At 38.9% G+C, this 144179-nt stretch overlaps 1 protein-coding gene across 1 annotated transcript; it reads right to left on the reverse strand.

Annotated features, from left to right (window-relative positions):
• Positions 1–13257: 13257 nt before the first annotated feature.
• TMC1 (transmembrane channel like 1) lies at positions 13258–118048 on the reverse strand. Its single transcript, XM_035028966.1, has 20 exons — positions 118042–118048; positions 116902–116961; positions 116414–116461; positions 112858–113029; positions 104976–105104; positions 86026–86116; positions 84202–84283; positions 75190–75296; positions 72316–72414; positions 56942–57084; positions 53381–53525; positions 52573–52767; positions 49846–50025; positions 49559–49720; positions 42576–42704; positions 31778–31845; positions 26502–26741; positions 22970–23095; positions 13593–13671; positions 13258–13490 (listed from the first exon to the last, which is right to left on the reverse strand). The coding sequence occupies exons 1-20, from the start codon at positions 118046–118048 to the stop codon at positions 13347–13349; spliced, it is 2406 nt and encodes an 801-aa protein (XP_034884857.1). The 3' UTR covers positions 13258–13346.
• Between the last annotated feature and the right edge of the window lie 26131 nt (positions 118049–144179).

A 144179-nucleotide genomic window follows, 5' to 3' on the forward strand; every position in this document is an offset into this window, starting at 1 on the left:
CCTTAGTGAACCGAAAAAAATTGCATTTTTCAAAAGAAGAAAAAAAGACAGCAAAGCTCTGACAAATGGTTTCAGAGTGTACAAAAGAGAGCTGTTTATGTGAAGGACTTATAATATCAAAAATAGAGTGTATCCTGATGGCCCTTGGACAGCATCCTGCTGACAGATGGAGTGTGCATGTATGCGTGTGTGTGTGTGTATGAATTTGTGCTAATTATTAACATTTAAAATATTTTGGTATGTGACATAAAAATTCAGGTTTCTGGGTTCCCTTTAAAAATCGGAAGCTCTGGAAGCCCTGGTTCTGCAATAATTAGCTAGAACGGAATAGTTAAAGCTCCCTAAAGATAAGACAGTCCTTTTTCATTCCAACATATATCACTAAACAACTTATTGTGTTATTTTCTTGGCCTCTGTTGGAGTCTGAGTTTGTAATCCCTGTTAAAGCAGGAATTGTGTAGCAAAAAGGCGCCAATGTCCTTGGAAGAGCACAAAACATGGACTTAAGGGCTCTTCTGGTTCCCAGCTTTGTCACTTCCTGGCTGGGTCACTTTGGGGGAAAAACAGTCCCTATCTGGAGGCCTCTGCGTTCTTATCATTTCTTATACTCATCCAATCCAATTCCTCTGGGCTTTCTTTTTTCACTAAACAGAATACGTATGTAGAGCAGGTATGGATTATACTCTACAACACTATTTTTTAAATAATGTTCATTTCTCAAAAAGAAGCAAATGATTGTCACGCTTCCAACTATCCAGTTCACTGTAATTTAAACTCTTTTTGTGAGGTCCCTCTCACTCCCCAAGAGGGAGTAAGTAATCAAAACATTCAAAGAAGTGCCGTCTGGGTGTCCCTTTCTTATCAGCTTTGTCCCCAGCCCAGTGTCACTCTCCCTGACAAGCTCCCCTGGTCACATTTCCTTCATTTTACTTTTCTCTTGGCCATTATCAGTGGCAGATGTTGCTTTATTCTTTCCAGTTTACTCATGTGTTTATTTGGGGTATTTGTTTGTTTTTGCAATGGTTTATGGTCTAGATCCTCCTTATGGAAAGGGGGGATTGTGTTCAATTCTGGGTTCTGGAGCCTACTACAGTGCCTGAGGCGAACGTCCCACAGATATTTATGTACCTTATAGGGTAGTTTCCCAACTTATACTGAAGACTGGTTGATTCTGTATAGTCTCAGATGTTATCCCCAGGAAGAATAGAAAAGGGAGAAGAGCTGAGAGTCTTGGAAGTCTAGCTGATGTTATTAAGGAAGACAAAGAGCGATCACTCACAATCAAGGAGGTAACAATTCACTTTGCTGGGCTGTGCACTAGTGGGGGGAAACACTTCTCAGCAGTCACTGTGACCCTGACCATGAACCCAATGAACCCCAAAGCTAAAAAGGATTCATTGGTGTCATCTAGGAATAACTGTGTACCGCTTGTGAGTCACAGATTTTTGACATTCATTTTTCACAATTTCTAACTCTGAAGTGGGTTTAAGAATTAAATAATGTTGAAAATTGGGAAGGAAATGTCTTCCTTCACAGGGCCACACGTCTTTTATTAATTTTTCATAGTTTATCACAGATCAGCATGCATATTAACAGCAAGAAGGTAATCAGTAGCCATGTGACAAACATGTTTAAGAAAAATGAACCACAAATGCCATTGCAAAGTAATAATTTGAGTTTTTTTTAATTCATAGGCTTAGGAAATGGTATGAGTTAGTATTCAATACTGTCATTGCCTCAAGAATACTATCCCTGTGTCCCAGAAAAGGAAGCTCTGTGATCCCCGTTTATATTTCCCTAGTTATAAAGCAACTTAAGGCAATACAAAAGTGTCAAAGTATATGTCTGTCAACACTTACTTCCTCCCTCTTCGCTGGGCCCCCTACACCTCCCAGACAACCTGGGCAAGACACCACTCTTTGACCTGGCATGTCATTGCTTTCAAGAAACTAATTTTTATTCTATTCCATTCTATTCTACTTTAGTAATCTCTACACCCACCATGGGGCTCAAACTCACAACTCCAAGATCAAGAGTCGTACGCTCGGACTGAGCCAGCCAGGCTCTCCAGGAAACTTTGATTTTTAAAAGGTTATTATTGCTGCTTAGCTAAAAATCCTTCCTTGGACCTTACCAGCCTTAGGTCCAAAGGAGGTATTTATTAACATTAAGATCCCAAATGTACTGCATCCATGTCTTGGTACGTACACATTAGTACCGTGCAAAGTGCCACATGTTTATGTTTGTTGATCCATAGTTTATGAATTGATCTCTCAGGCTCATTCACCATGAAGCTTGCTCTGTGCTCTTACTTCGCTCCTCCAGTCCCTTAAACCAGTATCTGAGAAGGGCCTGTCATGGATGTCTGTCGTGGAGACACCAGGACCCTTTCCAGTGGGTCATCTCCTATGGTCTGCCATATTGAGCTGCCAATTGATGGCAGTACCACAGTTCTGTCATGCTCCATTCACAGGTGAGCAGAATGTCTCTGCTCCCTTCTAGGCGGTAGGCTTCATCCCCTGGCCACCAGCAGAGCATCACATGTACCCCACTGTCCTGGAGTCCTCCCTCTACCAGCTTGCTCCATCAGATCCAGTCTGCAGTTTTTGTCTGTCTCCTTTGGACTCTAATCAAATCCATCTGTATTTCTTTTTCCCACTTCCTCAAACGCAGCATCCCCCACCCCTAACGCAAATCAACTGCTGAAATCAGATGGGTGGGAGCCGCCAGGTCTATCAGCTTATCATAAATTTCCCAGCGTGGCTGAAACCCAGCTCTGTGTACAATTTAACTGAAACCATCACAAAAACTTATTTCATCAACAGAATTTTTAGAGCAGCATTTACTGTCGAATAGAAAGGGAATGGAGCCACACATGGAAGCCACATGTTGTTTAAAATTTCCTAGTAGCCACATCAAAGAAAGGAAAAAGAAATAAGCGAAAGCAATTTTAGTAATTTAGTTCATCTAGCCAAAAATATGCAAAATAATATCTTTTCCACACTCAATCAAAAGGAAAAAGATATTAATGAGATATTTTGCAGTAGCTTTTCACACTCTTCCAAATCAGGGTGAAGTTGATGTTTATAGCACATCTCAATTTCCAGCCATGTTGCAAGGGCTCAGTCATCCCATATGGCTGGTGCCTACCTGATGGGGCAGCTCTGGTTTAGAGCACAGGAAGGAATCAGAGACATCACGCTGTGCAACGCCCTTATCTTGCGAATGAGACTGAGAGAGGCTGCCCCATTCCTATCAAATTCAAACAGCTAATCAGTAGTAGAGACAGGACTAGCGCATTGGGGCCCCAATGCTCAAGCACAGACATTTTTATTCATTCAATGTGGCTTATGTGATATTTGCTAAGCCATTCTGCTACTAAAACACACCCCTCTAAAAAATACTAAGAATGTGCCAAAATAATCTGAGCAGGGTTTTTTTGTTTTGTTTTGTTTTGTTTTCGTTTGTGTGTTTGTTTTAAGTAACCTCAACACCCAACGTGGAGCTCGAACACCACCATGAGATTGAGTCGCATGCTCTATGGACTGAGCCAGCCTGGTGCCCCCGGACAGTTGTTTTTATTGGGTGTGAAAGATTGGGTTTTTCCAACTGAGTAAAACCTGCTTTGCAACTGGTTTCAGATTAATAGCTCTCTGATTTAGCTCAACTAAAATCATCCTAATTTTTTAACTAAAACATGACTAACATTTTCAAATAAAAGTATTTGATTGACAAGAAAAAGGAGAATTATGGGTAATATTGACCCAACTGTTAGCTATGCGCTAAACTGTGTGCTTCATGCTAAACTGGGCAGGGAGGTTTTCATCAACAGCAGCATCTCATGCAATTCCTACAGCAATTTGAACAGAGACAATTATAACCCACTTTAAAGATGAGGTAAGTGAAGCCTAGTGAGGGTAGGTAGTCAGCCTAGGTCAAAAAGCTAGTAATGATAACCAGAAAAGCACATGGCCAGTGAATAATGCTTTTAGTCAGGAACAGAACTTGAACTCAAACCTTAGACTCCCTAGTCAGTGCTCCTTACCCCCCCACCCCCAACTGCCTTGCCACATTCAGCCCCCACCGTTAATCTAATAGTCTGTTGAGTTGATATGTATGGAGCCTTTTCTGTGATTCAAAGGCTGAGTATGTCCACTGGGTCTTATCTCTTACTTCACCAGGGACAAACATTTCCCATGGAACCAACTCATTCCATGTCCCACTGAGATCAGTTGTACTTCCAGCCAATGGCTCCTTCTGCAGTGGGCTAATTTTCTTCTGCTGAGGGTCATGCCTTAGTCACTTATGCAACTTTGAATTCCACTACAAGAATTTGTCAATTCTGAGGCCCATGTCCTAAGCATCTTGCCCTTCAGACCTGTTAATCTATTATCTTTTTCAGAGGTATTTTCACATCAGGCATAACAATACCACATTCACAAAAAATTTCTCTTAATTAGTGTCATTCAGTTTGACCTGCCTTAATACAGAGACTCATTTCTCAAAATGTGTACTGAAGCCATTTCTCCCATTTACGTCTATTATCAAATCTGTGTTATATACTCATATAGGAAAAAAGTTTGATCCTAAAAGAAAAGAAAAAGCATTTTAGGATTTTAGCACTCAACTCAGTCACACTTTCTGTTCCTGTTGACTCACTGGTCCTCATTTAGCCCATTTATATAATCCCTGCAAAATGCTAACCATACTCATAGGGCCTTACACTCTAATTTATAAGCGCATTAGATTGCTAATTCCATGGCTGGATTATATGATAGAGCAAGTAAGCAGGTGTTTAGAGAACCAACAGAGCAGGATTGTTTTTCTTTTTTTTAGAAAGAAGCATCTGACTTCAGCATGCGTGTAAGTTTAGTATTTTAAGACTAATCTTGTTTTTATTTAAAAGTAGATATTGGGGATCACTATGATATTTTCAGTATCCCATTCCTATAAAAATTATGACCAGGCTCTGGATAATTCTCATCTCAATAGTGCTCTCAATTACTTCACAGAGCTTATATGTATGGTTAAGCAGAAAAATTAATTATACCGTAACTACAATTATTTAGAACTCCCTAAAAACAAGGACGGCAACAATGGCTATTGCTGAGCACTGACCACATGCCAGGCACAGTGCTATGTTCTATGCAGGCTTTATCTTTTAATCCCAAATAGAAACTTTAGGGGGTAGGACTCTTATTATCCCCATTTTCAGAGATAAGAAACATGAGGTTTTGAACAATTTCCTTTAAGTCACGGGACATATCTTATAGCCATTAAAAAATGTCTTGAAGTAATTTTATGACATGGGAAAATGTTAGATAAGGAAGTAAGATAAAACTAAATATATCTTATGATCCAAAACATTTTATGAAGTCTGTGTGTATATGTGTGTGAATCTGAAGGGAAAAAATGTGCTCAAACACTAACAGCAGTTTTTCTGGATAGTGGAATTGTGTTGTTGTTTTTTTACTTTTTTATTCTATTCAAAATTTTTAAATTTGCTGTAATGAACACGTACCTCTATTATAAGTTTTTATTTTTTTAAAGATTTCTTTATTTATTTGAGAGAGAGAGCTCGTGTGCCGGTAGGGGGAGCAGCAGAGGGAGAGGGAGAGAGAGAAGCCCCAAGTAGACTCCCCACTGAGCACAGAGCCAGACGCGGGGCTCAATCCCAGGACCTTAAGATTATGACCTGAACCGAAATCAAGAGTCAGACACTTAACTGACTGAGCCACCCAGGCGTCCCTATTATAAGATTTTAAATAACCACAAGGATTTGTATGAAAACTTCTGGGTGTGTATGAAAAAGATGGGTGTTATATAATATCTACGTCCTCAGAAGAGGTCAAGTATTTCTTATATATATTTTTCCATTATTCATAGTTACTAAGTCACCAAAACCCATCCTGGAAAAGGCAACTGGACCATCCAAGGCCAAGTATCAAGGCAATCTATTGCCAGGGAACTCTGAGGAAAATAAATCTCATAAAGGGGCTTCAGAACTCCTGTCACCATCACATTATGGCATTTCCTTCTTGCAGGAAGTAAAGACAAAAAGAGGCCATGACTATAGTTCATTTAAAAAAAAATACATTCTTAAGTCTCAATGTCTGTCTTCCAAAAGATCAAGTGCATACCTGCATTGAGAGCTGAGAACACCTGCCAATCCCATTCTTAAGTCTCTTGTTTTTGAAGCCTGCTTACTTATTCTTTGGGGATATATTTCTTGACAAATAAATTGTGGAGACCCTTTTATCCTTGTACATCAAACAAGGCCAAAGAAAGTTATAACTGGATATTATATTTTTGACTCATGTGAGGAAATAAAAGTCATCAGACTCCCATCTCATTCATTTCCCCCCAGAGAACTTGGTTTTCCATTGTAGGTTAAACTCCTTTGTTTGCATTCCATTCCCTAAGCATGTGATGCCAATACTGAGGTCCAGGGTTATTTGCCCATCAAAAAATCCTAGCTTTGGAAGAAGGCTGGGAAAGGTGAGGATAACATCTGGATTTTGCTTGGCATTGCACTTGACAGAGAATAAAAGATAGTAAAACTCTTTTCCAATTTCTGACAATGTACTGTAATATCTGTGTCATGGTGAAGAAAGGGACAGTCTTGCCTGAAATGGAAAGGTATCATTGATTTTCCTCAACCTTAAAATGGCTTTGTAAGTTGTAGTATCATTCTAGAAGATTCTAGAAACCAAGAAGATCTGTATGTCAGGTGGTACAAAACATTGGGAGAAAATATAAAGAGCAGGTGATACTGGGATACATTATGTTTGATAAACATATGACACACAGTGTCTGATAAATGTTTATCAAATGGATGAAGATGTACTACCTCATGGTGCTTCCTGGTGATCATGCACCCAGTGTGGTCCCAGCATGTATTACAAGCCCACTTCCCCACAATCTACCCATATTCCTTGAGGAAAGGGGCTGGTAGAGCAAAGTGAAATATTGCAAGTTCCAGTAGGGTGGACTAGGTTAAAGGCAGGGTTCCAGCACTGAAGAGTAAGGCAGGGAAATGGACCCCCAAACCTCTTCTTATTAACTCATCCACTGAGGAGTGAAGATAGCAAAGGCTGACCCCCTGTGGCAACTAGGGGAACTATACCTCACCATATGATAATACTTGGGTACCAAATACATTTCCAAACCTGGCCAGCATGGATCTGGTACAGGTAGGGATCCATCAGGATAAGAAAACATAGTTTAGGTCAAAGTATTGTTAATATGAACCCCTTGATATGGTTTAAACTATGTACTCCTCTCAGAAGCCAAAGGAGATGATTCTAACCATGTGTCAAAATGCACTCTTTCAGTTTTCAAATCGATGGTGAAGCTCTTCAGAGAAGTAAATTTAGTTTCCACATATATTTGCCAGAATTTATTTTTTTTATTCCCCTGAGAAAAAAATGAAAGGTGCAGTCTGGCTGGTTGGTTTGCTCATTTGCCTTCTAAAATTTTCCTCATGGCTCTGATCATTATATATAGAAATAATGATATAGAACTAGATCATAGCGATCAGAACCTTCCCGGTACAAGGTTATTATCAGAATAGTCCTCAGACAACTGTGGAAATGGCTTTCACTCTGTCAGATGCTTGTTCATGTGGGACTGTGGAAATATTTGGGGCAGCTCTCTGGAGGCTAAAAGGGTTAAATTTTCTAAAAATGCTTAACTTAAATCAGGTGGGTATTTAGGTGCCATAAAAATCCAACATAATTTTTAGAAAGATTGAAACTTAGAATATCATGCCTGAATTCTTATACCATGAGCATTTGTTCCGAAAGTACAATTGTTTTAAGAAGTACAAACTCAATTACAGAATAAGTAAGTCATGGAGATGCAATGCACAGCACAGGGAATATAGTCAATAGTATTGTTAATAACTGTGTATGGTGACAGATGGCAACTAGACTGAAAAAAAAAAAGGAAATTACCTTTAGGAGATGACGCTCTTGGGGGACGGTTTGTCATCTCTCATCATCTTTGTTATGAAGTAGATCAAGAACAAGGGAGTGTCATCCACATTGTAAACTTGGCAACACATATAAACCAATTCTCTAATCTTATTACTATACAGTACAAAAATGATCCACGTAGAAATAACCATTAGCTTTATTTACTCATGGACATTATAATCGAATGAGATGATAAACCCTGCAGAGCAACAGATAATTCCATTTCTGATATCATAGTAACATTTTTCATGCAGATAACAGAAGTTTTTGTTTCACAGGGCAGCTGCTGCCAGTTAAATTGATTCAATTTAATTAACAAGCATTTACTCAGTGCCTACCTGTGGACAGCACTATACTTACGAGGCATACAAAAGAGTTAAAAGGTAGGATCCCTGCTCATAGGGAGCTTCCAATCCAGAGAGGAAAGATGATCCATGCATACAGGAAACAATAAAGAACTGTTAAAAATCACAGGAAAATCTGTATAAATAATAGACTCTGAATTAAAGACATTAGGGCCCAAGGAAACCTATCGGGAAGTTGGAGTCCAATCTGGAAAACTGGACCAAAGGAAGTACATCTTGAATTTGTATCATAGCAGTGATGAGCACATGGATTGGCAGAGGAACAGGGAGATAGTTTCATGGCCAGATCAAGAGTGAAGAAGGAAAAACTCAACATGGTAACAAAAACCAGCAAGTCAATTGCAGGGAATGGCAAGCAAACTGGCTTAGTTCTGGAAAAGGACGCTGTGGGTGAGCAGATGTAATTAAAATCACACAACAAGAGGGCATTGATTGCAGCTCTTCAAAGTCCATTCAAACTTCAAATAAGTAATAATGCTTAAACACATCTATAAACTAAAGCCCCCCCCCCCCATAAAAGTGTATGTTTTCCCAACCTCAACAAAAAAGCAAAGATGAATTATGGAATATTAGAATCTAAACTCAGGGGATGTAATCACTGGAGGTCATGATCAGGCAGTGCTGGAGTTGCAATCATGTAAATTGTCTTTTTTTTTTTTTTTTAAACTCACAAAATGGTGGGTTGTCTAAGACCCATGTATGTCCTAAGCTGAGAGACCTTCAACCCAGGGCTACTTAGCCCCTATTTCCCTTAGGATTTTTCTTTTAAAAAGCCCATTCTTTTTCATACTGAATCCAGCAGCAAATAAAAAGTCTTGAGTGTATAGTTGTGGGGGCCCTGGACGGGGAGACAGAAAAAAAAAATGGAAAACAAGATGTTGGTTTCAAACTGTGAGTTAATGAAAAATTACAATGAATACTTTATTAAGATATTTCTGAACTCTGAAGGAAAAAAATGGTGAAATATCTCTGATCCAAGGCAAAGAAAACTAAGGCAGAAGGAGTGTATAAAACGGAAGTCCATACGAGCAAAGTATTTTTAATTAACCCAAAAGGTAAGCCAGTAACCTGTATTGCTGAATCATATGCACTCTTAAACTCAGTTTGTTAGAAGAGATCCCAGGGAAACGAGTCAGGGGAGAAAGTGGCGGTGCAGGAGCAAATCCCTTAATTTGGAACAAGGTGGAGATCCTCCCAGCTGAACTAGGCCTGACGATGTCTTGATTGACCAGCATGACCTTGACAATCCATGAGAGTTAGAACAGGGGAAGAGCAACTTCACAATGCTTGTGTTCTTGCCCTTTACGTGAGTCATTGCTTTTAAACAGCAAGGTGAGGAGTACTTCTGGGTCCCAGCGTGTCTATGAAAGTCACTGGCCATGAGCAGCCGCAGCTGTTCGAGAGAGGGAGAGAGAGAGAGAAAAGATGAAGAAGCAAGTGACAATTTAGCTTTCATTGTGCTTAATGTTCAGAAAGAGGTGATCTGAAACCTGTGTCTTCCAAACGTGCCCCACGTTGCCATAATATTTAGCATTTTTATATTCAAAGTATTTCTATATTTCTTATTTTTCAGGAGAGGGAAAGTGAACGTTCTTCTCTTTTTATAATATTTATTCAGTATTGCTTATGTAATTAATATAAAAATGTATCCTGTTTAAATTTTTCCAATCAAAGAATTCCTTTGGCCAGTAGGAATTCAGTAAGTATTTACTGGATGACTGTTATGTATAAAGTTCTGTAGTAACAACTATGAATAAGATAGTATCTGCCTTTACAATGGTTGTATATGTTTTTAAGTACAAAGTATAGGAAAATATCAAATAAATAGCATGCAATAGGATTATATCATTACTTAAAACAATAAAGGTAACAGTAAGTTTTAACTAGAATTCAGATCTTAGAAGTCAGAACTTTTCGCTCACTATTCTAAACACTAATTCGATCATGTTAAGTTATAGTCATAATCTAGAGCAAATACAAGAGCAGTGTGGATATGTGTGACGTACCTGCTTCCAACTACAAGATGCCCAAGGGGCTCACTTTGGCTTTAAGGACACACATAAACTGAGAGTGCAGGGATGGAAAGAGATATTCCATGAAAATGGAAACCAGAAGCAGGTGTAGCTACATTTATTTCAGACAAAATACATGTTAAGCCAAAAACGGTAACAAGAGACACAGAAGGTCATTATGTAATGACTAAAGAAGACACAAATAAATGGAGAGATAGTTCATGTTAATGGGTTAGAAGAATTAATACTGTGAAAATGTCCATACCACCCAAAGCAGTCTACAGATTCAATGTAATCCTTATCAAAATTCCAATGGCATTTTCAAAGAAATAGAAAAAAACAATCTTTATATTCGATGGAACAACAAAAATATCCTAAATAGCCAAAGCAACCTTGAGGGAGAACAAAGCTGGAGACCTCACACATCTTGATCTCAAACTATACTGCAAAGCTATAGTAATTAAACAGTATGGTGTTGGCATCAACACAGACAGTAAGATCACTGGAACAGAATAGAGAAATGAGAAATAAACACATGCATATATGGCCAATTAGTTTTTGACAAGGTACTAAGGTTACACAATGAAGAACAGATATTCTCTTCAATAAAAAGTGCTGGGAAAACTGGATATCCTCATGCAAAAGAATGAAACTGAACCCTATCTTACAACATACACAAAAATCAACACAAAATGTAAGACCTTAAACCATAAAACCCCTAGAAGAAAATCTAGGGAAAAATCTACTTGTCCTTGGTCTTGGCAATGATTTTTGTATTTGACACCAAAAACAAAAGCAGCAAAAGCAAAAGTAAACATTAAGCTAAAAAGCTTCTGCACAGCAGAGGAAATCATCAATAAAATGAACAGGCAACCTCTGGGATGGGAGAATATATCTGTGATTTGATAAGGGGTTAATATCCAAAATAGACAAGGAAATGATACAACTCAACAACATACAAACCAAATAACCTAATTTGAAAATGAGCAAAGGACCCGAATAGACATTTATTCAAAGAAGACATACACATGGTCACTATTTGTACATGAAAAGGTGCTCGACATCACTATCAGGAAAATGCAAACCAAACCACAATAAGATAGCACCTCACACCATTAGGATGTCTATTATCACAAAGGCAAGAGACAACCAATGCTGACGAGGATGTGGAGAAAAGGGAACCATTGTGCACTGTGGGTGGGAATGTAAACTGATACAGCCAATATGGAAAACAGCATGAAATTTCCTCGAGAAATTAAAAGTAGAACTATCATATGATCCAGCATCCTACTTCTGGATATATATCCAAGGGAAAGGAAATCATTAATTTGTATTCCCATCCTAATTGCAGCATGGGAGGATGGAAATATTGTAAGAGTCCATCTATGAAGAAATGGATAAAGAAAATGTGATATACGTATAATATCATCATAATAATATAATAATATTCAGCTTTATAAAAAAAAGAAAACCCGGCCATTTACAACAATGTGGCTAAACCTGCCTTCGAAGGCATTATTCGAAGTAAAATAAGCTAGACAGAGGAAGACAAACACTGCATGGTATCACTTATATGTGGAATCTGAAAAAAGAAAGAAAAAAAAAGTCAAACTCATGAAAACAAAGAGTAGCTTGGTGGTACCCAGGAGCTTGGGGGTGGGGGAAATAGGGAGAGGTTGGTAAAAGGGTACAAATTTTCAGCCATAGGATGAATAAGGTCCGAGACTGTAAGGTATAACACAGTGAACTACTGTTGACAATACCGTATTATATAATTGAAATTGGCTAAGAGAGTAGAACTTCAGTCCTTTCAACAAAAAGAAAAAGGTAAATATGTGAGCCGATGGATGTGTTAATGAATTCAGTGGTGGGAGTCCTTTCATAATGGATATGCATATCAGCACGCACATTGTACACTTAAAATGTATTACAATTTTGCTTGTCAAAGCTGAAAAAATTTGAATGCCATTAAAGAAACAAGTAGTCTAGTGATGAAAAAAAAATCTAAGTCAAGTGTAACCCAAGAACATAGCACTGGAAATTTGCTGCATCCATTCCTATTGGCATTAAGGTCAGCCAACATGGAAGGAGTAGTGTTGAAAGAACCACAGAGAAATGAGGCTCAGCCCTGCTCACTTCTAAACTTGGGATAAAACTTGGCCTGAAGCCATCCATATACCACTCTCCTATTCATCTGTGTGGGCTAATGAATTTATTTATTGTTTTTTTCTACTTAAACCAATTTGGGTTGAGTTTTATTACTTACAAGGAGGGGAGAGCCCTAGTAATACTAAGAGTTTTAAAGTTAAGAATGAGGGGAAAGTTTGAAAAAATTTTCCCTAAACTTCTTGGACATCACTTGTCCATGTGGAAAGCAGAGCGCATCAGAGATTTTGGCAAATTGGGGTATGCCTTACTGGAATGTTTTTAAAATTAAGGTGGTTACCAAAAAAGAGAGATTAATGACTTAGAAAAGGCTCCAGGAGATCAACAGTGGTGAGTTCAGAAGAGCCTAATGGTATCTTCCCAGTGTGTCCATCTATATATAAAAATGGTCCCACTGAGCAGGAGAGACTCTGCATTTGTGTCTGCTATTTTTTTTTCAATAAAAGATTTTATTTATTTTTTTGAGAGAGAGAAAGAGAGCATGAGTGGGTGGGGGAGAGCAGAGAGAGAAGCAGACCTGAGCCTCGATCCCAGGACCCTGAGATCATGACCTAGACAGAAGGCAGACACTCAACTGACTGAGCCACCCAGGTGCCCCTTGTGTCAGCTATTTGTATATGACCATATGGATGTCTTCATCTTCTGTCAATTGCAAAGTCACCTTCCTATTACTACTGCCAAGTTTACATTTCTGGATTTTTCCTTCTCTTGCCTTTCCCCCACTGGAAACCAACCAAGCCTTCTGGATACAATGCCTGAGAGGGTCTCAAAAAGTGAACAGTAAAAATTGTGGAATGACTCACTCAGGGCAATAATGCCACACCACATCAAATGCCCCGTTTGGAGAGAGAGAAAAGAAAAAGAAGGAAGAGCATTTTTTTGTAGGGGGAAAAACTGTCATCATAAACATTTCTCCAACCTGCTCGGGCAGCCGCCATTTTCTTGTTGCGTATTTTGTTCTCCAAAGCTTGCTACACAATACAAAAAGGAGAAAAGAACATGAGGTTTACTGGTATTTACTATTACTTGCCATTAATAAAGGTAATATGTTAATGAAATAAATTATATCCTACCTGTTTCATCTTCTTTTTTAGATCCAGATTTGCTGTCTTCTGGCCCTTTGCAGTAGCATTGAGATAATAAATGGTCAAGCTACATTTTAAAAAATAATGAGATTATTAGTGTTTTTTAAGTTCAAGATTCTTCTTAAATTTACATTCACTAAATCATAGAACGTTGGCACTGGAGTGGACTTTAAGATATTTTCTTTTTTTTTTTTTTTAGGATTGAAGTACACAGAGGTCAAGAAGTACATTCAGGAAAGGTTACTAGGGGCGGACCTGGGAAGATGGGATCCAAGGGGGCCCTCTTCCACAGCCCAGCATTCTATCTACCATACCTCAACTGCCTAACTGTAGCTCCTTCTTGGAAATGTACTAACATCAGTTGAAATCGTAATTAAAAGTAACATTTCAAATTGACATTAATCTGCTGAAGCATAGGGAATGTGTAGAATAAAAAATTGACCTGCTTTAAATTTCCTCCTTTGACTTTTACAGCAAAGAATATAATTCTCATAGTCATAGTTCACTAACATGGATTTTTTTCCATAGGATGTATTTCTCCCTTCCTCAAAAAGAAAATGTTTTATAAAGGAATATTCTTGGCTTTTAGTTGACATTTACATTTCTAGAAAGAGGGAATTCCAGCCAAACATTTGTGTAAAAATAAATATGTTCATCTTCACTTAAAGCAAAAACAAACAAACAAAATGCAGTAAAAAAAAAAAAAAAAGGTAACTGGCATTGCTCTTTGTTGCAAATAACTGGATACTAAACACATTTCTTCTACTCCCCAACCATGCCAGATTATATCCTTTATGAGCCATCTGGTGCTAGCAACACAATTATTGATATGGTTTAGCCGGGTTTGTTTATCTCTTATACGAGTGATGGGAGTTTGAAATTACATACATGAAAGCATTTGGTATGCTATTTGGCATGAAGTAGGTGCTCAATAAATTGTGTGTGTGTGTGTGTGTGTGTGTATTATAAGCATATTCTTAGAAAAGTGCCTGGATTTGGAGGATAAACTCAAAGACCTCACAAGTCACTCGCAGTTCTGGAATTCTCTAGTCTCCAAAGGAATGAACCTGGCTACAGAGAACTAACCTGAATTCTACTCAGTTACCCAAAAACCATCCAAGCTGATTTAATAGGATCCATTGGGGAAATTCAAAAGGCTTATAACATGTAACATTCTCTAATTAAAGGTAATAAAGAGCCAGGCCAATTGCACGAGCCTCATAAACTGGAAGATGAGGTCTCAGGATTTGAAAAATCAAATCAGTAATAAACTGAAATTGGGTTTTAAATCAGAACCTCAGAACTATAATCAGCCTTGCAGGACATCTATTTGACCTCATATTCTGTCAGCTTTTCTTTTTCTTTTTTTTTTTTTTTAAAGATTTTTATTTATTTTTTGACAGAGAGAGAGACAGCAGAGAGGGAACACAAGCAGAGGCAGAGGGAGAGGGAGAAACAGGCTTCCTACTGAGCAGGGAGCCTGATGCGGGGCTCGATCCCAGGACCCCAGGACCACGACCTGAGCCGAAGGCAGACGCTAAACAACTGAGCCACCCAGGCGCCCCTGTCAGCTTTTCTCTACACAGTCTGTACCAAAGGCTGGCAAACTATAGTCTCCAGGGTAGAAATGACTCCCAGCTTGTTTTGCATAGCCCATGAACTAAGAATGGTTTTTACCTTTTTAAATGGTCATGTAAGTACTTATATGATATTCTCAATTTTACCTTTTGACCCACACAACCTAATATATCTACGATTTGGCCCTTTAAGAAAAAATGTGCCAACCATGGGTATAAACCACCCCTGCCAAGTGGCTTCTAGCCCTTCTGTATCTTCCCACTCATCCCAAACTCAGTGTTTGGTGCTTCAAAGTATTAGGGGGAATAAGAGACGGGAAATAAGACATGGGGTTTGAATTTATTTATTAGCCACTTGATTTGGCGCAGATCTTCCATGCAATATCAATAATGTGATTAATGAGGCCAACCTTTTCAGGTTATTGTGGAAATTAAATGATTAATGTATGGGTGGTGCCTGGGACACAGGCAATGTTAGCTCTCCAGACAGCTTATTAAATCTTTAATTGGTGGCATTAGAACAATGTTGCGCCTTTGCTTAAAAATAAAATAAATTAAATAAATTTAAAAAATCTGTCTCTCAGTAAGTTAAGACTATAGTCATAAAATCTAACATTAAGTTTTGTTGGGTTTTATTTTTTTAATATAAGATCTAATTGGTACTGGAGGAGCAAGATGGTGGAGGAGTAGGAGACCTAAATTTCGTTTGGTCCCAGGAACTCAGCTAGATAGGGATCAAACCATTCTGAACACCTACAAACTCAACAGGAGATCGAAGAAAAGAATAGCAGCAACTCTCTGAACAGAAAAGCGACCACTTTCTGGAAGGCCTCTTCTGATTTGTTTAGTGTATATTTTTCTGGGGTCATTGTTACCCTGTTAGTATTTTGTTCTCTCATTCATCTATTCTCCTCTGGACAAAATGACAAGATGGAAATAATCACCTCAAAAAAAAGAACAAGAGGCAGTACCAACTGCCAGGGACCTAATCAGTTAGGACATCAGTAAGATGTTGGAACTAGAGTTCAGAATGACGATTATAAAGATACTAGCTGGGCTTGAAAAAAGCATGGAAGATATTAGAGAAACCCTTTCTGGAGAAATAAAAGAACTAAAATCTAACCAAGTTGAAATCAAAAAGGCTATTAATGAGGTGCAATAAAAAATGGAGGCTCTAACTGCTAAGATAAATGAGGCAGAAGAGAGAATTAGTGATATAGAAGACCAAATGATGGAAAATAAAGAAGTTGAGAAAAAGAGAGATAAACAACTGCTGGATCATGAGGGCAGAATTTGAGAGATAAGTGATACCATAAGATGAAACAATATTAGAATAATTGGGATCCCAGAAGAAGAAGAAAGAGAGAGAGGCAGAAGATATATTGGAGCAAACTATAGCAGAGAACTTCCCTAATTTGGGGAAGGAAACAAGCATCAAAATCCAGGAGGCCCAGAGAACCCCTCTCAAAATCAATAAAAATAGGTCAACACCCTGACATCTAATAGTAAAACTTACAAGTCTCAGAGACAAAGAGAAAATCCTGAAAGCAGCTCGGGACAAGAGATCTGTAACCTACCATGGTAGAAACATTAGATTGGCAACAGACCTATCCACAGAGACCTGGCAGGCCAGAAAGGACTGGCATGATATATTCAGAGCCCTAAATGAGAAAAATATGCAGCCAAGAATACTATATCCAGCTAGGATGTCACTGAAAATAGAAGGAGAGATAAAAAGCTTCCAGGACAAACAAAAACTAAAGGAACTTGCAAACATGAAACCAGCCCTACAAGAAATCTTGAAAGGGCTCCTCTAAGCAAAGAGAGAGCCTAAAAGCAACATAGACCAGAAAGGAACACAGACAATATACAGTAACAGTCACCTTACAGGCAATACAATGGCACTAAATTCCTATCTTTCAATAGTTACCCTGAATGTAAATGGGATAATTGCCCCAATCAAAAGACACAGGGTATCAGATTGGATAAAAAAAACAAGACCCATCAACATGCTGTCTGCAAGACACCCATTTTAGACCTAAAGACACCTCCAGATTTAAAGTGAGGGGGTGGAAAACCATTTATCATGCTAATGGACACCAAAAGAAAGCTGGAGTGGCAATCCTTATATCAGACAAAATAGATTTTAAACCAAAGACTATAATAAGAGATGAGGAAGGACAGTATATCATACTTAAAGGGTCTATCCGACAAGAAGATCTAACAATTATAAATATCTATGCCCCTAACATGGGAGCAGCCAATTATATAAGCCAATTAATAACAAAAGCAAAGAAACACATCGACAACAATACAATCATAGTGGGGGACTTTAACACCCCCCTCACTGAGATGGACAGATCATCTAAGCAAAAGATCAACTTTAAATGACACACTGGACCAAATGGACTTCACAGATATTAACAGAACATTCCACCCCAAAGCAACAGAATACACATTCTTCTCTAGTGCCCATGGAACATTCTCCAGAATAGATCACATCCTAGGTTACAAATCAGGTCTCAACCGGTACCAAAAGATTGGGATCATTCCCTACATATTTTTGGACCATGGTGCTTTGAAACTAGAACTCGATCACAAGAGGAAAGTTGGAAAGAACTCAAATACATGGAGGCTAAAGAGCATCCTACTAAAGAATGAACGGGTCAACCAGGAAATTAAAGAAGAATTTAAAAAATTCATGGAAACCAATGAAAATGAAAACACAACTGTTCAAAATCTTTGGGATGCAGCAAAGGCAGTCTTAAGAGGAAAGTATATAGCAATAGGTCTTTCTCAAGAAACAAGAAAGGTCTCAAATACACAACCTAACCCTACACCTAAAGGAGCTGGAGAAAGAACAGCAAATAAAGCCTAAACCCAGCAGGAGAAGACAAATAATAAAGATCAGAGCAGAAATCAATGAAATAGAAACCAAAAGAACAGTAGAACAGATCAACAAAACTAAGATCTGGTTCTTTGAAAGAATTAATAAGATTGATAAACCCCTGGCCAGACTTACCAAAAAGGAAAGAGAAATGACCCAAATAAATAAAATCATGAATGAAAGAGGAGAGATCACAACCAACACCAAAGAAATACAAACAATTATAAGAACATATTATGAGCAACTATATGCCAGCAAATTAGATAATCTGGAAGAAATGGATGCATTCCTAGAGATGTATAAACTACCAAAACTGAACCAGGAAGATACAGAAAACCTGAACAGACTTATAACCACTAAGGAAATTGAAGCTCTAGGGTGCCTGGGTGGCTCAGATGGTTAAGCGTCTGCCTTTGGCTCAGGTCATGATCCCAGGGTCCTGGGATCGAGTCCGCATCGGGCTCCCTGCACTGCAGGGAAGCCTGCTTCTCCCTCTCCCACTCCCCCTGCTTGTGTTCCCTCTCTTACCAGGTCTCTCTCTGTCAAATAAATAAATAAAATCTTCAAAAAAAAAAAAAAGAAATTGAAGCTCTAATCAAAAATCTCCCAACAAACAAGAGCCCATGGCCATATGGCTTCCCAGGAGAATTCTACCAAACATTTAAAGAAGAATTAATACCTATTCTGAAACTGTTCCAAAAAATAGAAATGGAAGGAAAACTTCCAAACTCATTTTATGAGGCCACCATTACCTTGATTCCAAAACCAAAGACCCCATCAAAAAGGAGAATTACAGACCAATATCTCTGATGAACATGGATGCAAAAATTCTCACCAAAATACTAGCCAATAGGATCCAACAGTACATTACATTTCATTAAATGGATTATTCACCACGACTAAGTGGGATTTATCCCTGGGCTGCAAGGTTGGTTCAACATCTGCCAATCAATCAATGTGATACAATACATTAATATAAGAAAGAACAAGAACCATATGATCCTCTCAATAGATGCAGAAAAAGCATTTGACAAAGTACAGCATCCTTTCTTGATCAAAACTCTTCGGAGTATAGGGATAGAGGGTACATACCTCAAGATCATAAAAGCCATCTGTGGAAAACACACAGCGAATATCATTCTCAATGGGGAAAAACTGAGAGCTTCTCCCTAAGGTCAGGAACACGGCAGGGATGTCCACTATCACCACTGCTATTCAACATAGATTAAAAGTCCTAGCCACAGCAATCAGACAACAAAAAGAAATCAAAGGCATCCAAATCAGCAAAGAAGAATTCAAACTCTCACTCTTTGCAGATGATATGATACTTTATGTGGAAAACCCAAAAGACTCCACCCCAAAACTGCTAGAACTCCTACAGGAATTCAGTAAAGTGGCACAATATAAAATCAATGCACAGAAATCAGTGGCATTCCTACACACCAACAAGACAGAAGAAAGAGAAATGAAGGAGTCGATCCCATTTACAATTGCACCCAAAACCCTAAGATACCTAGGAATAAATCTAACCAAAGAGGCAAAGAATCTGTACTCAGAAAACTATAAAATACTCATGAAAGAAATTGAGGAAGACACAAAGAAATGGAAAAACGTTCCACGCTCATGGATTGGAAAAACAAATATTGTGAAGATGTCAATGCTACCTAGAGCAATCTACACATTTAATGCAATCCCCATCAAAATACCATCCACTTTTTTCAAAGAAATGGAACAAATAATCCTAACATTTGTATGGGACCAGAAAAGACCCCAAATAGCCAGAGGAATGTTGAAGAAGAAAAGCAAAGCTGGTGGCATCACAATTCTGGACTTCAAGCTCTATGACAAAGCTGTCATCATCAAGACAGCATGGTACTGGCACAAAAACAGACACATAGATCAATGGAACAGAATAGAGAGCCCAGAAATGGACCCTCAACTCTATGGTCAACTAATCTTCGACAAAGCAGGAAGGAATGTCCAATGGAAAAAAGTCTCTTCAACAAATGATGTTGGGAAAATTGGACAGCCACATGCAGAAGAATGAAACTGGACCATTTCCTTACACCACACACAAAAATAGACTCCAAATGGTTGAAAGACCTCAGTGTGAGACAGGAGTCCCTCAAAATCCTAAAGGAGAACACAGGCAGCAACCTCTTCGACCTCAGCCGCAGTAACTTCTTAGAAACATCACCAAAGGCAAGGGAAGAAAGGGCAAAAATGAACTGTTGGGACTTCATCAAGATAAAAAGCTTTTGCACAGCAAAAGAAACACTCAACAAGACCAAAAGACAACCGACAGAATGGGAGAATATATTTGCAAATGACATATCAGATTAAAGGGCTAGTATCCAAAATCTATAAGGAACTTATCAAACTCAACACCCAAAGAATAAATAATCTAATCAAGAAAAGGCAGAAGACATGAACAGACATTTTTCCAAAGAAGACATCCAAATGGCCAACAGACACATGAAAAAGTGCTCAACATCGCTCGGCATCAGGGAAATCCAAATCAAAACCTCAATGAGATACCATCTCACACCAGTCAGAATGGCTAAAATTAATAAGTCAGGAAATGACAGATGTTGGCGGGGATGTGGAGAAAGGGGAACCTTCCTACACTGTGGGTAGGAATGCAAGCTGGTGCAGCTACTCTGGAAAACAGTATGGAGGTTCCTCAAAAAGATGAAAATAGAGCTACCATACGACCGAGCAATTGCACTACTGGGTATGTACCCCAAAGATACAAATGTAGGGATCCAAAGGGGTACGTGCACCCCGATGTTTATAGCAGCAATGTCCACAATAGCCAAACTGTGGAAAGAGCCAAGATATCCATCGACAGATGAATGGATAAAGAAGATGTGGTATATATATACAATGGAATATTATGTGGCCATCAAAAGGAATGAAATACTGCCATTTGCAATGACATGGATGGAACTGGAGGGTATTATGCTGAGCGAAATAAGTCAATCAGAGAAAGACATGTATCATATGATCTCACTGATACGAGGAATTCTTAATCGCAGGAAACAAACTGAGTGTTTCTGGAGTGGTGGGGGGTGGGAGGGATGGGGTGGCTGGGTGATAGACATTGGGGAGGGTATGTGCTATGGTGAGCATGTGAATTGTGTAAGTCTGTTGAATCACAGACCTGTACCTCTGAAACAAATACAGTTTCAGAAGATAGTAAGAAGGGAAAAATGAAGGGGGGGAAATCGGAAGGGGAGACAAACCATGAGAGACTATGGACTCTGAGAAAAAAACTGAGGGTTCTAGAGGGGAGGGGGTTGGGGGGATGGGTTAGCCCAGTGATGGGTATTAAGGAGGGCACGTACTGAATGGAGCACTGGGTGTTATACACAAACAATGAATCATGGAACACTACATCAAAAACTAATGATGTAATGTATGGTGATTAACATAACATAATAAAATTAAAAAAAAAAAAGATCTCAATGGTACCACTAAATGGCCTTGACTTTTAAAAACCGTATAATACTTAACATGGTCCCAGAAGCCACCATATCATCAAAACTTGAAAAAGAAAAATCACTTCAAGGGCCATCTGGTGAAATAGGCTGCATCCAGCAGGTCATTTTCCAACACGTGTGTGCCAGAGACTCGCTATCAGATTATCAGATTGGGGGAATGTCACCCTCCGATCAAGGTTCTCTAATATATAAAAGTAATCTGCTTCACTGTTTAATTATCCCTGTGGGCTTATTAGCTCGCCCTCAAAGAAGGTGTCACGTGTAAAGAGGTTGGCTTTATTGTCAACCTACTATTACTATTTTGTTATACTATACTCTTTCTAACCTAGGGAAAATCACTTTGTCCCTCTAAACCAGTAATTTAAGAAAGTTGAAGATGACACCCATGGTCTCTGATGTGGCCCATGACCATGACCATTACAAAGACAATGCTAACAACTTGGCCCAGAACCCAGTTCATGTACTTCAAATCATTGGGATTTCTTTCAGGAGATTTCCTAGTTTTGCCTTTTATAAAACAAATGCCACCCTTTGCATCAGCTTTGTTTCTAAAGTGTTTCTGAGGGTGGTTTCATAGTTACCCTCCTGGACTGAGAGACAGCAGTGGCGGTTCCAGACTTTCTATTTTGGAGGGCCTCAGGGGTTGAAAGGAAGGTCTAGGGCTTTTTTTTTTTTTTTTTTAAGCTCTTTGATAACAAGCATATATTTTTCCTCAGAATGTAACTTTATCTCTTCAAAAGTCAGAAGCCAGTGAAAGTGACATGGGAACAAAAGTCCCCTCCCAAGGTCCCCTTTGGATCTTACCTCTAACGTTTGAAGGGCTAGACTAAGTGACCTTTCCAAGACCCTTCTGGTCCTCTGATTCTATTACCATGGACACACACTTATTGGTAGCCTTTCAAGAACAAGGACATGGTAATTTTTAAGACCCCTTAAACACTTAGCCCTAAAATATAGCTGATAGGGCCCCCAGAGGGAATATTAACTTAGAGGCTCATCATTTCTATGTGTTCCCAGCCATCTGCTTTATGGAACAAGAGGTGGGGGCCAGGACACGGCGGGAAGCTCAATGTGCTGATTAGATTTAGCATTTAGCGTTTATGTTTCCCTGCTTTAGCTGTTTACTGATAATTATTTTGGTTACTTGGGAACAAATCTTATAATCCTAGGCAGGCAAAGACAGATGCAGATGGCTATGAATTACATCCAATAGGATCAGAATATGGCTCATGAATTTCAGCCTCTTACCACCATGTAATCAGCCCTGAATTTGGTGAGGTTACAGCACAACCCTTAGAGAGCGTGAGAAAGGAAAAAAAAAAAAAAAAAGCTGGAACTTAAAAGGAGCCAGGCTTTCTTCATTACAAAGGCCCTTTCTATGAGCGGGGAAGCACATACACCATAACCAAAATGATAGCGATGACCAGTCCAGGATTAGAAAGCTGTCTCAAGATCTTCGCCAACCAGCTTGGGAAATCCTGCTCCAGGGTTTCTCCAATGACTTCGAACATCCTATTTTTACCACTGAAAAAAAAAAGGGGGGGGGTGGGGAAGAGAAATTTATTTACAACCTATGCAAAAACCATGAATATAGCAAGAAAACTAGAAATCTTTCTCGAACACCACCTAAGTGCTCTTTCAGGTTGGAAACCTAAGGCTTAGCCACAACTCCTGGCACTTTGACCTCTTATTGTCAACGTGGGGGTGAGGTATGAGAAATGGTATCCCAACATGAACACACAGTTGAGCAGTTAGGAATTTAACCACAGCCTTAGGAAAAGACTTTTTAAAGCTGTATTTCTAAGATTTTGATTGAAATATATTTTATAAATAGCTCGTAAGTCTACCCCTCAGCCAGCTGTCCTTGTTGGACAGCTGTTCACTCCCTTTGGGCTGAATAAATAGTGCTCTCAATTGTTTAACTGGCCTTGGAAATGAGCATAAGGAGTAGCTTAACGGAATAAGGTCCACAAATAATCCAGTATCTCTCCCATGCAACAGCTGCTATCTCATTTTCTACAGACTTCTTTCATCAGAGTTATTAATAAGTAACCACACCGAATGAGGAGTCCTTTCTGCATTTCTTGTTGACAGGCCCTAAATGACTGCTGGCTCAGTCCCACTGCTAGGAAAAGAAAATGCGTAAAGAAGGAAAATAAGCCTAAAAAGCAAAAGTCCTTAATGGGTTCGTTCTCAGCCCGTTAAGGTAAGAATCAGCTTCTATAAGCTAGAAAAATGAGAGCAGGAAGTCTGTCTTATCTTCGTACATAATATTCAGAATTATAAAGTAATACCCATCATGTCAAGCTATTTTTTTCTGTATATGCATATTGATTCTACTATGAAAAGCGGTAATTCTCAGAAAAGAAGATTAGGTTACTTATCACCAAGTGGTATGTATCATCAGAATAAAGGTTGGTATAACACTTACTATAATAGTCTGGTTTCACTTTGTTTTTTGATCTTCATACATTCTCACCTACTAAACAAACATGAGCCTCAAGTTCCAGATGAGATTTTTTTTTTTTTTTTTTTTTTTGCTCCTGATCTAACTAATAATATCTTTCAAAAAACTGAGAGTAACCCCAAGTACCTAGTTAAGAGTTAGTTGCTGGACTGCCGAGGTATAAGTTTTGCTTCACAAATTACAAATCTGCACCCAGCAAAACCTGTGCTGTATTAAGGGGGAATGTAGCTTGCAGACCATTCAAGATTATATCGATTTATTCCCCTAAGATTTCTTTGTCTTCATCCATTCTAACTGGGCATGCTTTTCTCCTAGACATGGGGGATACAGCTAGAGTGAGAAGGTAGGCAAGGATGAGAGAAGGTAAGACCATCCACTCTCCCTTCTCCAGGTTGGGCTGAGGCTGATGCCTGTGGTTAGAATGAGGGGACTGGAATTTTACAAAATGCTCTCTTCCCACAAAGGTCTTCTCTGCATCCAGTCTGTCCCAAATTCAAAGCCATTAGCATCTCTGGTGATTCTCCCCTTTCCTGGTCTGGTGTCTTACCAGGAGTCCAGCTCTCTTACTTCTATACAAACTAAAGAAGCATCTGACAAATAGTGATATATATGCAGTAATTCTGCCTAAGTTTGCCAATTAGGAAACACTTGGTCAAAATCAGTATGTCTCAGATAGAGACTAATTTTTTTTTCATTAAATTCTTAGTAACTGTGTGTGATATAAAGAGAGGCAAAGGACTTAGGTTCAAAAGGCTAAAATTGCATGGTCATGGTACATGTCTAGCTCAATGATATTTTTCATAGGAATGCACTTGTATAACCACCATCCAGCTCCATGTGCACACGGTGGGGATTCCCTTCCTTTGATACATTTTTCCCGGAAAGATCAACTTGCAACTAGAAAGTTAAAAGTGCATCTAAAACTCAACCTGGATATTCACTTGTGTGGGTAATTTGCAATCAACTAAAAGTCTTTGAATGGCTTATCTGGTGAACTTCGTGCCCTGAGATTCATTAGAGATTTACTAAGACCAAGCTCTTCTTCAAGACTGCAATTTCCTATTTAGTCTCCAGATGTCACTGTCTGCATTATTTATTTTAGACCACATTTTGGGGGGGGGGGGCGGTGAGAGATCAGGATTTGTCAACATCAGCTTCCTGAATACGACAAAACTCCAGTAGTTTCTGCCCTATCGGCTGGCTTAACATTTTCTTTCTTTCTTTTTTTCCCAGTAAAGCAATAATAACTCAGACTATTATTAGAGTACAAATGCATCTTTTATACTTGTCTGTGAGCAATGAAACTTGACTTTAATAACTTGCATCTGACAGCATGACGAGGAAATTATACGTGGCCATTATCGGCTCATGCTTGTATTCACGTGGCTTTTCATGTTCACATTTCTTTCACTTGGAAAGGAGAAATAAGTCAAATGCATGCTGACCAATGACTCAACAGGCAGGGATTCTTGGGGGGGGGGCTTGTGGTAGATTCTTTTTTCTTTTTCTTTTTCTTTCTCTCTTTCTTCTTCTTCTTCTTCTTTTTTTTTTTTTTTTTTTTTTAGAGAGAGGAGGGCAGAGGGAGAGGGAGAGAAAGAATCTAAAGCAGGCTCCACACCCAGAGCAGAGCCTGAAGCACGCAGGGCTCTATTTCATGACCCTGAGGTCACGACCTGAGCCAAATTCAAGAGTCAGACACTTAACCAACTGAGCCACCCAGGTGCCCCAAGGTAGATTCATTTCTAAGGCCCTATTTAGGGAATGAAATCTCAATTCCCCAGATCCTGGGGACTTTGCTTTCTTGCTAAGTGTCACAGACAGAACTTGGTCATAGACAACTGGAGAAAAGTACATTTCAGCTTGGATCAGAGAGACTTCTTAACTCTTTATTACTGACTGGAGCAAAATTATCCTTGTTATTTTGGGAGACTACACATGCTGAACATCATCCTCAGTTGTTTTACTAGCATGTAGCATTGTGGATTATAAAATGTGTGACCCACTTTATATTCATAATTATCTAATAATGATCCCATTTCTACATAGGTTGTGGAATAATCTACTTTTAATTAATTATTTTCTATTGGGCAAAACATGGCAATAGCTTCTGATTTTTGGACGTGGGGCCTAGCATCAGGAAAACTTTCACATCCCCATTAGCATAATCAAACCTTGCTCTTTGCTACCTCTTATGGCTCAAATTTATGGTCCATATTTTACCCAGGTAGAGCCCAGGTGCACTCAAATCATTTTCCCTTTTATGATTCCCAAATAAGAAAATCGATGGAACTTCCCTAAGAATCTCCATGTTACCTAATGAGACTGAATGCCCAAAGAACCACATTTCTACAGACCAAAATGCCATTGTTTGGGAGGGGGACCCACAAAACTCATAGGAGTGACTATTCCTATCTCCACGCCTGGAAGAAAATGACACCCAGGTGGAATTTCAAAGGCCAGAACCTGAACGGGCCACAATCAAAAGATGGCGGGAGCGATACAATCATGTATAGGACGGGCATGGTGGACAGGAAGAGGATGAGCAGTAGCATGCCCAGGTAGAAGTTATTTGATCTGGAAGCTTTGAACACCCTGGCCTCAGGAACGTTGCAACACATCACGGCCCAGCACTGGAAGTACATGGAGGTGTGGAGTCGAAGGATATTGATTCCTGGGAGGCTGGGGGCGAAGAAGGAGCCCATCCTGGAAGGAAAAACAGGGCTCTGCTCAATTCCAGTCTTCTCTTCATAACAAAGTCATACAGCACCTGTTGATTTCACATCATGCTTATTTGCTAAAGGCAGAAAATGTAGGGCCACTTTCAGTCCACAAACGCTTTTTTATAAATAAACTTGACTGGCCAATTTCCATCTTCTGTGCACATTTTATCATCTCCCCCATTATCCAGGAATTGCCTACGTGATTCGCTCATAGCAATTATGCTGTTCACTAACTATATCTGCTCTCATTAATAAATTTAAACTACACCAGAGAAAACAATGTATCACATGTATTAACTTCTCTCTTCTACTTCTCAGATAAACTTGATTCCCCTAATACTCAAATCATTCATTAATAAATCCGGATATTTAACTTCTCTTTAATAAGTGCCCCTGAAAGCACTCATTCTATTCAAATAAACTGCACATCTGGATTAATTACTTTTCTCGTGGCTAATTAATTTTTGCTTAATGGAAGAGAAAAAATTAAAATAAGCTTATCTTTTTCTGATGCTATTCTTTATTAGCTATGTAGCTATTATGGTGTTTTAGAGCTGATGTATTTATGCCCAATAATAGTGTTTTCTTAATAGTCTATAGGAAGCTTTATGTGTTTGAGATGAAAATTCAACACATACATTTAATTTAATTTAATTTAATCTGTTTACTTGCTTACTTCAGCTTGTCCTGGAAATTCACTGCTTTGTACATCTGATTTTTAAAAACTATCTTTAAATGCCACTTTTAAACAGGAAGCACTTAGGTGAGGTCACTTTTACTTGCTGGCTTAGTTGATAATTTCAACAAAATAAATTTCAATTTTCTTTGATGAGAAAATCCATTAGCATCATAAAACCATATTAATAGCAATGTATTGGTCCAAAACCAAAAAGAGGATACATGTGCACTTATTTTAGAAGTATAAGCACAGTCCTATCTTTTAAACTGTCCCAGCTGTAATAAAGCCCTCAGCACTTCTGGTTAGGGTCAGCATTTTATATTACCTGGGTATGTAGAGTAGCTATTTTAACTAATCCAACGCAAATTTGGTATAATACGGGGTGGTGGGGGGGGCAAGGGGTGAGTTAGATGAAGAAATTAGTTTCTGCTATTTCCGTAATGGAAATTATGCAAACCAGCATTAAAGGATTTCATTTAAAAGTGGAATCTTGCCAAAATTTAGATCATCTTGTTGGTAGGATTTCACGCAACGGATCTGAATGATATTTTAACATACTGAATGGACCAGAGACTCTGAAGGAAGCTAAATGATTTTTTTTTTTTAATGGCATGAACTTCAGGTGATGATCTAGCCACGTAGGTTCATCAACTGTAACACACGTCCCACTGTGATTTGGGAAGCCGATTGTAGGGGAGGCTATGCATGTTGGGGCATGGGGATATTTGGGAACGCTCTGTACTCTCCACTCAGTTTTTCTGTGAACACAACACTGCTCTAAAATAGAAATTTTATGAACTAAAAAAAAAGTAAGATGATAGACTTTGGAACACCACATGGTATCTTTGTTACAGGATAGCAAGAGAGATCCCAGAGCCTCAAGAACGTGAGCAAGTGAGTGAGTGACAGGCCCAGGTTAGGGGCCAGAATTACATAGCGCTATAGTACATTCTCAAATGCCAATATTAGTAATGTGAGATGTTTGTGAATCGTTATATTTGCTCCCTTCTAAAGGTCAGGCTTGGCCATGTGATTTGTTTTGGCCAATGAAATGGTCATTAAAATGAGGTGTCTCGCTACTGGATGGAGACGTTAAAAGCCCTGTGTGGATTCTATTCTCATCTCTCTGCTACCTTGACCGGTGATGTTCCAGATGGACCCTATTTTGCCAGTCTAGGAATCCACGGTGAGAGTAACTTGCAAGAGCAGAGCTCTCTACCAACCCACACTGGGCATGTAGAGAAAACAAGAAGTAAACGTTTCCCTTTGGAAGCCACTAAGACTTGGGGGTTCTGGTGAACTGCTGCACAAGCTAGTTTCTCCTCAGACACAATTCTGTACATCATGTGAGACCTAGTCTTGCCTAAAGCCACATATATTTGTACCTCTATGTATCCCTACATCATTCATCTGTATACATGTATGTGTATACACGTATGTATTGTCTCTATAAATAAATTTCAGATTTTCAAAATAAATATTGAACAAATGGCTCAAGAAACCATTACCTAGAAAAACAGATCCTGGCACACTGATATCTGCACCTTAATGCTCATCCTGTCTTTGCTCGTGACTCACTAATCAGCTCGGCTCACTAAGTCCCTTCCCCAAACTTGAGCCCATCATCTGTCAGTTAAAGATCATTGTAATACCTTCGCCTTATAAAGTGCTTTTCTTCCAAGAAGATCAAAGCAAACGAAAGCTTCTTTTATTGAGCTCTCCTTATTACTCCAGTGACATGGTACATGTCGGGTAAATTATTCACATTTGATCAACCAAGAAAATGAGGAAGCAGACGGTGACAACACTAATGAAAGGGTATACAAAGAGGCAGTGTTGGAGCAATGTCCAAACCCATCTTCTCTCTCACTGTGTTCTCTGCTGCCTCTATACCCTGCTACGAGAGAGATGGGATGGGCCTTGATCATTTTAAAATACAATTGAAAAACCTATGCCGTCCATTTTTCAATTAAGTGTGTCATATAAAGGTTTACTGGTCATTTCACCCACTTCATGACAAAATGGATTTTACCTATAAAGTTTCACTTTAACAGCATCAGTGTAAATAACCTCCATTAATTAGAAACCCCTAAAGCAATAACTGAATGTCTCTAGCCACAAACCAATGGAATTGAGTGCAAACTTCCCATACTCTTGTGTTTCTGTATGGCCCAACTCAAGCATCGATTCCTCGTGCCTCGTAAAATAGTAGCTTACCAGGTATGAGTACCCTGTGGCAGGGGAGCCTGCTGCACTTAGAATACACACTCCCCACACCTCGCCCACCACACCGCATCCCCATTCTTCACTAGCTTCCTGGGAGTTTGGAAAAGACCATCTGTACCAAGGTGGACCCGAAGGTCAAAATAATAGTTCTTTTGCCTCTGAAACTCCCTGGTAAGTGTATGATTATCTCTGTACACTCAAAAAAACACCTTCACTTTCTAATATCTTCTTCAGACTAACAAGAAGCAAGACTTGACCAATATCTACAGGATGAACACCTAGAAAGACAGTGCAGTGATAGTGGAGAGATTTCGATAATGTGTCTGCCCATGAGAGAACAGGGGAAGAAATGGAAATATTTAAGAATCTCAACATGAACAATAGTGGACCAAAGAGCTGCAAAATTCTAAGTGAAACCCATCAGGACAGCCATTACAACAGCTTTTCCGATCATGAAAATGAATTTCTAGGCCAGTCTGTTGTCTTAGCTAGGAAAGAACAAGACACAGACCCACAGCAGATGTCTGCACAAACGTCAGCCACCAGGCCTGAGGGATGTGTGGCTCGCTGTAAGGGCCAGGGAGTTTTAAAGCTGATACAAGGTGATGGTTTCTCATTGTTCCACATGCCATGTTAGCCATTTTCTGCTGTGACCACAGAATCCCCTCTAGAAAAGGAAAGATCCAGAACTCATAGAAGCTGCTCCCTTTACTCTCTCTGCTGATGGTCCTAGGTCAGGCCACCCTGACTTTCCTCCCTGCTTGGAGAATGAAAGATGCATTTCACTCTTTAATGACTCTCTGGACACATGAGCCATAGCTTGCAAAATTTAGGAAGTGAGAGGGCAGGAATTAAATTTTTAAACATACCTGATAATGGAGAAGATCATCTTTTTAGAGCCTTTCCGTCATATGTATTGACCTGGGGAGGCACAGGAATTTGACAGGCCCCATTGCAGGACGATGGGGCCCTTGGCTATGGTCTTTATATTACTGAAGCAAGATAATTTTAACATTTGCAGAGAGGTCCAGTCTTGCAATGGTTTAATAATTCAATCCAGCTATGATTGAGGGATTTAAGTAATATATGAAGCTTGTGCAAAACTTGTAGTTACTGGTCCTTGTACATAGGACAATGGTATAGTCAGTGGCCCAGTGCAACATTAAGCATGTGTCGGTAGGATAAAGAGGCTCAATTGTAACTGCTTGTGGGTTGGGTGTTCTTAGTTAAGACTGACGGATTTCCAAGACCACATGGTTCCCAGATGAATCACATGCTGTGATTCAATTTTTAAACTCCAAAACAGTTCTACTGTATCCGCTCGTCTTAACCTGTCAAGGTTGACAGTGAGAATGCTTTCATTTAATAAAAGATATGACAGTCCTTTGTACATCAAAAGACATAATTCTGATGTGCAAATGGCCTGTGAAACAAGTTACAAAATAAAGATCGTATTTTTAGCTTGACCTTCCTAAAACATGTGTTTCATCTCTATGAACTACTGGATTTGGTAAAATATTATTTTTAAAAGTAGCAACGAGTTGTCTTCTAAATATACTCAATAATGACAAAATAAAATCAGTTTCTCAGAGGGGCCTTACATTAATTTATTTCATACTTAACATGCGGTTATGGGATCATTAATGTTTCACTGTTAGACCCTGGCATCAGAGGATATAAAAGTAGAAAAAGCCTTCAAATAATCTACAAAGTAGAAATAGACTCCCAGTATTTGATAAAGGAAATCTCTGCAAAACAGGCAGATGCCTTTGAGGACCAAAATTTAAGATATGAAAAAAATACATATGTAATACATATATATACTGTATTATACAGTGTATATAATATGTAAAATATATATTCTATATATTCCAAGACATACATATATACACAATATATATACAATAATATATATAGTATACTATATATTATATAGCATACATATTTTTATATATATATATATATTAGCTTTTCCTAGCAATCCACTTTGCAAAGGCAATTGTTGAGTTAGCCCCAGGCTGTGCACTTCTCAGACACACAGGCTACAGTGCTTTATGCAATAACGATCTTTGAGGCTTTTCTACAAGTGATACACTGTCCAACAGCTGACCTACCAGATCATGCCTTGGTTGAAGATCAGAGCGAGGACATTGCCGCTGATGTCAAATTCAGTGTATGAGGGCTATGGAAGACACAGATATTCACTGGATTAGCAGATCAACTGGTGAAAACTGAAAGCCAAGTGTTCCATCTTTCTGCATAGGTATGGCTAGGCTCTCAACTCCTTCCTTGCAGCAACAATTGCAGGGTAATCGATATAATAAATAATTAGCGATAAATAAAACAATAAAGCACGCTTTCTAACACAGCAAGGCTCATTTTCTAAAGCAGTCATTCAATGTTGTGAAAATGTGGACCAGCAGGCTCTCTTTACATGGCTGGGAAAAGAGAAAATTGGAGCAATGTTTTAGAAAACTGTTTGACCGTATAGATTAAAAGCTTAAAAAAAAAAAAAAAAACTCATTCTCTTTAACCCTGTAAGTCTACCTCTAGGAATTTGTTTTAACAAATTGATCTTAAATGTTGACAAATTTTAACAGAGATGAAACCACCAAAATGTCCAATATTGGTTAAGTAAACATAGTATATCTATACCATAATATATATTGCACCTAATTACAATCACTGTTTGGAGAATATTTACATATACAGAGAAAACTATGACTTGATGTTAAACAACAAAAATATAAAATTAGACAATCACTATTTTTATCAATGGAATATGAAATGACGCATAAGGAAAAGACTTGAAAATGACCAACAAAATTACTAGGTGTTATAAGTAGGCGATGGAATATGACTTTTGTTTTCTTCCTTACATTTGCATATTTTAAAATATTTGTCAAAAAAATGTGAATTTCTTTTACAATAAAATAAATATAGAGAAATACAGGACAAGTTTGAGAAGTTATTCAACTCAATATCCAGTGTTTATCTCCTAGGTAATACCATCCTGCTTAGAACAGCAACACGAGCCTGTCTTTTTTGGGCAGAGGGGCACCGGTAGGCATCTGTCCCAGGGTGGCCTGTCCAAAGGCTTCCTTGTGACACATCAGGCAGCTTGGAAGGAAAGTTTCTATCAGTGGGAGTAATGCTACTTAGCAACCACAATGGAACTGGCTCCTGTTTAAATTGAGATAGAGAACAATCAGTCAGGAAACTAACTGGTAGGTCACAAGAGAAAAGGAGAAAAGCAAAATATGTGGACGAAGAGCATCAAGACCACGAAAGAGAGACCAAAAGAGGGGCAGGTCCCTAATCCTGTCCCAGATCCTGGCATCTGCAGGTGTTGCTTCACGCCATATGGGTCCTGGTAATTACTCCCTCCTCAACACACCTACACAAACACAAGGAGGATGATCTGAGAGTGTCACTGTTCTCAAACCCAAGACCCCTCCCCCCCAAGAAAAAATATGTGCAAGAAGATGGAACAGTTCTCTGGTTTGGAACCCCGATAAAACCTTCACAGCTTTTGGACTCTTTGCCTCAAGAGTTCTTGAAGTCAGGCCTCAATGTCATCATTTTCCCAAAAGGTAGCAGTACTTTGGGGAAGGATAAGGGTCATGTGCCTTGTAACAGATTCAGGGCATGAGCAGCAAGAACGGCTCGATAACAAGATAAAATGATGAGATGATACATAGTGAAAGAATACATAGCCCTGTTATATTAAGCAGGACAAAGATGACCTAGATGATACACGTTGTGTTTTGCTGGCTTTCCAATGATCTAGAAGCCTAACATTCACAGGATGCAAAGAGGTATGGTTGGCAGTTTTTGTTCTAAAATCACCAACGAAAGCAATGTGTGCCTCATGGAGAAAAATAAACTGCTTCTAATCTCTAGAAACGTTAATTCGGAGTCTTTCTCCCGCCACAGGAGGGCTTTGCTCCAGACCACCTCTTCTCTTCCCCTGAAGCCTTGTGAGCTCACAGAACACATATGACGAATGCTCAGCTGGGTGGCCTGTACCAACTGTGGTCTTGGAACAGCTTTTCTCGGTGTCAGATCAAGAGTCAAACCTTCATCTTTGGGCTCTTTAGAACGGTGCCGTGATTTAACCCACCAATCTATGTAAAATTAAAAAAAAATTCAACCTTTTAGAAGTATATTTTCTTTCCTCTCACAAACATACAAGCTTCTTAAAAGCCATTTGAGATATTTTTATAACTAGGTGACTAGAAAAACACCAAAGACACACTGGGAACCCTTGTTCTCATAGTGTGTTTGCAGCAGGGGCAGCCGAAGGAAAATAATTTTTTAAAAAGATCTTATTTATTTATTTGAGAAAGAGCACACATGAGCACAAGTGGGGGAAGGCAGAGGGAGAGAGGGAGAGGGAGAAGCAGGCTCCCCACTGAGCAGGGAGCCCGATGCAGGACTCTATCCCAGGACCCCGGGATCATGACTTGAGCTGAAGGCAGACGCTCAACTGACTGAGCCACCCAGGCATCCCAGGAATATAATTTTTGATGCACAAATGGACCCAATGCAGAAAATGGGTATAGGGCATCCCTAGTGTACCAAATGGGTTTTTGGTCCAGACACTTGTCAGGGATTCACACCTGAGTATTGGACTTTGCCTTGCCATGTTCTGGTTGGGTGAGCTGGGCCAGTTGCTTATCTTGTCACAGATAAACTGAGGAAATGAACTAGGTCAGTGGTTGTCACGCTATGGCCCATGAGCCAAATCTGGACTGCCACCTGTTTGTATAAATAAAGATTTATTAGAATACAGCTGCATTCATTTGTGTATGTATCCTCTGTGGCTGTTCGGCACTAAAACAGGAAAGTTTAATGGTTGGCACAGAGACCATATGGCCTGCTGAACGCAAACCCCTTGTTCTCTACACTCTGCTCACAGTACTTCTGACACAGATGTGTGGGTTTTACCCCCATATCAAACAATGCCCCAGTCCTCTGTGGACCTAAGCTGGATGCCCTACCATTTCACTCTGATACTGACTGTCCAGAGTTAGAGCGACCCCGCAGGTTAAGAACTCAGTCGCACAAGACTGCCCCACTTCAGACAACAATCACAAGTTTGGGGTGCCACCTATGCTGAGTGGCTGGCTATACATCAGAGAATCCTACGACTCCCTCTTCAGGTTTGATAATTTTCTAGAATAGCTCACAGAACTCTAGAAAACACTTGATTTACTAGGCTACTGGTTTATTTAAAAAATGCAAGATACGAATAGACAGATGGAAGAGATGCATAGGGCAAGGTATGAGGAAAAGGGTCCTTTTCCATGTCCTTTCCCAGCACACCACCCTCCAGCACCTCAACATGTTCAGCGACCTGGTTCAGTGAACCCCATAGGTCAGGGAGTCTTATGGAGACTTCATCAGTAAGCATAATCAATAACTAACTCAGTCTCCAGCCCCTCTCCCTTCCCTGGAAGATGGGGGAATGGGGCTGAAAGTTTCAAGTTTCTAATCATGTCTTGCTCTTTCTGGTGACCATTCCACCATCCTGAAGCTATTCAGAAGCCACCAAGCATTGCCTCATTAGAATAAGCAATGTTCCTATCACCCAGGAAAACCCAAGGAATGTAGGCCTTCTGTATCAGGAACCAGGGTCAAAGAGCAAATATTAGAACAAAAGATGATCCTAGCACCTGTATTGCTTAGACAGTTATAAAAAGATTTAGGAACTCTGGCCAGGAGCTGGAAATGGAGACCAAAATATATATTTCTTATTATATCATAATATCACACCTACAGAAGTGAAACTGCTTACTATCTAGCCTTTTACAGAGAAAGTCTGCCAACTTCTGAACTAGATCATTTCTAAGATCCTTTTCTAATCTAAAATCTGTAATTGGTTGAAAAATTAGACCCAGTTATTAAAGAATTGCTTCTCTGTAAACATTTTAGAAATGCAATTGAATACAGTATGAGTTGAACTCAGAAAATCTCCCTCTAAAAATAAAACAGAAGTAGGAAAGCAAACACACACACACACACACACACACTATAAAATTCAATGCTCATTCTTTTGGAGATGGATTTAGTAAAAACATATGAGATTATATTGTATTTTAAAGTTTTAAAAGCAATACTTTAATAATACAAGTATAAATCATTTTGCAATACGTTTGCTTAATTGCCTCTAAAACATAAAAAAAGCTTAAAGGTAAATGAGGCTTGGGAAAAAATACGTTTTCTTGAAAACTGAGAAATGAAATGATTCAAATGGGATGCATATAACACTAAGAGTCACTCATCCCTAATAAGCTTTTTAGGCACCAGCAAAAGAAGATCCCATTTGGATATAGGCTGAGGTCTATAATAACTTACTAATAGGCAAGGGATTGAAAATTATCTCGTTTTATTTCTAAGCCTTTGTTTGTGGTGGGTGAGAGTCAGTCATCTACCCATAGGGAAGACAGAAGGTTGTTGTTGGACTGAAATGCCCAGGAAAACCCATCTGCTCTCTGCAAGTTTTGTTATTTGGGAAAGATCATTAACCTTTGGATATCGTGAAATATCTCAGAGAGAATTCTGTCATTGCAACATCCTGTCTGACATACAAATCTCACTCCCCACACCTGAAATCACCCTGGGTGAATGGTTCTCAAGCATGGTCCCCATACCAGAAGCCACATCATCACCTGGGAACTTAGAACGGGACCTGCCCCAGCTCCGATGGAATCAGAAACACTGTTTTCACATGCCTTCAGGGGATTCTGGTCTATCCTCAAATTTGAGAAGCACTGATCTAGGACAAATCCTAGCTTCATCCACTAGGATGACTCAGCGACTCAGGTCTTTGCACTTCACCCCTTGTTGCCTGCAGACAGACTCCAACCAATATTCAAGTGGAACTTCAAGTCCAGACTGTGCTGTCCCTTTCCCCAAGTTGTCAATCCTTCAGGGACTACTCAAGACTTCTTACTGACCCTTTAGCATGGCATCTTCCTGCACTGCTAAGTAATATCTCATTCCCAGCTGGAGAACATCTGTTTATTTCTAATTCTGTATCACAGCCCCTCCTGTAACTCCATTCTATTGCAAGTGACCTATCTAATCTTGGGGTGCTTTGAGTTACAAACACCATAGATTGGCTCATGAATTAGTCATGATTTGACAGAGTCCTTGAAATTTCTAGGGTTAAGCATCACAGTGAAAATTCAACATGACAGAAGTCTGGTTGATGGCTTTGAAGTCAATTAGACATGAGTTTGAGTCCTAGCTCCATCACTGACCACCTATATGTCTTTGAGCAAATTATTAAACATTCTCTAAGCCTCAGTTTACTGTAAAGTAGGAAAAAATAGTATTTACCTTATAGTGTTGCTGCTATGAATACATGGAAAAATATATGTATTTTGTAGAAGTTCTGACCTATAATAAACACTACATAAAAATATAATATAATACAATATAATATAATATCTACTTTTATGGTCTGTCAGTCATATGCCTCTTATTTATGGATAATCTTGAGCCCCTTCATCAGAGCACAGGGAAATCTCTTATATTTTCCACTTATATAAATTTTAAAAAGACCATCTTAAAAATGTAACTTTAAACAGGATGCTGAGGTTTTAATTTGGTTGAACATATTCTAATCCCATGCTATGTATTCGATTCTATTTCTTCTTAGGTATCGGTTACCTATTTTGTTGATAAATGACAAAGATATTGTCAACACAAATTAAACTGAAAGGAAAGGCATTCTGTGTTGAGCTACAGCGGGAAACCCCGATTTTACAAGAGGTTTTAGGGCAGTTATGTTAAATCTGGATGGTTAAAATCGCTCCTGGGAGAAACCATTCCACTCCCGATGAGTCAGTGAACACTTCAGAAACATTGAGAACTGTCTGCTATGCTTGGAGAAGCCTTAGGAAAGATTAACTTACATTACATGGTCTAACAGCCTGCTCCTCGCCAGTAATTTCCTCACCTCAGTCCATCTTTATAGGTTTGTTGTGATAACACTTTAGCCATAAATTTATAGCTGAAAAATCTACAGGCTCACTTTTAACGGAATGGACTCTGATACAACCAGTATATAATTCAGCATATTTAACATAATGGCTGTGTCCAGAAGGACACTTCATTGCCCTTGTTTATTCCCTGGCTACACAAACTGAGGTAACTCACTTCAATCCACGAACCCTCAATTTTTCAGATGTGAAATAAAGGATGCATGATTGATTATGTCAAAATTCCACCCAACATTAATATTCTGTGGATTGCTAAATCTGATGCTAGAGTCTGCAGAGTTCAGTTTTTACAGAAGCTGTTGTAAGAAAAGTGAATGGATTTTTTTAAAAAGGCATGTTCTCTAGGAATGAGAAATTCAACTTAGGGAAATTTCTCATAAGGAAATAATCTGTGCATGCCACTATAACTTATCTGTGAAGATATTTGACTACATGGATATAAATAAATGTAACCGCAGTATTTATTATAATAATTAAAAATTAGGTAAAGTTTTACTGACAGCCAATAAAAATTAAATTATAGTTCATTCATGTATAGAATATCACACTGTCATTTAAAACTGTCATAAAAGAACAGTTAACCGGGCGCCTGGGTGGCTCAGTTGGTTAAGCATCTGCTTTTGGCTCAGGTCATGGTCCCAGGGTCCTGGGATCAAGCCCCGCGTCGGGCTCCTTACTCAGTGGGGAGTCTGCTTATCCCTCTCCCCCTGTCCCTCCCCCTGTTCTTGCTCTTTCTCTCTCTCTCTCAAATAAACAAATAAAATCTTTAAAAAATAAAATAAATTATTAAAAAAAAAGAATAGTTAACCTAGGGAAATGGTCACAGGTGAAAAAAGCAGGTAACCAGTCATTAAATATATACTTTTTAATAAAAAATTTTTTAAAAAGGTATATTTATAAAAATCTATAATATTATATAAAAATCTATTGTACTTGTTTATTTACATATAAATAAACACTAATACGATCCAATTCAAATAATCCAAATAAATAATGCCATTATGGTGAGATTACCTGCGATTTTTATTTTCATATTGAACTTACACTGGATTTTCTGGATTTTTTATAATGAGCTAGTATTATTTTGGGAACTCAGAAAAAAATTTTTTTTGGTGGTGGAAATGGACACATTTTTCTTTTTGATTTCTTTTTTTTTTTTAAGATTTTATTTATTTATTTGACAGAGAGAGAGAGAGAGATCACAAGTAGGCAGACAGTCAGGCAGAGGGAGAGGGAGAAGCAGACTCCCTGCTGAGCATGGAGCCAGATGAGGGGCTCGATCCCAGGATGCTGGGATCATGACCTGAGCCCAAGGCAGCCCCTTAACCGACTGAGCCATCCAGGTACCCCTTCTTTTTTATTTCTTTTTTTTTTCATTAATTTATTTTTTTTTTAAGATTTTATTTATTTATCTGACAGAAAGAGACAGCGAGAGAGGAACATAAGCAGAGGGAGTGGGAGAGGGAGAAGCAGTTTTCCCGCCAAGCAGGAGCCCGATGCGGGGCTTGATCCCAGGACCCTGGGATCATGACCTGAGCTGAAGGCAGACGCTTAACGACTGAGCCACCCAGGCACCCCTTCTTTTTGATTTCTGAAAGGCATCTCAAAAGTATCTTCTCTGCCCATCTCAGGTTCTCCTTTACTTCATGACAGGTATTTCCAGGATTCATATTTTCTTTTTTTTTTTTATTTATTCATTTGAGACACAGAGATACAGAGAGAGAGAGAGAGAGAGAGAGAGAGAGAGAGAGAAAGCATGAGCAGGGAGAGAGGCAGAGGGAGAGGAAGAAGCAGGCTCCTCGCTGAGCCAGGAGCCCTATGTGGGGCTCGATCCCAGGACCCTGGGATCATGACCTGAGCTGAAGGCAGACGCTTAACCATCTGAGCCACCCAGGCGCCCCCAGGATTCATATTTTCAATTAGGATGTCCAGGAGAATATCAGAGAAACATTCTCATCAGCCTTTTCTCCTCTGGGACAGCCCCAGCTGAGATTTCTGCATGGAGGCCTGCCCACACTTTGCCCATACCTGCTGGGCCCTGTCTTATGTTGGTCCCTCCACCAAGAATCCTTGCTTCCACTGGATCTTTGAAATTTTGATCCTTTCCCAAGACTGGCTCAAGTGCTTCTTCCTCCAACATGTCTTTTGGTTTTGGCATTTCTGATCTCTCTCTCTTTATTTGTGTCTTTCTTCTTCCCTCTCCCTCCCTCCCTTTTTTCTTCCCTCCCTCCACCCCCAAAGTCATGTAGCCATGGTTTCTCCTATGGCATTTACATTTTGTGCTCTGTATTGATAAGGAGAGAGCTTGCAGGATTAAAGGGCAGTAAGGAGTGTGAGGAACTAGTGGATGAATATTCCATCTGTACAGGGCAGTGGTTTCTCACTCCAGCCAATTTCTCCCGAATGGGAATACAGATTGAATGTTGCCAGCCTTTCCAATATGCCAAGAAAAGCAAGAAATCCCTATTTTGTAAAATGTAAAAATTCTAGTTTTAAAATATGAGCTCATTAAAAAAAAATAAATAAAAACAAACAAACAAAAGAAAACACTCTGCAAAGAAAGAAAAATATATCAGCAAGCTGAATCTAGGCAGCAAGCCCAAGTTTGCAATCTCTCCTTAGGTGGACATTTTTACATCTCTGTATCCCCTTATCACCCAGCACAGAGCTTTGCTCTTACTGATTTGCACTTAGTAGACACTCAGCTGTGTCAGCTATTTACTGGATGGGCCAATGATAATAGGATCTGCATCAAAGATCCACCATCCACCCTTTACTGTTTAAAATTTGTTTTGATGCTGGGATACTTTCAAATATGGATGTATGCAGAGCCTTCCAAAAGTAACATGGAAGAAAATTCTCTGTGACCTAAAACAGGAACTTGTCTTTTTTTCCCCCTGTACTTTGTACTAACCCAAGAGCACTGTCAGCACTCAATAAATAATAAATGACAGTCGTTTAATTATAGCTATTATGCATCCAGGTCATGTTTTATTGACTTCATATTTGAAGCAAAATTTTCTAGCACTTAGGAAGAGAGCAGTAAGGGATAAAAGGCAAGCATAAGCCAGGCAAGGGCCTCAGAAAGAAATGGCAATTTTTATGTCTGCCTCAGAAGAGCTGAATCAGACAAGGAAAATAGAAATGAAACCCAGCCAGCTGAATACCTCATAGCAGGGAGTGGGAAAGCAGTGCAAGAGCATCCTGGATCCATAGCATTACCTCACTGGTGCTCACCAAAGAGCATTATCTAACCACTTTTGGCTCGTCCCACGGGCACTTTCAGTGAGGATGACAGAGATGACCTAATCAAAGGTACGATCTCCAAGTCAGATAGCCAGGCTGAGGATCCAGCCTGCGGTCTTGAAAACTGTTCTGAGCATAGGACTTGTCCAGAGACTAGAGGGCATGGGGCTGGGGAGAGGTCGGCAATAAAGGATACCATTTCCTGAGAGAGGAGAGAAACGTCATTGGCTTGAGATTACTAAACCAGGACAGACTCCGTGGGCACATCCCTGGAAGCAGGCAGAATTCCGTCAATAGATGGCGTTGCCTGGATGGTGCTAGAATGTAGAGGTTTAACACAGAAGCAGTCAACACATAATGCCCACCATGTGACAAGTATAGGGGTCAAGGCTTTTATTTTCATAGGTCTTTCATTCTAACAGAGGGAGATAGATTATAAGCATGTTTTTAAAAGGAAATGTCAGCTAGTTATACATCATATGAAGAAAATCAAACAGGGTGTTGAAGGAGAGATCCTGGTAGGCTATATTAGATGGGAAGGTCAGAGAAGAGCTCAAAGGTGGTGACATATTAGCAGAGTCCTTAATGACAAAGAAGGCATCAGCCATGCCAAATTCTAGGAATCTGTACCCCTACAGGGAAAAACAGCTAGAGCCAATGCAAGGGTCATCTTGTGTTTGAGCATAAGAAAGAATTCCACCATTTATGGATTTTGCAAAGCAAGAACAAAAGTGGTAGAAGATGAGCTCAGAAAGAAAGAAAGAGAAAAAAAAACCCAGATCCTACAAGATATCGAAGGCCTTAGAAAGAGATTTGGAATTCATTCTAAGTACTTATTAACCACTGGAGGATTTTAAGCACATGATTACAGTCAACCCAGTACTACAACCCAACTACAGTCATAGTTCCCAAGATGACTGTTACAGTTGCAAAAGAGGGACCTGGCAATGTGGAAGACCACAGAGTGGTGTGTGCTCTGTTGCCTCCCTTAAACTTTGGGGGGTTGCGGGGGGGGAACCGGGGGTTGCATGCAGAGCGTGAACTGGGAATGGAGTCAACATCAGTGGGGCTCAGAGAAACCTGGGTTCTTGCTGTGGTGCCGGAAGGATGTCAACTTGCCAGAGTTCAGGTCCACGACTTGCCAGACACCTATCAGCACCCTGGGCTTGCCTCAAAACTTCCACAGCTCCCTGCTGTGTCTCTGCTGAGCTCTTATTAGCCTGGGAGCTTTATGAAACGAGCACCATATTTACTGGATCCACTTATCATCCATTGCACTGCACAGTAACTGTCCAGGAGTCTGTTTAGTAGAATTCAAAGGAATTAATAGAATGTGCAGTTGATACTACCCATCTTGTCCAGCTTCTGGAAATGTCAGTAAGCTTCATGACTATGGGTCCCAGACTGAGTTCACCATATTCATGGACAGGTTGAGGTCCACTGCTTTAACCATCCTGTGCTCACTTTACTAGAATATCATAAACCATGACACTCAAGTCTTACACCCTTCTGAATTAAAACTGTACTCACTGGTCTTCACTTATTAACACTAACAGGTGGTCCTACTCCTAAATTCTTCTTCTGGCATAGTGTGTGCAAGTGATAAACCACAAAGGAATAATCTGACAGGAGGAAAGATGAGCATCATACTTACATATCCATATTCCAAATCCCAGCACCAGCAATAATTGCAAAACCTCACAAAACATGCCCGGAGAAAGTCTCCAATGAGGATTGTGACATAAGTGGTCAGAACATCAGAAACGGTCAGCCGCACAAATTCCTGTCGAGATATTATCCAGATTAAAAACGAGCATCTCTCCCTTCAAAGGGCCCTAGTGTCGGCATCAAGTTTGTTATGCTTCTGCATGGTATTAGCTTAGAAACTGCCATTAATAGTGAAAAAATAGTGAGGCATATCTAGCAAGTGAAAAATGTTTCACCCTTATTTTATTAGTCAAAAGTAATTATCTCCACTTCCAAAACCACTGTATCAAAAGTCTTCTTACCGAGAAACTTTTATAGGCATAACACAAGAAACAAAACCAGGGATATATTGACCACACATATGTTTAAAACTTTAATCTGGCAAACAGCAATGTTTATGAAGTTAAAAGATGAACTTCGAAAAGTACTGGCAGCATCCGTGATACAGGATTAGTTTTTCTAACACATTAGAAATGTTTATAAATCAGCCTCACAATAGATGGGCAATCCAATAAGGAAAGAAGCTGGCAAATGGCACAAATAAGAAATTCACAGAAGGAAATATGCAGTCAATTAAAATGTTGAAAAACATTGAAACCCCACACACAAAAGTGCAAATTAAAACAAAGAGTTGTTGCCTCACAGAAAGATAAATCTTTAAAAATCCAGGCTTCTCCTTATTGGTGAGTGTGGTGAAGTAAACACTACCATAAACTGATGGGGGAATGTCGACCCCCAACAACACTTGGTGGGAAATTTGTGGAAATCCATCACATTTTAAAGTGAGTAGAATATGATCAAGGAAATCCACTTGTGGAAAGGTGTCCCACAAAAGTATGAACACAAGTGCACAGATCTATACATGTGATTGTTAAAGTAGGACTTCTTCCAGGTAAAGATTGGAAACAATTCAATATGCTCAGGAGATTAATGAAATAGAACAGTGTGTCCTCACAATGGAATATCATGAGCTCTTGAAAGAAAAAGAGTGCAATTGTGGTTATAGATGCACAACTATGTGAACATACACTAGAAACCATTGAATTGCATATTGTAAATGGGTGGAATGTGTGGTGGATGAATCATACCTCAGTAAACTTTAAAAAGTTTACAAAATAGGATATGTGGTATGAACTCATTTGTTAACAAAAATTTACAAAATAGGATATGTTGTATGAACTCATTTGTTAACAAAAATTCCTATGTATATATGCCTATATGTATATGTATAGACGTAGAAAGTTCTGGAAAACCAGAAACTGGTTACCTCAGTGGTGTGGACTTAAATTTATGTGCAAAAGGGTGTGTGCTGTGGATTAGAGGGAAAGTTCACTATTTCCTTGTGGAACCCCTTTGACAATAATTGATAAATATTAGAATAGACACATAATTATAAATGTTTGTTGTGATAGTTCTCCTCTGCTCCTCCTTTTCTTTTCCTTCTCAATAATTTATGTCCTAAGACTGAAGACACTGGATATCTCATAATACATATTTTGCCAGAAATACTAGTGTTCTTCTATAATTTCTGAAGTCTTTTGGTTTCTATTTCCAGCTACATATATAATCTCCCCTCTAAATAACTAGTGAGAAAGAATTTTCTCATGGGGCAAAGGGCCATTTGACTAGCTGTCTTTAGATTAGTTTCCAGCCTCGTACTTCAGAGCAATGCTTCCTGAACGCCAGATCATCGTCTACCACCTCCATGATTCTTGATACGTCCAAGTACCATATGAAATATAATTTATCTCAGATTTTTTTTAACATCAACATACTTTATTCTTAAAAAATAACCACGACTATTACAAATATAATCTGCTATAAATAGTAGTTAACTAAAATATACACATGAGCCAAGCAAAAATTATTAGAGTAAAACCTTAAAAATACAAATTTAAAAACTCAGCATTAGTTTTCACCAACTGTCGTGCCTGTGACAAGGGCTTGTAGGCTGGCAGTGTATTTTGGGAAATGGTGTCAAAGAACAGGAGTGGAGGTTGGGAAGAATGAAACAGAAGGAAGGAAAGCTTTTGCCCAAGAGCATGCTAAAATCTGTCACTACTGAGGCAAGTGAGTCTTATCCTTCTGGGGACCCCACCTGGAAGCCTAGAAGCTGTATAGAATAAGCCTCAGAATTATCCATGCCAGTGACAGAAGAGGGACATACTGATCCACCAACAACCACTCCCATTAGCCAAGGATGTCCCCATGCGGTATTAACACCCCACTTGATGACAGCAGAGAAACTTTGAAGGTAAAGAGAATATGCATACAGCTGTTGAGATGCTATCAGGTTAACAGCTGCATGCAGAACAGCTGGAGTAAAAGGTGGGCCAAGAGAGTGAGAGGTTCCTGCATAATCTGAAAGTTTCTATATAATCCGGCTCCTGTCTAGCTCCCCATATTCTTCTGGTATTGCTCATCCCTCTTCTTCACTCCAGCCCCACCGGCTTTCATTCAGACCCTCAATCTCCATACTTCCTCAGGCCACAGGGCCTTTGCCTGGGTCTTCACTCCACTCAATCATTGTTACTTCACCTCTTGACTCAGTTTATACCAACGAATACACACCACTACGGCATCACTGGTTTAGGAAAGTTTCACTCATCTCACTGACAAGGGCAAGCTTCCCCATAAAAAATTCTCAGATTCCATGTATTTCATTCTTGTAGTGCTTGGCTATCATTGTAAATTTGCAAATTTTGCATAATGACTTAATTAATGGCTTTGCTCCCCCACCCCACCCAAGAAATTGTAGTTTTCACAAGAGCAAGGAACTAGCCCACCTTTGTGCCCATTGGACTTCTAGTATCCAACATGATGCCTGCCACTCAGCTTGCACTCAATAAATATGGAATGAATGGTTGAATGATAGTAAATTCCTGCAGTTATTTCTGGCCATAACTTTTCTCTTCCTGTTCTTATTCTCTTTTTCATTGCCCAGGCAACTTGAGTTCAGATTCTAATAACTAGTATCAATTAGAAGGAGGCGATGAGAAATATTTTTTGGCATCCACTACCTTGTCAGAAGGTAAGGTTTTAAAGTCCCCCTCAACTTCCTAAACATTCTCATCCCAGTGGTTGAAATCCTATTTTTTCCTAAGCAGTGGTCTGTCATATAAAATACCAGAAGAAGATTGAAGCATTATACGGAAACATAAGAAGATTTATTCACAAACCATAGGAAGAACACAATGCTTCATAAGAAAGAGAATCCCCCAACAGTGGCCCAGCCACCTCAGGGGCACCAATCCCAGTTCCTAGCATGCTAGTCAGGATGGGAGCACAGTCTCCACACAGGCCCCCTGTTGAGCACCATGCCCCACACCTCACAACTTTCCACTCATTACAGTTAGTTATTAAATGCCTGCCTGGGCAGCTTTGATCAGTAAACATAAAAGTCATTAGCAGGTAACAGGAACACGACAGTCAAGGGGCATCACAAAGGACCACAGACTCTAGATGTCCCACGGCAGGAGTTTAGAGAGTAGGTGTTGATGCTGATTATATTTCTAGGGACAATTCAGCGCTATGGACAAGGATGCATGGGTTACATTTGGGCTCCTGTCATTGACTTCCTTTAAGAGCTTGAGAAAATTTTTGTAGCTTTTCAGGTCACAGCCTCCTCATCTATAAAATAGAGATAGTTATATAACTTATCTCAAAGGGTAATTTAAAAATTCAAGGAAAAAGCGCTGGGCACATTATAGGCATTCAATAAATGTTAGCCACTGTTGTTCTGTTCAGTTGGCTGCTTTTCCCTTCCCCAAAATGCAGACCTCAGTATATAGCTTTAAATAGCAATCTCCCAAGGGTGGCTTTCCTGCCTAAGAGCTACATCTTGAGATTCCCTGGAGGGATAAAGGAGCCACCAAATTATCCTTTATTCAGATCAAAGAGAGGTTTGAGTCTTATATCATCCTTGAGGAAACAAAGCAGAGGGAGGACAAGAGGAAACTTCAGGAATGTTCTTATGGAACAATGAATGAGTGTTTGGGGTGTGTCCCCAAGATGACATGCAAATCAGATGCCTTTACTGTTTCTCCCGGAGTCACTTTTTTTTTAAAAAGACTCCATTTTATTTTAGAGAGAGAGAGAGCACGCGTGCATGAGCAGGGGAAGGGCCAAGGGTGAGAGAGAGAGAGGATCTCAAGCAGACTCGGTCCTGAGTGCAGAGCCTGACTCAGGGCTGGATCTCACCACCAAGAGATCACGACCTGAGCTGAAATCAAGAGTCAGACCCTTAACTGACTGAGCCACCCAGGCGCCCCTGGAGTCATTTCTTTTTTAGATGGGTAAACAAAGTGTTTCTAGGTGCATGGATATAGATATTGATCTCTTAAAGACAAGACTTTCCAGTACTCAGGGTTTTTATGTCCCCTGTGTTCTCTTTGTGCCCGTGGACTCTACCTCCCTCATCTACATTCTGTTAGAACCACAACCTCTGGGTCAGCTCCTGCAGACTTTCCCACAAGCGCTGAATGCCCTCTTAGGGAAAGGAAAGTGAAAGAGAAGGGGGCAGTAAGGAGAGATGATGAAGCAAGGAAAAGCACCAAAGATGGGATATTTTTTTTTTTAAGGACAAGACAAGCAGCAAGGTCTCAAGAAGAATTAAATAAGTGATTTTTCCTTTATTTTAAGCCAGTATGTGTGGGACCAACACAGAAGTTTCTGCATATTCGGAGACACAAGTATCCTACTCAATTGCACTGGCGTTCCCATCTAATTAATCACTTTCTCTTTCCCAGAAGTGAGCAGCCTCAATCTCATCCTTGACAGTCCATTCCGTCAAGACTGTTAAAGGGTAGGTGTCATACCCCACCTGCCAGTCTGCATTCTAGGACATACAGAAGAGAACACCTCAAACTTCCCGAGCTTGTGAAAAAAAATCCTTTTCTCCCCAATTTTTCATTTCTTTCCACTTTAGCTGAAGACTCAAGGAGCAGCCTACATGTGGTAAGACTTGTGTGAAGCACGGTGACCAGACTTCACTTCAAGGAAGGACCCTTGAAACCCAGAAACCAGTGGACTCCTGTGCATTCACTTCCTGTACCTGCTGTCACAAATTACCACAAACTTTGGGGCTTATAACAACATGACTTTATTTTCTTACAGTTCTGGAGGTCAGAAGTCTAAAATCAAGGTGTAGGTATCAGGGAGGAATCTGGGTCCCCACCTTGTTCAGCGTCTAGAGGCTGCCGGCGCTCCTGGGCTCATAGTCCCTCTTTGTCCATCTATAAAGCACATCTCTCCAAGCCAGTTCCACTGTCACGTCTGGTTTTTCTGACTTTGACTCTTTTGTCCCTACTTGTGATTTCATTAGGTCCATCCACATAATCCAGGATAATTTTCCTTCACTTAGTCCCATCAGCAAAGTCCATGTTACCATGTAAGGTAACAAAGTCAGAGGGATTCCAGAGATTAGGCACGGACATCTTTGAAGGGCCATTACTCCATCTACCATACCTCTCTCCTAAGTAAAGGCAGACTTCATTTATTTTCATTTCATTTATTATTTCATATATAATATGTTCTATAAACATATATGGAATGTGCTTGTCTGAAAATTGAGTATTTAATAATACGTAACTGGAAAGGGAGATGCTTATCTGGCCCCTGAAAGCATAAAAATAAAGTAAAACAAAATCCTTAATCATACCATACTTTTTGGACATGTGTCTAGCATCACATACGTTGTTATTTTTTTCCCACAATTAAAATCACAGTTGATTGGCTTAAGTCTGATGAGCATCTAATTGAGCATGAGGGCATCTATTGATACCCACATTTTTACATTGCATCAGTTTTATAAGACTAACACTAACTTTCAATTTTTCCTCTTAGATTATAAAAAATAAGTACACAGCAAAAAATTATTCAAATAATTCCATAAGACCACATTACTGCTGAGACTGAATGTTGTCCAATAGGCAGGCAGATGCATGATGACATATTTAAAAGTATCTGGTCCTCATCGATGAACCCAAGTCCAAAATCGATTTATGAAATGCACAGTAGCAATGTCAATTTTAATGAGATCAAATTAAAGGCTTTTCAAAATAAAAATTGGATCTGTATAGAAATAAGAGATGTGAGGGGCGCCTGGGTGGCTCAGTCGTTAAGCATCTGCCTTCGGCTCAGGTCATGATCCCAGGGTCCTGGGATCGAGCCCCGCATCAGGCTCCCTGCTCGGCAGGAGGCCTGGTTCTCCCTCTCACACTCCCCCTGCTTGTGTTCCTGCTCTCACTATCTCTCTCTCTGTCAAATAAATAAATAAAAACAAAACAAAACAAACAAACAAAAAAAGAAATAAGAGATGTGAAATAGTTTATTGTTGTTTTTCCTTATTTGGTTTCCTTTATTGGACAGAAAGCCATATAAAACATTCTCTCTTTTCTCTGGTAAAATGCTAGTAGCCTTGGACTGGGTCCATTTACATAATCATCATGAAAACAACTAACCTAAAATAGTATTTCCTTTAACACCTAAGGGACAATTATTTGACAAAAATGGACATTGCTGAAATTAGTATTAGTGTGTGCTCCCCAAAGAATCTATTTTTTAATGGAAAACTGGTAGTAATAGGTAGAGTTCCATTTAAGTATTCACTGGAGCCTGTATCTAAATCTAGGTGCTTTATTAAAACACAAAGAGAAGATGAACCTCTCCTCACATCATTTAAAAATATCCTTTCTTTATACGCAACTGTAAAAAAACGTGTAAAAGTAGTACTTACGTCAATAGATGGAGTGAGGACTGCATGAGAGACTATATATGAAATTCATAGCCAGCACCATAGTAAGCCTTCAATAAATCTTTGGTATTTTTTATGAAGCAATAAAAAAAAATAGGCCACACTTATGAAAGACATAATTGATTCTGCTCTTTTTTAATCCATTTATTGTCACACACTTCTGTTGGTGACATTACCTGCCCCACCATTGTTTCCCAGCAGGGTCCTCGAGGTACATCTGCAGGATGCACAAAAAAAGGTGGCCCAGTGCTATTTCCCGTGAGTGATGCATTGTAGGCCTTGATCATGTTGGCTTCCCAGAGGGTAATATTGGCCTTTACCAGCTTCTCCTCTTCAATCTAGGATGCAAAGTGATGGAAGCAAAGATGGAGACAGCACAGATTTCAGAGGCATTTCCAGCAATCTGGAGACTGGGAATGTAACAACACACTGATGCCAAGAACAATCCAGATACAAGACTTACCTTGTTGTTAATCTCATCCATCAAGGCAAGAATAAATACATACAAGTTGCCTAAAAGTAGAGCAAAAATGCGTCCCAGTAGCCATTTCAGAGCAATGAGGGGATGGTAGTCTTCCAATTCAGCAAATAAGTCAAACAGTGTTGGACAGAACATCCCCAGAAGGGACATGACCATGTTCATCTATAGGGGAGACACAAGGAATTAACTAAGTTAATAGTATTTAAAAAATAATTGCTTTCTTCCAGGATTTTGCAAGATTTCAGCTAGATTTCCTTCATCTTTTATAAGACTAAAGAAGATAATCTTATGCACTTTTAAAATTTGATCTTAATAAGACAACAAAGAAAATATTCAACTCCCTACCTACAGGTGTGCTTGGGTATGAGCTTATGTAGGTGCCAGTAAAAATAGTCTGTTTCCTAGTATAATGAGGGAAGTAATTTACATCACTCTCTATCCAAAGAACACATATTGTTCTACATGGGAACTGATTCTGATATGGTGATACACTTTGCAACAAGATTTCCAAAGGAAAGGGAAAATGATCTGCTTGAGGAATGAGGTCCAAACTGGAAATACTAATTTGACAATTACCAGCATACCGGCTAGTTCAATCAGTTGGAATAAATGAGTCCTTGAGATAGGTTCAGGACTAAATACTGAATTCTGGGGGATACACCCTATTAGGGGCAAAAAAAAAAAAAAAAAAAGGAATGGGTTTATCAAAGAAAACAGGCCATTGAGAGAAACAAAAGGCAGAACACAGGCATGATGTTATCAAAGCCAAGGTAGGAAAGTTCCAGGAAAGAAGAACTGGTTTATAATGCCACTGGGGGGGTGGTGGGGAGGGAGGGAAAGAGAGAATATGAAAAGTAGCAAATGTATGGTCCATATTTCCTGTCTGGCACCTTTATAATTATAATATTAGGCTAAATTAAATCGGGGAAAAGAATCCAGTGCATGTACTACTTTTGTGATGGGGAAAAAGCCTCCTTAAATGGAAAAAGATTTTGGGTATAGCCCTGGCAAGGGCCTTTCCTAAATACCTGGCTCAAATTGTCACCACTAAACATTTCCTATTGCTATTTCTTGATTCCATGTTTTGAATGATTATAACTACCAGACTGTATTGAGAAAATAATTGTCAGTATGGTTTTTCCCATTTTTATTAAGAACATTATATGAGCATAACCAAGAGGAGATAAAAATCAGCATGGCATAACATAAAATCAGCACGATATAATTTCAGCCTAAGGTAAAAACTTGGTAGATCCTGTGCGATCTTTTATAAGGTAAATTTAAATTCTGTTTCATCAAATGTATGAAGTTATTCATGAATCCCTATTACTACCTTTGCTGGCCCTTAGGACTCAGGGTCCCCTAAAATGGTGTTAAGCAGACCTTACATAGAGTGACTCTTCTACCTAATGAAAATCAACTCCCCACCCTTTACTCTGGTTCATTTATACAAAAATATGATCAATATGAACCATGGACAAAAGTGGCATGGTAATTTTGACTACTATAGCAATTATCAAAACTATAAGGAGAAACTTTGGCAAAAGATTTGATAAATGCTTTGAGGTTCTCCTCTGCTTTAAATAAATAAAATCCCTCTACCTACTGACTTTTTATAGGTTTCTATGAAATGTCTGTCCTGTATAGCCTCTTAAATGTATGGTCTCCCATTTCCAGTATTACCACTTCTGAAATACCTGGAATGCTTTCGTTTGGAGCTTTTTGTTGTAAACAGGTTATATTTTGTCCAAGATATTTCTAGAAAATTCTACACTTATATGAACTTTCTGAATCTCTTTGGTCTACGAGGCTCTGCACAAGTTTCATTGTGGTCAGTCTACACTTCCCACAGCCTCAATCTCTACATACCTTGAAAATGGCCAAGTTTAAAATGATGCCACATTGTACGCCAGAACATTTTATGAAAGGGAACAGGCCCTAGTAACGACACATAATGATTTCCTTACTCTAAATATCTGAATTTCCTTATTCTCAATATCTGACCTCCTTCCTCTGACCTGCTCAGTGGGCACATATCCGGAAGACATATCACAATCCGATTTAATTCCAGGCAAAGAGCTGGCCTTCCTCATTTGACTCTCTCTTGGAGGGGGAGGAAATAAGGCAAGGGGAGGAGAAGATGGGAAGTGTGCAGTGAGGCTGCTAGGGAGAGACAGAGAGAATCCCAGACTTGCCAACAGTGGAGGAGGTAATCTGAACGTTTCTGGTGAGATAAACATAGGAACCAAGGACTCTAACATTGCTGCTTTAAAGAATACGGGCAACAACTGGATCTTTCAGTGACAGACCCAGAATCTATAGAGAAAGAAACATAGAGTCATGGAAGGAGTGTGGGCCTTGAAATCAAGATTCCCAGGTTTTAACTCACTCTTCTCCACGATTCTGTGACCTGAACACACCGCCCCCTCTCCTGACACTCATTAACCACATCTGTTAAATATACTGGTTGGAATATATGTGTTCCAATATCTTTCAACTCCAGCTTTACCATAAAGGCACAAAATGAAAAACAGACAGGCCGTAGAAAGATCTGGAAATAAGACTGGAAGAGAGTGGAAAATGTGTGACAGGGCAGCGTGGGGGAAGATAGGTAAAACGTGGCCTTATTTAACATTGCATCATAGAAGCATAACCCACACAATTTCAAATGTCAGGTTCTAAGCACACAGAAAGCATGCAGAGACGAACTTCATTCTTTTCCCACCACCCAAGGGTGTCAGGATCTTGCTGTGCAAATTCCTGGGATCGCTTCACAGCCCAGAAGATGAGGTATCCACTCCCGCCAAGTGTTAGAAACACGAAGAAGTTAGCAAGAAACCTCAGGAATCGGATCAAGTGGACGTTTTCTTCTACTTGGGCTGCTCTTTCCTCTATGATTGCTTCCTGTACTCAAGCAAAACAGAAAAAAAAAAAAAAAAGTGTATCTGAGCTACAAAAACCAGCACACACTCAGAAAATATTCTTGCAAACATCCAATGAGGAATGAAAATGCATACTCTATCTGGGATTCCGCAAACCAGGTGGATATCAGCAGCAACTGAGAACAAGTGAAGGAAGGGACAATTCTTACAAACTCTGATGGATCTAATACTAGGACAATCTTCTTTCTAAATTCTCTTCTGATAAAGTCTTTTTTTTTTTTTTGAAGCTACAAAATAATACCTAAGAGTCATTTTGAATATTGAGCTAGCTTATTCCTGTAAATAATTAGTCAGCATTGTTCTATTATTTAGACTATCCAATTCTGATTACTAATGGTCTTCTGTTTCAAACCAATGGCGGTATTTTTATCACCAAATTTAGAGAAGAAATTGTGCTGTCGTGGGTCATCAGATATTTTCCAATCACAATCAGAACCCTGCCCAGATCCTGGTAGGCAGAAATGATGAGTTAATCTTTCTTCTGTCAGGATACTTCGCTAGCTAAACCGTATGGAATGGCTCTGATTTTAGTCTTAGAAATCCAAAGGCACAGATCTTGAGGTTGATGTGTTTACCTTAAAGTTCATGGTGATAGAATTGAATTTGTTGTCTGCTGTTTCCGGATTGCCAATCAGGTAGTCCCAGCTTGTGAATACCTTCCAGCTGAAGTTGAATGTATTGTCATCACCACCCCCATCATCCCCGATATTTTTGGTCATCCTGTAAAAACGCGGAGTTTAATCCAGCCCCCCCCGGAAACACAAAGAAAGGGAGAGGGTAGGGAGTAGCAAAATAGTACAATTGTAGGTAGCCTGGAGAAGCAATATCCCAAAAGCATGTATTTTCAAACAAAGTTTGTTCTTATGACCAGAAAATAGAAATTTATCTTTAAATTTTGGGTTTGTTTTAATTTTTTAAACTGTTCATTTTCCAGGCCTTTCAAGATTAAAAGACTATGACGCATTGATGATTTTAACAACTAAACTGGTCCTATAAAAATACATATTTTTAATTTATTTTCCTAAACTTTTCTTAGCATCATATACTTGTTTATTAACCTTTTGCAGGATAAGGCTCTCTTTAAAACTCTGATGAAAACAAATGGGTCCCTCCCCAGGAAAAAAAATGTGTGTACACTCTTAAACTGTTCTAGGCAGCTTTAGCTTATTTCCAGATCCCCCTGCAGCTAGGAATGAACTAACCCAGGGCAGGTCAGGAAATCCTGCATAGATCCAACTCCCCCCTCAAGAATCTCTTCCCAAAGAACAGACTGAATGCATGAAATTTCTCCATACTCTGTAACTCTTGAACAAAAAGCAAAATTTTTATACAACCTTCATGCCAATGGGTTACATATATTCTAATCTATATATTTTAATATATATAAATCACTGATTCGAATATTATGTGTGTGTGTATATATATGTATATGTATATATGTGTATATATGTATATATGTATGTATGTGTGTATATATATGTATATGTATGTATATATATGTGTATATGTGTGTGTGTGTGTATATACACACACACACACACACACACATACTTTTTTTTTGCTTGGAAAGCTTAAAATGCATTTACTTAAAGTTTATTTCAATGGCTTGAGATCTATATTCCACTCATTCCACTTCCTTTCTTTTCCCCTTATCACTATAAAAAGCAAAATTAAATTTCATATGATACATATTATAAAATGATGCCATAAGGTTTTGGTTTTTTGAATATTATAGTGATACAGAACCAAAAAGGAAAGAAGCACCATGCCATAAAGCTGAGATTATAAATTGGCAGGCATCCCTGACGTGGCCTACATCCCCTTCTATTAGCTCCACTCCTTATAGAGGTTTATATATTTTAAATGGGTTAATGGGTTACGAAAAATCACCAAAAATAATTATCCCTTATTTCAGTCTATCATCTTACCCTTTGAAATCAGGTGTTTGCCTGTATCACCATATTTGCCCCTTCTCAACAACTGAGCAAAAGGTCAAGGTAGTTAATATTATTCTCTTTTTACAGATGGGGAAGCTAAGGGTTAGCATTATGGAGTGATTTGCTAGACACGTTCCAGGAGTTAACCGCGGAGGTAGGTCAAGGGCTTAGGTTCTCCGACCTCTCTCTGGTGCCCAAGCTAGGACTGTATGAGCTATGTTGAATCACATAAAATGCCTTTATGTAGGTCAAAAGGGGTTGAAACCCAAGATTCCCACTGGTTTAACTGAGGGAGAAAATCACTTATTGGATTCATATGCCACCATCCATTTCTGCGCTGTCACTGAGCAAAAGGGCAGGGCTTCAAGTCAGAATGGATGCTTGACAGATGGAAGTTTTGAGTGGAGCTTCCCTGGCAAAACTGGGGGTTGTGCTCCCAGATAAGGGAGCGTGAGCTGGGCAAGCAAGTCAGGAACACCCAGCATGCGGGAACCGACTGGAAAGAGAGGTGAGTGCCAAAAGAAGGAAGGGAAGGTGGGCGCCTGGGTGGCTCAGTCAGTTGGGCGACTGCCTTCGGCTCAGGTCATGATCCTGGAGTCCCCGGATCGAGTCCTGCATCGGGCTCCCTGCTAGGCAGGGAGCCTGCTTCTCCCTCTGACCCTCCCCCCTCTCATGTGCTCGCTCTCATTCTCTCTCTCTCAAATAAATAAATAAATCTTTAAAAAAAAGAAGGAAGGGAAGGTCCCGAAGACAAACTTGGGATTGTAGCACACTTCTGTTCAGGGACAGCCCTAACACCTATTAAATGTTCCATGGACAGCTCTAGCCCTTACCCATAGAGGGAAAAATAATGCAACTACCTATGGAAATTCTTCCTTTTTCAAGGAGGCTGTAGATTTGAACCACTGTGTCTATGAGAAGCAACCTCCACGTATCGTTTGCTTTGCTGGGAGGTTGTAGAAAGCGACTGTTGCATTCATTCCTTTGCCTCGACTTCTTGCCTCGGTTATTTGGTCATTTTATGGATGCACGTGACAGTTTTCAATTATTCGAATAAGTGCCTCCATAAATCCTAAGCCAACAGGGTCACTGTAATGGAGCCTCTGCTAAAATGAAAGTCAGGAAGAAGGAGGGGATTGAAAGGGAGGTAGGAAGCAACTCTCTCGAAGCTCACAGGATAAGCCCACTACACAAGGGGGAAAAAATTACAGCAAGGGCCATACTATACTAAATAGCATGTATTACATTCTTTTTTTTTTTAAGATTTTATTTATTTATTTGACAGAGAGAGAGCACAAGCAGGGGGAGTGGGAGAGGGAGAAGCACGCTCCCTGCTGAGCAAGGAGCACGATGAAGGAATCGATAGGGGAGGATGACCTGGACCCTCAAGCAGAGGTTCTTTCCTGTGATGAAGCAAAAGGCCAATTCACCTTGTTCATGATCCAATAAAAGGGTCAGGACACTGATGGAGGTCTCTCAAGACTTCTAAGCTAGCTCAGAGAATTGGCTCACGGATTATGGAGATTACTCATAGCCCCACATGCAGGTTTCTGCCCTGTCTTTAATGGGTTGTTACACATACATTTCAGGCAGGGGGGAAATGAACTGCAGCTTCATCAGTTCTCTGATGAAATTCTTCTCCATGCTCTCCATGCTCTAATAAATGTTCTTCCAGACAGACCATGATTCTGCAGTTGATCGTGACGGTCTCGCTGGGGGCCATTCGTTTTCGCTATCTTATATGGCTGATTTTTTTTTTTGGTTGAGTGACTACTCTGGTTCTGTTTTGTTTTTTTAATGAGCAGAGAAAAACAGATTCTGCCTATTGAGCTGATTCTGCAACTTGCAAACTTCTCTGCACACAAAAAAGAGGGGCCAGCAGCTGTTTCCCTGGCTTGTTTGCAATATGGATTCATACCTTGAAGTTTAAAAAGGCGTATCTTCAAAATCTGCTTAAACACAGGGTAGGGGTGCAACCCAGTGAGATGATCCAAAGGCCTGAGCTTGTGTTCAACCCTTTTGTTTGGGGAATGTCAGAGTCTAACACTAGTGTTGGTATTAAAACTACATTTTATCTCTTACGGACTCAGTATCCTCTAGATATAAAATACAATAAAAATTACATCCAATTCTTAAATTAATTATACTATTTGATTCCAGAAATCATGGCTCGCTTCCCAAGAGACCAGTGAAACTTACGCTTTAAGGACAACCAGAAAGCTGTATCCAATGCACATGATCCCCACCAGAAAATAGGAGAGCGGCAGCCTGAAATTCATCCATCCAATTGTTCGTTTATTGTCATAATAGCCATAAAAGAGGACAGAATATTGCGCCAAGCCCTAAAATCCAACAACATAGCCACTTAGCAGATGCTATGAAGAGCAACTCAAAGAAAAAAGATTGACTTTTAAGAGAAACAACAAAATGGCATTAATTTTCAAACTTGGGAGTTGAGTCCTATTGTTTTTGTTTCGTAGAGCAAATGTTTCAGCTGCCACATTGATTGGCAGCCTCTTGGTTTACTCGAAATTCAGGGACTTCTAAATAGGCCAAATTTTTAACCAAATATAGGCTTGCCAAGCTGTGGAGCCATCACCATGAAATGCCCATTGATTGAAACATCAAAACACACTTCATGGTGTCATTAGATTTACAATTTTAAGAGCTTGCTTAACATTTGGGGAGGATCTGAAACATGCTTCCTCAAAGTGTCATGGCAAGTTTCCACCTCCAGTCACCTGAACCACCATTAGATTGATTCTCCTCCAACCACAGAGGCCGTGTCTCAGCTCACATTGAGCAAAGGTGAAGAGCAGGTGAGAGGTCATGGGAACCAATCTGCACAACCTTGTACGCATCAAGACCATTAGAGCATTCTCCCAGAGCAAGCATGTTTATTGTGCAATTACGTGTTCTTTCCTTAAAATTACCTGCCAGATAATTAGAATTACCATGTCCCAAAGCTTCCTGAGGAGCCCTCTTTATATGGGGAACATTGGCATATTCTGATGCTCTTTCCTCTGTCATGGTCTTCGTCTTTCTCTCCTCGAATTCACTGTTTTTCACTCTCAGCTTTGAAGCATGTTTCCATATTACTACATTTCCACTGCCCTGGCTTCCTTCTGACTTCCTCTCTCTGCCAATAACTTGAAATTACTGTGTTTTGTGAAGTGAGACAGTAATAACTTGCCAATGCAAGGCTTCCTCTAGAGATCAAGTGAGTCACCCTTGAGTCTTAGAAAGCCCAATTGGCTACCTTTAACATCATTTATACACAGCCAGGGACTTTAAGGCCCACTACTAAAAAAGTGGGGAAGCAGGGTGGAAGAGGAAGAGGAGAAAATCTCCTGGATGCTAATTCCCAGAAGGAAGATTTAAGAGAAGCAATTTAGAAAATTGCCTTAAACGGAGATTATGCCTAGCTCAAAACAGAGGCCAACAGAGATCTGGAAGAATTATTGCTTTAGAAATTTGCAGCAAGTTTATGTTTTAATACTGTGTATGAATTAGCAGGAAAAATCTCAGAAGAAAGAAAGAAAAAATCAGAAGAGCTCATGGGCTTTGAGTAGGGTCAGGATGGAATGAGTGGGACGAAGGTAAAAATGGAAGTGCTTCCCCACACCACACCTGTCCTTGTCTGCATTTTTTTTTTCAGCTTAAGAAAAAAGAAATCCTACCCCAAAGAAAATTCTGGGGCTAAAGAACTTGTAGAAACCTCAGACTGGGGAAGCACATGGGCTAATCTCATGCCCCAAATAAGAAACCACATAGGGAGTAATTGGTCAACTGCCCAAGACCCAGGAATCATCCCAGGAGAATAATCATTGGAAGGATCTCCCTCACCCAGTTCAATGACATCTTCTTGCTTCACATTCATCTAGTTAAGGACTCTGCCTCCTCTCAGCTATTTGAAATCCAGTCTCTTTCTACTGTGTCCTAAACCTTCAGGCTGGTCTTCCTGTCCCAGAGCAACAATAACAGAGCCTGGGAAGTATAGGCACTTACCTCTTGTCTGGTTTAAAGATATCCTAAAGTGTTTATATTTTTCCCCATGAGTACAACACATATCATTTTCCAAACTCCTCTATTTTTCCCTGCAAACGACCCTCACCGCATTTCCTTGCCACTATCCCCGTGCTTGGTGATAATGCAATAACATCAATCAGTACATTTTGTTGAGCATTTAGCATTTGCCACACATGTTCTCTCATCTCACAGAATCCTTACAAGAACCCTCTGAAGTCGCTCCTGTTAGGGGCAGTGGGTTTTCCTCCACTCTTGGTGCTGCCTTGCATGAGGGCAAGACCCATAACTGTAACACTCCCAGGTACTCCCCGCTTCCTTATGCTGTCTGTGGGAAGGAGAACCTTATCTGATAGCAGAGCATGGAAGAAGAAATGGGGATGATGCAGGCCACCTCTCTTTCCCCTCCTGAGACAGCACACACTGTGCCCTACCTCTGGAGGGAGCATCTTGTCCTGGGCTGGGGCGGCTGCATAGAAAGTTCTGGCTGTGAAGCCCACTTGCCCATAAAAAGATGCCACATTCTTTCATATCAGCTTTAACAATAATAAAAGTGGCATGTTGACCTCCATCTGTCTAATGTTTTGTCTTATTTCTGGTTAGCTCACAACCTGGTTAAACAAGGTCGGGGTGTTATCTACCATGATTCCCCCGCCCAGCAAGACTCAGTAGCCTTATTCCTACTTTGCAGGTGAAGCAACTGATTTTTAGAGAGGTTAAGTAACTTGTGCACACTCACATAGCCAGCAAGTGACAGTCTGAACTTGAACTGCGTCTGTCTGATTCAAATCCATATATTTCATAACTCTATAAGCTCTACTCCTTCTCCCATGCTTTGCCTTCCACCCCTTGTATCATGCTAATGCCATACCTTTCCAGTGAAACAAAGAAACAAGAAACCCTACCAACCCAGCAGGGCCTTTTGACCTACTCCCCTGGACTGATCCATGGTGGTGCCAGGACCTCTCGAGAAGGACCTGAACACCCCTTCTGAAGATTTCAGAGGGCCTCATCTCCACGTGCTTAAACATTACAACCTGACATCATTTTCTAGTTCATAATGGCAGCACCGGGATTAAAAGGCACCTCCAAAACAACATGAAAGGAGAAAGTAGATAGATAACAAGCATCTGGTACGCTTGTTAGGTTCATCTGGTGTGTGTACCATTCAATGGCTAGCACTTCATAAATATTAGATAGCAACCCAAAGGGAGAAGGTTCGTTTTGGGGGGAATCCTGATGATTTCACAAAGCTTTCTTCAGTTTGCCTATTACTACATGTGCGATCAAGCATGTAAATAAAAGAGGCACCACTGAAGAAGACAATTTTAAAAAGCTTTATCCAATCCATCTTCCTAGCATGTTGAAGGGTGACTTGAAACACCCCTCCCCTCCCACCCCGCGGGCCCCCCACACTCCACACATCTTTCCCTTTCCCTTAAAACTCCAACAGCAGACATCTGGAAGCGACTAAAATAGCAATGACTTCTAGCCTAGCCAAAGTTCTATTCAGTTTCCATGTCAGCGCTCATGGCTTTCCCTGGGGGAGCATTCTCCCACCCCGAAATCTGTGACAGAGAAGTCACAGGCAGAGCCAAGTTTCAAATGAGCACGAAATATTCCCGTCCAACTCTGGGTTCCATGCTTGCGCATCGTCTATTAAGAGTCTAATTTCTGTTTGAGTGCCGCAGCTGGTCTAGTTCACAGTCACTGACACATTTCCCCAAGAAAGAGAATGTTTTGATGATGTCGCTAGGAATCAACTCATGTATTTGTTTATCTAACTAACTTTTTATTGAGAATTGACTGTTTGCCAAACATGATACATAGATGGAGTAAGATACCGGATGGCCGAGGCCCCTAAAAATGTTCTGCATGCCAAATGTCCTCTTCATGAGTATCTGTCACCTGAAATTATATTAGAACTCCACCCCTTTGGCGTTTCTCATGATGGCAAATAAAGAGTTACTGCAAAACAAGACATTCCATCCCTAGGACGGTAAATGAGTTTCAGTGTCCTTAGCAACTCTTTTCAGTTTGTAGTAACCGCCAGACCACTGTTTTATTAAAAAAAAAAAAAAAAAAAAAAAAAATCTTGAAGTCAAAACTGGTGGGAAAGGAAGATATGATTTCTGATTCTGACCATGCCTGCTAAGGGCATGTGAAGGAAGAGTGGCACCACACCATGGGGTATGTTCCTACCCTTCTCTGTATTGTTACCAGTTATTTATACCTTAGCGTTAAAGAAAGTTGCAAGTCTGGATGAAAGATAGGGCATGGCATCACTTAATATCTGATAAAGTGGAAATAAGCAAGGAGTGAGAAGGCTAACAACACTCAACACAAACCTCAACTAACTTCACAAGGACGTCAACTAGCCTGGCACCTATGTGTACGTGCTGAGATCCAGCCCATGGCCACCTTCCTTCCCTCCGCCCAGACTCACCAAGTTTCCACCTCATGCTTTGATCACCATCAAGATTTCCTTTCTTTTTTGCTACAGCCCAGATCTGGGAGTATGTAACTGACACCCTATGGCTCTTAGCTAGGGAGCCCCTAAATTACAAAGAGGAAGACTCTTAGCTAGTCAGCATGTAGATTACAAAGAGGAAACTGGGCTGAGCCTTTGGAGAACTTCTAGTTTTCCATAGTTGGAATTAACTACCTGTCTACAGGACTGTAGTCCTGAACTCCCACCCTCAAAAAGCCATGAAGTAGACAGTTGCTTTTAGTGCCCATCCATAGATCCGCTCCCTCGTGTCTCTGCCTCCTTCCCAGAGAACTCACATTGCTGGTGCCCCGTTCCCCTTTCTGGCTTGTGGATACCATGCTCTCTCTGTCAGGGCTCCCTCTTCTTCTTTTCTTGTCCCTCCAAGAAATGGATATTTTCATGACTTAAGTACCCATGAATAAGCATTAAAGAAAAGAAATTTTAATTAAACATCTACCACGTGCCAGGCATTGTGCTAGTGCTTTACACACACAACCTCATTTACTTTTTAACACCAGCCTGCTAGATAGGTATTAATACTACTATTTTACACACGACAACTAAGAGGCTCAGAATGGTTGTCTTAATATCTCACAGGTGGTATATGGCAGGATTCAGACTCAGGTCTGTCTAAATCCCATGAGTTCTTTTCATTATGTGACACTGCATTTTAAACTATGCTGGCTTCTGTAAAGAGCATTTCCATTTGTCTTTTCTGTGTCATGGTCAACAACTGACACTAATGTTGGGAATTCTAGATACTATGCCCAGTGCCCAATACACATCTTATTTCCTTGGATATCCCACAGAAACCTTGAACTCAAGAAGTTCCCCCAAACCTACTTCTTCCTCCTCTCTCAGGGAATGACATCACCAACCTATCTGTCACCTCAGGCAGAAACCTGGATATTTCATTATCTTCCCATTTTCACCCGTAAGTCACATGCAGTTACTAGCTGAATCCTGTAGTTTCTGCCTCACGATCATATGTGACACTGATCTCTTCTGTGTACACCATTGCCATTCACAGGCCTCTCTTCCTCCATCTTACACCAAGTCCAACCAAGTCCATCTCATATTCACAAAGAACCTTCTAAAGGGTACCTGACCACATTTCCATCCTTCTTCAAAACTTTGTGCTCTCCACTGCCTATAGAATAAAGTCTGACTCCTTAGCAAAAGGAATGAAATTGTCCTCCTTGATTAGATCCCTTTTTGTATGACACACTCATCTTTAAGTATGCCACTCTTTCCCTAAACACCAGCTCTGCTGAATCACTCATGGGTATTGAGTGCATGACACCATTTCCTGCCTCCATGCCTTGGTGTGTGCAGGTTCTTTTGCTTGGAACGTTGTTCCCAGCTATCCTCCCCATTTCAGAGTCTAGTTTATTGCTACTCTTCCTTTAAAACCAGTTCAAACAACCTCTGTAAAGCCTTTACTGACCTCTAGACCCGAGCTACTTGTTACGGGGAAATGGTCATTTCCTTCAGATGCACAGAGCTCCACCTCATGAAACACTCCCCAGGCCCTCACTATCCCTCTACTCACTACCTCCCAGGGAAGGTAGAGTGACTTCTCAGATCCATACTTCTGAATGAATTAGCTGTACTTGCCTAGCCCAAATATAACTTTCTTCCTGTAGGAAATAAACTTTCCCAGGATAAGATGGACTAATTTGGAGTCCCATATCAGCAGGGCCATTTGGCTAAGAGTCTCAGATTATTTCTCCCATTTGGCCCCCAGTAGTAATGAATGTGAAGTGTTGGTGCCCATCTGCCTCCCCTTTCAAACAAATTATTCAGAACTCAGATGGAAAATAGAGTTATTGCTTTACTGGGTCCTCTCAGGTCTCCAGTAAATGGAACTCCTACTGGAGTGTCACACAGAATCCTCCCTCCCTTATGCCTCCATGTGCCTAGGACATGTATCTGTTAGCTTGAGATTGTCACATCATAAGACAATTGTTTGTTTGCACATCCAATTAAACCAAAAGGTCTCTGTGGGCAGGGAAAATATTATTAGTTATCGTTGTATTCCCAGCATCTCACATTCAATTTATGCTTGTGGAATGACTAAATGAACAGAAAAATTGCTTCTGGTGGTCATTAGCAATCCTCAGTGAGATTAAGCTCTTTCAAATTATCGTCTAAACCACCTTTTTCTGTTTTTCTTCTCTCTGCTCCCCATTTTAATAGAAGAGAGTAAATCATTCAAGACAGTAACATGATGATAACAATTTTATGTTGGGATTTAATGAATCAAAACACCAAGAAAGTGTCTGAGAGATACTAATACTGCCAAAACTCCTTAATTTTTTCTACTGTCTAATTGCCTAAAACTCTTAGAAAATAAGAAATTCTCAGTGCTATAAAATGAGCTTCTACATATAGTCTCTTCCCAAATGGAAAAATGGTCTTTTGTTTCACAAGGTAGAGATTAAAAGCATTATCTTACGGGGCTTTGTTGTTCAATTGACTTCTGGTCTTCTAAATCTGCCTACTAGTTCTTTAAAGTAATGAAAAATGAAGCATCATAAATTCATATATGAAGAGAGATGTATCTGGTTATATGGAAACAGCCTGTACTGGGAATTACCTTACCTTATTTTATCTATCTTAAAAAGAGTTTTTGAACAAATGAAAATACAAAAAAAAAAAAAAAGTAGAGAAAATAAACTATTTGAAAAAAATGAAGTTCAGAAAATTTCAATCCTATATGAGCAGCATATATTTTATTTCAAACATTTAAGATCAATGAATGTAATTAATTTCAAGTACAATGTATTAGTAAATAATATCTACTGGAGATACATGATGCTGGAATATGGGATAGAGTTTTTACAGAATTGTTTTCAAGTGTTTGTAACTTTAAATAATCTATTGTCATAGCAGAGGTATCAGACTCAAAATCTGGTGCCATTTGTTTGTATTATGGGATAATTTAATAGACTGTGAAGTTCTAATCTGACTCGATGGCTCAGCCTTTTATCTATGAGGTTGGCAACTAATATTTACATATCAGCAAATTCCTACCAGGCAAATCGAGCTCTTCCAAAAAATCTTAGTCTCTCCACTTTCTGATATTTATCGACACGTGATACTCTCACATATTGATAGATTCTTCCTTGGTGTCCTCACATTCAATTTCCTCCTCTCTGTTCTGTTGACCTTTTTAATTTCCAACTTTGATAATGCCACTACTCATCCACCACTTGCCTGAATTACTTTCAACTGCTCTGAGAAAAAATAAATTATCATGGCCTAGATTCTAGAGGGTCCCACACGTCTTGATACCTCTGTAAGGCCATCCACCCCGATGCCTCTTCATCTAGTTTCACTAACCTCCAGTCAGTCCCTTGAGTAGGGCAACCTTCTCCCAGGACTGGTCCTTTGACTTGCTATCCTCGTTTTCTAGAATGCCTCTCCCCTCTCCCAAATTGGGAGCTGATACTGACTCCTCGGAGCCCGATTCAAATCTTACTTTCTCAGAAAAATTTCTGCTCTCCTCTACCTCCCTCTCTTAGGCTGCAAACCAGGTCAGGATCTCTGCTACATGTTCTCTTAATACTGTTTACCTTTCTTCTGTAATACTTGGCATAGTCATAGTTATGTTTATTTTTGTGATTATTTGATTACTCTACTAGGCTTTGAATTTCTGAGGGCAGAGACCTAGTTGGGTTTTGCTCACCTTTGCTTAGTGCCTGCCACGCTACCTGGCATCTTGCAAATGCTCAATAAGTGTTCACTAAATTAATGAAAAGAAGACTTGGTTAGGTGATCACATCCGAAGAAGGGATGCTGTCTTCCTGTCACAAGTATGACATCAGGATCATAGGCATCCCAAATTTTGGCAAAAAGAAAGGTCCACTTTGGTTTGGACAGGTGCCACTTGAGGGAGATGGTGAAAACTGGAAGTGGTTGCTGAATTAAAGAAAGCACTGATAGAAATGAAGACCCTAAGGGATCAGTGTCCCAAGTCTACAGAATAAAAAGATACCAGGAAAGCTAAAAGCAGACCCAGGGATCTCTTCTATCACAAGCTATAGACATGTGTAAAGAAGTCCAGGAGTAGCAGATTAAGAGGCCTATGAGTGAGAGCAGAATTTGAGATGCCACTTCTCTTAATCAAACCTAATGAGCTTATTAAACCAAAGCTACCCGTACTGAACATTGAGAAAGTAAAGCAAATATGGGAGCCAGGGATGAATAGCCTTTGGATGCTGTCAATCCCAGCACCACACGCCTGAGCAGCACCCACTCTGTTCAGTGAAGTCTTCTAAGGAGTCTCACCTCAGATACAGAGGAGAGGATCCCTACCCCTGCCAATCGTAGGATCTCTATTCCAGGGAAGAGCCATATGTCTGGGTAGACGTGATAATCTACAGGCTTAGCTTTGTCCCCAAGAGGCTTAGCAGTCTGGCTCGGGGTCATACTTTTGCCCTCACCAAAAGATTGTTTATCATCTAGGCATTCAGTCTCTGCTGAGCCAGCCCTACGTGAGGCTGAGACAATGGCAGAAACAAAGACGTTATGTTGGTGTATTTGAAGCTTGTTGAAACTAAGAGCAGCACAGCACAGCAGTAACAGTTCTGATCCAAAGTAGAGGAACCAAGCTCACGTTTTAAGAGCCAACAGACCCCTAAAGCAGCCATACAGGTGGGCTGCTCAGATAGTGTTCAGGAGACGGCCTCCAGATGCCACCACTTTGGATCAACCAGCATGGAACAAAATGTGCTCGTCCTGAGACCACATCCTCCCAGGTGGCCCCTGATCCAGAATGATAAGAAATACTAGAGCCAGTGATATGGGATTTCTCTAATGGACATACTTTGCTTGGAGACGCACCATCAGCCTGGCCAAGACTTTTTCCAGAACTGTACTGCAAACTGAGTCTCTTCCTACTTAATCTTCCCCCCTTCTCTCCCTTCACAGGAATCAGGCTGGCTTTGTTAACTGGAGACTCTCCCCACCTACTCATGCTCCCTCTCCCCTTCCTCATTTGTAGGTATTTTCCTCCAAAACATATCCTGCACCTAATATTGTCTTGATGTCCATTTCTTAGGAAACCTAAAATGAAGGGTATTTGCCCCTTCAAAGAAGAACTCTGTGCCCTGGTGGTGGCAATGTAAATTGGTATAGTCACTACAGAAAATGGTATAGAGGTTCCTCAAAAATTTAAAAATAAAAATATCGTATGGTCCAGTAATTCCATGGCTGGGTATTTTTCTGAAGAAAATGAAAAAGTAACTTGAAAAGATATTTGTATCCCCATGTCACTGCAGCATTATTTACAATAGCCAAGATACGGAAGCAACCTAAGTGTCTGTCAATGGATGAATGGATAAAGAAAACGTGGAGTGTGTATATATATAATATATGTACATATTATATATAATGCAATATTGTTCAGCCATAAAAGGGAAGGAAATCTTGCCATTTGCAACAGTATGGAAGGACCCTGGGCATTATGCTAAGTAAAATAAGTCAGACAGAGAAAGACAAAGAATGTATAATCTCACTTGTATGTAGAATCTTAAAGAAAAAGAAAAAGAAAAAGAAAAAAACAAGCTCATAGATATAGAGAACAGACTAGTGGTTGCCAGAGGCAGGAGGTGGGGGATGGGCACAATGAGTGAAGGAAGTAAAAATGTACAGATTTCCATCTATAAAATAAACAAGTCATGGGGATGCAATGTACAACATGGAGACTACAGTTACTAGTTCTGTACTGCATATTTGAAAACTGCTAAGACAGTAAATCTTAAAAGTTCTCATCACAAGAAAAAGAATTCTGTAGCTATGTATGTTGACAGATGTTAACCAGTCTTACTGTGGTGATCATTTCACAATATATACAAATATTGAATCATTATGCTGTACACCTGAAACTAATATAATGTTGTATGTCAATTATACCTCAGTAACAAAGGGGGTACTCTCTGAAAATAAAGATGCATTTGAACTACTGAAATATCCCTTAAAAAAAATGTTGTCCAGGGCGCCTGGGTGGCTCAGTTGGCTAAGCGACTGCCTTCGGCTCAGGTCATGATCCTGGAGTCCCTGGATCGAGTCCCGCATCGGGCTCCCTGCTCAGCAGGGAGTCTGCTTCTCCCTCTCCCGCTCCTCCCTCTTGTGCTCTCTCTCTCTCTGACTCTCTCTCTCAAATAAATAAATAAAATCTTTAAAAAAAAAATGTTGTTCCATATGTATATCACAAAAATATCTCTTCTAAATGTGGCCAGTACAATAAGAGATGAAGGAACTTAAGAGAACTGACATATGTCTGTGAGGAGACACTGTCGCTCTGGAAGATTATTATTTAGAACTGTTGCTGCCGATAAAATCAGGAGAGGAACTGCTGTTTGAAAACATTCAGAGTGTCTGCAACAGTTTCCTCGGAGGACAGACTTCAAGGGTGATATATGGCACATGTGGGCAGGGCAGAAGGAATCAGCTTGGGGTATGTTAGAAGTAAACGAACAATGTGACATTAAAATCAGCCCCATTTTACTTTGAATTTCAGTACCTCCTCTAATTACCTGTTCTGTGTTTGGCAAACTGACCCACCTCTCAGAGTCCCAATTCCCTCAACTATAAAAAGATTATTGGGGCTCCTAGGTGGCTCAATTAGTTAAGCATCTGCCTTCAGCTCAGGTCATGATCCTGGGGTCCTGGGATGGAGCCCTGTGTCGGGCTCCCTGCTCAGCGGGGAGCCTCTCTCTTTACCCCTCCCCCAGCTTGTGCACATGCTTTCTCGCTTTCAAAAAAATAAATAAAATCTTTAAAATAATTTAAAAAATAAAAAGATTATTTTTTAAAGATTTTATTTATTTGTGAGAGAGAGAGCTGGGGGGGGTGTGCAATAGGAGCACAGGGAGAGGGACAAGCAGACTCTGTGCTGAGTGTGGAGCCCAATGAGGGGCCCATCCTGGGACCCCAAGATCATGACTTCAGCAGAAATCAAGAGTCTAATGCCCAACCAACTGAAGCACCCAGGCGCCCCATAAGAGGATTATTGATCTTCATTCTGAAGGGTTGTTATGAAGATGAAATTTAATGTATGTGCCTACTTAACACATGATAGGTGTTAACTCTTCTCTTCTGTCCCTTCTAGGACTTCATCCCACCAACATCTATGATGACCGTCAGAAAAGGGGAGGCAAAGTTCACTCACCATTTAACCGTACGCAATGTAAAAGATGTTCACAAGCTGGAAAACTGAGTGCATTTCCCTTTATTCACAACTCAAATCTTTACCCGAATGATCTCACCCTCTGCTATCAACTCAAGCTGCTTCCAAATACCACCTCAGCTCCTCCCTCATGCTCACTTACAAGAATATCAAAGCTGTAATATTTTTCTCTTTATCATTCATACGTCATTCTTGTGTCTCCAAGTATTTGCCAACAAAGACATCCTCTTCTTCCTGACCTAAACCTGTTCTTCCAATTCTACTGCTTCAAACAATACCATATGTGCCAATTCAATTCGTAGCACACATATTAGACAATCTCCCTATTTCTTACTATTTTAACAAAATATGTTTTCCTCCAGATTAGTAAGACCCACCAGGAGGTACTCAATAAAAGGATCAAAAATATGGTGCCTTGTAAACTGTGACTTTGAGAAGCCATAAGACTGGCCAACCTGGCACATATCAAATGGCATTTGTCTACTAGTTATTAAAGGGAATTTTGATGAGTTATGACCTGTGGGGTTTTTTAAAAGATTTTATTTATTTATTTGAGAGAGAGAGTGCAAGCACAAGTTGGTGCAGAGGGAGAAGCAGACTACCCGCTGAGCAGGGAGCCTGACGTGGGGCTCGATCCCAGGACCCTGGGATCATGACCTGAGCCAAAGGCAGACGCTTTACTGATTGAGCCACCCAGGCGCCCCAAGTTATGACACATGTTTACAAACGGCAGAGCACTGAACTCCAGAGAGATACTTTGCAGGAGAGGGGTGTCCAGAGAGAAGTCCCAAGTTTCCAACAGGAGACTCACCTCCCCACCTCCACCTCAAAGGTTTTCGGACCCTTCACATCATATAAACTCCTCTACCACAAGAGGTCATGCTTGCATCTCTTTCACAGTGTTCTATAAATCTTTTTCTGCTTCTCTTCCCCTATATCTATATGGAATTGCTTAGCTAAGCTGGCCCATTAACCTTTTTAGATGCAACAAACTAACCCATGGCTTAATTAGACTGTCCAGGCACTTGTTATCTCTGCCTCAGGCCTGAAACATGTCTTTTCCTCCTGGCATCTCTGGGCTCTTCGGAAGTGCAGAATTCTGTCTTTTGGGATCTCAAGGATATTCAGTTAATGATTTCGTCCATGATGCCAAGATAGATAGAATACTGTGCTGTCCAGTTAGATCATCTTATAATACAGGGTGGGCACCTCTATGAGGTCACAGTTCAGAGGACCAAGTAAAAAACTTGGGCAAGAGTAAATATTGAACCTACCATTCTATTTGCTAATTTGCAAATTGTGTGTCTTTTATGAAAGGTGAAAATGGGATATGTTTCAACTCCTTCTCCCCATTGAGATAGCTATGGCATTGAAGGGAGTCAGTCTATGTTCTGGAAACAATCACTGAGAATGTTGTTGGAAATCAATGCAGCAAAATTACTGATGTGATACTGGGCATAGAAAGAGTACTAGATTAGGAGCCCCTCAATAGCTATAAGACCCTGGACATGCTTCTGTGACTCAGTTTCCCTCATTTTATAATGTGAAACATGGGATGGAAGAGCTCTAAAGGCACTCCTATCTCTAAAAATCTCTTATTTAATGATACATGCCAAATAATTGAGTGGTTACGGTATGCAGAAAAATTAAGAAAAGCTGTAAATGAATAATATCACTTTAGTGACCTTATTTTTTTCTTGGCCATTTATATTCTCTTATTGCTTTAGAATTGCTTTTAGGCAGGCCAAGAACTATAAAGGAAAATGAGTATCACAGACTACTCTGGTTTCTGTCTTCCTCTATCCACCTACAAATAGTATTTCACCAAACTGAACATGAGAGAGCTATCAAGGGGAGTAATAAAATCCTGGTAAGCCCATTTACTGCCCAAACCCTCTCTCCTGGTTTCCTCTTGTACCCACCTGTTAGAGCCTCTGGTTTGCCCCTTAGAGCTACCTTCCTCTTTTTTTTTTCCCCCAGCTGATTAATATCTTTCAAATCCCTAATGGACTTTTCCCCCCAACTTTTTTATTTCAGTTAGTTGACAAATTTATAAGTGCTTAAACTTTGTTAAATATATGTTTACAAATCTAAAAACCTTTTGTTCATACTTCAGTTCTTCTTTTCTATGGTTTGACTCAAACATCAGAAAATGCCAATGACAACCAGACTGGAAGTTTATTATCTTGCTAATCAGAAGAAGAGAGTGAGATGTAAAAGCAGTTTCAGGCGAGCATAGTAAAAAATTATTATCTGAAATTTAGAGAGAGGGTCAGGAGAGAGAGAGAGATGGATGGGCGATAACAGAAAGGAGGAATAAAAGATAAGTAAAATCTAACTCAGCGGTCATATCCTTCATAAATCCTAGACCTTCCCAGGCAAAACTAACAACTACTAATTCAGGGCTCCCCAGTGTCTTTTTCTTTTTTTCTATTTTGCTTGTGTAGCATATAGCATGTGGTATACTAATTGGCTATCTTCTACCATCATGAGTGCCTTGAGGTCAAGGATCATATCACCTTTATCTTTGTAAAACCAGTGCATGCTTATATTCAATACATAAATGTTGAATTGAAATGAAAAGTGAACTGACAGGGATGATTGGAGATTCCAAATGCCACAAAATCGGGGCTACCACCATGCCTTATGCTTATTCTCTAGCTTGGCTTGCTTACTCAGAGACTGGGAACCTTTCCTAAAGTTTACATTTCCTGGAACTGCTCACATAAATCAATTTCTACAGCTCTTATCTCAAGGCTGTACAAATCCTCCCCTTACTCAGGATTGTCAGTCAATAAGATTCATTAAGCCTCTGTTGGTTGAGTATCAAATTAAGGGCTTCAAAGAAGATGTAACAGATATGATCCCCTCTTTAGGGAGCTCACAATTTAGGGGGTTTGAAGGTAGAATTCCAAACATCTATGAAATATACCTATCAATACTATGACTGTGAAGAGTGTTTATTAGTTTTTCTCTCATTCTTTTATTCCCCAGGCTACATAAAATCTTATTCTCATTTGCTACTCTCCCAAAATTCCTTGAATTATCAATTCCCCAAAGTCTACCTTGCTACTTTCTTATCCTCTACACTTTCGAACATCTCTGATCTGGTCCTTATTTTAAAAAGAATCTGTGGGACTGAGGAGTTGCCACAGACTTGAATCAGACTCCGAAATGATTTTTCAATGGGTAAAAATGCATCTCTGGCATAACAACCATCCCCACCCAGGGCAGCTCAAAGAGTAATACTATTCTCGTACTACAGTCGAGTAATGTCATAGGAGTACCACAATTGAGTGTACTCATTTTAGTATTATTTAGAAGTTAGAATCCAGTACTGTTTTGTATTTAATATTTAGCTTTATTTATTGAATAATTACTGAATAGTACTGAGTCTTCAGTAATACTAAATAGATTTGTTTAGGAAACAAAGAGGTTAATATAAAATGTTAAAGCTCTAATTCCCTAAGAATCCTACAAGATTTTTCAAAAAGCGCATTTGCAAACTCTTCCTTTGTTCTTTTCCAAAGCCAGAGATAAAGAAGCCTTTGATCACTGAGTTCACCTTCATTCAGTAGTCTATATTCCCATTTAATCTTGTTATCATATTCTTAAGCCAATCCTTTTTTTCTCTCTCTCTCTCTTATTCCCTCCCTCCCTTCCTCCTTCTCCCTCCCTTCCCCCTTCCTTCCTTCCTTCCTTTCTTCCTTCCTTCCTTCCTTCCTTTACTATTTTTTTAGCAGGGGGCATGTATGTATCTCTTTAAGACTTCCAACCAGCCCCAGAGGAAGAGGCCATGGGATTTCAGAGAGTAAGGAAAAATCTGTCCTCCTACCAACACAGTTGTGGGGAGACACTTACACTGAAGTCGTACAACACACCAAAGTTTGCCGCAGATGCCTCTTCAGCTCTGGGAACTGTTTTCCTAGGTAAACTGCCATATGGCAAACCCCAGAGGTACTATACAGAGAAGCAAAGAAAGCAGTTAATAATTGGAAACAAAGTCTGAGCCACACATGTGATCACAAATGGTTTTGTTTAAAAGCACTACTTATACATTTTCATGGCGACTCTGTGGGTCTTCACGTGGGGTCCCATTTTCTGGGAATCGACTACTAAATCCAGAGTGAAGAACAAAGGGAGTGCTAAGAACCCTGCATGCTAAGTTCAGTGGACCACCAGCAGTTGGGCCAACCACATTGCCCAGAGGCTTGCTGAGAAGCCCCCCTACCCACGACCACCTCCAAACTGGTCTCTTTTAGGGGAGGCCTGGAGAGGAGAAAAGAGGCCTTTGGGGGAACTATAGTGTTCCAAAAAAAAAAAAACCCATATTACCCACATCTTCATATGGGGTTACCTCTTAGGGGTGGGGGTGGAGGGAGATTCCCTCCTTCATGTTAAGAAAGAGAAGACTCAAGTGAATCAGTCGCTCATACAATTCGAGCATGTCAAATAGGAGGAATGATTGTACCCTGATTGTATTTGTTTTACCACTAATTCAGGTTTGCTGCCCTGATCTTATGCTACCAGATTCAAAGAGGCCAGCGAGGCAACATGAATAGGGCTCTAGCAGGTGCCTTGGTGAGACCTGGAAAAAGCACCAGGGCAGGCACATGGCTTGCCAAGCAGATGTTGCTTCTTATGTAACATGAAAACTTTCCTTCCTTGGGGCTAGGGATGGAGGATGAATGGTGGCTGGAAGCCTGGGTGCCAAGCTTGACTGGACAAGGGCTGGAAGTCAGCCCCTACTCCTACCCTCCATACAAGCAGCATGGGATTCATGGAAGCTTCTTGACTTCCTAGGACTGAACAGAGCAGAAGGTGGGTCCTACCCATGTGGTCGCACCCCAAAGTTGGGGGCCACAAAGGACAAAGAAGATTAAGGTCTCACGCTTGCCCAGGGATATGGGAACTTTGGGCAAAAGGGCATCTGCTTCGAAGGAATGCTGAATGAGGCTGGGTGGGAGGAGGCAGAGGAAAATGGAGCCTTGTTGCCAGGAGCGGACCAGCCCTGGCCTCTGATGGCTCTGTAAAGCTAACACATCCTCCCTTGTTCTTTTGCTCGAGCTGGCAACCATTGCCCAGAAAACAGGATGCCCCTCAGCATCTAACACAAACCTGTAAGAAAGCATCCAAAGACAATACGCTTCTTCGTTCTAGGAATACACTCCATCAGGCACAGATTGGCTCCCTCCACTCTCTATCAGGCATTCTGTAATTTCATATAGGTGGAGTAAATCCAGCCACAACCTTTCACTTCCATGGCGGTTGTGTGGTGTGGGGAGACAAGAAAGCACAGTTGATAGAACTCCACAGAGATCTGAGTCTGACACTAAGGGGCATCATAATAGCCAGTGAAGGAGTTTCGGGGCTCCTCAGAGAGATGAGCAAAAAGAAAGCTGGGGTTAATTTGAAATTGATGACATGCATTCTGTCTCGTCGCCTGAAAGTTTTCACTTGAGAGATGAACTATACAGGACTTCTGATCTGCGTTCACTGCCTCCTAGGAGCCAGATAGCCGTAGAACCTCCCGAATTATCTCAGGGACTGTAAAACTAATGGATTAGGTTGCAAAATCTTGGGACGAAGGGTACAATCAAGGTACTAGACCCAGAACAGCATAAAAAAACCTCACTCTGAGATATCGGTTAAGCCCAATAAGCAATGTGTAACTCTGTTTCCACAGTTTTAAATGGGGAAAGAAAACTCTTCTACAGTCTACCTCATAAATTTGTTGTGAGGCTCAGTAAGTAAAAGAAGTGAAAGTGTTTTTGCACTGTTAAAAGCTAAACTTGCCATGAATATAAGGAATTATTAAGATTATTATGCCTGTGGGGAGGCTTGATACAGAAACTGGCTCTGATTCAAAACCATGGGGATAACAAGTCACTCAAAACACTTAGTTTTGGCTGTGGGCAATGCTGTTCTGAACAAATTGGCTTTGAAATAATGGTACCCGAAAAGACCCTTTGTAGCTTGAGTAAAGCCCGACCTGACTTTTGTATAAGTAAGCATCCAAGGGTCAGAGTCTTTTAACTTCTTGTGGATAAAGGCTCCAACCTCAGTCCTGCTTCTTGGCCTTAGTTGATGGACTCACCCTACCACCCCACCGATCAGCTCAGGGCTTTGGCATCTTCAATCTGGAAGCACTATCTGCTTTCCTCTCCTCCCTGACCTTGATCCTAAAAGACCCCACCCCACTGTGTATGTGTACATGTGCGTGGGGGGTGGGGATGTCTGGTTTACCTTACTTTACATCTGGAAAAAAATAGCTCCCTTTGTGTTTCTTCAGATAGAAAAGCTAGATGTCTTGAGTTGCAGTAAGAAGCATTTCTTTCAAAGCAAACTTGTTAAAATAAATACAATTCACAAGGTGTCAAAGCCTTCCTTTTGAGCAATTAACATTTGAGCACAGGGACCACCTTGGGAATCTGATAGAAGCCGTGAACCATTCCACAGAAAAATGTATATTTAGACATACACACAACATTTTATATATGATTTCAGGAGGCTTATGTACCCTTTGGAGCAAGGATTAGGATCTTTGGCCCACGGGCACCATTTTGAGGATTAACCTTGTTGCAAGTGCTATGACTCCAAGGGCAGATTATTGCCAGTTAATCGTGCTGTTCTTCAGAAGAGAAAAGAAATTTTCTAGGACAGTGATCACATGAGAAAACTGTTTCAGCTTTTGTTGTGTTTTGTTTTTTTGTAAACTGAAAGTCAGATTCTTACCTCTGGCAGCATGATGAGGCTGAATGTCAGGATGAAGAGAACCATGTTTACTCCATACATCCATCTCAAGAAGAGGAAGTACGAGGCCACGGAGGAGCCAAACTGACCTATCAAAAAGGAAATGAAAATGTTGAAAGACAGGTCAGAACCAAACGAAACAAAAGCTGTGTCTGGGTGCTTTCGAAAATAAATCTGCTCATTGCAACACATTGGTCCTTTCCACATTGACAGTCTTCAGCATTCTGTTTCTATCCAGGAAGAGAAAACGTTATTGGTAACGGAAATGCTGTCTACTGTGTGGATGCAGTTGTGGAGAATGACTGTGACCCTACGCCTTTAGGGCCCATCCAAGGGAGAGCTGCCTGGGGCTTAGCACCTAGGGTTGCTAGGTGAAAGCCCATTTTATTCCCGGAGCTAATAAGTTAATAACATTAAGTTGAGCGAATACGCGTAAAGTGGTTACCACAGTATCTGCCGGTAGTTAGCTACCATTATGATTATAATCACTACACTTCTGCCTCCTTTCTCTCAGGCAACAACGCCTTTCTCAAAAGCCTTTCCCACATCCTTCAGGGACAGCTGGCCTGCAGATCCTCCTGGGCTATTTGTCTGCATCGCTGGTATTTTTTAGGTACAGCGCAGGAGCTGAAGTTCATTCACTCACTCTTCACATACTTCCAGTATTTTCCCTCAGGAATTACCTTAGATGTGAAACACAATGTCACAGACAGGGTTGTTGCCCTAATACAGTTTACGTTTTAGTGAGGTATGGAAACAACAGAGAGGCAGGGATTTTAAAAATAAATAAATAAAATATATGTATTTATCACAATGTATGTGCTATATGCTATTATATAGCATGTTATATGTATGTACAGTATGTGTCATATTATATATTCTATATGTACAATATATATGTATATTCAAATACATTGTATAATATCTGCGTATTATGTATGGTATATCTTATGTGCCTGTAGCATATATATGATATGTAAAATCACATATGATGACATTATTATAACAATTATACATGGACCTAATATGTAATTATACATATAATTATAACAATTATATACATATAATTATAACAATTATATAACAAATATAAAACAATTATATATACCAGATAGGTCCTAGTGAGAAGAAGGTAAAATACTGAGAAGGTTGCTTTCGATAAGCTCGTTGAGGAAGGTGTATCAGAATGGGTAACAGTCGAGCAGAGGTCTGAAGTTGGAGGAAGAGGCAGCAAACGCTCAGGCTGGGGAAGAGCAGCTCAAGCGGAGGAAAGAGCGAGAACAAATATCTGGAGGCAAGTGAGAGCTTAGGACAATTGAGGAACCAACCGAAGGACTATGTGGTGGGAGCCCAGTGAACAAGGGAAAGCGGTGACAGATGAGGGATGAAGAGACAAGCCAAACCACACTGTATAGGGCCTCCTAAAGACAGGTAAAAAGTGAGACTTTTATTTTAAATGTGTTGGGAAAGTCGCCAACAGGTGCTAAACAGCAGGATTGGGTGTGGGGGCGGGATGGGAAGTACACTGTGGCCTTTAAAGTCTCTTCAGCTTTGGGAAACGAATTGGGAGGGGACAGGCAAGAATGTGCCATCAACATGCACGTGCCTCAGTGGAAAGTGATCTGTCCACATTGTATTTATTGAGAAAAAAATTAAAAAACAAAACAAAACAGGGGTGCCTGGGTGGCTCAGTCGAGCCCCGCGTCGGGCTCCCTGCTCAGCGGGAGGACTGCTTCTCCCTCTCCCACTCCCCCTGCTTGTGTTCCCTCTCTCTCTGTGTCTCTCTTTCTGTCAAATAAATAAATAAAATCTTTAAAAAACAAAACAAAACATTATCTTAAATCAGAGAATGGAAGAGGAAGAAAGACCAGGAATTCGGAGTCTCAGGTGGCGATTTCACTGATTAACAAAAGCCCAACTTTCTTTGATCATCGCTTAAAGTTCAACCCCAAGGTGCTAGTTTTCTTCCCGATTCCCAGTTCCCCTTTGCAGCTGCCCAAGAAGAAATGATAAACATCCGCGGCCACCCACCGCATCAGGCCCTTTTTCCTGACTCCTTCAGCAAAACACCTCCGGGGACCAATGGCTTTCTTGGCCCTCTGGCTTTGCAGCATCACCAGCAGGGAAACATTATTGCAGAAAGAAGGAGGTTCAGGGGAAGCAAATTCCAGTCTCCGCTTAGTAAGATGAGGCTGACATCACACGAGTCATGCTTTCGTTTCTGAAACTTAGTCTATTCATTAGGAGCCACCTTGCCTATTCCCACAACACAGTGACAATTTTTATAGAAACGGACAAAAAAAAAGTCAGCGTCTAAACGGACATTTAAAAAAAATCAATTATTTTCAAGTCTGACTATTTGGATTCATTTCACTTTGTAGAGAAAGGCAGAGTTCTACTGGATTTCTAAAAGGGTATGGTTTTGATAAACATGCCCATAGGTGCTGTAACCAGATGCACGGGTCCATCTGCAGAAAGGCTACGCAGATCTGCCCCTCCCAGGACATCTGATCATCCACCTGGCTCCCAGTGATTTCAGATCATTTCATGGCTGTTATCTATGTTCTCTAGTAACAACTGCCCTAGCCCGTCTCAGCCAGGTTCATTTGTCATGTTTTATTGAAGGCACTGCTTGCTAGTCATTACAGTTACTCATTAACTGGAGAAGGAACTTTGTCTCTAGGTATCTGGAGCAAGCTTTTCCCTGAAACACACAGGAGATCTTCTGGTATAGAGTCCCAAGCACCGGATGCTGACTCATCCTTTCCTCCTTCCCCATCCCTCCCTCCATCCCGCCCTCCCTCCTTCAATCCCTCCCTCCCTTCCTTCCTTCTTTCCTTTCCCACCTTCCTTCTTACAGTTTTGCTCTTCTCATTAGCACCCACGGCCCATTTTCTCTCAGCCCCCATACAGAAACCCTAGCAAATGAATTTCTTAAATTGAGTACAGAGTGTAAATATACCTAAAGGCAAAAAAGAGGAGCACATTATAATGTTTCAGAAAGTCTCCCCTCCCCCATATATAATCTATATTCATTATGGATGAAATATCTTTTAGACTCCAAAGCTTTCAGGCTGCATCTTTTCACAACTATTTTATTGGAAGTAGAGAAGTAAGGATTAAGCACCCCCCTCCTTTTTTTCTTTCTTTTTCTTTTTCTTTTCTTTCTTTCTTTCTTTCTTTCTTTCTTTCTTTCTTTTTTTTTTTTTACAGAATCCTAAGTCTAAAGGAAATGAATTTCAGGAAAACAGATTTCATTAAAATTAATGATTGTACAAAAGACCCAGACACAGGTCAAAGAGACCAAGAAATCCAGAAGACATTATTCCTTCTACAGAACTCTTACCAATGGCAGAGGGCAGAGGACAGTAACAAAAGAAAGACTGTAAAGGAAAGAACACAAATCAACTGGTTGGCATCCAAGCTCCAAAGGACCTTTCCCTGTCTCAACACAAATAATAAAAAAATAAAGAAAGAATGACATAAAATAAAATAAATTAAAAAGGAGAACTCTTCCCTCTTCACATCCATTTATCCTAGTGGTTCTATCTGATCAGAGGTAGGTGGCTAAATCTGGCATTGACTGAAAAGAGAAACCTTCCTAAAGTGTAGCTAAGAGATCGTAATTAAAAAGAACAGTCATTCCGTGTGCTTCGTCTCTTAGATAAAATTGTTTCATTCTTGTAAAGAACAGGAATAAGGAGGAGAAGTAGTAGTAGTAGTAATAATAATAGCTGATATATCTTGCTGGTCAATTATGCATACCGTAAACTTCTCCAGCATCACTCATTTTATTGCTTTTAGAACCCGATAAGGTTAAGTGTTATTAGTCCCACTGTGGATGGGGACCAAAAACCTAAACACAGCATTTGACTGAACCAAGACTTGATTAATAATAGCAATAGCTAACATTTAATGAATTTTGTTTCAGACACCTATTTTGATCTTGTGTATTAATTCCTTTAGTCATCATGGAATTCCTGCAAGAAGAGAATTCCTATACTCTCACTTTACAGAGACTTAGGCCCATGGGTTATACAGCTAGTAAATGATGGAACCAGGGCTACATAGGGAGTTATGTAGTAATAGGTAGTAAATGATGGAGCCAGAGTTCTAAACTAGGCAGCCTTGATCTGTAGGCGTGTGACTCCAAATCCAGATCTCTCTTAACCACAGTACTATATTGCTACCCAAGTAGAATCATAATTACACTATTTTTTTAAAAATAACTATAGTATATGGAATAAATAAGCCATGAATGTGTATGTCTGAAAAAACATAGGCATTATCCACCAATCAGCTAAGGCCATTCACATTCATAAATTGGGCTGGTGCCCAGAAATGACCAATTCTTTTTTTCTTTAATCTGACTAATAAATTCTGTTTCCATAATGAATTATTAATACAGTAAAACAAGTCCTTGGTACCTTTTCTAGTGAGGCCTTGTAAGCTTATGCAATATTCTTGTTGCTGAATTTTCTGGCATTTCTTTTAAATTAAGGTTAAAGTTTCACCTCTCCCTCTGGTTATTTATTATTAAGGCAAAGTAATTTGTAGTCTATCATCATGTATAATTTCCTCTTGAACAGATGGGTAATAAGACAGGCAGACAAATATGAGCATTTCTAAGTGGGAAAAGACCAATTAAATCACCTGCTGTATGAGCACAGTATAAATACCATCTTGTTAGGCTAGGACATGAAGCATAGTTGCTTTCGAACTGATTTAGGGGAATTAAATGTGGCAAATTTGATTTGCATTTTCTGCAGCTCTTAGGCCAGTAGAGAAACATGAGGTTTAAACTCTGTTCTTAGGGTTGTCTATCTGCAGATCTTTCTGGTCCGAAAAATAGGTCTCTCACACCTATTTCGATGCCATACTTTATTATTAGGAAGAAATAGATTTCAGTTCTGAGAAAGACTTGTGATCTCCAGCTTGAAGGACATTCCATGATTTAATCCATGGTTTTGATAATAATTCTGGAGTCACAATGGATATAGATGATATTTCCTGGGAGTACAAATACACAGCTTTTTCAGCAAAATACGTAATGAAAAGTAGTTAATAAAGTTCATCCTTGTGGGTAATCCTGGGTTTTTAGCATGGCTTCTTCACAAGGCTGGCAAGACAGTAAAATTCCACAGCATCCCCACATGATGTAGAACTTCACAGCATCCCTTTGCGGCAGGAATGATCAAATCTATTTTTGATGTGAAAAAAAATTGGGGAGTCCTCAAGTGAGTACCTGGTCCACACTAGCAAAGGGATCCAGGCCTTACTGGAATCATGATGGGAGACAGCATGAGTTTTAGACTTGATTTAAGTCCACCTCTCGATTCTGCTAATTATTAGAGCTTTATGGAAACTCAGAGAAGTCTGGTAATTTGGGACTTCTTTAAAACCACACTTACAAAAATACTTGTTCAGTATTATCTAGAGATTGAGCAGAGAATGAGGGCAAATGGATTAGAAAGACTTCAGAATGGAGCTTAGCTGCTCCTGTTTTAAACATGCCTCTGACCACAACCTGAACTTTCTTCATGATTTAATTGCTTATATTTTATGACCTGCCTTCCCCACCCACATGCCTATTAACACAATTGGATGTAAAATCAAGCCTCGCCTGTCTTTGTCAGCATTGTATGCCCAGTGCCTGGAAAACAGGCCTAATAATGGCAGGCACTCAATGAGTATTTGCTCAATTAATCAGTCCAGTCAAGTTTATTTTGAAGATTAAATGAGGTATTACATGTTAGATTATTCTGACTTTCAAAAGGAATACAATTATTTCTCAAACTTCTGTAAGATTAAGTGGTCATTTCTGTAAGAGAAAAGACTTGGTATTATTTTAAAATATGAAATACGTATTTTATAAATAGGGTACATGTTTAATCTACTTTTTTCTAAGAAGAACTGACATAGAAGGTAAATTATGCAGGCCTCTCTTACTGTAAGTCTGTTTTTCATTTAACTGTTTCAACGATTTATCACTCAAAAGTATAAAGAACTTCATCTGCTTACGTATAAACCTCAAACTGATTGTAACTTCTAAATCATAGAATGTTGGGTTGGAAATTGCCTTCTATAGGAACGAGTTAAACCCCAAATGTGGAAACAGAGGGCCCCAGATATTGAAGAATTAGCCATACTATAGAGCTGGTCCTCTATAAAGGACCTCAACCTTTAGAAAACTGATTCCATGTCCCATTTCTTTTCCAATTTCCGTTTAATTAAGTTTCAAAGACCATCACAAATACATGCTCCCCCATCTTTGGTAGGGGACTTTCTATGAGATGGTTGGTCCAACCCAATGACTTTACTAATACACTTTTAGAGAGGCCTCCTACTTTTCAACTACTACAATCGCCCAAAAGCATATGGTGTACTGATGATTATCATTAAGATCATAATGCATTAAGTACCTTAGGAAGCTTAAGTCTGTAATTAAATAAATAGCTCATTCAAAAATAAACACATGAGAAAATGGGACACAATTTCCCAAATTGGATAATGATCAAGAAAATCTCTAACTGCTCATCCTGCCATTGCTCTGGTCGAATCCACTCTGGGACCTGATGCAAAAGAAAAAGTTTATAAAATTTTCCTTCAAGTAACAAATGAGCAAGCCACATTGAGAAAAACCACAAGCCGTGGACCCAGAGAGACTTCACCTGACATCTCAGCTCCTCCGGTCACTAATTCTGGGACCTTTATTTAACCGCAACTTGAAAATAGGAAGGCTAATGGGCACATTGCAGGCATGTTTGAGATTATATGAAGTATTTGTAGGGTATCTGAGTGACACCCAAAGAGTGGTGGTTGTGGCGACTGTTGATGGAATAGAAAATAAGGATCAATTCTTCACAGTGAGGCAAAGCACCATGAAAGGTGGAGAAATCAGGACAACCTAATCAAACCTGAAATTGCACATGGAAGAGAAAATAACCCGCATCTGCTGGAATTACCCAACTGACTGTTCCAAATTTCCTGGAGGAAGAGGGGAGGAAGGAAGATAACTAAAAGTATAATTGAGTGGCTCTCGATCTGTCATTCCCCTAGTAACACACATGCTAGATGGTGGTTATATTGTCACTCATTCCTGTGTGAAATTCCTGGCAAAAAAAATAATTCCATGTGTTTCTATCCCACTCAAGATAGGCTATTGCAACACAATTGGGCAGGACATTATTATTGAGACAAGCTAGAACCTGCTAGAACCTAGTGGACCTTCCAAATAAATAATTGCAAATGTACATTTTAACTCTCATTATTATAAATTTCTTGGGCTACATCTCAAGACCAATCAAGATTCAACCCTATCATCTCATAGATGAATAGACTGAGGCCCAGAGGGATTAAATGACTGCCTCAGAGTTGAACAGCACATCGGCTGCAAAGCAAGAACCAAATCCAGAGTTATTTTTACACAAATTGTATCAAGACCTTAATGTTCCAAATGGCTTTCTGCTCCTCAATGCCTCTCAAGGTACCACATTTGAGCTGTACACTTGAAACTTAAGGATTCCATGGTGTCTGTTCTTTTCTGGTGGGTCTAAATTCCTTTTCCCATTTCCTAGAATGGTAGACGTTTGAAGAACATCTACTATTTAATTTTATTTGAGGCATATTTATTAAGGTCAAGCAAAGTCTAGGTCTGGTGATCCAGGAGTAAACCAAACCAAACCTCTGCTTTCATAGTCTACCGGAAGAAATAAACACAAAATAAAATGAAATGAAATTATGTTTAAAAACTAAATTAAAAATACAGTATTTTAGATTGCAAGTGTTAAGGAGGAAAATAAAGCAATGATGGGTGGTACAGGAATCTGTGGGAGGAAGTGCAATTAATTAGCTGATGTATTTTTAATTCATTGCCACTTGATAATGAGAGACAGAGGACTGAGGATAGGCACTCCTAAAACATGCCCAATCATGTCCGTGAAATATCCATCAACTGTGTTATCTCCCTATGGAGCCTCCATTTTAATTATGCAACGCCACATTTAAGCAGCAGGAAAACCTGCCTCTCGATCTGAAAAGTCAGGGAGGAAAATCAGATCCTAGTCAAAACTCCTAGAAACCAAAATATGGCAAGATTGTGCTCAGAAATGTTTGAAATATTATCCCTTTTTCTTTACATTCCTTATTATTATTACATTCTTTGTATATTTTTAAAAAATTATTTATTAGGGCGCCTGGGTGGCTCAGTTGGTTGGGCGACTGCCTTCGGCTCAGGTCATGATCCTGGAGTCCCTGGATCGAGTCCCGCATCGGGCTCCCTGCTCGGCGGGGAGTCTGCTTCTCCCTCTGACCCTCCCCCCTCTCATGTGCTCTCTCTCATTCTCTCTCTCTCAAATAAATAAATAAAATCTTTAAAAAAATTATTTATTACATTTACAATATTTAAAAATCTTTACTTGCCTTATTCTAAGCCTAGAGCACTGTTCTAAATAGGCTTTCGATTGAGTATATTCTCCTGACTTCTTTGTAACCTAGGAATACTGTATCAACTGAAGGCACAGTATGATATTCACATAGCAAGTTCCTGGATGATGATTACTTATTCTACTTCAGATCTGAAAATGAGGCTTTAAGATTTCTTCATTCTTTTTAGACATTGTTCATTTTGATTATTGTCTAACTCTCATAAAAATATATCTTCAATGTCATATTCATTGCCAATATAAAATTGCTGCTTTCCCAGTGATATATATAACTCAGTGTCATTGACACAATATTGACTTACTTGTATAGGAGAGAAAAGGTCAGAATGAGAATATTTTGGTCTAACATAGAAAGGGAGAGTAGGGTCTCCAGTGCTGTGATTGGTAAGTGCTTGCAAATTTTCACAGTTCAAAGAGAATGTAAAAAATGGTTATTTTTGTTTGTTCATTTTCTTGTTTTTAATCTTTCCAATAGTATAGAAGCTGAGAAAGGCATCTGATAAGCTTATGAAACAACCTTCCCATCTAATGAGATCTCATGAGCACTTACTTTCAATTGCCTTGATTTTGTTTTCCCATGGGATGCAGGCGGCTTTGAAGTTTTCAAAATCACGAAGAAATTTTGCCCATTTCTGAAAAGAAAGCCAAATACAACAGTAAAACTCAGCCTCTTGTTTGCCAAGAGGTTTATCCTTCACCCCCATCCCAAAATATCACAAGACAATGAGCTTGGAAAGATCTCTCTGGTGCCACGTAAGGCTTTTTGTAAAAAGAGGAAAAGAGTAGGTTTTAGTTGCCTCCCTGTTCCCCAACCACCTCCACACCAATTCAATTAAAAAAAAAAACTTTTATGGATCTCCTGTTTTATAGCAAATAGGCTGAGACAGATCTGTGTATTCTGACAGACAATAAGGGAGCAGGAACTGAGTTGGCACCTAATATTAGGTGATCGGCAAATTTTATGTGTTTAATTAAATACTCATTGAGTGAAGAAATTGATGAAATATGAATAAAACATAGCTCCTGCCTTGAAGGGTTTCTTACTCTACTAGAGTAAGCTGAACATAAACAAGTAACTTCAATACAGGATGGTAAGTGTTATGACATAGGACACTTTTTATTCTGGTAAAGTAGAGCATCTAATTAAATGGAAAGGCATGGTATCATAGAAAAGGGAGGAAGAAAAAGAATCACACATTAGTTTTTATAAAAGACCTTCCTTCCATTTTATTCCACACTGTTGGGCCATCTGTGGTCAAGAGGACCACAAGGACCACACGGAAGAATGGGAATGGGGCAAATAACTTGGCGTAAGTGCACATTATGCCGGGATCACGTGTGAGATGGACAGGCATGTAGGGCCCAAATAAGAGTATGAGACAAGTCTGAAGTTCAAAAGATGACCCAAACTAGAGACAATCCAAATGTCCATCTACAAGAGAATGGATTAATAAATTGTGGTACCTTCATACAATGGAATACAACATATTGATAAAAATGGACTAGAGCTACCACAACATGAATGTATCTCATGATGCATCAAAGAAGGCAGAAACAAAAATATAAATACTATAAGATTCTATTCATTTAAATTATAAAAACAGACAAAACTACTCTATGGTATACATCATAAATCTTTCTATCTCTATTTCATATGTAAGATTTGTGATTTTTATTCACAAAACCCCATCTGTATGGAAATGCATTTAGCTTACAAGTGGGGTAACAATTGTAAAGAGGGGACAATAATGCCTACATACCTACTTTGCTTTGAGAATTAAATATGATAACTTCATAGAAGGATCCAGTTCAGTGTTTAGCATATAGTAAATACTAAATAAATGTTAATTTCTTTTCTATGTTTTCCAAGAATCTGTCTTTATATTGGTATATCTTTTGCTTTTTTTCTCATGTTCTATTCAATGTATAAGTTGATGTTCCTGAGAGAGAAGAGCTATATGGCCTGAAAGCTTGTAGACATTTTGAGAAAGAAACTTTAACCCAGAACCCCTTCACTACCAGGGAATAAAAATGAGAGGGGCACAGTCTTTGTCATTCAGGGGTGAGAAAATCACACAAGTAAGTCTTTTGCCATAAATCAATGTTTCTCAACTTATTTTTCATTTTAACCCCTTTAAGGAGTATTTTGGGCCCTTTTTGTTTGTTTGTTTGTTTTCTGAATCATGCCCTGCCCCAAATTTTAATACCACAGATATACTATGTATTTACTTTATGTGTGTATGTGCTTCATACATAGAAAATGTAAGATGCTTTCCCTCTCCCATAACAGAACCAATTTTCTCCTCCTTAGAATCAATATGGCTGCCATTGAGAATGCATGGCATCAACCAAATTGAGTTGTGAAAATGCTTACCTTGGCCATCATCATCTTAAATGCAAACCACCGCTTTCCTTTCCCTTTCCCAAGGGCTCCTTCATTTTCACTCACAAATTTTTTTGCTTCCCTGAGGAAATAAAACAAAATAAGGGGTAAGGGAGGTATAGGTTGAGAATCATAGGATAGAGGTAGTGGATATTTCATTTTATTAGGTTTGCAGCCTTATTTCTTCTAGACCCTTAGCACATGAATTTAAGCTCTATTTCAAGCTCAGGGCTTGAAATAGATGTTTAAGCTTTTTAATTCTGGCCAGGAAGAATAAGATATTTTAGTCTCATTTATTATTATTAATCAGCTGGATCATCAAAAAGCAAGTAATTTGTTCTAAGTGTCAAAATAGAGAATACTAGTTCTTTTCATTTCTACCACATATAAAATTGAATCCAAAGTTGACTTCAGATTCGGGCAGTCAGAATGTTTATTCTAAAATATTTTCTTTTCGGGCGCCTGGATGACTCAGTCGTTAAGCGTCTGCCTTCGGCTCAGGTCATGATCCCCGGGTCCTGGGATCGAGTCCCGCATCGGGGTCCCTGCTCTACGGGAAGCCTGCTTCTCCCTCTCCCACTCCCCCTGCTTGTGTTCCCTTTCTCGCTATGTCTCTCTCTGTCACATAAATAAATAAAATCTTTAAAAAAAATTAAATTAAAATATTTTCTCTTCTTCTTTTTTAAGGATTATTTAAAAAAATAATAAGTCAAAGAGTTTAGGACAAACTGACATAGAACATACTTTATTGACCTGGTATTTAATCTCATAAAACCAATTATGACTTGAAACAGAGGAATCATATTATGTGCGGCAAATGGGGTTGAGGGAAGAAGGGAAAGGAAAGGAATACTTTTATCTTCACATTCCGAAAGGGTCTCAAATATAAACTTTAACCTTATTCCCAGATAGTTACACATTACAGTTGTCACATTAGTGTCTTTGTGTGTGTGTAGAAAAGCATCAACTCAGCAGAATGGTTAATGTTAAATACACTACAATTTCGTAACTTTGGCCAATTTTGCTATTGTTGTGTGTTTGACATGCCAAAAGAATTTTAAAAAGAGAGGTGGCCCAGGCTTGTGTTGACCTTTTAGGGGCCATAGAGGACATCACCCAGAAGAACCCAAACTTGGACTGCCGTTCCACAGCTGCCACATTGTCTGTTGGTTGGCCCCTGGAATGTGTGATTTTACAGAATAAGACCCTTCAACGTATGACTATAAATAAGCTTATTAACAAACAAAGTAAATTTTGAAAAAATGAAGTCAAGGATTTTTTTTTTTTTTTTTGGTAAGTTGTTCCTTAGTGACAGTGCCAATTCATGATTTTATAATACCCGGTGATCAAAACCCAACATGCACCTGCTGACTTAGCCAGTGACTCCACAGTGGCACCTCCTTACTCACCTGCGGCTGTGTACCCACCCATATTCTGCCATAAAAACACAAGTGCAATGGAGTAGATTCTCTTCAGTCATCAAACAGACCCCCCAGATGAGTTCCTTGATGGCAGGGACAGTATCCTGTCCCTTTGTATCCCCCAGAGCACTGACCACTACTTCGAGCAGAGGAGGTGCTTAATAAACTTAAACCTTCTGGAAGTGGAGCTAAGAGGCAGAACTTGAGATACATATAGACAGGGGAGCATCCAATAACTGTATTTTCCACATTAATTGATGCTCCAAGGCAAAGTCTTTCCTAAACTTTGGAATTGCACCCTTTTACATGAGTCTTCTCAGAAACTTAATAGGGCAGGGGCCTTGGGTGGCTCAGTCGGTTGTGTCGGACTTCGGCTTAGGTCATGATCCCGGAGTCCTAGGATTGAGCCCAGCATCCGGCTCCCGGCTCAGAGGCAGATCTGCTTCTCCCTCTGACCCTCCCCTCTCTTGTGCTCCCTCTCTCACTCTCTCTCTAAAATAAATAAATAAAATCTTTAAAAAAAAAGAAAAGAGAATAAAAGAAAAGGAAGAGAACAAAAGAAAAGAAGAGAAGAAAAGAAGAGAAAACTTCCTAGAGCAGACCCCTGGAAAATGGGAAGGGTTACTAGACTGGCCTAGTCGTCAAATGCCCTGACATTTGACATGACCTCTGAGTTATGAAGATTAATTTGAAAATGGTTTCTAAAACATTCTACATATTCTAAAATGTTTAATGAAGCCCTATCAAAAAGTATAAGCTGAGGTCTCATGGCTGGGTTTCTCCATCCATGCAATCAAGAAAATATATCCCATTTAAGCATTAACAATATGTTCTAGAGATGATATGGCAGGAGTGAGCATGGCACCTCACAGACATTTATAAAATGTTGAACTAAACTAAACTCGACTCTAACTTGAGTTCTAACCCAGCCTCTGTGATTTGTCTCTGTGCCTTTGCCCGTGCTTTTGACCCTCTCTGTACACATGTTCAGGAAGGTCCTGTTTCTCAGAGGAAGGCACGCATGCCCAGGACTCACACACACGTGAGCATGATCTGCACTTTCCCTCAGTTACTTTGTGGCCTTTAACAGGTCAAGATTCCTCAACAAACAAACTAGAGGGTGAGCAATGGCTTCCCTGCTTGCCCAGTGGTAGCAAGAAGGTGCCATCATAAGTGCGAAAGTGTTGGAGGGATTATTACACAGTGGATTCTCCTGTAACAGTTGTTTCAGAACTGAAAACCTGTTCTAACATGATTGATGCATTACAGAACAATTTAAGCGTAACACAAATTTTGTGTAAAATGTTGCCGCCATTTTATATCCATCTTTGTCAAGGTGTCATTGATGATATTTCTGAGTATTATTCCCCTAGCCCCAGTTTTCCTATAAGCCCTGTGGTTTTCATTGCCATATTTTGCACAGTGTGGTGGGTTTTAGGAACCCATACATGGTGTCATAGTGGAACTGGCCATAATTCAATTATTTGGCATCAAGAATGTTGAAATTCCTACAACCAAGTATACATAGGAATCATCACATCACTCTATTCTAATAAACACATAGAAATAGAGATTCAAACATTCTTCCTCGAAGTAAAATCAAAATTTGTTTTTCAAATGTAAATTGCCTACGTTATGGGCATATTTGCTACTCTAGATACTTAGCAGGTAATTTAAAAGACGCTCAGTTTGGTTTTTTAGAGTTACATCGCTTGCTCGATGAGTGGCCAATTAGAAAACATGACTGCTCTAAGCAGCCATAAGTGTAAAGAAATAGCTATTCTACTTCATATTTCTGACAAGATTTTTAATTCTGTGAACTGATGATTATGTTATAAGATCATTAAACTAGCAAGATTTAAGAGAGAGAGAGAGGGAAGTCGGGGTTATAACCAAATTAAAATCACCACAAAATTAATCATAAATCCATCTAATAATACAGGAATCTCTTTATATGGCACTCATAAGGTTTTTGTCAGTTATTATAAATATAATTTCCCTTGGAACAATCTAAACAAGGTTTTATCATTTGTTTCTTCAACTGACAAATTTTTCCCAATGCTAGGCATAGTTTCATATTTCTCTCCCAAGTACTACCCCACCCCACCCTCAACATACAGATTCTGACATTGATTTTCAGATAAAAACCTGGACTTCACTCCACTCCACGTAGTCTCAGGTAGAAATTTCTTCTCTTCCCTAATGCCCCACCTCCTCCATTCTCCAAAATACCTCCCCCAAGTTTCATACCAGAAGGATCCCTGAAGAGTCATTGTAGCTTCTTCTGTTTCCCATTGCCCACTCTTGCCAAAATAAGTAGAGGATTCGACTCATCAGAAGTCTAGGGGATGATGTTAAAATAAAGCCAGGGGTTACAAGGGTGGGCAGAGAATAATTTTTTTAGCAAGAACAGATTCTTGAACCTACTAATGGGATGCTCTCAGGACATAAGGAAGCACTTTTGCAGCTTGCTGGCCTAGAGGAAGGGACATTGGACGGGAAGAAATTGGTGACTCTATGACAGAACATCTCTTAACACTATTTTCCAGGCTAACCTTTGCGATGAGTTGCATGATTTCAGGAAAAAAGAGAAAAAAAAAAAAAAAAACTAGTAGCTTTGAATCCCATCCTCTCCACTAACAGATTTCTTAACCAGAAGACATCTTTCATTGTGCTATTAGAAATAAGATACAAAAAGAAACTATCCAATATGGAGATGAGCACGGACTGATGCTTATCACACTAATGTGCCCATTACAGATATCAGAATCCAAGAAAATAAAGAGCAGAGCCTTTGAAAACTAAAAAGCAAGAAAACATCTGTGTTTTTCCTATAGGTAATTCAACTTCCTACCCATGTGTATGTATCTGGATAATTTAAAGGGATTTTTTTTTTTGCACAGATAAAATGAATAAGATTTTGTGGATAAACTTTGAATATCCATTGGCTTCAAACCATCCAAATGTCTGACTGAAAAATGTGTGTCATTCCCTTGAATTGCATTCAACAGAAGCTGCCTGCCAAGTCTGTAATCCAGTCTCCAGGTCTTGGAGCTCAAGCCAGCCCTGGTACAGTATACACAGCTCCCTGCACTGTAACCCCAGACCCAGGGATAAATAATTGAGTGAGATCTATTTAATGGCAATAATACCTGGCCTCATAATTCATTTATCAATCCCTTGTGTTGGTAATTAGAATAATAAGGTTTCATGGGCTTTCAAGAATGCTTTCACAGTTAGTTGAAGGAGCACACTTTGGCCTAACTTACAAAATAGGTAATTTACCCACAACACATGATACAGCCCTGATCACACAGGGGAGTCAGGACATGCTATGCTGTCTTTGACACATCTAACCCAGGAAACATGTTCCCTCTTTGGGTTAGGTTAAGTTGACTCTTCTTTCCTCTTGTTTTCAGTTGGATGGTATGATTAGGCAACCAATGTATTGCTCAAGTAAAGGAAAGACATTTCAAAACGGGTCTTTAAGGCAACTGTGATCAAGACTTGTGCTCATGAACACTTCCCAGTAAAAGGGATCAGAAGAATGAGAAGTCTTTTCTTAGTAAACACTGTTGTTTAAAAAAAAAAAAAAAAAAATCGACCAATTTAAATGGACTCCAAGTCAGAACTCTGACTTTTCCTAAAATGGGATTGAGTAACTGAAAGGAAGTTTCAGAGGTCGGAAGCTACTCTCATGCACAGAGATTGGAAATAAGGACTGTAGGCCTCCTAGATAATAGAACTTCATAATTAGACTGGTAGTGTTATTTAAAATCATCCTAATACTGGAAGTGATTTTTTTAAAGGAGATGCTGTGGAAGTGGTGGTAATGGTTGGATGCTCGGTTGCGTCATCTATGAAATGGAGATACTGTGTTTTATGCAAAATAATGCACGCAATAAGTTTAGTCATAACACATGTAATGTGTCCATGGCAAACAGTAAGAGCACTATAAATAGGAACTATTATTAATAGTAATAGTACTAATAGTGCTGACTTCAATTTTTATGCCTGAGTTTCCAAGTGACAAAGTTGAGAAAGGACAAGGTATTTCCAGGCAAAACCTCTCAGAAAGCCAACCCATTTCCCATCAGATGATGAGATGTGGGAGGACTGAGAATTGTTCTTGCCACTAAATGAGTGGGAGAGACCCGCATTTGAGACCCACCGTGAGGACGCTGGTGTCCAGCTTCGGAAGACCCAGTTATGCCTCAGCCTGAGAGGATGCAGGGATGAATTCTAGCCTGAGTCCTACTCCAGCCGGGCTGTGCTGCTCCAGAAAGCCTAGGTCAGCTGGGGCGTCTCTGTGCTAAGAGGCAAAAAGGAATCTCTCTCCCTTGAATACGACGACATTCTATTCAAGTCTATGATCTGTGTTTTATCCTTGAGACACAGGTTTGAATCTTGGCTCTGTCACACACTAGCTGTGTGCTCTTGGGAGAATTACGAGACTTACGGATCCCAACTGAGTGTTCTCATCTGTACAATGTGATGGGCAGCAGTGATGGCAGTGACAGCTAACATATAATAAATGCTTGCCATGTCCCGGGCACTATGTATGCCCATCATCTCATTGAATCCCTACGAAATCCAGCAAGGTGGCAACTATGGTTACCCCTGTCTCAGAGATGAGAAACTGAGGATTAGATTAATGCAATTAGGGTCCAAGCTTTCCCAAAGAGTAAGTGTCCCAGGCTGTCTGGGATTGGAGCTCAGTGCTCCCAGTTTCCCCTGAATAACATCATTATCTACCTCATGTGATTGGCACAAGGACACATAAAAATAGAGGAGACATGGTATACTTAGCCATTTTTTCTAAGCATTTATTGAGTGTGTTTATTCTTAGCAATGTGTTAAGTGCTTTGAAAGAAAGAAAAGAAACGTGGATTCCTTTCTGAAGTTTAAATGCCGTTAAGAAAAATGAGATATAAGCCCATAAAATTGTTATATAACAGTGTTCAACACCTTTAAAGGAGAGGACACTGGAGGCCTGAGAGCTTGTTGAAGATGTAGATGAGAGAAGAATTAAACTGGGCATCGGAAGCACCGATAGAATTCAAGTAGGCAGAGAAAGGCATTCTAGGCATCGGTTTGTAGGAATTTTTCTAACAAAGGCGATATTCCCACCATGGAGCACATATACAAGCTCATATTCTTAGAGAGACTTACATTCAGCTCTTCAGGAGACCATTGACAGGGCTTGGCAGGCAGACCGTGCTGATTTTGCTCAGTTCATGTTCATTTGAATCAAACACAGGCAATAAATTCTGAATACTGTAAACAGATGGATTTACAAGGCATTGCCTCAGAGTGAGAGAGGCCATTCTGCTTTGGAAGACTGGGTAAAACGATTCTGCACAATACCCGTGTGTTCATGTTTCTACCCTATGCTAAACATTTCTAAGTACTATGGAATATGTTTTCAAAATGCTGTGTTGTGATATTTAGGAGTGCTAAAAAGAGCCTTAGTTTTCTGTTGGAACAGTGTGTTCTGCCTTTGGCTCCATGAGTGGGCAAGAAATTTCAAATGATGGCAGTTCAGCGAGCTCTGCAAATAATTGAGACTACCTAGTAAACTTGACTGCTTGCTACATGGCAAACTTAAATCTAGAGGTCTGTCCTGAGCACTTGGCAACACAACTTAGGTGAGGTCACCCACAGAGCATTCTATGTTCCTGAGTGAACTAGGCTTTCTACTCAGTTGACTTGAAGTCAGACTATTTCACTGTTTTCTTGCAGAGCCTCTCTTCTAAGCTTTCCTAATGCTTGTGACCAAGCATTGGTCAAGAAACACTATAATAGGATATGCATAAAATGAAACATTAATTCATCCAGAGAGTCGTGTCTTTATGTAGATATCCCAGTATGTTTGTGTCTGTATATGTGAAATAATGGACATATATATATACACACATATACATATATATGCAAATTCATGCATGTATACTGTCAACACATAATTAACAGCTATTTGAAAGAAGTGATTTATAATACTTAAAATTTCTAATTTTCAGAACTGTAGAAAGAAATTTTAGACACATTATATTGAATACATAAACTATTCCCCTTTCTTCTTCCCATCTAATTTGTCATGATATTCTAATATAATGTTCTCCAAACATTTACTGTAGGATATGCATTTTAATAAGGCTTAACCACTTTTATTCTACAGCAAAAAGCTTATTTAAATCCCCCAAAGTAATACTCCACTTGCCATTCCTTGGTCATATACATAAAAACATCCTCAAAAATGACTTTATCGGGCACCTGGGTGGCTCAGTTGGTTAAATGTCTGCCTTCAGCTCAGGTCATGATCTCAGGGCTCTGGAATCAAGCCCCACATGGTTGGGCGGGGGGGGGGGGGCCCTGCTCAGCAAGGAGCCTGCTTCTCCCTTTCCCTCCTCCCTGCTCATGTTCTCTCTCTCTCTCTAATAAATAAATAAAAATCTTTTTTTAAAAATGCCTTCATTATTCTCTTATTGTAAACCTGATAAAGTAAATGGTTTCTTTCAGAATTCGTACCTTACCCAAGATCTGGATGACACTTCCCCTAAACAAAAAAGGCACATTTCCCAAATTAATCATATTCTGTGCTTATCATGTACACATTTGCTTTCTTTTTATTGTTAATGTATTATGTCAAACATATTTAAAAGCATTTCTAGATAATTTTAAGTGTAATTAGTGAATTTCTCTTATTAACCACCTTTCAAAGACAATACATCTATGGATAGTCTAATAACAAGTTATAAAAATTAGCTGTCACCAGTAGCTGACATTCTAAAGAATGTAAGTTAGGTAAATTGCTATTTATCAAAAATGGTTGGAGGGGAGAATACTCTGGCAACATGGGAAAACTGATTCAGTGTGTCTGAAGTTAAGAAGATGATAGTAACCATATTTTATCTATCTAGAAGAAAACTTTAGAACTTTCTTTTGTCTAATATTTACTTTTTATTATAATTATTATTATCTTACGGTGTACTGTAAAAAAAAAATCCCTGTTTATTTGAACTTTGAGATTATTTGAATTCTGGATAAGCAGATATTTGTGAAAGGTAGTGAGTAAGACTGATTGCCAAGAGTCTCGTGAGCAACCTTGAATATTGGCATATTTTAGACCCATTTTCCAATGACCATTAATTACTCCTCCATCAAGCATTTGGGCAGAATCTCAGGCTGATTTAATGAGGAGGGTATTTGGGATTTTGAGGTCGGTACAAGAGCCATAAATGCCTTCACAACTCTCTAAAAGAGATAGGAGCTGGAGCCCAGTGGGCCACCTGAAAAGTTTGCAAAACCAGGGTGAAGAACAGAACATGAGGTAACTCTGGTAAAATGGTACACCGTAGGAAAGATTAAATAAATCATAAAAAAAATAAAGAAGAACTTTTGGTAGGCAAAAGTATATGTATCCCCAATGTTTCAGAGCTGACTTCCTTGGCAACTGAAAAAGTTTCAAATCTCAAGGAAAAAACAAAACAGAACAATTTCTCATGTGGTTCCTATCAGCATCCTTTAAGGGAGAATTTCAAAATATTATTTGAAAAACATTATTAAAATTACTCATAGTGATTTTTCTAACCACTCACAATAACACAGCAAATATTAACAGGCTAAATCCAAAAAGAAAGAATTGTCAGGATCATTGTTCTTATTTAATAGGAAAGATTATTTCTTATGCAATGAAAATGATAAGAGAGGCAATTGGTACAGATGAACTCAAATGTGAATGGTAAGTCAGAAGAGATTTCAGATCCCAATCAAGACTCGATTATTCTTAAATAAAAGAATTTCCTCTTAAAGTTGAATTTTAAAAGGAAAAAAAGAAAAAAAAAGAGATAAAGAAACAAAATCAGACTTTTTTTTTTTAATCAGACTCTTAAATACAGAGAACAAATTGGTGGTTGCCAGAGGGGCAGTGGGGGGGGGGATGGGTAAAATAGATAAAGGGGGTTAAGAGTTCACTTATCATGACAAGCACTGAGTAATGTATAGAATTGTTGAATCATACTGTATACCTGAAAGTAATATAGCACTGTATGTTAACTATACTTCAATAAGAGAGAGAGAAGAGCAGAATAGGAGGTAAAGAGAGAAAGATTAAAACTCTGTACATACTCACAGATATGGGAGGAAATTCTAGAATACAAATGAAAGACATTTAGCAGGGTATTAAAATAAACACTAGAATAAGAGGTTACCAGGAATGCTGAAATTAACAGAATAATGCCTGTCTTTCTCACGGGCAGCTCTAATTCAAGCATTTCATTGTTGGTTACAGATTGAATAAAGAAAATATGTTATAGCATAACAAACAGTTCTTTCTTTAGCCTCTGTTCTCAACTGCTCCAGACTGAGGTCCCTCGAACATAAACTTAGTTAATCAAGGGCATTCTTAGATCCCCCTATGAGGTGCTGCGAGATCAGCCACTGATTGTTGAATTTTCAGGGATTTTGTAAGCAGATTCTTAACTGTTAGTACCTTGAAATTGATCATAATGGGAGTATTTACAACATGGAAATTGGCAAATGCTACAAATCAAGGCTTTTTACCAGCACATTCTTGCCTTTTATTCACAAATTCATGCAGACCCATAAAATGCTTTGTCATATTAATGATTCTCTTGCCTTGGCAATGAGTGTCCCACAACAAAAGAAACCACATTAATGCGGCCACCCACATGGAGATAGTAATTGGATGTTTCTGATGTACAGAGCACTACGCTAGGCTCTGCAGAACCACAGAGCTGTGAGACAACTTTCACATCCTGAGGAGCTCACAATCTATTCTGAAAAGAAAGAGATTTACATACAATTTTTAAATGTAATATAATAAAGCATAACAGCAGAGTCAAACAAATAATAGAGAAAGTCTAATTGAGTTCTATTTCTATAACAATTGGCAGAGAAGGGACCTCAGGGGAGAGAAGATTAATTCACAAAGGAGGTAGAACTAGAAGAAGCATAGGAAGCATAGGAAGAATGGCAGAAAATTGGAGAGGATACCTGAGGGAAGTGAGAATGCCTACAGAAAATTACAAAATGAAAGACATTTAGCAGGGTGTTAAAATAAACACTAGAATAAGAGGAATCCTGAATTAGCAGAATAATACCTCATTTCCCTGGAAAACATGACTCAAATGAGAAGTGGTGAGTGATACAATAGAGAAAAAATGAGGTTCTGGGGATGGAGAAATCTGGATTTGATCTTTACCTTGATGGTTACTAGCTGTGTGAGACTACTTTACCTCTGTCAATCTCAGCCTTCTCATCTGTAAAATGGGGATAACTTTCTGTTTTCAAGGTGCTTACGAGGATTAAAAAAGTTAATGTGTGAAGCATCTCCTAGCACAAGATCTGATACATAGTAGACAAAAAAAAAAAAAAAAAATTGAAGATGGTACCATCCATCTCCAAACCTCATGGTCATCGTCATCAGTAACTCATGATTTGGAAAAGAAGCTGAACTTCAGAGTGTGAATCCAGATTGTAGAGCTCACTGATTTGTTAAGCTTGTAAACTTTGTTAATTACTGGGGAGATACTGAAGGCCTTGAACATAGGGATGACATGTTCAAAGTGGTATTTAAAAAGAACACCTATATAGGGCTATAGGGCATAAACACTGTCTTTGGAGTAATATAGACTTGAGTTCTGGTTAGTGAGTTTGCTGAATTATTTGAGACCATTCCATTATGCTATGGTAATGGATGGAACTCATCAGAAATATGAAGCATAGACAATAAGAAAGCTCCTGGTTCATAATATTCAGATGAAACTCATAGCAGGGTAAATTTGGTGTGTCTTGACTATATAGTCACACAGAACCCCATAATCAGGTGGGCCCAGTGCCTACTTTAATGCTCTGCCATTGGTATCTTGAAATTCTTAATAATTGAAATTCTGAATTATTTTTTTTAACAAAGGGCCTTACATTTTCATTTTCACCAGATCCTGCAAATTATGTAGCTGGTTCAGCACATAGGAAGTGCTAAGTATAGCTAATAAATAAACCTGTAGCATGTGACACATAGGCATAATTAATAAGATGTGTTCCAATACAGATAGTAAATAAGTTAGTAACCTGTAATACCTGCCCAAGAAAGACAGAAAATAGATGGAAAATACAATGAACAAATAAGAATATTATAGTTAGAAGTGGATGGAAAGGCCAACTTATGATGCTGTCACTTTGAGACTGATTATCTGTCACCACTAAATTGACCACCCATTGGTGTCATCCAATATGTTTCTGTTCTCCTCATGTGTGTTCTGCTCAAGAAAAGCGGCTACAACTTGTAGCATTTCAACAGGCTAATTAACAAGGAACTACTATAGTCAAGCGTACTTGCTCTGTGTCATTCTGATAGAGCAAATGCCTATCATTGGCCTGTCATCTTCATTCTATAGGACCCTTTGGGACATCTGTCCTCTTTTTTGTTTGTTTCGTTTTTTGTTTTGTTTTGTTTTGTTTTTTAAGAGAGAAAGAGTGCACGTGCAAGCTCAGGCAGTGGGAATTAGGGGGCAGAGGGAGAGGGCGAGATAGAGAGAGAGAATCTTAAGCAGACTCCACACTCAGCACAGAGCCTGATGTGGGGCTAGATCTCACAACCCTGAGATCATGACCTGAGCCAAAATCAAGAGTTAGACGCTTAACTGACTGAGCCATCCAGGTGCCCCAGGACCTCAGTCCTCTGAACCACACCATCAGTAGAATAAGAGAGGCAGGGCATGTGAACATTGTGAAATCCAGGATTCAAGAAATGTGATCCTGTGGCCCACTATGCCACTCTATTGCCATTCCTTCCTGCCGTGTTTAATTATCCCATCCATTTGCTCTCACTTGTCACTATACTTTAACTTGACTTAATAGACCATGTGATTTGAGCATGTTAGTTTGGTCTACAAACCCTTCAGTCCCATGACCACTGGTAGAGCTTGCCCAGTAGTAGACTTAAAGATCTCCATCTCATCAAGGTAATTTTCTACACAAGTTCAAATCATGGTTCTACCACTTAATGGGTGTCTGAGCATAAACAATTACTTATCCTCTCAGAGTGTTGGTTTTCTTACATGCAAAACCAAAGTAACAATACCTATCTTGAAGGATGGTTGAGAGTGATAAATGAAACTATGATAGTAAAATAATAATAGCTAACATGTGAATGATTACTATGTGCCAGCATCATTCTAGGTGCTTTAGATCCTAACTGATTTAATCCTGTCAATAATTCTACAAAGCGGTACTACTTTTATCCCCATTTATAAGTGAGAAAAAGCAAGGTTGCAGAAGTTAAGAAAATTGCCCAAGGTCACAGCATAATGCTTAATACCTACTAGGCATTTATTAAATAATAGAAAAATTGGATGTCAGGGTGCCTGGGTGGCTCAGTCAGTTAAGTGTCAGACTCTTGGTTTCGGATCAGGTCATTATCTCAGGGTCGTGAGATCGAGCCTTGCATCAGGCTCCACGCAGCCTGCTTAAGATTCTCCCCTTCCCTCTCCCTCTGTCCCTCCCCACCCCCACTCACACACACTTTCTCTCTAAAAAATGAAAATGAAAATTAAAAAATTAAATTAAATTTTTAAAAAAGAAAAATTGGATGTCAACATTACATCTTGATCAACAAAATTCAGATGTACTGATTTCCAAGAGTCTCCACTCTTTGGATGAGAAAATCAATATACATAAGGTACTTATAAAGTAAAGAACTGAAAGCCGCTGCTTTGGTTGAGTTATTGACGAAAAGAATCCCAAATGGTTAAAGCGTGTGTTAGTAGGTGTGTACACATGATTAAAGGTCCTCTTGTGTGGAAGTCTTCATTCCTTCATAACGACACATAAAGGAAAGGCCTTTGTGAAACAAAGGAGAAATCATGATTCTTACTTATAAAAATCTCAAGCTCCAAGGAAACTTGAGAGGAATGGATGGGGGCCAGGGGGGCTAGTTTTCCCAGATGGCTCTGGCAAAGGAAATCAACTCCGGTCTATTCTTATTGTCCTAGAAATATATTCGTTCCCCTGACCAAAAAAAAATACAACAAAATCAAAAACAAAACAAACAAAAAGAATACTGGAGGGTGAAGGAAGATTGAGTAAGGAAGAATATTACTTTAATGACTAGCTGACCATTAAAAGCACATGTTTAAGGTGATTAAAAATCTAAGAATTACTTTCTTGGCTTTACTGAATGTTCCATTAATAAATCACCAGGCCAAGTTAGCCAATGGACAACTCCCAGAAACACTGGGTCAGGGTACCACAAAGCTAAGAAATTAAAGCAGTTGGTATAGCTAAGTAAACATGGTTGTTATCAAAATAAATAAATTTAAAAGGGCTTCTACCCAAGAGCCATTTCCATGCAAAAGTATACTGGTGTATTCCCATACCCTGCTTTGTAGACTCATGAAATGTGAGAACTGCTCCCTCCCCAAAATCAGCTTCTTTAAATAATCAGTTAAGTGAGGGGTTTAATTATTTCTTGTATTAATAGGCACAGAAGCATTTTTTTTCCCTTCAAACAGGTGCTTTATACACAAGTACATTGTGTAGAAGCAGGAAACCGTGAAGTCTCTGCTCGAAGCTGGTGGTGTAGCCGAGCACCACTCTTAATTAACCTCTGCTCCCTTGCCCTGAAAGGATTTCACCAAACCGCTGGAACTCTGAGGAAAGCAGTCTGAAAACCACCAGCCACAATCCAATCCCTTCATTGTATAAATAAATCCATGAGGCTCAGAGAGGTGAGGTTAGAGGTAGAACTTAGCCCCGAGTCCACGTCTCTTAATTTTCAATCCCCAACCTACCTTACTGCAACAAAATAAAATGGTTGCTTGTTCAGGTGTAGTCAGGCAGGCTTTAAATCTACCCCGTAGAATGTTCTGGTATAGTCAGGTTTGAGGTTTCAGGATGAATAATAAGTAAACCAGTTGTTTTCCATCCAGGTATTTTATATCACCTGTGGTGGTTGCTACCAGGTTAGTGCAGCCACCGATTACAGGGAGGAATGATCTATCTGGTCAACCAACTTGAGTGAAACCCATTAACAACTTAAAAACAAATTATGCCTAAAATCCTCGCTGTTGGATATTTTTTTGGTTAGTTACTAATAAAACATAGAAATTGACTTTCAAATAGTTGGAAAATACACCAGTATTTCCCTTCCCCTGTCCCACCCCCTCAACATATCCTCACCCATTCGATAAACAGTTTATGGAGTAGGACGTTCTGCTTACTGAGGTTTTTCTGCTTCTCAGAATCAAAAGACATGGCCCTCAATCCTGACTGTATATCAAGGACTTTCAGAGCAGAAAACAAAAATATGCATATTGTAGTCTGGGACAGACACATCTGCCCTCCCGCCCGGAGATTATCATTCAACAGGTTTAAGGCCACATGAATGTACAAAACTGCATTAACACACAGGAAAACACACTGAAAAACATAGTTCCACAGCGACAGTGGAAAGGATGTAGCTTCTCCTCAGTCAGAAAAAGCCAATACTGTTGGCCTTGAAAATGCCAAGCTCCAATTCCTGAGCCGTATTTGAGAGTCCTTCGGGATTAACAACCCATTTTTAGGGCTTCGTGCCTATTATTAACTGCTTATTTTAACTGTTGCTTGGCCCTCAGCTCTGAAGATGCTCACATTGCTAGTGGTAGATCCTCTTTCAGAATGTGGGAACTACCCTGAGCACTGCCCCACCCCGGCCCCGACAGCATCCTCAGAATAAGCTACTATTCCCAGTGCTTTACTCTAAAACACATCTTGAAAGCCTGACCCTCTCTTAAATCTGTTTTAGAAGTTTCACCAGTTTTTCAGAGTCCAGAGCCAGATGGAAAGCCTTGGAACCTCGACGCAGATCCAAACCTATGATCAAAGTATCTGCTCTAGTTATATTGAGCCTAGTGCCTTGGATTCCATATACTTAGCAAAGATTGATGACTAGAGGTAAATTCTGGGAACAACATAATCCTCAGAAAGATTCTCTCAGAGTTAGACATCCCTGAAAGAGATAAGGGTAGGAGAAAAGCTCCCTGACTTCCATGTTGGGGCAGAGAAACCTTTACCTCTACTATAAAATATTGACTGCTTGCTCTAATAATGTGATTGAAATCCATGAGGGAGAAGCTCAGTACAACATTCAGAAACCCATAAAGGGAGGGCGCCTGGGTGGCTCAGTCGGTTAAGTGACTGCCTTCGGCTCAGGTCATGATCCCGGAGTCCCGGGATCGAGTCCCGCATCGGGCTCCCTGCTCGGCGGGGAGTCTGCTTCTCCCTCTGACCCTCCTCCCTCTCATGCGCTCTGTCTCTCATTCTCTGTGTCTCAAATAAATAAATAAAATCTTTAAAAAAAAAAAAAAAAGAAAGAAACCCATAAAGGGAGACAGCCCGGGCACCATAGTGCCAACAATTTCATCACAGAGACTGAAATCAAGGGAATCAGGCTGACCGTGACCACCAGCACCAGCTGTGCAGAGAATTGCAAAGCTACAAAGCAGGACCCACTTCTGGCCATGGAGAATCGTCACAAGATAGCATTACTGACAGGTGAGAAGCCATAGTTGTTTCTTCTCTGGGCCTGCATCTGAGCTTCCATTCTGCAAGCTGGCTTTGAAGCTGACGTTCTGAATCACTGTCTTGGTAACATGCCTAACTTGCTCCCTTGCTGCACGGGTAGGAGGCAGCAGACTGGAATGCATGCAAGGTTTAACCAAGTAGCATGAGCAGCTGATGTGGATTGCTTGAGAACTGTGCACACTGAAAAGTGAATGCCAAGTCCCAGCTGCTATTTCCCTGAAAGAATGAGGGTCCAGATCCTCCATTTGTCCAGCAGAAGGTGGACGTCTGGATTTTTTTTTTTTTAATGTAGGCTCCATGCCCACCGTGGAGCCCAATGTGGGGCTTGAACTCACGACCCTGAGATCAAGACCTGAGCTGAGATCAAGAGTCAGACGCTTAACCGACTGAGCCACCCAGACGCCCCTGGATTTTTTTTTTAATGTGAAATCTCCTACTTTTCAATGTTTGACAACAAAGAAAAAATGTTATAAAAAAAAATACCCCCAAATGGTTAAAATGGCAAATTTCATGTTATATATATATGAATGAAAAATGAAAAAATAATAAAAGAAAAAGAAACAAAAATCATGTGGGCCAATTAAAAACCTAACATTCAGACCTAAGACCTGGATTGAGCTGCAGACTCCCCATTTTCAATCTCTGCCCTAGCAATAGGGCCTGGTATTCTCTTACTGCCATCCCAATCCCTCTCTCTCTCCCCCCCTTCCAAAAATGGGTTCATTCCTGGACTCAGCTCAAGGCTCCAGGTCCTGGAATCTGCCACAGGATTACCCTGGGTACATTTGGAAGACCTGAAAGTAGTTTGACCCCAGATTCTGCCAAATTATCAAGATGCTCTGTTCTTTGTTGGAATGTCAAAATTGGTTGCCCATCTAGACTGCTACCAATGTGTCACCATCCCCCAGGGTTCCCAAGGTTGTCCCTGGCTAGGTCTGCTTCCACTCAGCCCTGCCTGTCTCACACTCTCTCCATCTCTCCTGTCACACTGCAGGGGACCAGGCATCATTGACTCTGCCCTGAGAGGAAATAATAATTACAATTTGTGCTTCCCAGCAATGTGGTATGTTCTGGCACCATGCTAAGTGTTTTATGTAAATTATCTCACTTTATGATGCCAATAACCCTGTACATTAGCGTAATTTCATAAGGAACCTGAATGGCAGAGAGCTACACAATTCATTCAAATTTGCACAGCTATTAAGTGGAAGGTCTGAGATTCAAACTGAAATCAGAAGCCCATTCCTGCTCCACGGCCCTACATGGGAGACAGAGAAAAGGGAGAGTGGGGGGTATTTCTATGCCTTCTGCAGGTAGAAAGGGAAGATCCACTCTTTGGCATTCTTACTCAATTTCACACCATGCTTTGAAATTTCACAGTATCACTGCTTTCCAATGTGACAATGTTCTACACACAGTTACCTGTGGTTTCCAGTGTGTGGGGATTTTATGGCCAGTAATTTTTCAAAATATATTTCGGAAGCAACATAAGGTGGCTGCCAAACTTGTATTTTGCCAAGTAAGGACATTTTTAAACCTATAATTTGGCATCATTATCACTTCACTGAATGAAAACTATTTTAACAGACACATGCAAACACACCCACACACGTGTATATGCACACGCACACACATGACTCGCTCCATGGAACCAGGCACCCTGCTTGTCTTTGCCTTCATTCATGGCTGGTGTGTCCAATGCACATGGAGTTCCCAGCCTACAACTGCGGTGTTCTAGAACTTTGCTGGGAAGACCATTGTTTGGAACTTGGAAAACTTCATTCCGCAAAACAAAACGATGCCATTATAAATGATGGCTAGGTTCCCATTTCACAGGATAGATCTAGAATATCTTGTTTTATTTTAGATATGAGGTAACTGAGGCCCCCGAAGCTTAAGCAATGTCCTTAAATAACACCTACTCTTTTGCAAAGCTAAGATTAGAAGTGAAATATCCTCATAACTACTTCAGTTCTTTTTCTCATCACCAAAGACAATGATACTACACTATAATATTTAACATTATTAACTCATTATCCCAGTGGAGAGATAGCTTTGGAAATTTACGACCATTTACAAAAATGGTTCTGCGGAAAAATGTAATCGGTAGCACAACTGAAAGATATAAACATGCTTGTTATCACAGACACATTCCCTCGTAGTCATGCCTCACCTCCCCAACAACCTTGGCAAGGAAATAGAGTGTGATCCTCAGAAGTGATCAGAAGTGAATCTGCTCCCATCACTCAGAAAGAGAGAATCATTTGTCTTTTCATATAGGGAGTTGGCAAATCCATGCGCCTCTGAGAGTGTTTGTACTCTCATCAACACCCAACGGAAGACTGAAATTGGGTCACTGACATGTCACCATGGAATAGCTATTAGCATAATCCTTAATTGGAATCCTGTGTACTGTTCTGTTGGCTTAATATCATCCCTGTGCTTTAAAGAGAGCTGTCACCTGATTATATCATTTGAAGCTGGGACCCTGCAGAGAAACATGAATGTGCAAAGCCACACAAACGTGTAAAAGTCAAATATATTATCTCTTACAGAGAGAAAGGAATGAATGTATTCAACTAAAGAAAGTCTCAGTTCAAGGAACAAATGACTAAAAGTGACCAGAGGTTATAAGACTCTGAACAATGAGTTTGCTCATAGTTTTTTGAAAAATATAATCATTAGTTCAGCCTCTCTAATGATGTTAATATATAAGCATATATGTACATACATATGATGTGTTCACATGCATGACATGTAACATATATATTATGCTGTATAGTGTCTATGACCATGAATATTATATATAATAATGAGTATTTTATATATGTGATATACTATAGATAGCACTATGTATAAAATATAGGTAATACTCAGAGGATTTAGGAGATCAGCAATCAGGGAAAGTATGTTTAATTACAAAAAGTGGCACCATACTTGAGAACTTCAATTTTCTTCTCCATTTTCCAAGGCTTGCATTTGACAGTAGCAATCATTTGTTTTTTCTCATCTAACTCTGCCTTCAGTCTTTCCAATTCCTCTTCATTAATTTCTTCTTCTTCTTCCCTTTAAAGAGAAAAAAAAAGTTAAGATTTCCTTGATTTCCAAACTTAAAGAAGAATGCTATCCGATACTCGGTCAATGTGAATCAGCTCGGCTGTACATAGTGGATGCTGAGATTTATAAGCATTAGAGCTTGTATCTATGTGAATGCTGATACAGGATTTCTGGAATTATTACAACTTTAAACAATAGTGTTTACATTCTGAAGTCCTGTAACTGTTTTACGTCCATAGCCTCAAGGTCTCAGGACGAAAAAAATCTGTGAAAGATTAGTTCCAGATCTATCAACATATTTTCCTCTCTTCTTTGTTCCCTTGTACACTTTCCCACCAATTCTTCATTTCATTGAAAAACGTTACTTTTCAATAAGGATAGTACATTAGAGGTGAGGATGTCTTTGAATTGCCCTTACAAATTTGTTAGCCATGTCTCAAGAGAAAGAGAAAAATTGAATTAGGGGAAAATAAAAAATCTATTACTCAAAGGTAACTTAATCTGCTAATTAAATTCAAAACTTCAGTTGATAAAATTCAACTTGAAGTATATTTGGTGGAAGTGAATCCTTTGAAGAGACCTTCAAAGGAATTTAGTTTCTCACTGAGCAAATGAGATAGATGTATCTTTTCTCTTCTATATTCCTACGACTGCAAAAATACTACATAGTCTAGAATTAACAAAACAAAAAAATCTAAACATGAACATGATTTTAAATCAAGGAATGAAATGCCCTACTGTAATGATCAATTGTTTTAGTGATAGATTGTTTTATTTATTAAGTTATTGTCACTCAACTTCAAACTCACCCTTCTATAGTAAATATTGTGATGCTGGAGCTGGGACTCTATAGGGGACCCTTCTGCTTTGTTGGCCGGCTCAATGGTAGGCCACCAACAGAAAATACCAAGAAGGGACTTAGGCTTTCCTTTGGCTTCCTGGGGTGGCAGATCCTCCTTAGTAATTCCTCTTCAACCCACTAACTGAAGGGCCCTCCCACAGCTGCAGGTGAATCTAGTTTGCCAACTTTTCCAACACTCACAGAACCAGCTTCATCGCCACCCCCAAAGAAACCAAATCACTTTAGCATCACCTCCTCCTCAGTGGCTTCAGCCCCTGGCATCCTTCCTCTATGCTTCTAAGTTTAAATTTCAACCCCTTTCCACCATTCCTCCAGCCTCTGGAGTGGTAGCTTCTTCTCATACTTGCTGTCACCATGATATGTTAAGTGACCTCTTGTCACCTTTCCAGTAACCTAGTTTACATTTATACCTACTCAACAGTTCTCTGAGTAAATACTTTCTGTTCAATTAAGTGCTGAAGTTTCTTTCTCCTAACTAAACTCTGACTGACAAATTGTAATCTGACTTAGCCTTAGTCAGAAACATTGCTGCTCACTCTACTCCTCCTGACTCCACACAGCAGGACTACGGCACGGCTGCCTTTGAAAGTTCCAGCTGAAGAACAGGAGGACATAGCCATAGTTTTATGGCCCACCACACAAAATGACTTTGCCTCCTCCTTTCTTTCCCACCAACCCAGTTTTTAATCATGTCATGAAATAAAAACTCACATTAATTTTCTAAAATAACACTTCCCGTTGACAGTTTGGTTTTTTGACCATTTAAGATATTTGGCTTAGAATAGCAATTCACAGTAAGGGAACTATGGAAGTACACTCTAAAATACAAATCTGATTGCCATTAGGTTGTTTCCCTTTTAATTATTTGATGTTTAGTATATAAAATCTTACAGCGCTGAACAACTATGACATAAAATACTTGAGGACATTTTTACTACATCTATGTTCACAGTTGTTGTTTGCTTAATTTGCCAATCAGAATAATAATGTGTGTGTTGGTCTGTCATAAGAGGAAAACATATATTTTAGTAAAAATGATTGTTTTGCTTGTCAAATCACTATGTTGTACACCTGAAACTAATGAAACATCGTGTGTCAATTATACTTCAGTTGAAATAAAAGATTGTTTTATTAAGATTACTCAAAAAATTGTGTCCATGTAGACACAGACTAAGTCTAGATTACATAGTTAACTGTTTCATTGAAATCGTTATGGAAACTATCAAAAGGAAAAGAAAATATGTCAAGAAACTACTACAAATGGGGGCGCCTGGGTGGCTCAGTCAGTTAAGCGTCTGCCTTCAACTCAGGTCGTGATCCCGGGGTCCTGGGATCGAGTTGCGCATCGGGCTCCCTGCTCTGTGGGAAGCCTGCTTCTCCCTCTCCCACTCCCCCTGCTTGTGTTGCCTCTCTTGCTGTGTCTCTCTCTGTCAAATAAATAAATAAAATCTTAAAAAAAAAAAAAAGAAAAAGAAACTACTAAAATGAATTCAATCAGAAAAAAAAGAGCAACAAAAAGATTTAAGATAATCCAATCATTTGATAGTTTAAGTCTTTAACTTGCCCATCCTTTCAAAAAAACTCACAGTACAGTTGACCCTGGAATAACAAGGCACTTGGGTATGCTGACCACTGGGCAGTCGAAAATTCACAAATAACTTTAGACTCTCCCAAAACTTAACTATTAATAGCCTACTGTTGACCTGAAGTCTTACCAATGACATAAAGAGTCAATTAATACATATTTTGTAGGTTATATGTATTACATACTGTATTCTTACAACAAAGTAAGCTAGAGAAAAGAAAATGTTAGAAAATCGTAAGGAAGAGAAAATACATTTACAGTACTGTACTATATTTATTAAAAATAATCCATGTAAGGCAAGAATTTGCAATGGGAAAAAGATAGTCTCTTCAACAAATGATGTTGGGAAAACTGGAGAGCTTCATGAAAAAGAATGAAACTGGATGACTTTCTAGTACCATATACAAAAATAAGCTCAAAATGGATTAAGGACCTAAATGTGAGGGCTGAAACCATAAAAATCCTAAAAGAGAGCAACAGACAGTAATTTCCCTGACATTAGCTGTAGCAACATTTTCTAGATATGTCTCCTAAGGCAAAAGAAACAAAAGCAAAAATAAACTATTGAGACTACATCAAAATAAAAAGCTTCTGCACAGCAAAGGAAACAATCAACAAAACTAAAAGACAACCTATGGAATGGGAGAAGATATTTGCAGATGACATAATCTGATAAAGGGTTAGTATTCAAAATATATAAAGAACTTATACAACTTAACACACACAAAAAAATAATAATAATAATCCAATTTAAAAAAAATGGGCAGGGGCGCCTGGGTGGCTCAGTCGTTAAGCGTCTGCCTTCCGCTCAGGTCATGATCCCAGGGTCCTGGGATCGAGTCCCACATCGGGCTCCCTGCTCAGCAGGAAGCCTGCTTCTCCTTCTCCCACTCCCCCTGCTTGTGTTCCTGCTCTCGCTATCTCTCTCTCTGTCAAATAAATAAATAAAAATCTTAAAAAAAAAAAAAAATGGGTCAAAGACATGAAGAGACGTTTCTCCAAAGAAGATATGCAGATGGCCAACAAAGACATGAAAAGATGCTCAATATCACTAATCATCAGGGAAATGCAAATCAAAACTATGATGAGATATAACTTCACACCTGTTTAATGGCTAAAATCAAAAACATAAACAACAAATGTTGGCTAGGATATGGAGAAAAAGGAACCCTTGTGCACTGCTGGTGAGACTGTAAGCTGGTGGAACCACTCTGGAAAACAGTATGGAGGTTCCTCAAAAAATTAAAAATAGAACTACTGTATGATCTAGTAATTCACTACTGGGTATTTACCCAAAGAATATGAAAATACCAATTTGAAAAGATATATGCACCACCATGTTTACTGTAGCATCATTTACAAATGGCCAAATTATGGAAGCAGCCTAAGTATCCGCGGATAGATGAATGGATAAAGAAGATGTAGTACACTGGACTATTACTGAACAAGAAAAAAAAGAATGAAATCTTGCCATTTGCAACAACATAGATGGACCTAGAGTATAATGCTAAGTAAAATAAGCCAGTCAGAGAAAGAAAAATACCATATGATTTAATTCCTGTGTGGATTTAAGAAACAAAATGAATGAAACCAAAAAGAAAAAAAGAGACCAAAAACAGACCCTTAACAATAGAGAACAAACTGGTGGTCACCAGAGGGGAGGTGGGTGGGGAGATGGGGGAAATAGGTGAAGGGGATTAAGAGCACACTCATCATGAAGGCACTGAGTAACGTACAGAATTGGTCAATTGCTATATTGTACACCTGAAACTAATATAACACTGTATGTTAACTATACTGCAATTAAATTTAAAAAAAAAAGGAAAAAAGTCCATGTGTATGTGGACCCATGCGGTTCAAAACCATGCTGTTCAAAGGTCAACTGTATCTACATGTAAGTATCTTAAAGCTTTATATTAATGAATTCCTGTTAAGAAACATATCTATAACAGTATCTCATTTAATCCAGAGTCATAAAAAATTTTTTAAAAATGATCTGTTAGGTATGTGGATTTACCATGTAATCACAGCTTATTTCTTCACATGCCAATTTTTAGAAACCATTTAATGGAGATCTTCCTAACACTAATTATATGCTTTCCTGCTATCTTAAATCCAGTACTTTATGTGTTTAACCTATTCTATGATTCCTTAAAACATATGAAATCTCTTCAATAACCCCCTTTTCTGATTATCCATATATTTATCATCCCATATAACAAATAGTTTTGTCTTCTCTAAGACTCCAAACAACTTTGTTCTTCTTCTTTGGCACATTTATACTGTCTTACTTCACAATAATTTGTGTCTAAGTGGCCTCTCCCTTACTCTATTATGAACTCCTAGAGAACACAGTCAATTGCATATTCATACCCATGTCTTCCAAAGGAATTAGCCAATTAGCTTCCACAGCAGTGGAGCTGGATAAATATTAACTAAATAAATGTTTATGTACAGAATCTTTCTGGATGACAGGGTTATCATTATAAATCCAGGGCTCAAAGTCCACTATAACAGAACAGCGTACTCCAAGATTAGTATGGTATGGAAAGATAAGAATAAATCCTTACGCTAAATAACCCCAGATGGGTGTATTTTTAAAGTCTTTGTTGTTAATTGCTCCAGACAGATAATGCGCTACCAGGTATAGTTGTTTCCTGAGTTATCTTCAAATAGGCAGGTAATTAAAATATTACTTCCGCCAGCATATAAGGGACTCGCTTTTCCAGGAATCACTCAAAGAAAGTGCTAATCATGTTAAAAGAAGATCTCATAGATATGCTTCATCTTCGAAAATGTAGGGCTAATCTGTGCAAGAATGGCTTTCTATCTTAAGTTTGATTTATTTAAACAACAGTTGTTGGGGGGGGGAGACATAATGTGCTGAATTACTCACTGCTATGAACATATTTCTTATTCACTTAAAACTGGGTCAGGAAAAGCCTGTCATATTATTAGAAATCCTCCAGAATTTCTAACGAGGCAGAGTTTTTTAACTGTCTCCAAAGATAGTTAGCATCACAGCCTTGGTTTTAGTTGGTTTCAAATGTTTTGGCAGTGCGGGGGAAATTCCCTTAGGTGTGTCACTTGAACGTTTAAGTTTAAAAAGACCATAAATCGATTAATCTAAATAAATGTGCCCTGATTTGCCTACACCTTTTTTTTTTCAAAATATATTTGCTGATACATTTTCTTTAAAGAAATACTTATCTTCAAAATGAACAGTAGAAAATGAATCATCAATCATCACAAATAATTTATGATACGATTTAGATTCGTTGTCCAAATTATGGCAGTGATTATATAACTTGAAAAACCTTTGGAGACAAAGTTCACGTTAGCCAAATTTGGCTGTGTGGAGAAGTGGGGAGGACAGGTGACAGGGGTGCTTGGGGGATTCTCAGAAGGAGGAAGCGAGTGGTACCCGCTAGGGACAGAGACTCTGGCACTGAGACAACATTCCCTCAGGCGATAGGGGCCGAGCTTCAGTTGATTCATACGGTCCTATATCTAGGGGTTGAGCAGTTCACATGAGAGCCTTAAGCAGACCAAGAGAGCACAGAAATTTTCATCCAACTCACCTTTTTAAAAGGACCTCTCTGAGGCACAAGCGGAGAGTAAAAGCAAATTCTGGAACACAGCCTACATCATGCACACGTCTATTGATGAAACAGTGCCATCAGCAAGCACAGGCGTTGTTAAAAGGAAATATTACTACATCATAATAGTGATAACAAGAAGACATAGAACTTAAAAGTGTGAGATGATTTTTTTGTTTGTTTTTTAAAAGAAAAAAGCATAAGAAGACATAAAAAGGAAATAGGGGAAAAAAAAGAATACCAGAGGCAAAATCTAAAGAAGGTGGTGTCTTGGTATTCAAAGATGGAAGAAATGAGTTTGGGGAGGAGGAGAGAAAGGAAGAGACAGAGGGAGATTTAAAAACTGAAATCAACAAAAATATGATGAAGAAACAGGCGCCCTGTTTTTTTTTATTCCTATATTCTAAAAGGAACCATCATCTATCAATGCTAAGCTTCTCTACCTGCCAAAATTTTCATACAATTGTATTTAATTGCAATTTTTTATGAAAAGGAAAGTAAAAGCTAGTTGTTAACACTAGAATGTGTCATTTGGGGAGGACATCTTAGAAAGTTCCTCTCTATCCAAAGTCCTAGCAATGTTTTGGAGGAGATTCCCTCACCCCATAGTGGTTCCCCACAGCCCTACTACCTGGGAACAACAGAGAAGCTGTTCTTGTAAAACCTTTCCCAGGGGTCTAGATTTTCTATTATTTGATGTGTGTCATACGCACACTTTCCTTACTGGCCTGCCATCTGCAAATTTCCAGAAAGCCAAGACTCGAAAATTATTTTCTTGGATTTTTTCCTAAAGGGTATTTAATATATTATTTTATACAAAGTCAGCACTCAGTGAAATGTTTGTCTGGTGGAAATGATAGATGTAGGGTTGTGTTAAAAAGGAAATGACAACCCCAATACTCCATAATATGGGCCAGCACACTTTTTTTTTTTTCTGTAAAAGAACAGATAGTTAATATTTTAGGCTTTGAGAGGCACATATGGCTCTATCCCATATTTGTCTTTGGTTTTGTTTGTTTGGTTGGTTTTTGTTTTTTGTTGTTGGTGGTTTTTTTTAAGATTTTATTTATTTATTTGACAGAAAGAGAGACAGCGAGAGAGGGAACACAAGCAGGGGGAGTGGGAGAGGGAGAAGCAGGCCTCCCTCTGAGCAGGGAGCCCAATGTGGGGCTCGATCCCAGGACCCTGGGATCACGACCTGAGTTGAAGGCAGATGCCCAACCAACTGAGCCACCCAGGCACCCCTGCTTTGTTTTGTTTTTTTTTTGAATCAACAACCCTTTAAAACTGTAAGAACGACTCTTAGCTCTTGGGCTGGAATTAGCCATATTTTGCCAAACCCTGCTCTATAAGGTAAAGTGATTTGGGCTCATTTTTTAGGAATTTTCCAATGCATATCATTAATGGAATAACTTCAAAATATTTAAATGAACTCTAATATATTAATAACCTATGACCGTTTAGATCTCTCATAAGGAAATCTGTCTTAGCCCATTCTTAATACATATATTCATTTTTTAATTGTATTTAAATTTTAAAATACATTTAACTAGGTGGAATAAAATGGCAGCATTGGATTAAACCTGTCGTCTTTTTAAAAGTTGTTTTTAATTACCAGTTTTAAGGCCACAGAGTGCCTACAGGGAGTGGTCTTCTCTCAGAGTTAGGCACTTTTGAAGGAGTCACAGTTTCAGTTATAGATTAGAGCTCACTTACGCTCCTCTTTTCAGCCTCCTCCTTCTCTCCTTCTCTCTGGCCTTCCTTGTTTCTTCATCCTCTGGTTCAGGTTCCGGGTCATCCTCATTGATAACATCTCTGGTCCGTTTCCTCTTTGGTCTCAAGCTCTCCCTTCGAGGTAGTTTATCTTCCTCCTCCTCTTCCTCTTCACCTAAACACAACAGTGAATGCTTCTATGAGCAATATCAGAAAGTTCTCTCTCCCACTGCCAAATGTATGCTTAGTGTCTTAATGACCATTGTCACACATGAGATCACAATCCAGCAAGTCTCCACATCATGGTAAGATGCACCATGCCATATATATATTCCATAGCCTGCCATTCAAACACACTTATCTAGAATCTCATTTCTTTTGCGGTTCATCTACTCAAATATGTGAATGTGGATCCCCAAATTTTAATAATCCTTAGAAATCCAGTCTTCATTTATATGGGTTGCTAGATGACTTAGAGTTTAATATCATACCATGCCCTCTAAGACCAAGGTTAGAGGTTACTGATCTAACACATAAGGATTAAGTGATTAGCTACTATATGTTTACTACTACTTCTATCTTAGAACAAAGGACAGGAAGGACAAGAAAATGCAACAAACTAGAATAATTTTGAAGAAACTAACTCAGCCCTTGAGATTTCTCCTAATTCTAATTATCTTTATTCTTGATTCCAAGATTGTTCTTCTTTTCCTAAATATTTTCCCCTTTCCTAAATGAAATTGATACTAAATATATTTATTTACATAAATACTTGCTTGATCATAGTATCTTTATGAATAGAAATAGATAACATATAAATTTAATGTAAAACTGAGAGAAATGACATTTTATTTTATTCATCAATGCCTCATCTGTCCATAACTTTACTGGAATCTTCCAGATAGAGTAGAGAAAGAATCCAGTTCCTTCCTTCAGTTTATAATATACAATCTTACTTCACTTTCGTTTATGTGCTTCTTCTGATCTTTAGAATAATCTATTACTAAAAAATCAACTCATAGTTATCACTCTCCTCTTAAACAGAAACTACTATAGGGGCGAACTGTACTTTAATGGAAAACTATGAATTGTCTACAGTGTACCCTTTTGTGTTATCTGATTCTGATTCCGTGGGAGCTATTTTGTAATTTTGAAAGTTATAGATCACTAGATAGCAATGCAAAATAATCCTTGTCTGTAGACTTGTACATGAACACAGTCCAGTGGAGAGACAATCTTCCCTCACCAGAAAAAAAAAAAAAACTCCCACAAAACAGTCATGCCTCCATCTGCACAATCATTCCAATATCCCTGATCTATAAATGTATCTGTTCTTTGGATTTTCCTTTGAACTGGTTGCAACACCTACAGAGTCCTCGTTTGTTCATTAAATACATTCATTCTTACGTGTGTGTGTCATGATTTTATTTATTTTTTATCTTTTTTTACTTTTTGTTTTTTACTTTTATTGGGGGGAGGAGCAGAGGGAGAGAGAGAATCTTAAGCAGGCTCCACACCCAGCACAGAGCCCCACCTGGGCTCCATCTCATGACCCTGAGATCATGACCTGAGCCAAAATCAAGAGTCTGAGTCTTAACTAACTGAGCCACCCAGGCACCCCTAATTATCTTTTAACATTACTTATTGAATCATTTTTTATTGATATTTCAAATCTGAGATTTAATATTACCTATAGTACTAAAGTTTGGCTAGCAGAGAAAAACAGAAGGATAACTTTCAAACTAGGCTTTGATAACTATACACTGTCATCAAAACCAAGAATGATGTTCCACTTGTTAAATATGTGGCAAATGTTGTATGTCATGTGAACGCCATTCTGACATTCTGAAAATTTGCCCAGTCTTTTTTAGTCACATTAGTCACCATTTATGGAAAGGACAAGCCTTTGATAAGGATTGAGAAACAATTTTCCCACAAATAACTCAAGAACTCCAACAGCCACTTAGTACTATGCATTTTAGGATATTTTGTATTAAGACTAAACTATTAAACTTGCAGTTTGACCATCGATGAAAAGCATTATATCAGATTTCTCTTTTACCACGTGGCAACAAAAAGGCTGTTCTTAGTGCCTTCACTAGTTTCCAAATATTCAAATTCTAAAACAAATAATCATTATTTTGCAGTTGCCGGCTAAATGCAGAGTTGCATAAAGTTTTACTGTTGGAAATGGTCTCCGTTCAGTATGGAAGGGTAGCAGAATATGCCACCTCAAAATATGACTGCAGGAGCTCAGGACATACCACCCCAAACTGTGCCACTTTGGTATGTTGATTATATCGAGCTGTAGGTACTTGAAAAACAGCAAATGCCTTGAAAGGTTTTTCCTGAACTCCCCTCCTCCACCCAAACACAGATCCTCCAAGAGGAACTGAATTGTCCTAAATCCCCTCACCACGAATTTCAATTTCACCCTTAGGGAAGACTGACTCATCACAAGGGAAGACCCTAGAAGTCAATACCACACCCAGACAAACTTTGTCACAATCATGCCTCCAATCTAGTCTTCAAAGGGCCCACTCACCTTTCCTAAAAATTATTTGGTCTCTCCTAAAAAGGCCTACACACCCCCCCTTTTTTCCTTATTAAGATGGAATTTAAGTCTAAATTCTAAGCCACCTCATAAAGTTACTTATTTTTCCTGAGAATCTCTTGTGTATACATGAGCTATACATATTAATAAACTTCTGTGTTGTTTTTTCTCTTGTTAAACTATCTTATATTACAGAGGTCTCACCTAACAACTCAGAAGGGTTAGAGGGAAAATTATTTTTCCTCCCCTCCAGTACTCAAGCCATGACATGCAGAGTCTGTGTGAGACTCTGAGCTGTTTGCATGTAAAACGCATCAAATGACTGAAAACACTCGGCATCATGAACATTCCCTGGCTGCCATATTGTGCTCAGGTTATTACATTGATGGTGTTGACACATCCTCGAATTGAACTCTTCTTGAGATACTGCTCTTTCTTTCAGTTTTAGTAAATTCAGAGCTTTTGCTCATATAATGATCTTTCCCATGCTCCAGTCCATGAGTGGTCTGTGTACAAGGGATCACACTCTAAACTTTTAAGCTAAACCTACACAAAGTAAAAACACCAGATAACAATACCCATGAATTCAGTACAAAAGAATGTGCTTATTCATTTTAATTGAACCACCTGACCAATTCAGTCAAAATGGCCCATCTGTTCTATTATAATAGATTGAGCCACAGAGAAGAGCTTTTAGGACCAAGACCTTAACAGGGAAAATAGTAGAGAAATTTTAAAAAGCAAATTTTTGTGGACTACCATCTACTTGATCATGAGTAACTTATACATTGGGTAGAATGTGTGTGTGTGCCAATTAATGGAATCTAGAGTAGAGATTCCATTTGCTGGACTTGATCTCTTTTGTGAGAACATCAAATTTTTCCACACACGTGGTAGCATGCACTCACATGTAGTAGCATAATCCAACACGATAAGAGGACAAGTCCCCCAAATTCACTGCTATTCTACAGGAAACTCATTCCATGTGGGTCCCTCCCCACTTACTTGAACTTTCTTCTGTGTCATCTTCTTTTTCCTCCACTTGAATTTGCACTGTTGAAGAAAGGACAAATACAGCAGTTCTTTAAATGACGGTATAGTGGTTAGTAACAGGATTTTACTGTTATTGTTTTCATCATAAAGTTTTCTGTGTGGTTAATGCAAACATTTTTCAGCGATCTTGTCAAAAACAGCATTGTTTATTAAAGATATACAGCCACGGCATCCTAGACAGTGTTGTGCAAAGACTTCTCTGCTTCATTGCCTTCAAAGACTTGCAAAACATATCAATTATAAGCCTGTCAGCTCAATTGAATATAACTGCTACCAAAATAAATTCCGTGTTGCAGTGAGTAGACTTGGGGTTTGCTGGGTCATTGCATTCCATGATAAATTGCATTGTTAGTAAAACTATATCCACATGCATAAGCAATGTGGTTATTAGAACCAAATTAACTTATTAAAATAGAGAATATTTTATTCTAACCTGTTACCAGTGTCAAAGAGCCTTTCAGAAAATGTCGCAAGACTGATATTTCCTATTTCAGTGATCTCTGTAGGTCACATATGGAGACAGTCTAAATTTTCCAACATAGGATTTACCTTGACGATGTGGGAACAGGTGATTTTGCAGTTCTTCCCAAAACAAAGAACAATTTTGTCTGTGTCTTCCTCACCCCAGACTCAAGACTGTTTTTTCTTTTTAGTTTTGTTCTATTTTTGCAAAGGCATCAAAGGGTTTTTTAAAAATTGTAATTAAAAAAATAAATAAATAATTGTAATTGTCTAATAATATGTGAAAATATATTAATTGGCAGATTTTTCCGCTTGTCATCTACTATCCATTCATCACAGGTCTCAGCCAGAGACAAAGCTCTGCAATTCGCCCAGGTAAAAATGAGAGTCGCCTATTTCTTTAAAACCATAGTCTCGTCACCTGTTTATAAAATAGTAACTGTATCATATTTTTACTTAAGTCGGATGAGCCTGAGTCTGAGAAAGTAAAGATGACAAAACAACGTTCCTGCCAACAGAGGCAACAACCTCTGTTTTGTTTCTGCTCACAGACCATCAAAGGTTATTTTTCAGAACTTGACAGGCACATTGAAAACGGAATGCATGCCAAGAGTTTAAATTCCATTCACAAAGAAGATTATTGTAAAAGCACTTTTTGCCTTTAAACAGCATCTGCATAAAAATTTTTAGGATATGCAAAAATGTTATCACTCAACGTCAGCCACAGAATGTGAAAATAAGTGTTCTTTTGTTCCGGGTTGGACACGTGCTTCTGTTATCGGCTGTAACTGGATCTGCACAGGACAAAGATCTTTGTGTCACTACTGAGAATCGGCAAGAGTGAAGGCAGACACTTCTAAGAAGATGTTTTGCATTTAACAATCGGCCTTGGACTTTTATTTGTAATTAATGCCACCACCAAGCTTCTTCAGTCAAGGAAGAATTCCCTAGGAAGGCATTTGAATGCTAGAAGGTTAGCCTGGGAGCACAGTCCGATCTGTGTGTATAAGAACAGCTAATGACAAATAGCAAGAACTGACCCACAGCTTATTCTTTAACATCAGAGCCAAAGCAAAATCCACACAAAATATTATACTGATTTATAATAATCAACTTACTAGACATGATGAAATGAAACAGAAAAATTATTAAAAGAACAAAAATATAAGCAAATCTTTAGGAAGGATCATATGTTAAATAAGAACAGCAGAATGAAATGTCCCCAGCCAAGGAGATGAGCAACAAATCCATTTCCTCTGATAACCAGGGGAGGAGAAAAGGCAGGGCTGTAGTCATGGATCATCTTCTCAAGTACAGGAAGGATAGTAATAAATGGCTATTCAATAAAACCTACAAATCTGTCAGAGGAGACATCCCTGTGGTTGCAAGTAAAGAACTAAAAAAGCGCTATGGTTTCTAAGCCATGTAACGGAGAGTGTTGCAGAAATAGCCCCTTCCCTCCTCTTGAACTGACCCTCTGACAGTGATATTCCCCTCTGCATGATCATCTGCACATTCTCACTAGGTGCTTTCTTTACTCAATGGCATCCTCTTGGCAGTTGAGTCAGGGGCGATGTCAATGGCATCCTCTTGGCAGTTGAGTCAGGGGCGATGAAACAGTTGTCTCCCTAGTTATTGTGATAATTGGATTGTTCTTGACTCAACCCTCAGCAAAGGCACCATCAGCATCAAGAACTAAACAACAGCACTGTGGCCAGATTTAAGACTCCTTCAAGTGCCTCAGACCAACCTTGATTTTAATGGAACATTAGTTGACCTGAAAAGCTACCATCAGTGGTGGTCCATATCCCCTGCAACTCAAAGCGAAGCTAAAGAACCAAGCTAAGAAACCCCTCCAAGACAAAACCCTGTGCAAAAGAATACCTCAGAACATTTAAATGGGAGCTACAGACAGTCCTTCCCTCCTCAGACAGTTTTTGGGCACAGCCTGTTGCCATCCCTTCTCTCAGCAATCCCTAGTAGTTTATTCCCGATCATATGACCCCCTTATGCTTTGGCTGCTTCCCAAGTCTATTGATTATGTCCTTTAAAAATAACCTCTCTCCTGGGGAGTGATGGGAGGATGGTGAAAGGAGAGGAGGGGGAGGTCCTGTCAAAATGTTGGAGGCAGCAAGCAAAGCCACACTGAAGAATGCTATTTAAGAGAGGAATATGCAATCGGAGCAGATGAACGCCTAGGCAACCCAGATCCTCATTTCATGCAAATAGACCCAGTAATTAAAAACAGTAAAAGGAAACAACAGCAAAATGTCACATTTTGGAGGCATCGGAATCGTTTGGAGAAGTGGATGTTGTTCTAGGCTTTCTTTTTTAATCTATAGCACTAAAAGTTTATGGTTCTTCAGGTTCAAGGTAGCCAAGTGGCCAGAAAAGTTAAGTGGTGTTGCCTGTTCCTTTAACCCACACTGAGCTCTTGAAGAGATGTTTGGAGCACTAGGTGATTACTCTGGAAACTGAAAAACTCGTTTATCCAATTAGCATTTATTGTACACTCGCAAGGGAGTACAGAGCAAAATACTCTGGGGAGGAAGTTTGTAGACTATAAAAGAAAACATAAGGCGACCTTAAGGAGCCTTGCTATTTTTTTTTTATTCTTATATTAATCCCCATACATCATTAGTTTTAGATGAAGTGTTCCATGATTCATTGTTTGTGCATAACACCCAGCGCTCCATGCAGAATGTGCCCTCCTCAATACCCATCACCAGGCTAACCCATCCTCCCACCCCCCTCCCCTCTAGAACCCTCAGTTTGTTTTTCAGAGTCCATCGTCTCTCATGGTTCGTCTACCCCTCCGATTCCCCCCCTTCATTCTTCCCAAGGAGCCTTGCTATTTTATGCAAAAGAATGACTTTATAAATGAGATGCAAGATTAGGTATGAGTATCTTATCTAGCTTCATTGGGTGGTAGCAGTGATGTATTAGCTATGTTTATTTGGCTTCTTTGTGTGTTTCTTTTCAGGGTTCTTCTTTTTTTTTTTAATGTATGAGGAAATGTCAGCTTTGGTCCTTCCCATATAAATGAGACACATGTCACCTCAGACTAAACTGCATTGGAAGGGATATGCATCTATGCCGTAACAAGGACATTTCTGAATCTTAGCTGAAGAACCCATGCCAACAGTATGGGATGTGATGTCCATGGAATATGAGAGGAAGAAAAGAATCAAGGACAATCAGAAGGTTTTCACCCTTGGCACCTGGAAAGGTAGAGTCAGAAGAAAAAGAGATGAAAAGGCTATAGGAAGAATAGTCTCGGTGGGAGGAGCTGAAGATCAAGAGTTTAATATGACATACTGGAATTGGGTTGTCTATTAGACACCCATGCTTGAGTTGAGTAGGCAGTTGGATATTTGAGTCTGGAGTTCAGAAGAGAAGTCTTGTCTGGAAATACACATTTGGGAGTTATTAGCTCATTGATGCTAGTTAAAGCCACAGGACCAGGTGAGATCACCAGGTAAATGAATATAAACAAAACAGAAAAAGAAAACTCCAAAATTTGAAAGGACAGGGAGAAGAAGAAAAACCAACCAAAGACACTGAAAATGAATAATCAGTGGAGGAGGAGGAAAATAAGAAATGTGTTGTAGGCTTATAACTCAAATATAATGAGGACTAAAAATTGACCAGTGGATTTTGCAGTGTGGAGGTCAATGTCGACTTTGGCAAGCAGATATTTAGTGACACGGTATAAGGAAAAGCCTGAATTTCAGTGGCTTTACAAGAGAATGGGCAGTGAGGAATAGGAGACAGCTGGTTATGCTAGCCAAAATGTGCTTACATGCTGATGGCAGAGATCCAGTGAGAATGAGAAATTGACGTAGGTTATGAAAAGATAATATTACTCAACACAGCCCCATAGATTCTGAATTCTTTTAGTTCGTTGATGTGATTTTTGGTTTTGTTACTGAGCTGTGCGTCTCTGACTGAGTCTTTGTAAAGAGATGGGGCAACTTACTAATATACCCCTTGCTTATATATAGTGTCCACTGCATAGCAATTCAAAAGAATGGGACTAAAGGGTGGTGACGGAAGAAGAGAGAAAAAGAAAAATGGGGAAGAGTAAGGAGAAGAAGGGAAGAATACAGCAAATAAAGGGAGATAAAAGGGCAAAAATGAGGTGAGATTACAGTAAATAAGAGGGGGAAAGTATAAATATAAAGCAAAACACTGCATTTTGTCTTTGTTATGTGTTATAATTAAACATATGTGCATTCTTATACTTACGTAAATAAATATTATAAATATGAAATGTTATAAATTCTAAATTGATGTACTCAATGATATTTCAAAGTTTAGAAACACCTCAAGTTAACAAAATCTAGACTGTCTTCAACTATTTCTTCCATCAATACTTTTTTAACAAGAATGTGAAGGTCAAAGAGCTAGCAAATATGAACAAAATAAAAGTACATTTTTTCTTAAGAGAGTATATTCCAAAGTAAAGTTTGCCTTGTTTTGTAAGGAAAAAGAGTTATGATCCCCTTACCAAAAACATGAAACCTCTTTTTTCATGGGGAAAAAAAAGAAAAGAAGAGAGAAAACTGACCAGTGAAACTATGAAAAGTAAGCTATGATTTTTAGAAATCTTTTTTAAAGGCAGACTCCTTAGGAATAGACACTTTAAATTTTCTGCTCTGAAATTTCTAGGTCTGATGACATCCAGTAGCTGCTCAAGTTGCTAATTTTTTATTATAGTAACAATGGTGATGATGGTGATGTAATTATGATATGGAGAAAATTATATGTATATATGTATGTATGTAGGTATTTATAAGCTGTGTTTAAGTTATAGCCAAGAACAACATTAAGATACTTTGCTTTTCTAAAAACCAAACAGAAGGTAAACCAACCCAAAGTTCAAAAAGGAATGAGTAAAGTTAGCCATAAAGAAGAATTTCCCACCAGTGAGACACTTGGATGCTAGATCAAGTCACCAAACCACATTAAGGTATCCTCTCCCCTGCAGAGAATGCCCCAGCATCCTGCTTCCATTCAGTTATTGATGGGTGCAAAATAGGGAACAGAAGGCACTGTCTGCAAAATTGAATAAAAATGATGGGATGTGATTCTTCTTCCTCAAGAATAGAACCTACCCAAGATGTGAAATCTGATTCATTTTAAATCAGCAGCTCCCTTTATTTTTGTTACTTTTAGGGAAGGACAAGAAGATGCTTGTGACATTTGTTTATAACAATCTCAACACCTTCAAATGATGGAATTAAGCATAGTAGTTGGAAGCCATTGAGTAGAGAAGACTTCCTTGGTTCCTATATCATTCAAATACCATAAAAACCTGTAAACTATAAGACATTCACAAAATCCTTGGAGTGGGAAAAAAAACAAAACCAAAATGAGATCATTACATTTGAATATCATCAAGGATTCTGGGGGAAAGGTTTATTCTGACAGATTGGGGCTGATATTTTTTCTGCAGGTGTCAGAATCCTTCTTATCTTCCTTAAGACCATTGAGAAAATGGACCACAGAGCACATACATTCAAAACCACACTAATGAAAACTTTTAAAAGAAGTGCCAAAAGGCTGGTCATATTTTCAATATTATAATATCTTGGAGATATGAAACAGTTATTTAAAATTGCAGTGGTTATAAAATTACAAAAAAGAATAATAATTTTGACTTTTGGTAAGACTCAACCACCCAAAAGGAGGGAGTGGGCAAGAAATTCAACTGCTGCTGTCGTTGTCATTCTCCAATATTTTTCCTTCTAGATTATATTTATTTTTTGAGGCTGTGAAGCCCTTAAGAAGTAGGGAATAAATAGCTGCTGATGTCTGCTTTATTAAAAAACGCAATATAAAATATTGTAGTTGCCAAACAGAACAGGATGAATTCTGTGGAGAAACACATTTAACTATGAGGTCCTGGAGAGAGAATGGCCAACCCTGAGAACAGAGAGAGAGAAAAAAGGAGACTCACTCGAAATAAAAATCCCCCTTCTATCCTTTTACTATGATAATAATCTTTTTTATATACATAAGAAGGAGGGTAAGGGCAAGCACACCAATTTTTTTTTTTTTTTGCACATTTTCCCTTCTGTTTTTGTTGTACATGAAATTAAAATTAAACATAGGCTGAGTAGGTAGCTGGTGTGTTTCCAAGTTCTACCACCCCTGAGCTGGAAGAGGAAATATGAAATGCTAAAGCATAGTTCTTCAAACAGTGAATTATATACTGGAGTATTTGTGAGAAACTGTAATTAGATATTTTATGACACCATTGGTCTACAGAAAAACAAAAACAGCTCTTATTCTATCTGGTTTGGGGCACTGGCTTATTTTTTTTTTAACTATTCATATTCAATAAATAGCTATTTACAAAGACCTTTAGAGCTCTCCGTGGTTGCGGGGAAAAATTAAATGGTGAGTCTTGCTTTTTCCTTGCATTTAGAATATTCTGGGGGAGGGGACATTTCTTATTTAACCACGCTGTCATAACATATATATATTCAGAGTGTGTGTTCTCACATTTCAATTACCACCATAAAGAGCAACCACTGTAAATAAGTGTGCTGAAACAAAAATACATTCTCTTGTGTGAGTTTTTGTGGCTAAAATCTTTTATAGTAATAGGATACCAAAATAACAACCAGATGAAAATAATGTGTTGTAAGCCCTTGGCAGTTACGCTTATATCCGTGGATTGCTTAGAACAAAAAGGAATCTTTTCCCTCCCCCCAAGCATTTCTGCAATATTCCAAGTCACAAAGAAGAATGCTTGTCAAGATTCAGGGATAAACAAACAACATGAAACAAACAAACAAAAAAGCACTAAAGGAATGTGTAACAACTGAAAGCAGAAGATTGTTCCCAGAGCATAAAGAAGCAGGAAGCAAGGCTGGCTGAACTCGGTGCGGTCTTCATCCCTCCTTCCGAGCTCCGCACAGAAGATGCTAATTACTTCTCATTAGCATACATTAGCAAATGTTAATGAGTGTCTTCTAAAGAACAAAGGCAGCGAGGGGCAGCATACAGGCAGGATGATGGCTGAGCTATAAGTTAAGGACTGCAACGGAAGACAGGCAGAGAAAAAGAAAATGAGTGACTTAGGAAGGCATTCATAGTTTCCTAAAATTTGGAAGAAGTGTCTTCCTGACAAAATCGTAAAAGCGCCGAGAAGGATGAAATGATTTCGTTCATTTTAGTTTCTAAGGAAAATTAAAAAGAAGGGGAAGGAAATAAAAGAAAAATCAAGTCATTAACTAGAATGAATTGTTCTTTTTTTGTGCTCTCTAGCTGTTCGGGAAAAATCATATTTTATAGGATTTGCTAACCAACTAGGGATATTAATTAACATCATCATCAGTTAAGGAAAAGGAATTCTGAATTCTAGATGTAGGTGTATAAGAATTGTGACCACCCAACTACCCACTCTAATCTTTCCCTACAGACTCAATTTATGATTCTCAGTAAGACTCAACCTGTAAGTAATTTGTATGTGGTCTATAATTTTATCAAAATAGTTCACATAGAATGTGAAATATGTGTTAATTTATATCCTAAATGCAGCTGAATCATTATCATATATATTATATGGATATATTATGTATAAGTCCTTATAATAAATAAATAAGAAAATACTTTTTAAAATAATAAGTATATAAATATATAAAATAAAATAATGAATTAATTAAATTCCTTTTAATAAATCAATAGATAGTAAATGATAGTGAGAGAGAGATAACCTACTGGTCTGTTTCTCTGGAGAACCCTAATCCAGACAGTCTTTCTATTCAAGATTACCAGAATAGAACCAGACAAATACTAGAAACAATAACATGAGATATAACTTGACAAGTTCCAATAGAGAAATACAAGCAGAAGATGTGGTAGAGTTCATAAGACAGAGGGGGCAATCATGTTCACTAGGGAATTTAAGGATATCTGCTTTTTGTTACAGTTCTTCAAATACTTCTGAAAACAGGCAGAAGACTAATCAGGATAAATAAATGTTTCACTATCTGATTTCCTTTGGATTAATCCCAATTCTTTCAACACCATGGCCATGAAGAAGAAAGTTTGTTTCCATGAGGAGCCAAGTACTAAGAAATATGAAAAAAGAAGGACTTTTGTTCATCTGGGTCCCTAAAACTATTACATTCATACCATAGAACTATAAAAGACAACTCAGAGTTTTCAAGTAAGCAACTGGCTTAGTGGAAAGATCCTGAGTTTTTGAGTTAGACGAATATTTGTGGTTTGGCTCTGCTACAATTTTATGCCATCTCATAACTTTGGATAATTTATTTAAATTCTCTATGCATTGGTAAAAGGAAGAAGCAATAACAACTATACAGAGTTGCTGTGAAAATTAAAGCTATAATAAATGCATGCGATGTGGGGGCACCTTGGTGGCTTAGTCAGTTAAGCGTCAGACTCTTGATTTCAGCTCACATCATGATTTCAGGGTCATAGGATCGAACCCCATGGGGCTCTGTACTCAGCAAGGAGTCTGCTTGGGATTCTCTCTCTCCCTCTGCCCCTCCCCAACCTCTCTAAAATAAATAAATAAATCTTTTTAAAAAATAAATAAATAAATAAATAAATGCAATGTATATAATATAGTGTGCCTGGCACATAGCAAAGGTTAAAGTAATGTACAAGGGCTGTTAAAATGCTTTACACATACCTACACACAAAATTTTGACAGTTTTCACCTAAAATTCTAGAAAGACAAGGAAGACACATCTACTCTGACCTTTACCTTAATATCTTAGACTCAGCAAGTAGAAAAATTGCCATAATATTCAGTCTGGGATTGTATTAAAGGCCATTTAACCAAAAGATAAAGACAAGGAATAAAATATTACCCTAAAGTCTGTCTCTTGGTACCCTTAGCTTCTCCTCCCCATGCCTGTTGATGATGCCAACCAACATGGAAAGTCATGCTGCTTGAGCCAATGGTCAGCTTAACCATCCAATTCTTGCTTGTTAGCAACTGGAGAAGCAATTACAAAAGGTTGAAGTTGACTCAAAAAGGGGGATTAGTGGCCATTGTGAATAATGGTTTTTTAGTGCCACAAATGTTATAAAATTAGTTCCATACAGAGACAAAAGTCAATAGACTCTGGAATGAGAGATTTGCATGTTCTCCCTCACCTTGCTTCCAAATTCAAGAAATGGCAGTACCCTGGCATCCAGAGGACAAATTATTATACCTGAGTGGCAAGAGAAAAAAAAGATGTAGGGTGAGGAGCATGTAGTAGTTGGGGGTGGGGGTGCCAATAATTGGCTTTTCTAAGTGCTTCCAGGTAATGCCAATGTTGCCAGACCTCAAATCACACCTTGGGAACCAACACTAAGAGGCATCCAGAGGGAGTGGGGAAAGTTAATCAGCAACTGCCACCTTCTTTTAGGAACCATAACTATTATGACTTAGAATTGTTTTTCTTTGTCTATCTTTATGTCAATTTCATACTCTCTTGATTACATATCATTATGATGAGCATTGGGGGGTAAGTATAGGTCTTCCAACTTTGTCCATTCTTTTCAGATGCTTGCCTCTTCTAGGTCCTTTGCATTTCCATATAAATTTTAGGATCAGCTTGTTAACTTATGTAGAAATTTCAAAAAGCCTGTGGAATATTGATTAGAATTGTGTTAAATCTAAAAATTAATTTGAAGAGAATTGGTATTTTGATAATGTTGAATCTTTCATTCCACAAATGAGTACATCCATTTATTTAGGCCTTTTTTAGTTTCTTTCAGCAATGTCTTGTAGTTTTTAACATGTAGGTCTTGCACTACTTTGGTCAAATTTGTTTCTAAGTGCTTTGTAATTTTTTTCTGATACTGAAATGATATTTTTAAAACTTCAATTTCTGATTGTTGTTTTTATATATTGGTCTGTAGTTTTGTGTTCTTGGAGTGTCTTCATTTGATTTTGGTATCAAAGTAATCCTAGTATTGGAGAAAGTTGGAGAATGAAATATTCCCTCCTCTTCCTTCTTCTAGAAAAACTTGTGCAAAGTCAGAATTACTCCTTCCTTGAATATGGTAAAATTATCCATGGAAGTAATCAAAGTTTGATATATTCATTGTAAGACAATTTTTTAAAAGATTTATTTATTTATTTGAGAGACAGAAAGAGGGAAAGAGAGTGAGATGGGGAGGGGCAGAGGGAGAGGGAGAATCTTAAGCAGACTCTTCACTGAGAATGGAGCCCGACTCGGGGCTTGATCTCATGATTCTAAGATCACGACCTGAGCTGACCCCAAGAGTCTGACACTTAACCGATTATGCCACCCAGGTGCCCGTTAAGACAATTTTTAACTATAATTTCAATTTCCTTAACACATGTAAGGCTATTAAGTTCAATTTGTTTCTTCTTGAGTGAGCTGTAGTAGGTTGTCATATAAGTAATTTGTACAATGTATCTAAGTTATCAAATTTATTGGCTCAAGTTGTTCATAATTTTGCCTTATTATCCTTTCAGTGTATCTAAGTTATCAAATTTATTGGCCCAAGTTGTTCATAATTTTGCCTTATTATCCTTTCAGTATCTGTGGAATTTGTAGTGATGCCACATCTCTCATTTCTGTCTTAAAATTGTTGTTTCTTCTTGATAAATTTCAGATCATTGTTGTCATTGGTTTATTAATTTTATTGATCTCAAAGAATATGTTTTGGTGTAATTTTCTCTATTGTTTTTTTGTTTTCTATTTACTTCAGTTCTGGTCTACATCACCTACTTTCTTCTGCTTATTTTGGATTTTATTTATTCTTCTTTGGTTTCTTAAGGTAGAAACTGAGATCCTTTTTTCTAATATAGGCATATCATACTATTAAATACTGCTTTAGCTGCATCTCAAAATTTTGAAGCTTATGTGTTTATTTAAATTCAGTTCAAAACACTTTCTAATTTCTCTTGATTTTTTATTTGGCCCATGGCTCATTTAGAAGTGTAATATTTAGTTTCCAAATATTTTGGGATTTTTCACATATCTTTTGCTTTAGATTTCTAATTTAATTCCATTGTAGTTAGAGAATGTACTTTTTATAATTTGAATCCTTTTAAATGTGTTGAGACTTATGTTTTAGAATATGATTTATCTTGCTAAATGTTCTATGTGCATGTGAAGAGTGTGTATTCTGTTGCTCTTAGGTGGAGTTATATAAATGCCAATTAGTTCAAGATGGTTGACAGTATTGTGGAGGTCTTTTTCTTATATGCTTACTGACATTATTTTGCTTTTTCTATCAATTATTGTGAAAACAGTGCTGACTATAATAATAGATTTATTTATTTTTCTTTGCAGCGCTATCACTATTTGCTTTATGTATTTTGAAGTTCTGCTATTAGGTGTATAAACGTTTACATTTGTTATTTCCTATTGATAAATTTACCTCTATCATTATGAAATAACGTTATTTATTCCTGATAATATTCTTTGTTCTAAAATAAAATGTATCCGGGGCGCCTGGGTGGCTCAGTCATTAAGCGTCTGCTTTTGGCTCAGGTCATGATCCTGGAGTCCTGGGATCGAGCCCCACGTTGGGCTCCCTGTTCTGCGGGAAGCCTGCTTCTTCTCCCTTTCCCACTCCCCCTGATTGTGTTCCCTCTCTCGCTGTCTCTCTGTCAAAATAAATAAATAAAATCTTTAAAAAATAATAAAATAAATACAATAAAATAAAATAAAACTTATCCAATATTAATATGACCACTTCAGCTTTCTTTTTACTAGTTTAATACAGTATGTCTTTTTCCATCCTTTTATCTTTAACTTATGTATATATTTATACTGAAAGTGGATTTCTTATAGGCAACATATGGTTGGATACTGAAATTTTTATCTAATCTGACAATTTCTAACTTTTAACTTGGGTATTTAGACCATTAATATTTAATGTGCATACCTACAAGGTTGTTTTGAAAGCTCTCATCTTGCTATTTAATTTTTAATTAATCTTACTTCTGGTTTCTGCTTTTCTCTTTTTTCAGTCTTTTTTTGGATGAATTGACTTTTCCAGGGATACTGTTTTATTGACTTTGATGGCGTATTATCTGTAACTAGTTAAATACTACTTTACTACTTAATATGGTGCCACAGAAAGTTATATAAATAGCAAATTATATAAATACCATTTCATTTATAGTGTAAAATCTTATACCAGAATGTCTTCATTTCTTCTTTTCCAGACTTTATGCTGTTGTCATACATGTTTTTAAGTTCAACAATCTTTTCCTTTGCAATTTCTAATCTTACGCTAATCCCATAAAGCATATGCTTTATCTCCCACATTGCATTTTTCATCTGTGGAAGGTGAATTTTGTCTTTTTAATTGCATCTATGTCTCTACTCAATTTTTCCATTAGCCTCTTGAATACGTACAACGCAATTTCATAACTGTGTACCAATTATATCAACAGTGTCAATTATAGGATGATTATGTTTAATTGATTTTTCTCTTAACTATGGGTATTTTCATGCTTCTCTGCATTAATGGTAATATTTGATTGCATGATAAACATTATGAATTTTTCCTTATTGGGTGCTAGATATTTTTATATTCCCATAAATATTCTTTAGCTTTGTTCTGGTATGCATTTAAGTTACAGGGAATCAGTTTTATCATTTAAGATCTCACTTTTAAGTTGCTAGTAAGACCAAAGCAGTTTATCCTAGGACTAATATTTTCCTATTGCTGAAGCAAACACCTTCTGAGTACTCTACATGGCATCCCATGAATTATAAGGTTTTATACTCTTGCTGGTGGGAGGAGGAACCTCCCAGACCTGTATGAGCTCTAGGGATTGTTCCCTCTAATCCTACCTGGTGGTTCATTCCCAGCCACGTGAATACACTGATCATTAGTCAGTTGAAGACTCAGTAAGAACACTATGCAGATCTCCAGAACTCTCTCTCTGTTCAGCCTTCCCTTCTCTGGGACACTTCCCTGGGCATTTTAGCTGACTTAATCTCCCCAAATTCTCAGTTCTATCTCCTCAACTCTGGCAGCTCACTAGTCTCTACTTACATCCTCCCTCCCTGTACTATGATCTGGAAACCCTCTAGACAGTCAGCTGTGGCAATAAACCTCATTTATTTTCCATCTCTCAGAGGTCACTCCCCTTTGTTGTCTGAGGTATAATGTCTTGAAATTTGTTATTTCATATATTTTGTCCATTTTTATTTGTTTCAGATAAAGAGTAAATTCAGTATCTGTACTCCATCCTGATCATGAGGAATTTATTCATTCTAAATGTTTCATAAGTGTCTAAGTTGAGTTCTTTTTTCTTTTTTTTTCCAGTACATGAGAAAAAATATGGGTCAAGAACTATGGCTGCCTCCTATTCCTTTCTTTTGGTTTCACACCCAATTATCTCCAGGTAACTCGGCATGGAATTACCAGTTTTGAGAGAATAGTTACATCAAGTTACTATGAAGCCACTAAGTAGAAATAATGTTTATAAATATTTTAATGACAAGCAGAAGTGTTTACAATCTATATTGTGCAAAAAGATTATTAAAATTCTATGTATCTATATATCTCAAATAAATGCCTTATGCAAAGATAGTGGGAGGGAGGGCAGGGAGTGAGATGAAATATGCCAAAATGTTAGCAACCGTACCTGGATGGTGAGACTGTGAGATTTTCTTCCTCTTTGGATTTTTTCTGTCTTTTTCAAATTATATAATAGATTTGTATTATGTTTAAAAAGACTAACTTGTGTTTTTGTTTTTATTTTTAAGAATGAAATTTAAGGAGATAAAAAATGAGAGAGAATTTTAATGGAAAGCTACAGAAAGTCAAAGATTACTGCTTAGCCATGTCTCCTAGGATCTCGGGCACTCTTTTTTGCTTGGTCTTACAGCAATAAACATACCCATATGTTCCTATAATGAAGGCCTGGATTATAAAACATCATGAAAAAATAGGAATTGAGCAGCCAGAATTTAGCAAACAATGTTTTATTCTCAGTGTTAGGAAGAAAGGAGCCAACTCATAAAATGTTAATAGTGCTGTCTTCGGTAATGGCTAAAATGTTCCACCTTGTAATGGAACTCAGGAAAATGCTTCTGAAACATTCTGGAAGTTTAAAGAAAATTGATGGGAGAGAGCTTTAGTTAATAAACGCTACTTTCTCTTGGTTGCCAAATTAAGAGACCTCAGTGGACTATTTGATTCTTACGTCAGGTTCCTTCCACGATCGTTTTATAGAGAAGAGAAACAGTAAGTAGAAAGGAGGTCCAGAGAATTCATCCACTAATTCGCTCAGTCAACAAGAACACACTTGTGTCTATGAGACAAAGCACTAAGTATGGCTTTTTATAGTTGAAGGAGCACTGTCTTGTTCTTAGAATCAAACAGACCTGAATTCAAAACCTAGCTCGGCCACTTCAAAAAGAGTAACCACAGGCAAATTTGTAACCCTCCTGAGCATCAGATTTCATTTCAACAAATCATGAAAACAAATTATCTCATAGAAGTGATGTGATCATCAAGTAAAATAGTAGTGTTGAGCATATGGAAGGCACTCAAATCTATATTCATCCAATAAAATCTGGGCAGCTATAAGAGAGTAAGATATTCTCTTTTCATTCCAAGAGGTCCCCACCTAGCTAGAAGACAAGATATGCACAAATAAAACAGCTGTTGTAGGTGAAATATAATTGAGCATCCTAATACTTACTATCAAAGATAGAAGCCGAGAAAGGGAAGACATCCCAAGGAGCTGAAATGGTCAGAGCATGTAGACTTAAATTGAGTCTGTAGATGTATGAAGACTTTTTAAAAAATTTTATGTACACAGTTTTATATATAACACAGCATCACGTCACATAGGACATTTACTCTTGTTTCATATATTCAGATACACTCAAAATAGTTCTTAAGGCTACAAAACAGAACATAGATACATAAACAAGAATATATTCAGTACTTACAAAAAGTGATGCTATAAAGCATATAAAGTACTATTTTCCTTTCAACACTTCAAAAGATATGTATACTTTTTTTTAATAAGTAACATCACAGACAATCACATCTTCACATGCTTTTAAGTATTATTCATACTCAGGGTAAGGCTATTGCCATTTTCATACATAAAAATTTTCCTAGCACTGTAACAATGGCAATTTTTAATCCACTCAGCCATCACTCCCATCCTAAAAGGGAAAAGCTGAACAAACTGAAAATCAACTTTTCTTAGATCTGTCAGAGAATTGAGCTTCCCAGGGAAAACCATTGCCCCCAGAATTGGAGAGACAGACAAGCAGAAACAAAAACAGCTTACCAGGGCATAAATGCACAAGCAGAAACCACTGTGGGAACTGTTACTAGGGAGGAAATCTGAAACTGTAATTGACAAATTACTGGATGCTCCATGTGGACAACTCTGATAGTTAAAATGAATCTCTTAAAAAAGAAGTAGAATCGGTCAAGAGGAAGGACAGCCCATTGAGTGATGGCTGTGTTGTTATCTCAGTTTTAAACAGATTAAGTGGATGAACCCATTTAGATGTGGTGGATTGTATAGATGCACTTGTCTTTACAACATCCCAAGATCCGACTGCACATGGTAGTGAAGGGATCTTAGAAGGTGTAGACGCACAAGACAAAAGGAAAGCAAGAACATCGACAGATGGGAGATTTCTGCAACACTGTGAACATGAGAAAAAGAGAAGAGATTTCTGGTTCATCCAGGCCAAACAATGCAGTGAAGTGGCAACAAAGAGAGAGGGAGCTGCCTTAAGCTGAAGATCTTAGAGACTGGAGGGAGAGACATGGGGTGGAAAACCACCCTAAACTCAAAGTCAGCTCTGCCAAGTTTCCCTCACCAGTCCATCTCACTGAGGGGACAAGAGCAGCTGGACAGATGAAGAATCCAAAAACTATGTCATCACTAATTCTTCCACCCTTCTTTAATTTTCTTCCTAACACCGTCACCACATGGCCTTCTGTTACTTAGTTAATTGTTCATTGATCCACTATTTATTTTCCCCACAAGCAAGTACACTCCAGGAAGACAGGACCTTGGTTGATCTTCAACTCTTCTTCCTTAGTGCCGAACAAAGAGTAAGCACTCAGCCAATATTTGTGACAAGAATGAGTGAATGAATGGATGGATGGATGGATGAACCAAGCCATCAATGAACAAAAGGGATATCACACAGAAACTTCCTTCTAGTCTCAGACTTAGCACATTTTCCCCTGCGTCTTGAGGGCTTTGGATTAGCACAGGAAAATTTTTCAAGAGGAAGGAAGATCATGAGCAAAGTCACATGGAAGAAGGAGGCACAAGCCATGGAGAGAGTCGAAATTTGCCAGACTAGGTTAGGACTGCTTCTGTGGGGCTCTTTCATAATTTTCTTAGAGAAGATCCTCTATTTTCCTTCACTGGACCTCTCAGAGCTCTCAATATCAACATACTTCTCAGTGTAGCTATTATAAATATTTCCCCTTGAAATTTCCAATGTTTTAAATTTGCCATCTTTGGCTCTAGTGTTCATGCAGGCTGGCAGCTCTGTCCCTCATACAGCCCGTCCCTCCATCCAGAGGAGATGCAACTGCAGAGGATCAAGGTCATGGGAGGGAACCGCAGGCTTTGTTCCCTACTTCTACACAGCATTATGCAGATCATTTTTCCTCACAGGGAAAGCAAATGTCACTCACTCATGAGTGGGATAATTTTCCCTCCTAACAATCGATGCTGCTAGCTCACAAGGATCTAGCGCCCTCACCGACATTTGGACATAGACCAACAGAAATTTATGGGGGAACAAAAAACTAGACAGATTTTTTTTTAAATGAAGAAAACTACTGAAGGTTCATTAGATTAATCTCCAAGTCTGTAAACTAAAGTGGCATCACGGTGCTAGACATAACACCCAGGTCTCCTGACCCCACAGCCTGAGTCACCCGCTGCCAGAGTTGTAGGTTACAAAGAGGAGCTCACAGTGACTCATTTCAGTTTACAGATGCTTCTACCCATCCCATCACAGGTCACTTGAATGCAGTGTTAAAGCACCCTGGATGTGATATTCTACCTGTGAAATATCTTTGCACTACTTTCTATTGCAACCTATTTAAATATGTCACTGAGTCTAAAAATAGACCTACTTCCTTAAGTCCTGCCTTTGCTTCCATGTAACCTACAGAGGAAAATAGTACCAGAGGCCAAGCTCCTTTTCTAACGCCTCCTGCAAGCATGAGCTAAGAACAGAGAGTGAGGCCCCAGACTATAATTACCTCCTCTTATACAACCTGAAAGCAGGTCTCAGGAGGTGTCTTAAAAAACCTAGTTTCCCTCACTCATTATGCTGTACCTATGCTTTATAGTTGGCCATTCACTCAATAAATATTTACTAGGTCTTAACTATTCTTGTTGCAGTAGGGGATATACAGTATTAAAAGTTTGCCACATCCCTGCTTTCCCAGAGCTTCCAGGGTAATTAGTGACAGGATGATACAGTCTGAGTTTCTGGAAGAGTCCTGATTACAAATGTTTCGCAAACTATAATATATTATCACAGAATTTTCTATTTTTCTTTATTAAAAAGCAAGAAAAAAAGAAGAAAGTGTTGATTATATAGCATAGTAAGTGAGCACACTCTAATATTAAAAAAAAAAAAACCAGAAATCCAAAACTTTTGAGTGCTATTAAACATCAAAACATAAAAGACGGGATCTGACACATGCAAAACCTTCCTAAGGAGACAGAATGGTTCCTAAAGCAGAATAAATAGCCAAAATGGTAGTCTCAATACATGTGAAAAACAAAGGGGTCAAAAGAGAAAGTGATCAGAGAAAGAGGCACAGGAAATGGGAAGTCAAAGAAGAAATAATGTTAGTGCTTATTAAAAATTATCCAGTTAAAGAGATACAAATCCTGGAGAAGACAAGCCATTCCAGTGTGTGTGTGTGTGTTTCTGCTGGCAAAACTGGAATGCTCCATCAGACCTGGCTGAAATATCCCTCAAGTCTTTTCATGGGCTCCTGAAGCAACATGTGCATTGCAATCTGCTTCCCCATGTAAATTGTCTCTAAGGCAATAATGTGTTGTCCAGCAAACACAAACCATCATAGTGCCATCTAGCACTAGCCAATTGGCCACAACAAGCTCATTTCAATCTTGAAATTTTTCAAGCTCACAACCTAACAAAATACAATTTAATTGTATAAGTGTATTTAAAAAGTTATATAAAGAGGGCGCCTGGGTGGCTCAGTTGGTTAAGCGACTGCCTTCGGCTCAGGTCATGATCCTGGAGTCCCGGGATCGAGTCCCGCATCGGGCTCCCTGCTCGGCGGGGTGTCTGCTTCGTCCTCTGACCCTATCCCCTCTCATGTGTTCTCTCTCTCTCATTCTCTCTCTCTCAAATAAATAAATAAATAAATAAATAAAAATCTTAAAAAGTTATATAAAGAAACTCACAAATTGAAAAAAAAAGATCTGGCCAAGTATGTCAATATTTGGAAAAAGTGGTCACCAGCCGTATAAAGGACATAAATAATATCCACTCCAAAGCACTTGGAGAAGAGTAATATATAAGTGATGAATACTTAATGCCACAGGAAATATGAAGAGAAAGAAATTATATCTTACTGAGGAAATCCAGAAAAACATCACAGAGGAGGTGGTTATCAACTGAGCCTTGAAGGATGGATGGGATAATGATGAGCAAAAATTGAGAGGAGCTAAGGTGATTACTCCCAAAAAATAAAACATAGAGGTTGGAAAAATGTGTTCAGTATGCCGGAAATGGAAAGTAGATCAAAGGGGTTTGATATGAACTTAAAATAAGACTAAGTTCAAATGGCAAAAGACCATGAGACTCCAGACTGGGGAGTCTAAACATTACATGAGAACAATGTAAAACCAACTAAGCTTTCCTATGAAGGAGGGGACATAACGGATGATATTGTAGGAATTAGGCAAGGCTAAAAAATGAGCCAGAGCTGCAAACTGCAAAGCACTCTTTTAGCTACCAATAATTTACACTGTAGTGTGAAAATATTGTATTGATAATTTTATAAGAAACTCAGATACCTCCATGAAAGGAAGCTAAAATGAAAGGTGGAAGTCAGAGAGCTTTGGAGGACTGGATCCTAGATCACAATGTATTATTATGATGTGGGGAAGAGCATGAATCCTGGGCTATTTCACATTTTGACTGAAACTTGCAAGTCCTCACCTGCAGGGTCCAGGAGACAGTTTTGCAAGAAGATCCTTGCCAGGAAGATATTAAAGACTAGAATACATTTATTTTGGAAGTGTTCCACAGTTGAGTATTACTGAGATGTATCTATATGCAAAATCTTTCATGTGGAGTCATAGAAACTCTGGAGCTCTGAAAAACTGTGTTTGGGGAGAGGGCAGAAAGGCAAGAAAACTTTCCTTCTTCTTTTTTTTTTTTAAGATTTTATTTATTTATTTATTTGAGAGAGAGAGAGTGAGAGACAGAGAGCATGAGAGGGAGGAGGGTCAGAGGGAGAAGCAGACTCCTCGCCGAGCAGGGAGCCAGATGCGGGACTCGATCCCGGAACTCCAGGATCATGACCTGAGCCGAAGGCAGTCGCTTAACCAACTGAGCTACCCAGGCGCCCAAAAACTTTCCTTCTTTGAGTCCAATAATTTTTTAAGGTGGATAGAACTGGGGGAAGAGAGTTTATTGTATTGGTCACTGCTTCTCAAAAACCAGATGTTTAAGAACTGGAGAACGGACCTGAATGCAAGTCAGGAGGTTCAGCAAAAAGGAAACATATTTGAAGTTGAGAATTCCATTTCACAAAATCATCATATGTGAAGGTTTGGGCTTTGTAATGTTAACTTGCACACAATATTGGCTATGGAGTGAAAAAAACAAAACAAAACAAAACAGTGACTATTGCTGGGAAGGCTGTTTAAATCTTTATTACTTGAAGTGTCATGGTGTGGCATAAACGAGAGACCCATTTCCAGTTAAGACTTTAAGCAGAAAATAGCATTAACATCAAAGGTGGAGAAAGGCCTCTTCAATCTACACAGTGTGTAGACAACCTTCCCCTTCAAGGAGGAAGGGCAGACATGAGGAAGAAGACAGAACATTAATACTCAGGAGTAGAAAAGAACTTGTAGCATCATGAAGTCATTCTCACAGTTAGAAAGCAAAGATTGCGAACTCTTGGTCATATGTTATTAATAAGAAGAATCACAACTAAAGATCTCAGCTAAGATCAGGCCAGGAGCAGAACGGAGCACAGAGAATGGTGGATGAGCCATACCACCCTCTAAGCAATTCCTTGGCTGTCTTGGTTAAAGGTTTAACTAGTTCCCTTAAGAGAAAGAACTGAGTATTTTTATCAAAATCTACTGTGTGCCCTACTAATTATAACTATATTCACTTCAATAAGTGTAGATCATTTAATTAAAGGGTAAATATATGCTACCTTAAATCAGGCTCCATTGGATTTCATTTTCCCAGCCCTGGATAATATTTTAGACAGATTCTGTAGGTTTTATAGTTATAAGAACCACGTCACTTTGATAATTCATACCCATTTTCTGGTAGTAAGGTATTAAAATACCCAGTCCAGTCTAAGTTAAAATGGCAATCTCACAGCCTATTCAAAGATCCTCCCCTCTCCTCACTCATGCCAACAATTGAGGCCTGGAGACCTAAGTGGGGAAGGAAATGGAAGCATATCTTTGACCACTTCTCCTGACCTATGCCTCCTTTTCTACTCACTATGTAGCTTCTGGTTCTTGCCTAGAATCGTAGAACGAGTATTAGAAAGGCAAAGAGTTAAGTATCTTTACTCACACTCAGTGGCTACCATGTCTTGTTGTGGCCATCCATGGCCATTGCATGGGAAAATTTGTGAGTTCTTCAAAAACCATCCCTTTTGCCCTGACGGAACCCTCACACTATGGTTTCTTGACTTGGTTAATGCATTTTCCTGAGGGCCTTTTGCAATACCCAAAGGACAGCCCAGGAGTTCACACCACAGGCAGCCTCTGTATCTATACAATCCTCACCCCAGCTGGCAACCTTCTTGGGTGAAGAATCTTCAAAACCAGTCTCTGTTACTTTCCACAGCATCAATTTGGCCCAGGAGGAATATATGAATCCTTGCCTTGATAAACTATGGAAACGTAACTTGTTTTATCAAGACATATTCCTATTTGTGGGCAGTACATCTTGTACACTCTTAGCAGAAAATTGTCTAGGACAGAGAATGAAAACTGACTAGAAAGAAAGTCAGCGAGAAGAGAGTTAATATTTATGGAGGACCTCCTATATATAAATAAGTTGAACTAAAAGAGGTGAAATGATTTGTTATGGAGAGTAATCATTGTTTTATTCTCCCAGTTGCTCTGCTTTTATGGGAAATTTTCTACCACCTCCCCAACATTTTCTGTGAACTGTACCCTGACATAAACATACACATATGTTGTCACCCACATGGCTGAGAAAATGAAGGCTTTGGTCACTCTTGGCCTTGGCCTTACCTGTCATGTCTACTATAGGAGGAAGAAGACCGTATGCAGCCAGAAAGAAGAACGAAGCATATTTCCTGGAGTGCCACAGTTTCAGGTTCTATCTGAGCTTGAGACTCAATTTCATTCTTGCCTTTGGGTTCCATGGGTCACCCCCTGCTATCTTGTAGCTTGGGCTAGCTAAGCTGGAATATGTTGTCTTCAACCAAATTGCCCTTAACTAATACCCCCTCTCAAGATCTAAAGGCTGCAAAGGTAACAAAGATCCAAACCCAGGCCTGCATGATTCCAACATTTGGTCCACGACCCACACTGCCAAGAGATAATACTATGATGTGCTGATAAGAACAAGTGCAGGTCTGGGATGCATAGAACGCTAGCAGTCAGAATATACTCAGAACTCATCAAATTCATATCTTCTGAATGTTTCAGCTCGGCAGCTAAAGAATGGTCAGAATAAATTGAAGAATGTTCACTAGAGAGCCATAAAAGAAGATTAAAGAGTTGGAAATGAGAAAAAGCACATAGTAGGTATTGCCTCTACAATTCAATTGACACTTCATATCCTCCATCCAAACATCTTTCTCATTACGGTCTTATACTGTTTTTTAATATTTTCTGTCTTTGTTTCATCTCCCCCCAAAAGCTTCTGAGCTTCTCGACATCATGTTTTTTGTTGTATTCAATAATCAATAAATATTGTGTTAAATGAGCTAAAATTGAAGGTACACAGCCTATTCATACACGGGGGACTAGGAGAACAATTTAATAATTTGTTACGAATGTCTGCATTGATGGGAACTGACTTCTCTCCATACCATAACCAGAAGAAGAGGAGGAATTCTCACATACTAACATGAGATAATTAGTTAGCATTAGGGATAAATTTCCCCAAATTGGAACAATCTTTGTGGAATATGTCACAGGAGGAAAAGCCTTAGAGATTCAGCTTCTTCACAGGGGTATGTGTCATTGTCTAGGGCAATTTTGGTTTTGTTCCTTTTAATTTCTCACTTAATAAAGGTTATGGACTTCATGACTCTTCTTTAAGTCTCTCCAAGACCTATAAAGACATCACACAAGAGTGGAGTTTCATTTTTTTTCCCCATTAGAACATACCATATGGATAAACCTCATAATTATGAATATTGGCATATGAAACTCAGATACTAAAAGTTTATATCTTTAGTAAAGACCAGGCCCATGAGAACTACTCCGAAGAAGAAAGATGTTTTGAAGATGTTCTCAATTATCTGCTTACGTCATCTAAAAGTTTTTTTTAAAAGATTTTATTTATTTGACAGAAAGAGACACAGTGAGAGAGAGAACACAAGCAGGTGGAGTGGAAGAGGGAGAAGCAGGCTTCCCACAGAGCAGGGAGCCTGACATGGGGGTCGATCCCAGGACCCTGGGATCATGACCTGAGCCAAAGGCAGACGCTTAATGACTGAGCCTCCCAGGCACCCCTAAAAGTTTTGATAACTAGAAGGAATCCTCAAATAATTAAGTCAAAGCATACTATAAACATGGTACAGAGGTTTTGCTTCCAGCTACAATGAAATAAGTAGGAATGAATTAACCCTCTTACCTTAAGCAACTAAAAAGCCAGACAAAACATATGAAACATCTCCTTTCAGACATTGCTACACAGACAGCTCAAGACAGTGATCCTGGAAAGAAAGGGAGCAAATGAGATGAGCCCTGACATGGACTGATCACTTTGCCTAAGGAGTTTCTAGGCTGCAACATAGAGAGGGGGGACCCAAACAGAGGCTTATGGTCTCACTGAGCTGAGGGGACATAGTTCTGTTTTCAGGGAGCCCAAAGCAGCTAGAATGTGTGAGGTGAAATACCAGAAATAAAAGAGTAGGCAGAATAATTTCTGGAGCTCACAAGAGACAGGAACAGTTGAGGTTTTCCACTAGTCAGGGAGGAGAAACCTCCTAGTTCATGGAGCATTGGTTAGAGCCCTAGACCAAGTTAAATCTACTAAAGCTAGTCGGAGCTCACCATAACAGAGCTGAAGATCAAGTCTCAAAAGTATCTAGCTAATTTGAAGTAACTTAACTGCATCCCAGAATATAATCCAACAATATTTAAAGGAATACCAAAGAATCCAGGACCCAAAAATCTAAAATTCAACATCCCCAACAGCAAATAAAATAATCACCAGGCAGACAAAGAAGTTGGGAAATGAATACCTCCCAACAACGAGAGCAATGAAAAGAATCAATAGACACAGAAATGCCAGAAATGTCATAGATGATAGAATTAGCACACATTAATAGTAAATCAGCAAATAAATACACTCCATGTGCTTAAGAACATGATGTGAAAAAATAAAAAAATATTGTGAAAATACAAATCAAACTCTAGAGATGAAAAATAGGATATCTGAAATGATAAATACACTGGATGCAATCAACAGTGGATTTGACATTGATGAAGGTAAGAGCATCAAATTTGAAGACAGAGATTTTACCCAAAATGAAAGAAGTAAAATAGAAGATTAAAAAAAAAAATGGAAGAGCATCTCTGACCTGTGGGATGAAATTAAATTATCTAACATACATGTAATTGAAGTTCCAGAAGGGGAAATCAGAAAAAAGTGAGGAAATAATGGCCAAAAATGTTTTAAAAATTTGATAGCAACTGGGGCACCTGGGTGGCTCAGTTAGTTGGGTGTCTGACTCTTGATTTCAGCTCGAGTTGTGATCTCACAGCCATGGGATTGAGCACAGCATCGGACTCTCCCTGGGCAGAGAGCCTGCTTGGGATTCTCTCTCCCCTCTCCCTCTGCCCCTTCCCCAACTCACACTGGGGGCACTCTCTCTCTCTCTCTCTCTCTTAAAAAAAAAAAAAATTTTTTTTTGATTGCAACTATACACCAAAAGTCCAAAATTCTCAGCAAACTCCAAACAGAAAAAGAGATGAATAAAATTATACCAAGGCACAGCATAAATAAATTGCCAGAATGAACAGTAATAATGGGAATACCATAGAAACAGCCAGACAAAAGTGACACAAGATAAGAATGATTACAGATGTCTCATCAGAAACTATGAAAGAGAGAAACTTTTAAAGCACTGAAAGGGAAAACAAACAAACAAAAGAAAAAGGGAAAAAATTATCAGTCTATAATTCCATTCCCACCAAAAAATATCTTTCAAAAATTAAGGTAAAGCCTCTTTCAGACATACGAATCTTGAGAGAAGTCATTGCCCACAGACCTGTCCTACAAGACATACTAAAGGAAGTTTTCAGGCAGAAGAAGAATGATCCCAGAAGAAAAAAAAAATGCATCTGAAATATGGAAGAAAAACACTGGAAATAGTAAATATATGGGTAAATACAAAAGACTTTTTTTCTTATTTTTCCAAATTTCTTTGTAAAGATAATTGAATGTTTAAAGCAAAAATAAGAATGATAGATTGTGGAGTTTCTAATATATATGGAAATAAAATGTACAAAAAACAATAACATAAGATACAGGAGGGGGACGTGAAATTATACTACAGTTAAGTTTCTTAAAGTATCTGTAAAGTGACATACCATTATTTGAAAGTGCAATGTGATAAGCTAAAGATGCATATTGTAAACCTACTAAAATAGAGTAACAAAAAAAGATACAGCTAATACACCAATAGTGGAGATAGAATGGTTTAAAAAAATACTTAATCCAGAAAAAGGTAAGAAAAGAGAATAAAGAACAAAGAAAAGATGGGACAAAAGAAAGAAAGTAGCATAAACATTCTGAACATCATTAGTCATTAGGGAAATGCACATGAAAGTCATAGGGATGTACTACAACACACTTTCTCAAAAGGCTAAAATTAAAAAGATTTACTTGCAACATCCACTTTTCGTGAGGATGCGGATCACTAGAACTCTCATACATCGCTGGTGAAAATACAAATTCTATAGCCACTTTGGAAAAGAATTGAGCAGTTCATTTATTTACTTATTGATTTGAGAGAGAGAGCACACGTGTGCATGCGTGCACACATGAGCGGGGGAGGGCAAGGAAGGGGGGAGGAGCAGAGGGAGAGGGGGAGGGGTGGAGGGAGAAGCAGACTCCCTATGAGCAGGGAGCCTGATGTGGGGCTCCATAGGGGGCTCAGTCCCAGGACGCTGAGATCATGACCTGAGCTGAAGGCAGAGGCTTAACCAACTGAGACACCCAGGCGCCCCAAGAATTGGGCAGATTCTTATGAAGGTAATCAATCACTTGCCATACAACCCGGCAATTTCAATCCATATATTCACACAAGACTTATATTCAAATGTTCACAGCAGCTTTGTGCATAATGACCCCAAATTGGAAACAATTAAAATGTTCAACAACAGGTGAATGGATAAACAAACTGTGATACACCCATACAATGGAACGCTACTCAACAACAAAAAGAAACAAACTATTGGTATATCTAATAATGTGGGTAAATCTCAAAAGCATTATGTTAAACGGAAGAAGCCAGGCACAAAACAGTACCTACTGCATGTTTCCATTTACATGAAATTCTAGAAAATGCATTGTAATCCATGACAAAAAAGCAGCATAGCAACTGCTTGGCTCTAGTCACGGAGTGTAGGGGCGGTTGCGGGGTGGAATGTATGGATTTATGCCAGAGGGAACTAAGGAACATTCGGGAGGAGCAGAAGTCTTGATTGTGTTGGTCATTACAGCACTATGTATATATTTGTCAAAGCTTGTTAAATTGTACCTTTTTAATGTGTACAGTTTATTGTGCATACATTGTATCTCAACAAGGCTGGTTTTTAAAATGGAATTAAAGAAGTGGAAATAAGAGTGTCGATAATTTATCATTCCTTTATCATCCCTTGGTCATCACTGATGGGCATTTCAAACCCAAGAAGTGCTGTCCATTGCAGAGAAATCCTGAAATCACAGGCCCAGTGAGAAACAAATGCATCAATGTTCCTAATTTTTAAAGGCCCTCTGTACCTCGGAAAGCAATGTTTTGATTCTGGTTTTGTTCCAATAACCGTTCAGTACTGACCCGAATATATTAATCTATACACTCTTTGAGAAGGATGAGTCTGCCACATCACATTCTTCTCAGAGCACATGAAAAGAATCAAACGCATTGTTTATTGAAATGACCAAATAAATAAGTGAATGAATAGAAGGAATTTCTATGATAATTTATAATTCCAACACTTCTATATATTATTTATCTCTTTAGGAAATGCTGTCTATTCATCTTTAAATATAGTAAGACATCATCTATATGAGCATCACAAATTTAGAACCTTGAAGAAGCTGTATAAGCAGAGCTGGGGTTTATTTTGCATTGTTGGAAAAAAAAGCATCTGACCAAATAACAGTATAACAACATGACAATGATCGCCACCCTCATTTTGCATGTCATTTCAGGGTTTACAAGTGGCCTTCACAAGCATTAATTCATTTAAAGCATTTAGGAGCACTATTTCAGCAAAAGGCAGCTTCTAACTATAAATAACAGACTCTATTCATGCACTGAAGAAAAATTTCTAAGGGCTTTTCTAGTTAACACTTTGTTAATCTGTTCTAAACAAAGACAGAGAGACAGAGAGCAACATGATTACATTTTAAATTACAACCCAGAATTATCATCATCTTTACAAATGGTTAGTCTGCATTGCAAGATACTTCTTCGCAATACACTGATGTTCTTAATTGACCATCAGTCCTCTTCCTGGAAACTCTCCACTCCCTTAGCTTCTCTGATCTGCAGGATCTCCTCTTATCCCTCTGACCCATCCTTTCTGTTTCTTCCATGGGCTTAT

The sequence above is a fragment of the Mirounga leonina genome, unplaced genomic scaffold (assembly GCF_011800145.1).
Source record: "Mirounga leonina isolate KUSES-001 unplaced genomic scaffold, KU_Mleo_1.0 Mir_224, whole genome shotgun sequence".
NCBI lineage: Eukaryota > Metazoa > Chordata > Mammalia > Carnivora > Phocidae > Mirounga > Mirounga leonina.

Bases quoted from the DNA above. Each gene is read 5' to 3' on its own strand.
- TMC1 (XM_035028966.1), bottom strand. The intron at 86,117-104,975 runs GTATGGTGCCAC...TTATTTCCTCAG, and splicing joins AAGAAAATTGAAGTTCTCAA to GGAAGCAAAAAAATTTGTGA. The intron at 13,491-13,592 runs GTAGGATATAAT...TGTATTGTGTAG, and splicing joins TAAAAAAGAAGATGAAACAG to CAAGCTTTGGAGAACAAAAT.